The 144,179-nt window shown below is 38.1% G+C and overlaps 8 protein-coding genes across 9 annotated transcripts in view; 5 read left to right on the top strand and 3 right to left on the bottom strand.

The window, feature by feature from the left end:
• LOC104091097 (phytochrome C) overlaps nt 1-3,608 on the top strand; it is an 8,539-nt gene extending 4,931 nt beyond the window's left edge. The window contains exons 3-4 of the mRNA XM_009596369.4: nt 150-446; nt 2,020-3,608. Of these exons, the coding sequence (XP_009594664.1) occupies nt 150-446; nt 2,020-2,230 (508 nt within the window). The 3' untranslated portion in view covers nt 2,231-3,608. The remainder of the gene's footprint in view (nt 1-149; nt 447-2,019) is intronic.
• Nucleotides 3,609-4,552: 944 nt separating this feature from the next.
• On the top strand, nt 4,553-9,485 carry LOC104091098 (putative pentatricopeptide repeat-containing protein At5g09950). Its single transcript, XM_033654760.2, has 2 exons — nt 4,553-9,095; nt 9,215-9,485. The coding sequence occupies exon 1, from the start codon at nt 4,707-4,709 to the stop codon at nt 7,887-7,889; it is 3,183 nt and encodes a 1,060-aa protein (XP_033510651.1). The 5' UTR covers nt 4,553-4,706; the 3' UTR covers nt 7,890-9,095; nt 9,215-9,485.
• A 6,159-nt stretch (nt 9,486-15,644) lies between these two features.
• Nucleotides 15,645-17,432, bottom strand: LOC117276144 (uncharacterized). The gene is made up of 4 exons (XM_070179904.1): nt 17,399-17,432; nt 16,169-17,269; nt 15,755-16,036; nt 15,645-15,706 (listed from the first exon to the last, which is right to left on the bottom strand). The coding sequence occupies exons 1-4, from the start codon at nt 17,430-17,432 to the stop codon at nt 15,645-15,647; spliced, it is 1,479 nt and encodes a 492-aa protein (XP_070036005.1).
• Nucleotides 17,433-21,091: 3,659 nt separating this feature from the next.
• On the bottom strand, nt 21,092-23,358 carry LOC104112235 (cytochrome b561 domain-containing protein At4g18260-like). Of its 2 annotated transcripts, none has more exons than XM_009622102.4 (4): nt 23,089-23,358; nt 22,696-22,857; nt 21,896-22,044; nt 21,092-21,526 (listed from the first exon to the last, which is right to left on the bottom strand). In XM_009622102.4, exons 1-4 carry the CDS (start codon nt 23,089-23,091, stop codon nt 21,202-21,204), a joined length of 639 nt encoding a protein of 212 aa, XP_009620397.1. In that variant the 5' UTR covers nt 23,092-23,358; the 3' UTR covers nt 21,092-21,201. The 2 variants fall into 2 exon arrangements, with proteins under 2 accessions (XP_009620397.1, XP_009620395.2); XM_009622100.4 differs by lacking the exon at nt 23,089-23,358 and adding an exon at nt 22,948-23,081.
• A 32,216-nt stretch (nt 23,359-55,574) lies between these two features.
• Nucleotides 55,575-58,594, top strand: LOC104115927 (putative protein FAR1-RELATED SEQUENCE 10). The gene is made up of 4 exons (XM_009626657.4): nt 55,575-55,712; nt 56,203-57,231; nt 57,311-57,754; nt 57,850-58,594. Exons 1-4 carry the CDS (start codon nt 55,647-55,649, stop codon nt 58,453-58,455), a joined length of 2,145 nt encoding a protein of 714 aa, XP_009624952.1. The 5' UTR covers nt 55,575-55,646; the 3' UTR covers nt 58,456-58,594.
• Nucleotides 58,595-70,785: 12,191 nt separating this feature from the next.
• On the top strand, nt 70,786-71,727 carry LOC138895233 (uncharacterized). The gene has a single exon (XM_070179905.1). The coding sequence runs from the start codon at nt 70,786-70,788 to the stop codon at nt 71,725-71,727; it is 942 nt and encodes a 313-aa protein (XP_070036006.1).
• Nucleotides 71,728-83,766: 12,039 nt separating this feature from the next.
• On the bottom strand, nt 83,767-84,306 carry LOC104090385 (nuclear polyadenylated RNA-binding protein 3-like). The gene has a single exon (XM_018768844.3). It carries the CDS (start codon nt 84,304-84,306, stop codon nt 83,767-83,769), a length of 540 nt encoding a protein of 179 aa, XP_018624360.1.
• A 13,872-nt stretch (nt 84,307-98,178) lies between these two features.
• On the top strand, nt 98,179-105,633 carry LOC104090384 (glucose-6-phosphate 1-dehydrogenase, chloroplastic). Its single transcript, XM_009595456.4, has 10 exons — nt 98,179-98,570; nt 99,550-99,710; nt 99,838-99,932; nt 100,012-100,126; nt 103,633-103,838; nt 103,908-104,057; nt 104,137-104,257; nt 104,407-104,636; nt 104,723-104,923; nt 105,248-105,633. Exons 1-10 carry the CDS (start codon nt 98,339-98,341, stop codon nt 105,495-105,497), a joined length of 1,761 nt encoding a protein of 586 aa, XP_009593751.1. The 5' UTR covers nt 98,179-98,338; the 3' UTR covers nt 105,498-105,633.
• Nucleotides 105,634-144,179: the final 38,546 nt, after the last annotated feature.

Below are 144,179 nucleotides of genomic sequence, written 5' to 3' on the forward strand. Positions count from 1 at the left end.
CTATGGCATCTTAAGGTCACACCAATTTGCATCTCTTGAATCATTTAGCACATATTAGATGTGATAGATCTGGTCCTGAAGAGGCATCAGATATTTGTTATCTTTATATATTTTTGGACCAGTCCTGATCATTGCAATATTTCTTTCAGCTATATGGAAATGAACTCTTGTGAGTTCAATCTTGGCGAAGTTGTTACAGTGGTCATCAATCAAGTTATGATTCTAAGTCAGGAGCGCAAGGTTCAGGTCACATGCGATTCACCTGTCGAACTATCAAACATGTACCTGATTGGTGACAGTTTGAGGCTTCAACAAGTCCTTTCTGACTTTTTGACCACAGTTATCCTCTTTACTGTTCCTTTTGAAGATTCCTCTGTGGTGCTCAGAGTAATTCCAAGAAAGGAACGTATAGGGACCAAGATGCATGTCATGCATCTTGAATTCCGGTAATCAGTTCTTATCTCTCAGATTTGGATTTATTGATTATCTTGCATGCAAGTCATTTAATAAAATGAAGTCTGCATGCCTGTTTTAGATTGTAAGGAAGTAATTACTGCTAATTATATTAATGTAGTCCTGGCTTGGTTGTCAGGGTGGTGATTGTACTCCATGATTCTTACTATGCATCTTTTGCTGTTTTATGGGAAAGCATAATTCGTGCTGCTTAAATTGTTTAAACAAAGTAAATTATATTAATTCGACTTTAACTTTTGTTGTGACAAAGTGGGCAAGTTCCACTCTTTTTTTTCCTCTCTCTTGAATTGGAGGTGACCGATGCATAAAAAGGCTAAATAATGCCTTTTGGCCTAGTGAAACAGCATTAAAATGCCGTATTGCACGTCAATCTTTTGACTCTCTTAACGTAATATGGTGTCAAATTAATAAGCATATTAAATAGGGGCAATCTGCCTCTAATTTCTTTTCGCTGATCGGTCAGTATTTACCTAGAAGTAGCAGATGCAGTGCTCGATTATGATTTATAGCAGTTTTCACTGATTGACCAGAGGTTTTGAATCTTGAAACTATCTGGAATGATCCTTTCGTCTCCCTTTAGTAAAATGGAATATATTACGTACATTATCATACTATCCAGCATTTTCTTCTAGTTAAAGAAAAGGGTATGGATAGAGGAGGAGGGGCAAGTTACCCATAGGGGTTAGATCAATTGGCAAAGCTTGAGGGACTTGTGTCTTAGGTTGTAGGTTTGATGCGCCAAGCGAACTAACTCTGGTATTTAAGTGTCCCTGAGTTGTGAAAGCTGCGGGTTGGCCCAAAGGGTCGGCTGCTGATGGATTTCTCGGTCATAAAAACAACAACATACCCAGTATAATCCTATATAGTGGGGTCTAGGGAGGGTAGTGTGTACGCAGACCTTACCTTTACCTTGTGGAGATAGATAGGCTGTTTCCAATAGACCCTCGGCCAAAAAAAAAAGGGAGAAGGGGCAAGTTGAGAGTACCCTCCATAAAAGAAAGAAGAAAGAAAAAAAATATAAAATCTCTCGATTTATCCAAATTTCATAGTGCTGCAATTTTTTTGATAACCAGCTGCAATTTATTATCTATATTCTTCCAAATTATTGTACTTTCGCATCCGTATGACCATTCTAACTATTTGAAGGGGAAAATTGATCACTTTGTGAAAATAAGAAAGAAGTATACAAGTAGACAAACAAAATTTCAACATTACGCATAAAACCAAGTGAGGGGACAAAATACAATCATTTAAACCCACAGCTTCCACGGTGCACTAAAAGAATTTAGATACATTACAAACTTTTCATCATAGGAGGTGGTTATATGTTCTTACCAAGGATACATAATATTATTATTTTTATTTTGGGTACGCTAGATTCTTAACTACTTGAACTTGTAATCTTTTTGTTTTATACCATGTTAAAATCTCACTTCAAATGATAAAAGTATCTCATCCCTCTTTCCTAATTCTTCAGATAAGGTTTCCTTTATAGTTTGATAGATTGATCTGATTCCATTTTACGTAAATCTAACTATATTGCAGAATCACTCATCCAGCCCCAGGCGTACCTGAAGAGCTAATTCAACAGATGTTCTACTACAGTCAGAGTATATCAAGGGAAGGTCTTGGCCTATACATCAGCCAGAAACTTGTTAAAATCATGAATGGAACCGTCCAGTATCTTCGGGAGGCGGAGAGATCCTCATTCATTATCTTCGTTGAATTTCCACTGACAGACCAGAGCAACCACTAGCATCAGCGTTCCCGACTATCCTGCTGCAGTCAACACATATTTACATGAAATTCTTAAGACAAGCTTGCCAAGATTTTCACAAACTGATAGCCAAAATCTGCTGATGGTCACATTTCATTATTTCTAGTGGTTCTTCTCTGTTTACCAAGGCTCTTGCAAATGGAATTCACTAGAACTGAGTGGAGAATTTCTTTGCTGATCTCTTTGCTTCATCAGGGGCATACTGGCTCAAGATTCCAGAAAAGGCTTATTTCAGAGAATCAGTTAATCTGTTGCTCGATGAGCCTTTTGCAGTGATGGTTTTAGAAGTGGAGAATTTCGATTCTCCTCCATGTTATCTACATAAAAGCTGCACATGCCAGTCTCTTCTCCTTCAGGACCATTAATTGCAAAAATCGCATTTCGAGGGCAGAGGATCTTCTTTTCTACTTTGACGGGGGCATCTTGATATTTATTTAGGCACATTGTTATATTACTGTCCCGGGTTTTTCTCTGCCAAGACTTGCATCAATTTCTGGTGGAGGAATTTCCATGGTTGAAGTGTTTCCAGTTTTCTCCATGGCTTCTCCAGTGTCAAATCCCACATCTGTTGAGGGGGTATGCGTTGTGATCTCCTTACATGGTCTTGCGCAATCATCCGAGCTAGGTTTTGGGGGGTTAAATTAGGCTCAAAGGCCATATCTTCACAGGGTATCAGAATCAGATTCATTGGTCACTGTTGTTGTGTTGCTCAATGTTTGGCCCTCGTAATCCACGCTCCAGTTGTCCAGTCTTGGGCGTGTGAGGGAGTGTCAAGTCCCACATTGGTTGATGGGGTATGGATTGTCGTCTTCTTATACGGTCTCAGGAAATCTTCCTCTCAGGAGCTAGCCTTTGGGGTTGACGATGTCTAAGTTCCACATCCAGAGAGTCCAGCATAACTTAGTTGTCAAAGAACATATCTTTCTTCTAACAAATTAACTGGCACAATGTAAAGGACACACATTAGATACTCCTATTTTCTTTAATTTATACAACATTGTGCAGTGAAATTTTCTTGGAATAGATCAAACTTCCAGATTGAGACCATTGATGAAGTTGAATGGTGAAGCAGATCTGGTTTTAGCTTATCAGCTGGAATACAAGATCAAGTGCTGCTAACTTGACTCGCTAATGTCAGCAACTGTTGGGTGCCTGAGCTATACCGTTATGTTGCAATACTATGGAAGAACTGTATTATTACTTTGTTTTGCAACTGTTGTATATTTAGTTTGGCTCATGTGAGATATCCCAGGTTTTTTTGGCCCAATCTCATTCTTTTTAGCTGAACTTATCAATTCAGGATGGTTTTCATATAGCAGTTCCGATTAAAGATAATGAAAAACATCTCTTTTTCGTCTTTTGTTCTTTCCCTTTTATAACGACAACAAAAAAATGAGTGAATTCTCACAAGTGGGTTTGGGAAGGCTAGTGTGTACGCAGACCTTACCACTTCCATAGGAGCGCAGAGAGGCTTTCTTTCCCGTTTCTTTTTTATTGTCATTGGCTCAGAGTCATAGGCTGAATGTCCTGTTATCTGACATGTAGACTAGGTAACTTCTTGCGGTCATATTATAGCTAGTTCTTTTTCCTGGTTATTGTGGTGACAACAACAACAACAACAACCCAGTAAAATCCCACTAATGGGGTCTGGGGAGGGTAGTGTGTACGCAGACCTTACCCCTACCCGAAGGAATAGTGAAAATAAGATTTATTCTATTTTGCTAAAAGAATTATGCAGTAACTATGAAGTGCATTTATTCTATTATTATGTATCTTTCAAGACTGCATTTGTAAATGCTACCAATGGAAGAAGAGTGAGCTTTAATTTATAGGAGATTGTAGCCCTTCTTATGGCTAGTGGGAATTGATTCAACGGCCTCACAAAGGTTTTGAACCCCCTTAACTATTAAACTATGCTTTTGGACTATGTCAAGGAGATTTATAACATATAGAGGCATAAAATGGATTTTGCCTTATATGTGTAATTTTCCGACGAATGGGTTCGTGAACCCCCTTCTGCCTCCCTAAATCCGCCTCTGTCTCAATAGTCAGTACCATGACTTGCAGAACACCAAAGAGGAACTCTATTATTGTGCCCAGACTCGTCCTAACCTTTAACCTAATACTCTCTCGGTTCTAATTTATGTGGCACCCTTGGTCTGTCTAAAAAGAATGACACATTAATATATTTAAAATAATTTTACTTTAAAATTTTCATTTAACCCTTATAATAAAATAATTATTTATATTTTTTCAAACCACAAGTTTTAACGGTCAAATAGCTCTATGCTGTGATCTCTTTTGATTAATGGAATTAAGATGGTCCAACATTAATAAGGCTTGCTACCGTTTTTTAAAGTCATCAAATGAAATTCTTCAGAGCTGAAATGGCGCCAAGGTTAAAATGAGGCAGCAAAATATTTTTGAGCTCTATCAGCGGTGACCATTTTTCACCATGTTTATGGCAGCACTTATACAAACACGAAACAAACTACTACTCCATCAAAATCCAAACCCCACTTATACTTTCAGCACATTTGCAGCTTCAGTTCTTCAGTCTTTTTCGAATGACTTTGCTTATCCCACCATCACTACAACAAAAGACAAAGCTTTTCATCCATACCAAAAGCCAACCTATTTTGTTCCTACAGTTTCAGACAAGTGCGAGTTTCTCGTCCAAAAATACTTGTTTTCTTGTTCTGAATTCAATGCGCAAAGACTCCATTTGGATATTATAAAAAATGGGGTTGATAAAGATTTGTATTTGTGTAACACCCTTATTAATTTGTACGTCAAAAGTGGTGATTTGGTCTCTGCCCATGATATGTTCGACAGAATGCTGGACAGAAATCTAGTTACCTGGGCGTGCTTGATTACGGGTTATTCGCGAAATGCGATGCCTGATGAGGCATGCCATGTTTTTCGTGAAATGGTTTCGTCGGGGTTTATTCCTAATCATTATGCTTGTGGTAGTGCTTTGAGGGCTTGTCAGGGTTTAGGTGCTTGTGGGCTTAGGTTGGGAATGCAAATTCATGGTTTGCTTTTGAAAACAGGACGTGCTTCTAATGAGGTTGTTTCCAATGTCTTGATCTCGATGTATGGAGGTTTTGCAGGTACTGGTGATTATCCATGGCGTGTTTTTGAAGAGATAGAGAATAAGAATTCAGTATCTTGCAATTCTATTATTTCAGTTTACTCTCAGCGAGATGCAGTTTCTGTGTTTCAGCTCTTCTCTGATATGCAAAAAGAAGATTTGGGGTTTATTTTTATACCAACTGAGTTCACTTTTGGCAGCTTAATTACAGCTGCTGCTAAGCATGTTAATTATGGTTTGTCTTTGCTGAAGCAGCTACTGGCTAAAATAGAAAAATCTGGACTTTTGGAAGACTTGTATGTAGGAAGTGCTCTGGTTAGTGGTTTTGGAAGGTTTGGGTGTCTCGATACTGCTATGAAGGTTTTTAAACAGATGGGTACAAGGAATGCAGTGTCCACGAACGGGCTCATGGTCGGATTGGTGAGACTGGGTCAAGGAGAAGACGCGACCAGAGTTTTTATGCAGATGAGAGACTTGGTTAAAATCAATTCTGATTCATTCGTTGTTCTTTTCGGTGCTTTTCATGAATTCTCTTTGTTGGAAGAAGGGAGAAGAAGAGGTCGAGAGCTACATGCCTATGTTATCCGAACTGGTTTGTGTGACTCCAAGGCTGCTATTGGAAATGCTCTGATTAATATGTATTCTAAATTTGGTGAAATCCAGATTGCTCGTTCTGTTTTTGAGATCATGCTCGATAAGGATTCAGTATCATGGAACTCTATGATCTCCGCTCTAGATCAAAATGATTGTTTTGAAGATGCAATATCAACCTTCCAAATTATGAGAAGAACAGGATTGATGGCTTCAAATTACTCATTGATAAGTTCTTTGAGTTCTTGTGGAAACCTGAATTGGATAAGATTGGGGGAACAACTGCACAGTGAAGGGATAAAGTTAGGACTAGATTTTGATGTTTCAGTGTCTAATGCTCTTCTTGCTTTGTATGCTGATACTGGATGTGTGACTGAATGCAAGAAATTGTTTACCTTAATGCCAGAGTATGATCTTGTTTCATGGAATACCATTATCGGTGCATTAGGTGATTCTGAGACATCTATTTCTGAAGCTATAGAGAACTTCACACAGATGATGCGTGCTGGATGGAGTCTCAACAATGTGACGTTTATAAATATCCTTTCAGCAATATCATCACTTTCTCTTCTTGGTCTTGTTCGTCAAATCCATGCTCTGGTGCTAAAATATAGTGGAATGGATGCTAATGCTATTGAAAATTCATTTCTTGCTTGCTATGGTAAGTGCGGGGAAATGGATGACTGTGAGAACATATTCTCTCGGATGTCTGACAGGAAGGATGATATGAGTTGGAATCTAATGATCTCTGGATATTTACACAATGAGGTCTTACCAAAAGCCATGGATTTAGTCTGGCTTATGCTGCACAAGGGTCAGAAATTAGATGGCTTCACATTTGCCTCTGTTCTCAGTGCATGTGCCTCAATTGCAACATTGGAGCATGGCATGGAAGTTCATGCTTGTGCGATTAGATCCTGTTTGGAATCTGACGTTGTTGTTGGGAGTGCTCTTGTTGACATGTATGCCAAATGTGGAAGAATAGATTATGCTTCAAGGTTTTTTGAGTTGATGCCAGTACGAAATATATATTCATGGAACTCAATGATTTCTGGTTATGCACGGCATGGACATGGACATAAAGCACTAGAGCTTTTTACAAAAATGAAGCTGGAAGGTCAAACACCTGACCATGTCACTTTTGTTGGTGTCTTATCAGGTTGTAGCCACGTGGGATTTGTTGAGCAGGGCATGGATTACTTTGATTCCATGAGCAAACAATATGGTCTGACACCACGGATTGAGCATTTCTCATGCATGGTTGATATCCTGGGACGAGCAGGTCAGATGGATAAATTGGAGGACTTCGTCAACAAAATGCCATTAAAACCCAATGCACTCATTTGGAGGACTGTGCTTGGAGCCTGTGGTCGAGCAGGCGGTCGTAAAACAGATCTAGGTAGGAAGGCTGCTCACATGCTCTTAGAGTTGGAACCTCATAATGCTGTGAACTATGTGCTTCTTGCAAATATGTACGCTTCGGGAGGGAAATGGGAGGATGTGGCAGAGGCTCGGCGTGCAATGCGAGAAGCTACGGTAAGGAAAGAAGCTGGATGCAGTTGGGTTAACATGAGAGATGGTGTTCATGTTTTTGTAGCTGGTGATCAATCACATCCAGATAAAGACGCAATTTATGAAAAACTTAAGGAATTGCACAAGAAGATTAGGGACGCAGGGTATGTGCCACAGATTAAATATGCCTTGTATGATCTTGAACTGGAGAATAAGGAAGAACTCCTCAGCTATCATAGCGAGAGACTTGCAGTTGCCTTTGTTCTTACACGGAAATCAGATATGCCGATAAGAATAATGAAAAACCTCCGAGTTTGTGGGGACTGTCACTCTGCCTTCAAATACATATCACAAGTTGTTGGTAGACAAATAGTATTACGAGACTCCAACAGATTTCATCATTTTTTTGATGGAAAGTGTTCATGTAACGATTACTGGTGATATATCAGATGCTGTCTAACTTGGAGAAAGGGATACTGCGTAATGAGGCAGCAATGAAAAGGTAGCATGTCACGAGGACCTCAACATGAAGTTACTAAAGCGTGCCATAATCTTGATATCATTTGAATTACTTGCCATATTTCTTAAATATTTTATGGCATGAATCAGCTAGAATGACAATAAATGACACCATGAAATCAAAGGAGCATGGAGAAGGTAAGGAGAATTACGCATATCAAACCCACTTTAAAACTGTAGCCAAGTTGATGGTAGGCAAATAGTATTATTAATCTCCTGCAAATTCATCATTTTGTGCACCCGAGTGAGTGACTTATTGTCAATGAAGTTGGAAAGACCTTGGCAGATCAGGGTTCAAAACTTCAAATACCAGCAGAGGCAAAAAAAAAAGATAGATAATTTCTTCTTATATGTCTAAGCTTGCGGACAGAGTTACCCATGTATTTGTACTGGTAGGAGGTAGCAGGTACTCGGTGAATTAGTCGAGGTGGGCGCAAGTTGGTTAGTACACCACCATTATTGAAAGTAAAATGATTTCATCATTTATCTGATGGGAAGTGTTAATTTAATGATTATTGGTAATAGATCAAATGCTGTCTAACTTGGAGAAGGGATGTTGCTTATGAGGCGTTTCAAAACAGACGAAACATGAAAGGCTTAGCGTGTCACCTCTGAAGTATGGAAGAGAAGCATTTGGTTTGTAAGGCTTGAACTATTTATTCTGGTGGTGATCTCAACCTGAAGTTACTAAAACGTACCATACTCCTGCTGTTGATTGAATTACTTGTCATATTGCCATATTTGTTCGAATATGTGCATGAATTGGCTAGAGTGACAGCAAATGGCAACATGAAATCAAAATTGCATGTACAGGGTAAACTTTTTTAAAGGTGCTCTTGCACATTAAAGGCCTTTGGTTTTGCTGGACAATTTCATTGTGCAGACTCCAACAGATCATATAAAATCCAGTTTTCAATCTCTAAGGAACTCATCCTTTGGGTGGGTGGTGCATGGGAAGCCTGGTCTTGTCTTCAAGTTAAACACACACCCAAGTTACTCTATACTGTGGGATGACTGTACGAAGAGAATACAGCTGCCAACTCGAGGTAGAAGTTGACAGCAGTATGACTGAAAATATTTAACATTGTCAAGGACAATTTCCAACAACAACTTCTTGATGAAAGGCTGGTATGTTCCTGAGCAGTATGTTTTCTTATGTGGTAACTTGTCTTCTTCATCTCAGAATGTTTGATAAAACAGTGTCTATATTACCCAGAAGGTTTTACTTCTGTTCTCTGCATGTGCAGGACTGAGTCCTCTTGTTCAAGACGCAAGTAGCTACAAACTTATGTTACATTTTAGATGGACACAATAACATGCAGGAGGATGATGAATGAGTGAGTTGGAATTTCTCACCCTAGGAAAAGCATATTTTGGCAAAGAGAGATTTTGTCGGTGTTTGTACTCGGTATTATCTTTTACATGGTTGATGTTGATTACATGGGAAAAGACAGGATTAGTTTGTTTACCAATATCTTGTCCTTTTTAATTTTTGAAATAAAATGGCTAATGCACGGATATCTCGTCGCATGTTTGCAATAGCGTTCATACATAGTTTACCCCCTGACCTATGGACCAAATCCCCGTGACACATTTTTTGCGGACAAAAATTACTTTACACACTCAACATTTTCAAAGCGTGTCTAAGACACACCACTTTTGCCAAATGGCCAGCGCGTGTTTGACAAAAATGACTAAGCGCGTAAAACCTCTATATATTTTGTCCAAATCCTTGTGTCAGCCCACGTGTTAAGATTTTATTTGATTTTCTTTGTTTTTCTTATTTTAATAGATAAAAAGAAAAGAGAAAAAAGGCATCATCCCTTCATCCCCAATTGAACCCCTGCCATTCCCCGTTGTCCCTGTCACGACCCATTTTCTGAACAAGCCGTGACCGGCACCCGATCACTAAACATGACCGAGCGAACCATCTGTGCTTATCAAATCTATTATAACTTTAAACTTTAGATGCAATAAGGCAATACTTTAAACAAATACTTTTGATTAATTTAAATATTTAAAATAAATCAACTCCAAAACTTTATTCGTAGTAACTACCGAAATACTGCTAAGTTATTATCAAAACATCTGAATCTTAATCCACCGACTGTGTCTATGAAGCCTCTACTGATAAACTGACGCACTGCTCAGGACATGAGATTTCCTGGCCAGTTCTCTAAGTGAATAAAGAAATAGCTAAATAAAGATGACTCTAAGGAGTACTCCGCGAACAAAAGCGGAGCTCACCAATAGCACTGGAAGTGAGGGAAGTCCTAACCCGTAGCCTGTTCGCCTGCAAAATCGGTTCCTACGTTGTACTGTAGACCAACGTAGGTTCCCAAAAGAGAACGTCAGTACCATCCATTGTACTCAGTGAGTCTCAACAACAGGGGACGAAATTTTAATAACATATACATTACAAGCAAAGATTCTAAATGCATGTAAAACATAAAGCTTATAAGAACAATTCTAAAATAATTGCATAATAGCAGTTTATGAATATTCTAAAAGAAATTCTTTTCTTTTTCTTTAAAAAGAAAATACATCACTTTATACTTTGGGAGTTCCAACTATCCTGACCTATTTCTGTTTTAGTCACCGTGTGATTGGCACGGGTTCGATTCCAACCTGATCGAATAGGCCTAATCCACGAGGTGCCACTCGCTTCATGGTTCACAGCTCTCATGTATCATACCTTAGCCTGGCTAAGTAAATTCTCAACAACGAGACCCTCGGCTCGTGTGCTCCCTACTTTGGCACAAGTAGTTTCAGGAAGTCAACGCCTTGGTCAGGACCCTCGGCCTGGACGATGACCCCTTCTCAGAATAAAGGATACTTTCAAAAATCTTCTCTTTCTAAAACTTCTTCTTGTGACTTTTCAAGTATACAGTTCCTTTTTCACATGATAACTCATTTTGTTGTTACGGAAGTTAAATTAAAAATGAAATTGGCCTGCTTTCTGGTCCTTCGAGTTACAACGTTGACTAGTAATTCTTCTGTTTCTCTTTCTCTGTGATAAACTTATGTGTTGTTTGCTAATATATTAGAATAAATCATCTAAACTTTAACTAGAACAATTCTAAGCCAATAGGTACTTACTCGCTCCAATTAAGTACATATTAACTCTTTTAAGTAATTCATCAAATACCTTGTATGCGTGCTTTTGTGAGTTAAACCATTTTAGTAACGGGTTATATCAACTCACCTCAAAACTCCTTGAGTCAATACGTAGGCCCCAGTCCAATTTATACCCGTCAAATAATTGATTCTACAACGACCAGTGCATTTGAATTAATTTCAAAGTTTCACGCCTAAACATGGAACTTACTGTTGATACAGAGAAAGAAAGTAATTAACTATCCAATTCTTATACTGTACGATAATTGAGAATAAAAAATTTTATATACCTGAGTACAAGAATTAGTGATTTGTAAAGAAACCTAGAACTTCCTGTTGCCTGCGTGAGTAAGCTGCCCGTGGTTCTCTGTTCGTGAGAACGAACATAATGCTTGTTCTCGTATAAGGATTTTCAATCCTTTTTGGTTACAACAACCCTTTATGGGCTTTTAGGCTTGCCCCCCCCTTATTTTTGTTTTATTGCTTTTATTTATTTGTTTTGTTTTGTTTTATTTTCACTTAACTAATAATTAATGATACCCACTTTCAATAATTAATAATATTAAAATTATTAATATTCCCCTAATTGTATATCCAATTCTTTATAAATAGAGAAGTAACTCAAAAATTAATCACAAGAGTTTAAATCCATAATAGAAGTATAATTTAAGATTAAAAAAAAATTTAATTCTATATTTAGCGAGTGCTTAAACTTCTATAGATTTGAGGAGTGTTACAATCTTCTCTCCTTAAAAACATTCGTCCTCGAATGTTGCTAGGGCCTTATTCTTAAGCTAATAATCATTCCTTAAGTTCTTGAACTTTTTAAGTTTTCTTAGCACTACTAACTTTCCCAAGGGACTCAAAAATTTTGGCTAACTTCCTAAATTTTCAAAAATTTCGGCAGAGTCTCCTCTGTAAATTGGACTATCCAAAAAAATATCTCTGTCACCAATACCACAACTACACCAACAACAACCAAATATACCATAACAGGCCATTCATAGGCACCATACACAACTCATAAACTAATTACTCATACTCCGGCAAGGAGGTACCACAATAACCAACCAAAATCTAAAGCACAATACTTCTGCAAAAAGTAAATAACTGTAATGAATTAAATATACTCTGGGATGGCACTAAATTATTAAATAACTAAATATACTCAGACAGAAACTAAATTACTTCAACAACTAAGTATAATCTAGCAAGGACATAAACACATGCTAACTTGTATTTAATAAATAAAATATATATGCCAAGCCAAACTTAGGTTCACATACCTTTTTCCTCAAATAAATATGGATATTTCTTCCTCATATCTTCCTCGACCTCCCACGTAGCCTCTTTTGAATCATGATTACTCCACAAAACTTTTACCGATGCTATATCTTTTATTCTCAACTTTCTTACTTGCCTATCGAGAATTTCTATAGGTACCTCTTCATAAGTCAAGCCTTCTTTAATTTCTATGGTATCGGCAGGTATTATATGCGACTCATCATGAATGTATTTTCTAAGCATAGACACATGAAAAACAGGATGAACAGAGGACAACTCAACGGGCAACGCTAGCTCATAAGCCACGTTTCCCTTCTTTTCTATAATCTCATAAGGTCCAATAAATCTAGGACTAAGTTTCTCCTTCTTACCAAACCTCATAACTCCTTTCATTGGTGAAACTTTCAAAAACACCTTATCACCAACCATGAACTCTAAGTCACGATGCCTCTTGTTAGAATAGGACTTTTGACGATTCTGAGCCGCTTTCAGTCTTTCTCTGATTAGCTGGACTTTCTCTAAGGCATCACAAACAAACTCTGGACCAATCAATGGAACCTCTGCTGGTTCAAACCAACCCACTGGAGACCTACATCTTCGCCCATATAACGCTTCATAAGGAGCCATACCAATGCTGGCCTGATAGCTGTTATTGTAAGCAAATTCTATAAGTGGCAAGTGATCATCCCAATTACCTCTAAAATCTATAACACATGCCTGCAGCATATCTTTGAGTGTCCTTTCTGCCTGGCCATCGGTCTGTGGATGGAAAGCGATGCTCAAATTGACCTTGGTACCTAATCTTTTCTGAAATGCCTTCCAAAAATGCGCCGTGAACTGAGGGACTCTGTCAGATATGATTGAAACTGGAGTGCCATGCAATCGGACTATTTCTTTGACGTACAACTGCGCATACTGCTCTGCGGAATCTGTCGTCTTTACTGGTAGGAAATGCGCGGACTTTGTCAGTCGGTCTACAATAATCCAAATTGAATCATGCTTACGGTATGTGCGAGGTAGACCTACTACGAAATCCATATTAATCATCTCCCATTTCTACTGTGGTATTTCTATATCTTGAGCTAGGCCACCAGGCCTCTGATGCTCGGCTTTGACTTGCTGGCAATTCAAATATTTAGCCACATTATCTGCTACTTGCTTCTTCATGCCTTTCCACCAATACAACCCTTTCAAGTCCAGATACATTTTGGTAGCACCTGGGTGGATAGAGTACATCGAGCTGTGAGCTTCTTCCATTATGGACTTTCTAAGACCATCTACATCAGGCACACATAACCGATCATTCAACTTTAAAACTCCGTCACTTCCTAGAGTGAAAACAGTGATTTCTTTATTTCTGACTCCTTCTTTTAACTTCATTAAGTACGGATCTTCGTCTTGCTTAGCCTTAACATGCACAACAAGGGAGGATTGCGCTAAGGCATAAGCAGTTATACCTCCTTCTTCGGTCTCATCCAATCTAATCCCATCATTTGCTAGTTTTTGAATTTCTCGACCCAAAGATCGCCTTTGTACTGCAAGATGGGCCAAGACACCCATTGACTTCCTACTAAGTGCATCTGCTACCACATTAGCTTTGCCCGGGTGATAAAGGATATTGATATCATAATCTTTCAATAGCTCGAGCCACCTTCTTTGTCTCAAATTTAATTCTTTTTGCTTGAAAATGTACTGGAGGTTTTTGTAATCTGTAAACACTTCAGAATGCTCGCCATAAAGGTAGTGTCGCCATATCTTTAATGCAAACACCACTGCTGCAAGTTCCAAGTCGTGAGTGGGGTAGTTCTTTTCATGATTCTTTAACTACCTGGAAGCATAAGCAATAACTTTTCCATATTGCATAAGAACACAACCAAGACCCACTCTAGAGGCATCACAATACACTGTGAATCCACCCGAACTTGTCGGCAAGGTTAACACAGGTGCAGTAGTCAACCTCTTCTTTAACTCTTGAAAACTCTACTCACAAGCGTCTGACCACTGGAACTTAACTGCTTTCTGAGTCAACTTAGTTAATGGAGCTGCAAGTGAGGAAAATCCCTCTACAAACATTCTATAGTATCCAGCTAACCCCAAGAAACTCCTGATTTCGGTTGGCGTTGTCGGCCTAGGCCAGTTCTTGATTGCTTCTGTCTTCTGAGGATCTACTTTTATGCCTTCACTAGATACCACATGGCCTAAGAATGCCACGGACTGCAACCAGAACTCACATTTTGAAGACTTGGCATAAAGCTCATTCTCCTTCAAGGTCTGCAAGGCTATCTTGAGGTGTTCGGTATGTTCATCCTTGCTCTTAGAGTATACCAAAATATCATCTATAAACACGATAATAAAGGTATCAAGGAATGGCTTGAAAACTCTGTTCATGAGATCCATGAATGCAGCTGGAGCATTTGTCAACCCGAAGGACATTACTAGAAATTCATAGTGCCCGTAGCGACTTCTAAAGTCTGTTTTAGATATATCCTCTTCTCTGATTCTCAACTGGTGGTACCCCGACCTCAAGTCTATCTTTGAAAAGTACTTTGCACCCTGAAATTAATCAAATAAATCATCAATTCTTGGAAGTGGGTACTTGTTCTTAATGGTAACTTTATTCAACTGCAGATAGTTAACGCACATTCTGAGAGACCCATCTTTCTTCTTGACAAACAGGACCGGGGCACCCCACGGTGAAACACTCGGCCTGATGAAGCCCTTGTCAAGAAGATCTTTCAACTGTTCTCTCAACTCATTAAGTTCTGCTGGAGCTATCCTATAAGGAGGTATAGATATGGGTTGAGTGCCTGGCATGAGATCGATGCCAAAGTCTATGATTCTTTCAGGAGGAAGTCCGGGAAGGTCATCTGGGAAAACTTCTGGAAATTCTCTAACAACTGGCACAAAGTGAAGAGCTGGTGGTTCTGATTCTGGATTAATGATGTGAGCCAAATAGGCGAGACACCCCTTACCGATTATTCGTTGTGCCTTAAGGTAAGAAATAAACTTACCTACCAGCGATGTTGAACTACCCTTCCACTCTAAGACTTCTTCATTTGGAAATTGGAACCTGATTATCTTGGCACGACAATCTAACATGGCATAACAAGAAGACAACTAATCCATACCTATGATCACATCGAAATCCACCATTTCTAACTCTATGAGATCGGCCTCGGTGTTGCGACCTTGGACTGAAACTATACAACCTCTATAGAATCTTGTGACTTTCACTGACTTGCCAACTGGAGTAGATACTAGAAATGGCTCACTAAGTTATTCCGGTTCTAGCCCGAGGTTAATTGCAAAGTATGGAGTCACATATGAAAATGTTGAACCTGGATCCAGTATGGCATAAGCGTTATGTGAGCAGACTAGAAGTATACCTGTAATAACTTCTGCAGATGCCTCTACACTCTGACGATCAAGTGTAGCAAACAAACGGGGTTGCCCATCTCCTTGAGTAACTCGATCTGCACCTCTGCATGCTCCATGCCCTGCCTGATTATAAGAACCACGAGCTTGTGGTGGTGCAACTGTAGTAGCTGAGGAACTAGAAGGACGAGTTGATCCACCACTGAAATTACGTCGTAACTTTGGGCAGTTGGCCTTTATATGACCAATGCCTCCGCAATGATAGCAACCATGAAATTCGAGCTTGCACTGACCTGAATGTTGACGCTTACATATTCCACAAAGACCTTGTTGTTGTGAATGTTGCTCAGCATGACTCTGGCTATGTGAGGATGTTGTCCTAAAATTCTGATTCTGGCGAGACTGATTTTCATAACTCTAAGTACGTCTGAAGGAAGACCCACCACCTGACTGATGACTGGACTGAGCTGGTGCTAATGACTCCTTATTAGAGGAACCCCTTCTACCTCCGCTGGATGTACCATTAAACCTGCCCGCTGTCCGGGCTTTCTTGTTTTGCACTTTTTCTTCTCTCCTTTGTTGTCTGTCTCTTTCTAAGTGCTTGGCGAATCCCACAACAGAGGAGAAAGTTGTTATTCCTACCACTGCAGCTGATGTCGTATCCTTAATGTGGTAAGCCAAACCGCCAACAAACCTGCGAATCTTTGCTTTTTCTGTCTTAACCATGTGAGGAGCATGCTTAGCCAACCTTATGAATTCCATGTAGTACTTTTGCACACTTTTATTCCCTTGCTTGAGTTGTTCGAACTCTATAGCCTTAGCTTCCCTATCCTCTTTCGGGATAAAGTTAGCCATGAAGGCCTCTTCAAATTCTTCCCAAGTAGGCGGGCCATCATCTTCATTTCTTTCTTTTTCCCACATCTCAAACCAAGCGCCAGCCACATCTCTAAGCTGGTAAGCAGCCAGCTCCACAGCTTCATCATCAAATGCCTTCATCGCTCGGAGGGCTTTCTTGACACCCTCCAGCCACAACATTGGATCTTCATCAGCTATAGAACCATGGAACAATGGAGGACTCAACTTTAAAAATTCATTCACTCTTGAGGACTCAGAATTGTTCTGTCTATTTGATTGAGGTGGAATCTCATCTCTTCTCTCGTTCTGGTTGGCCATGAAGGCCTCCATAGCACTGTTGACAACATTAAACATCTGACCCACCTCTAGAGATATAGCTATCTGAGCTGGAGCTGCTGTTAGGGGTGGCACTGGATCCTGAGATACTGGATCATCATGATCCACCCCTTCTTCATGTTCAACTCGGGGTACTTGAACCCCCTTTGTGGATTTACCCTTTCTTTCCTGAGTTGAAGCCTTCTTAGTTCTACCTTGAGCCACAATAGTAGCAATAGTTTCTTGAGCAGCATCCTGAGTGTTGGTGTTAGAGTTGCGAGTACGAGCAATTTCTGCGAGTTTTGGAGAAACGAATACATTAAATAATTTCTTAGAGGTAGGCTCAATTGCACGATCTAAAGTATGAAAAAAAATGAGACTTTTCCTAAATGCTTGTAGCCTCCTGTTTATAAGTATGGCGCGCTTCATACCCATAAACAAGACTCTACTAATACGGCTTCATAGACCCCTAGGACTCCATAAACCTGAGGCTCTGATACCAAGTTTGTTACGACCCATTTTCTGAACAAGCCGTGACCGGCACCCGATCACTAAACATGACCGAACGAACCATCTGTGCTTATAAAATCTATTATAACTTCAAACTTTATATGCAACAAGGCAATACTTTAAATAAATATTTTTGATTAATTTAAATATTTAAAATAAATCAACTCCAAAACTTTATTCGTAGTAACTGCCGAAATACTGCTAAGTTATTATCAAAAACATCTGAATCTTAACCCACCGACTGTGTCTATGAAACCTCTACTGATAAACTGACGCACTGCTCAGGACATGAGATTTCCTGGTCAGTTCTCTAAGTGAACAAAGAAATAGCTAAATAAAGATGACTCTAAGGAGTACTCCACGAACAAAAGCGGAGCTCACCAATAGCACTGGAAGTGAGGAAAGTCTTAACCTGTAGCCTGCTCGCCTGCAAAACCGGTTCTTACATTGTACCGCAGACCAACGTAGATTCCCAAAAGAGAACGTCAGTACCATACATTGTACTCAGTGAGTCTCAACGACATGGGACGAAACTTTAATAACATATACATTACAAGCAAAGATTCTAAATGCATGTAAAACATAAAGCTTATAAGAACAATTCTAAAATAATTAAATAATAGCAGTTTATGAATATTCTAAAAGAAATTTTTTTCTTTTTCTTTAAAAAAAAAATACATCACTTTATACTTTGGGAGTTTCAACTATCCTGACCTATTTCTGTCTTAGTCACCGTGTGATTGGCAAGGGTTCGATCCCAACCTGATCGAATATGCCCAATCCACGAGGTGCCACTCGCTTCATGGTTCTCAGCGCTCATGTATCATACCTTAGCCTGGCTAAGTAAATTCTCAACAATGAGACCCTCGGCTCGTGTGCTCCCTACTTTGGCACAAGTAGTTTTAGGAAGTCAACGCCTTGGTCAGGACCCTCGGCCTGGACGATGACCCCTTCTCAGAATAAAGGATACTCCCAAAAATCTTTTCTTTCTAAAACTTCTTCTTGTGACTTTTCAAGTCTAAATCTTTTCTGGAACATCCTATACATACTCATGCTGGCATCCTTAAATGTAAAGCATGGTATAAGAAAGAAATAAACATTCAAAAGTATTTCTAAAGATTCTTGCTTCTTCATAAATTTTCAACATGAAAATGGCATATAAGAATAACACAAAAATCTAAAAATTTACAGCCTCTACAGCATACACAACAGCAACTTAACAGCTCTACACCTTCAAAGAATGAATCAAAGTAGTAGCTTTTGGGAATTTCTGGTCTTCGTAATATTTATATTAGTTTCTTGATAGATGTTGCAAGAAGTACTGTTATTCAATTGCATTCATTCATTTGTTTTGAATTACAAGAAAATACGCTAAAGACATGGTATTTATCTATAGGACATGCATGTTCATTGGAGTAACCAAGTATCATAGAATCTTTTGGTGTATACGGTTCCTTTTTCACATGATAACTCATTTTGTTGTTACGGAAGTTAAATTAAAAATGAAATTGGCCTGCTTTCTGGTCCTTCGAGTTACAACGTTGACTAGTAATTCTTCTGTTTCTCTTTCTCTCTGATAAACTTATGTGTTTGCTAATATATTAGAATAAATCATCTAAACTTTAACTAGAACAATTCTAAGCCAATAGGTACTCACTCGCTCCAATTAAGTATATATTAATTCTTTTAATTAATTCATCAAATACCTTGTATGCGTGCTTTTGTGAGTTAAACCACTTTAGTAACGGGTTATATCAACTCACCTCAAAACTCCTTGAGTCAATACGTAGGCCTCAGTCCAATTTATAGCCGTCAAATAATTGATTCTACAACAATCCTTTATGGGCTTTTAGGCTTACCCTGCCCCCCCCTTATTTTTGTTTTATTGCTTTTATTTATTTGTTTTGTTTTGTTTTTACTTAACTAATAATTAATGATATCCACTTTCAATAATTAATAATATTAAAATTATTAATATTCCCCTAATTGTATATCCAATTCTTTATAAATAGAGAAGTAACTCAAAAATCAATCACAAGAGTTTAAATCCGTAATAGAAGTATAATTTAAGATTAAAAAAAAAAAATTAATTCTATAGTTAGCGAGTGCTTAAACTTCTATAGATTTGAGGAGTGTTACAGTCCCCCACCTCAACACCGCCGTCCCCCGTTGGCCTCCCCCACCCCCATGTATTCCTCTTCCTTAGATCCTTTTTCCTTCTTTTGTACCTTCATTAGTCTTGTACCCAAATTTTCTTCCTTTTCGTTTCTTCCCAATAGCTACTTCATAGCTACATTCTACACCTGTGACTCCGTTGTCACCACTACTCTCCACTAAATTCTTCTTAAATCAGAAGCTAAACAGGGGCTTTATTAGTTAAATTTGAATCGTAATCAGGGTGGGCAGAAATTGAATATTGATTTTATTGATTTTGTTTGTGATTTTGGTAATTAGCTTAAATCTTGAATTGTGATTTTAGCATCATTGTGGTAAAGGTTCTCTTTTTACAGAAATTGGGGTTGTGTGTTTGTTTATTGCTCTATCATATGGCCTCGTTGTTTCACTATGAATTGTATGGATTTCTTGGTTATTTTCTCCATGTTTTTATGAGTTTTTGTTCTTAACATTTTCTGGTGGTTTAATGGGTCTTGATTGCAGTTTTGACAAGTGGGGAGAGATGAACTTTGTATTTAGGATAGAGGTGGATTGCTGAAAAAATTAGTGTTTTTGAAGGTCTTGATGGTGGTGATACCATCACCCATGGTTCGTGGTAGCATGGGAAGATGAAGAAGATGGAGTAATTGGAAATTTTTTAGTAGTTAGGGGTAGAATTGTACTTTTAAGTATATTCTTTTTTGAAAAATAAAAATAATGACACGTGTTACAATCTTGTTGGTGCGTGTTATGCACCTCCCTAAAAAAAGTGGTCAAAATAAAAGTGGTGTGTCTTAAACACACTTTAAAAAGGTTGAGTGTGTAAAGTAATTTTTATCCGCAAAAAGTGTCACGGGGATTTGGTCCATGGTTCAGGGGGTGAACTATGTATTTTGCCTTTTGTTTACTTCTCTTTCTTAGTAAGTTATTTGCCAAAAAAAAAAAAATTAATTTCATATTTTTTTCCGAGTTTACTACTACTTTTACACGAGAGTATGCAAGAACTTGGTATTCTTTGCTACATTTGGAGCATTTGTCCTCCTTCCACGCCTTGTCATTTTAGTAATTGAGTGACGGTTATGTGCAACTATTTCCATGATTTGTCTAAATACTTTGTATAAAGATTTACACTGTTTATGTCACTAATATAGTGAAAGTATATAAGTTTGTAAAAGTCCCTGTAAACTCTCGAGATGAATGGTCATTTGAAGTTGTAGATTAACTGTTTACTTCTTATCATCACATATTTACAGTATTACATTTAGCAGTTAAGTGATTCTTAGCAAAATGTGATCCACTGGGGACACTTTTCTCTTGCTTGAGAGTGTCTGTTTTCATTTTAGGTGTCACCGCAAGAATTGCATGTTGGATATGTATTGAACCTCTCATGATAGTGAAGCCAGTTTTGTTAAGTGAGATATAATCATCAGTTAGCTTTCCACATATATTACCAGTGCAAAGGGCTTATCCTTTTGCTAGTTACAATTTTAAACAAAAAATATAAGGCGGAAAGGTGAACACAAGATCTCTCATATTATAGGTTGTATATGATGCTCTATATTTGCTTGTAAAATTGTAACAAGGTTGGAAAGAATTCACTGTTAGCAAAAGGCAAACTGATTTGTTAACATGGCTCTGATGATGATGGCATGGCTGACAATTCCTTTTTCTCATCTGTTGAAGATGTTTCCTGATCTGTTGGTCGTATTGGTTCATTGCTTAAAATTACTCTTGATTGCTTCACATAGTGCCATTTTTCTTGCAGCAGATAGATGAACATGATAACAGCAATCTCAACAGTGAAAGCCAAGTTCCAAACACCTGTGTTTATCAATGTTTTTGTGTGATAGGCCTGTAAACCTGTATATATGTTGATGATTCCCAGTATAGAAACTGTGATTCCAAGAAGCCAGTGAACTGAAAACCATATACTCCTTCCTTTGCTTCCCCTGTACAGAAGAACAAAAAAACAGTACTTAACTGCAGAAATTATGGTATACATAATCTTTACACAAATGGCCTACCGGATTCACTGTTCACATTTCTTATCTGGTATATACATATTATATATGGATTATATATAGTATACATCCTTCGGCTATTTTTCGAGTAAGTGGTTGGGTCGACGACTATTTAGGTTAATTCTTCTACACATCATTACCTGTCAGCCCCTCCCATTTATCTTTCTTGAGCCGAGAGTCTACCAGAAACAACCTCTCTGCCTTCTTAAAGGTAGAGGTAAGGTCTGCGTACATTGTACCCTCCCCAGACCCCACTTGTGAGACTATACTGGTATGTTATTGTTGTACATCATTTACCTGTCAGGCCGTAAAAAGCCAGTGCCTGTTTGCAGCCATATGGCACCATAAAGAGCTAAGCCAATCCTTTGGTGATTATTTTTGAAAGAGTTCTCAAAGTTTCTTATTGACATGATTGCTGCTGCTGTTACAAGGAGAAGAGATAATACCTGCCAAATAACCAAATAATATAAATGAAATTTTATGCACTTTTCTAAAGAAACTTAGTCAGGTATCAAGTATCACATTATAAAATAAACGGTTATACCTAACCTCATAATTAACTTGACTTGTGCTCAATTCTGGATAATATAAACTAAAGAGAGCTAGTTGTAATACTTAAATAAGATAATTTATTCTTCCTTTCCTTTCCCACCAAGCGTTCATCAGTGCTATTAATCACACTTAAGCTCTTACTCTTTTTCAGTATCATTAGAGGTGAAAAGTGGGGTACTCTTCTATCTAATAAACAAGATTCAAAATTGTAATAATGACATTAGGTAACTGCTGAGATAATACTAATTGTCATATCAAAGAAAAGAAGAATACCTTTCCATGACTGCACGAAGGTTAATTTTTAGAATAAGTGGTTGGGTGGACGTCTATCATTAAATTTCCTTCAAGAAAAATTATACTATGTAAATCGAAATAAAAACGAAGTTTTTTTGGTTATATACATTTATATGTAAACAGTTGAATCCCTTTAACGTAACGGGGTTCAAAAGTAGCTTTAACTCAAATGCTAAATGTGACACTTTAACACTTTTCTGAATCCCCTTATATAAATTTCTGACTCCGTCATCGTCCAAAGGATTAATTACCTGTAAAGTAGCATGAATATACAGAATAATCTTTAGCCTTCGTCTACATTCCTGTCTATTTGACATTCTTATTACAAGAATCCCAATAGGCATCAAGAAACCCATGGAAGCCCAGAGAAGAAATCCATGTAGCATAATTTGATATGACAACCCAGAAGTTAACTGAAATTTAAGATAAGATAATTAGTTTCTGCATTATAAATGCATGGGAAACTAGAGAACAATATCAGAAGAGATGAAAATGTGAATAACCTCATGGATTATGTGTTTATAACTGCGTTGGTAAATAATCTTTTCTGTGTGATTTTGAGATGAACAGACGAATGGTAGAAGAGCAAAAATGAAAATAGCCATGTGAAAAATGAGAACTACCAATTTCCGTCGGGGACGTACCATGTTGCTGTCATGTAATATGTACTGCTAATGCTACAAAAACTGAGAGGAAAAATGCCAAAAGTGAAATACTTCAGACAAATTACAAATGAAAGAATGTTTGGGCATAGTGTTTAGATTACTGGTTGTTTATAGTGTATATATATATATATATTTCATAGAGGGGAAAAGAAAGTAGGGAAATGGGAGTTAGGTTGTGATTTCAACCTGGTGGGACCTTATGACAGACATTTTTTTTTTTTTAAAAAAAAAGTTCAACCCATTATATATTATTCGATTTAGGCCTGGATTCGCACAATTTTAAAATCGATCATTAAAGTTTGAGGCTTACATTTTTATATGTCCAGCATCTCGTGCGTCTTTTGGCGATGTGGGATATTTGGCTAGACTATTATATACATCACTCATGGGAATTCACTATCTTCGCTGAGAGTTGCCTCATCGTAATAGTGAGATTTGCCTAAAAAAAATTAATAATATGTGGGATTTGCCTAAGATTAATTGAATGTTGAGGTTTGCCTCACTATCGTCCAAAGTTACATTCGGAGTGACTCTGACACGATATATAACAGTTTAGTCCACTAATAATATATTGTTATTGTCTGCTTGAACCTAGTCTTGCACACCTTTAAAATTCATTAGTAGAATATAAGACTTGCTTCCTTATGTACTCTTAACATCTTTTTCGTATTTTGCATGTAAGATTTGCCTCAAAAGGTTCTAAATAATCTTCACATCATACGTAAGTTATTATTACACTTTTGAGTTGGATAAAGACATCGTTTGAGAATGTATACGGTCTTACACCTATCATGAGGAGGTAGAGAGGTTGTTTCTGATATATTATGAAAAAAATTATAAAAAAATAATTAATAATAATAATAATGAAAGAGCACCTCCAATTATAAAATTTCCTTAAAAATGGCCTAAAGACTATAAAAAAAATAAAAAATAAAAAGTGGCTAGGAGGTCTACTATACAGCAGGAATTGGCACATGGGAGTGAATGATATCAATTTACCCTAAGTTGTTAAAATGTCACATTTAATCCAAGCACAAAGCGTCCACCTTGGTATGATGACCTTAATTAGTGGCAAAATTGGAATAAAAAACTTAGATAGGTAAAGAATTATAAGATCAAAAACTTAGGTAGCTTCTCAGCTGAATAAGCTCAAGTAATGGAGAATCACCATTGTATGGCTTAGTGGTCGATGGAAATTTAATGAACCATGAGAGATTAAAGTTTAAATTTCATTAGAGACAAAAAGAATTAACGTAATTTTTTTCCATATATATGTTTATATATTTGAATTTTAGTAGACAAAGTTACTAAATACCGTATAATCTTTATTGGTGCGAATTTGCATGTACTCAATAAATTAGTAAAATTACGCACAAGCTGATTTAGTCGTATATTAGAAAAAGAATCTAAGTGATTGAGAAAAACAAATTAAAATTACCTTAAATACAGTGAATTGTAACAAATAGGTAAAGTGAAACTTTGGAAAGGAAGAAAGCAATTCTGATGGAAACGAATAAGAGAAGCTTAGGCGGTTAGACCAATCGGAAGAAGTGATTCCCGTAGTTTAAAGTGCCTTTGATTACCAATATACAAGGAGAGGGGGGAATGAATGTCAAATCCGAAACAAATGGAAAAGTTAGTTTCGTGTATAGTGAGTCTAGTGCTTCCCTTTAATCTAGAAGCATTGTGGAATCTAATTTTTTTCGAACTCCCTATTGTATTTAATTTTTATATGTGGTTCTAATCTTGTTACTCTTACTTCCACTAGCAAGAGAACTTCCGTTCGTAATATACTCCTAGGGATATAATTGTACTTATTGAAGCGAGCTACTTTAACTGTCAAAGGAACGGAGAAACTCGAATTAGACGAGAGGCAGGGATGTAATTTCAAAGAGGCTCGAACGGATCCAAAAATCGGACAGAAGACAGTGAGTAGATTCAAGAGGATAAATATATCAAATTAAGAATTATCAATTTTGATGAGAAGAAAAAAGAAAAGAGAATATCACTGGTATATTAATACACATTAACCAAAATAAATCATTATAAGTTAGAGAGCTTCCACTACATTTTAGCCTCGATAACATCGAATTATACTTAAACCTTGGATTGACACATTATAATCAGGTTAGCACTGAAACTAATGCGTCACTACTTCTCTTGACCAGATTAATTTCTTGGGCACAATTGCCTACGACACAATATTGATAATGTCACGACCCAAATTTCACCCCACGTAACATATTATGACGGTACCTAGTCTTTACGACTAGGTAAGCCTAACAAAATACGAAAATAACAAAACGAAAGTAAAACTTGGCAACTAACAGCAGTGGATAACTGAATAACTAGTAACAATGCCGCTCGGCATGTACAATAACCAATACTCTATAAATACACAGTATTCCCAAAATTCGGAACATAGTAAGTCACAAGCTACAGGAGAAAACTAGTATCTCTATACACCAGAGTCTAATAAAAGAAGTATAGAAGGTAATTGACATAGGGGAGAATAGAAGGAGACTCCGAGGTCTGCGAACACGACAGATGTATCTTGAAATCTCCGTACAACAGCAAGCACTCTCAGTTAATAGCGGGGCTGATAAGAAGTACCTGGATCTGTACACAAAATATGTGCAGAAGAGTAGAATGAGTACACCACAACGGTACCCAGTAAGTGCCAAGCCTAACCTCGGTCGAGTAGTGACGAGGTCAGGTCTGGCCCACTGGTATATAATAAATAAAGCAGGGGAATATAACATTATATTAAGAGACTAGAATTTAACAAAAGGAAAACATAGTAAAAATAGCAGTACAACACAGGGATAAACAACAGGGGATCTCCCGAGATACCGTCTCGTAGTCCCAAAATAATTATATAGGGAGAACTCCCGAGGTACTGCCTCGTAGTCTCAAAAGTAAATATGCAGGGAGAACTTCCGAGGTACCGCCTCGTAGTCTCAAAAGTAAATATGCAGGGAGAACTCTCGAGGTACCGCCTCGTAGTCTCAAAAGTAAATATGCAGGGAGAACTCCCGAGGTACTGCCTCGTAGTCTCAAAAATAAATGTGCAGGGAGAACGCCTGAGGAACCGCCTTGTAGTCTCAAAAGTAAATGTGCAGGGAGAACTCCTGAGGAACCGAACTCACGAGGAACCGCCTCGTAGTCTCAAAAGTAAACACACAGCTCAAACCGATAAATACAACAGTTAATAGCAAGATTTCTACAGTTATACTGATAAAGAACAAAGAAAAGCAGGAAATCAACTAGGCATGCTTCACAAAGTTCAAATAAGCAGTTAAAGCACGTAGACATGTGATATTAGACTAAACAGGATAACTACATAAATTGGAATAGCTCAATTAAGAATAAAAACAGACTAATACTCATTTAAACGGTATAACTCAAATTAAAGGAAAAACAAGTTGCTACTAAGTAAAATAAATCGGGTTTTATAACAAATAGCCCGTGTACGTACTCGTCACCTCACGTACACGGTGCTCACATAGCACAACAGTACCAAATCCTAAGGGGATTTTCCCTCACACAAAGTTAGGCAAAGCCACTTACCTCGAACCAAGCTCAATTAATCGGTAACAATGCCTTTTTCACGAATATCCGACTCTGAATGGCCCAAATCTAGCCATAATCAATTACATACCATAAATACAACTATAAGAAACTAATCTAATTAATGAAATCAAAGGTAAAGCAAGAAATTAGAAAATCGCCCCAAAAAGCCTCCCTGGGCCCACGTCTCGGAATCGGGTAAAAATCATAAAATATGAACACTCATTCACTCACGATCCCGGTTATGTAATTTGTTTTAGAATCCGACCTCAATTTGAGGTCTAAATCCCCATTTCACAAAAATTCCTAATTCTACCCAAAACCCCCAATTTCCACCATGAAAACAAAAGATTTTTGGTTGAAATCTTAGAAAATGTAGTGAAGATTGAAAGAAACTAGTTTAGAATCACTTACCAATGATTTGGGGAAGAAAGGTTCTTTGAAAAATCGCCTCTAGGGTTTCTTGTTTTGAAAATTTGAGAGAATGAACCAAAGTCTCGTCTAAGTCCCATTTTGATCAGCTGCAGATGCCGCATTTGCGACCTGGGGTTCGCAAATGCGAAGAAACAGTCGCAAAAGCAAAGTCCTCCCATCTCTTTTTTCATCGCAATTGCGATGACTTGTTCGCAATTGCGAACATTTATCTTCCACATTTGTGACCAAATTGATCGCAAATGCGACCAAGCCTGCCCCAGCCCCACTTCGCAAATGCGAACTCTGTCCTCCCCGTAATTACGACCTCTTGATCGCAAATGCGAACTCATGCTGACTCAGGTACTCTTTGCAAATGCGAAGAATTTGCTCACAAATGCGAGCCTATCAGGATTGGGTAATGTTCGCAAATGCGAACACTGATCTCTCAATTGCGAGATCAGACACTAGTTACCAGAAATTGCATAACCAGCTGAGTTTTCTAAGTCCAAACCACTCTGTAGCCTATCCGAAACTCATCCGAGCCCTCGGGGCTCCAAACCAAACATGCACACAAGACTAAAAATATCATACGAACTTGCTCGCGCGATCAAATCGCCAAAATAACACCTAAACTATGAATCGGACACCAAAATCAAATTAAATTTTCAAGAAAATTTAGAATTGCTATATTAATAACCGGACGTCCGAATCACGTCAAACCAACTCCGTTTCTCACCAAATTTGACAGACAAGTCATAAATATAGTATTGGACCTATACCGGATTCCAAAACTAAAATACAGATCCGATATCCAAAAAGTCAAACATTGGTCAAATATTTCAAAGTCATTAAGCCTTTAACTTTCAAATTCCAACAAAGTGCGATAACTGAGGCTAGGGACTTTAGAATTTGATTACGAGAATACGCCCAAGTCCCAAACATGATACGGGCCCACCGGGACCGTCAAAATACGAATCCGGATCTGTTTGCACAAAACGTTGACTGAAGTCAACTCAAATGGATTTTAAGGCAAAAATTTCATATTTTCTCAGTTTTTCACATAAAAACTTTCCGAAAAAATACCCAGACTGTGCACGCAAATCGAAAAATATTAAAATGAGGTATTTAAGGCTAAAAAGCGCAGAATTAGGTTCTAAAACATAAGATGACCTTTCGGGTCATCATAGACAACCAATATTATAAAAGGTGAATGAGTGAAATAAAGTGTTTTAATTACTTATTGCGAGACCAAAAATGTATATTTTTAGCTTCTCCCAAGAATAATAGGCGACAAATATTTTTTGCGTATATGTATATCAATATACATAGGATATACATATTTTATACATTTTATGGCTAGCCAATGCAATTAGTTTCTGCCGACCGACCAATTTATATTTTGAAAAAAACAAAAACTCCAAGGCATGGGGCATAAACCAGCGAATCTCTAAATTTCTGATTTTCTTAATCAATAAAAATATAGTATATCAATACAATAAAATAGATGCACTAAAAATATTTTTTTTTAAATTGAGAGAAACAAAAAAAGGTAAAATATTGTTTTGAACACTAAAGAAACAAATTGCATATTTAGTAGGAGTTCAAGAACACAAAGGTTCTTGTGATGGGCTAGAGAGACTCCCGCTTCTCTCTAGAAAAACTTTTTCCTACTGGCTAACAGCTTCCCTTTCAATCAAGCAACTACCAATCCCCTAAAAATGACTCCAACTACAACAAATTCACAAAAACCCACCCCGTCCTTCATACAAACACTATTGAACTATAATCAATTTCATCACATACCAAATACCTTCCACACAAACCACTCCCACATTGATCTAATCAGATGAAACAACCAATGACATCAATCGAGATACATTTATACCACTATCCACTTTTGATAAAACTCGCCTTTACTCGCCATGAAAATATTCAGTGATAGTTTAAGTTTTTGGTCGTAAAGTGGTCACCAAACTTTACGTACCAAACTTAAAGCATTATGGCAACCCACTAAAGATCTCCCACTTATTGATTTGGGATTGGATATTTTTCTTATATAATTCCAAAAGGAGGAAAATATGACTAAGGCATTGCATAAATGACCTTGGTTTATATTTAATCACTTTCTCTTCATTCGCAAATGCGAACCAAAGTTCATCACCTCAGTTACTCAACTCACGTACTCTGCCATTTGGATTAGATTCCCAGAACTACCCACAGAGTTTTATGATTTTGAAATCTTTAAAAGTGTAGGGACAAAGGTGGGCACCCTTCTAAAGATTGACACTTGCACCTCTGCCACCACTCGGGGACGGTATGCACATATATGCATAGAAGTGCCTCTATAAAAACCACTCAAAACACACATTTTTCTTGGAATGCACCGTCAATAAATTTTATATGAAGGACTCAATATGCTCTGTACTCTATGTGGCAGGCTTGGCCATACCACCAATCTGTGCACTTACCAAACAACATTAAGCATAACGACCATCTATATTCAACACTCATATCCATCAACAACCCACATGGTGCTACTACAAGCACCTCTCAAAGTCCAACTCAACCCCAAACAAAGTCCCTGGAAGGCGAGTGGAAAATAGTACAATTTCCACAAAAACATACGACCCAAAACCCTACTAAGCGAGGAGAAATGCCACTGCTACCCCATTCTAGAGGACGCCCTCCAAAAATGATCAGGCGTACCTACATTCAATGGAGGCTGCTATAACGGACCCCATAGGTAATTAGTTTGCTAATGCTAACACTCACAACCCTACTCAAAAAAAATGAAAGAAAAGACTATGCTACCCCTCCAAAAAATTTTAATGACTCTACAATTAAAATATTACAAGATACATAAGATATTAGCATGATAGAACCAAATTCACCACCTAGTAGGCCTCAAAACCGCAAACCCGTTGCTAGCCCAATAGTAAATCCTTATGAGAGCCCAAATGTAACGGCCAACCTAGAAGACCTAAGCTTAGCCCAGCCACCTAATAACCACATTAAGTATCGGTCATCCTCCACGTCAAAAACACCAACCTTAGCTACCAAACACGTGGAATTCTACTCTGCCTAGCCTCCTCCACATAACACGTCAGCAATTGAACCGCCCACTATGCTCATAACCCAACTGCACAAATAACTTCTTCAGATTACACCATATATCAATACACTTATACTAGCTACTACATCTGGCCCATCTCCACTTCCACACTACAATAACCGAAATAATTTACTCAATACATCCCATGCATCATCACATCCTATACTTCTAGACCAGTCACGTGCTCCCTCAACATAAAATACACCACCTTAACCCATATCAAATCAACCACACACCTTCACCTCTCAGATTAATCACACCACTGCCCCTTCATCATTAATCTCCACTTCAAACACTATTTCTACGAGGCACGCACTGCTAAACCTACAACATATCATGAACAACACTCCTTTAAATTTCCTGCATCTGAGGACAACCTCCTTCACCAACACAACCTACTACAACACCCAATTATCCTTAACACAATCACCATGTGATCTCATCCAAGTCACACCTCTATTCGGGGTAGTGAAACGGTCGATTGCAATAATAATACCCAACAAGGAGTCGGGATCGAATCCACAGAGAGCTGAGATGGGATTAGTGGTATATATTTGGATAAAGCACGTGAAGTATCTTGATTGCACTTCCACAAATATGGTTTTATTTTTACTTCTAAAATTACGTTAAGGATCACAATTCTAAAGATATAAAACTAGAGAATATTATTTTTGGATGATTTTCAAATATATAAAAAGTCCTAGGGGTATGACCTTCACCTAGGTGTTTGCCTAACAAGTTGTAAACTTTAAAACTTGTTTTGTTGGTCGGGGTATATTATAGCAACTAACACTCAAATACCCACTCAATACATCTCGGTAAGAGAATAATTTTTTTCAATTTGGCTTTCTCAAGTCCAAATGGGTATTAAACAAAACAGTTGATAAAATGCTCAAGTTGGGTTTTACTATCTCTAGGTTCAACCCTTTAATTGGGACTATCAATCTCTTGATTTTATCCCAAATTCTTGTTAGCCAAGTTTTCCTAGACTAAGTCTCTCTTTCTCAAATAGAGACCAAGTCAAATAGGCATAAACTAATATTTGCAACCATTAATTCTACAATTAAAGGCAAGAACAAGGCTAAATAATAAAAACCCAACCATAAACAAGCCATATATCAAACACCCATTAGGTTCACACACTAGAGTTGGGTCACAACCCTAGCTAAAAATCTAGCTAATCATAATGGGTATAGAGGAAAATAGAGAAAAAAAGATGATAAAACCCATATTGCAAGATTAAAAGATAAAAATCCAATGTTAAATCACCAAAGCAAGCTAAAGTTGTCTAAAGGAGTAAAGAAAAACTGCTACAGTTCTTTCAATATTCAAAACTTGACCTAATTTCGTGAAAGTAGTCTATTTATACAAAGCTGAAATTTTCGGACAAAATTGCCATTTCGGAGGTTCTGCGGCCGCACAATTATATGTGCGGTCCGCACTTCTCTTCAAATCTTGATAGGAGTTGACTTTTCGGCCGCACAATTCTGGATTGCGGCCGCATATCTCATATTCTGCGGTCTGCATAATTCTGGGTGCGGTCGCACTGGGCTCTTCTGCGGACCGCACATTTCCTGAGTGCAGTCGCATAGCTATTTCTGCGGCCGCACAATTAATATGCGGTCCGCATTTCTTCTTGAGCTTGAAATGTAACTCTCTGAACTTTAGCTCTTATGTAGCTTCTGCGGCTGCACAATAAATGTGCGGTCCGCACAATAAATGTGCGGTCCGCACTTTGTACTGGGGCTCTGTTGATTCTCCTTCACATTCTGCGGCTGCAGATAAAAATTTGCGGTCCGCACTTGAGCTTCTGTGCCTGATTTTTGTCCTTGTTCAGATCACTCCTCCTTGAGTTGGATTTCATCGTAGTGGCTCATTTTCCAATACTCCTGCAGGTAAACATATTTCATCAGTTTTTGGGAATACAATTAGACACTTTTGAACTAAAACGAAAGCTAAAAGGCGCTAATAAGTAGTCAAAATTCCCACTTATCAACTCCCCCAAACTTAAGTTTTTGCCTATCCTCAAGCAGATGAGGTAATTTCCACCTCCGCAAGATAAGAGCTATTCCAGCTAATCTAAGATGAATCAAACACACATCAATTAGGACCAACAATTACCCACAACACTTATGAATTATCAACAAGGCAATGATTTGAAATTTTAAGCACAAATAGTTCTAATGTGACACTAGAGCATCAAGAGTTGACTTTACTCATCAAGGAAGTTCGCTCTTTCATGTAGGTCATTGTGGATCCCAAACTCCTCCTCTACTCTCCGTTAGCATATCTCACTTAAGAATGTAGCACTCACTTCAAAGATTTGTGAAAAGTTCGCTCATCTCTCTCAAAAGAATGTCACAAGTACGGCTCTAAGTACCATATGCTTGCCCCTCATGTAAATCACCACTAATGTAAGTTCACTCGGCTTGAAATCACGTAGGGATTTTTTGGAATGTAATGAAGGCTTTTGGACTAAGGTAGGAAATGTTGGAATAGAATAGGTTCATCTTTCCTTAAGCACTCCATTTTCTCTTTTTGGCTCATGCTTTGCCGACTTTTTGAGTCATTTTCTTTTTCCTTAGGGGAACTAGAGAGACTTAACATCACTCTTTCTTGGTCATGATATTCATTTTCTCCTTCTTTGTTTTCTCCACGCTTTGCATTTTTCCTTTTGTTTGAATCCCTTCAACTTTTCAACTTATTCACTTTCTTAATGTATTTGTTTTTCTTTTGTCCTTTCTTTTTCTTTGCCTTTCCTTTTCTTCATTTCTTTTCTCTTTTTGTACCTTGATACCACTTTCAAATTTCTTGTCTCTCTCCTAAACTTATGTTTTAGCTAATTGTTTCTCAAGAGCGTTAAGGAAAGCTCAGGTGCCAAGAGAGGATCACTACAAAATGGGTAAAGGCTTGTAACATGGTTATCAAATGAGAAAGGTTTTAGGCTCAAAAGGGTTGACTAGGGATAACAACATTGGTGGGTCATGAAAAATTTCAAAACGGGTCAAGGAGAGCCTACAATCACTTCTCAAGCCAAGTAAAACTTAGAATTTTGCCTAGAAACACATTCGGGGCAAGTTCTAGACCATTCGCACGGGTACTTGGACTTGCAACAAAACATCTCACCTCTTACACAACTGGATTGTTCAAGAGGATAGAGTCGAGGGCCCATAACAACCATATTCGAGATTGAAAATCACTAATGGTCCAACTAAACCACTCGATGATTGCTTAAGTCAACACAAGAGTCAAAAGGTCACTAACTAGAGCTATTTCTTTCCAAGAACTCGTTTTTAATCATAAGCATGTAGTTAAGTGTGTTGGTACCAAGTGAAGCATGCTTGACTCTTCTAGTTCGACTTAGTTAGGTCCTCTTATTCATTATTACTATTGTTCTTACCTAAACATAAAAAACGGACTCAATCCCTTATGAAGGTTGTCACACCATCCATCGTTGGGAAGAGTCACCCGGTTCACACAAAAACCACCTTTGGAAAGAACCGTGGCATTAAGAAAACGAAAGGCTTATTGATAACTTAAACATAAAAAGAAACTACTAAATTAAGATGAAGCTATTAAAGTAAATAAGAAGCTATTAGACTAAACATTGACTACTGAGAAAACAAAATAAAGAAGCTATTAAGTAAACTGATGAAAGCATAAATGAATATACAAACTGAGAAAGGGAGAGAGAATATATACATCAATAGAGAGAGAATAATATGTACATAATGAAAGTAAAAATAAAAAAGAGAATGTTATCAGTTATTACAGGCCAATGTCAAATGTCAAATCAAAATAGACTCCACCCCCTGAATAAAAATAAGCATTGTCCTCAATGCTTAACAAAATAAAAACAAGGAAGGGAAAGAGTAGAGAGGACTCCCTATGTGGTCTCAGTGTCCATAGCAGCATCACCTCCCCCAGGCTCCTCCAACTGGATCTCATCATCCTCTGCTCGGGGAGTAGCAGGGTTGGTGAACATCTATAGCACTACCTCAGCAGTGTGGGCAGCAAGGTCTGGCTCCTCGGACTAGCCAGCTGGTGCCATTGGTGCTACTGGGTCTGTTGGTACTGATGGATCTGTCTCCATCAGTAAGTCAAATGGAAGATTTCCAGCAGTTGCTATCTTGGTCACCACTCGTCTCAATTTGTCAACTGATTTCCTCGAAGCCTGAGATTTCCTCATCTTCTTCACCTGCTTCCCAAGCTCCTCAATTTCTCCCCCATGTGCCACCAAGGTGTACATGATGGTCTTCTGATTCTCCAATATTCTCTTCAAAGTTTCCTCTACTGACGGAGGAATCTGGGGTAGAAGTCTGAGCTTCAACAGCACTGGATAGGTCACACATCTTTGCAGTAGCTATCTGCATCCAGTTGTTGAGACTCGCCAGTGTCTGGGAGACTCGCAGCGCAGAGAGTGGATAAGTAGATGAGGAAGGCACTGATGCTGATAGCCCTAAAGATGGAGGTGGAGGTATGGCAGCTGTATCGGTGGAAGGCCAGGCTGCTGTGGAAGGCATGACTACTATAGAAGGCATGGCAGCTGAATCTGCAACTACCACCGACGGCTCATCAGACTGGCCTACGGTAGTAGTCGACTTACCCTTGTTCTTTGGGTTCCTTGGGTCCTTCAGAGAGTACCAAGAGAAGGGCTTCTTAGCCCTAACCGTCGTATCAAAGCTCTTGGGCTCCACCCCCACATCCGTGAGATACTCCGTGATAGTGTTGGGATACGGATAGGAGCTTTCACCCTGCCTGACAACCAGAGACATGATGTCCGACATGATGGCACCCACATTGATTGGTTACCCGGCCATGATGGAAGCAACTAGGACTGCCCGAGGGATTGGGAGATTATTTTCATTCCGACTTGGTTCTATGTGACTGCACACAAATGTTTTCCACCCTTTTGCTTTAAAGTTGAGGGTGTTCCACTGAATGGGAACCCCTGCTGTGATCCATGGTGGTGGTGGTCCTGGAGCTGCTAGTATCTCAGCTAGCCAAGGGCGAGCTACATCACCCATTGCGAACTTCTCTAAATACTGCACTGGCTCTATATCCTCGACCCCCAAATAAGTTTTCAAGGTGCTCTGATCAAATCGTACTTTCAAGTTCCTCACCTTAGTCACCTTCTTGATGTGCGCCACATTGGCGAAGAACTCCCGGACTAAGTGCTCCTTGGCATCCACCACCCTTTTAGTGAACCATGTCCACCTTTTCTCTCCCGAAATTGTTTTGCCACATTTGGATTGTACCTATCCAAGTCTTTCAAAAGAAACTGATGCTCAAGTGTGAGTGATTTTTGAGGCCACCACTCTCAGAACCTGGTGAAAGCGGTCAGGCTCACGAATCTGTCTTCCCAAATTTCCTTCTTTTTCGACCTCTCGAGGCCGGCAACTCTGGTATCACCCCCTGGACCGTCATCCGGAATATCATCATCATCATCAACTGTGACCGGTGCGGCGGGGGCATGAGTAGATGAGGGTTATGAACCATGATTGTCATCATCCGAACCCTCAGAAGTGCTTGCTGAGGTGGAAGGCTCATTTCGGAGCTGGTATCTCCCTGGAAATTGTTGTGGCCGAGATTGGGCATCAGGTCGTTCTTCCACAGAGTGGCCCTCTGATGCTTCCCTAGACGGGATGTATGAACTTGACTCAGAGGGATCTGCAGCCCTACCTCGCCCTGCAGTTGCCTTTTTAGATATCACATTTTGCACGGGGAGTGGTAGGGTACCCCTACCTCGGCCTCGGGTTCACCCCTCCCCTTGGATGTATCACCTCGTCCCCGTGATCTAACCATTGTTTGCAATACATAGCAACGGAAATCAGTTATAGTTCAAATCCAAAGTATCAGACAGTTGTAGACAAACAGTATGTAGGTTGGGGGGACTGCGGTCCACACATTTTTGGGTGCGGTCGCAGATGGGCTTGTGCGGACCGCACAATTTTGGAAGTGCGGTCGCACTGATAGTTCTACAGTCCGCACAATTTAAGTGATGTCCGTACAATATTGAGTGCGGCCGCACAAATGCAAGCTCCAAAATGATAACACTCTGAAGTCAGAGAATTGATCGATCTGTGGCCGCACACACTTTTCTGCGGCCGCGGTTAAATTTTTGCGGACCGCACAATTTAGAGTGCGGTCCGCACAATCATTGCACAATATTTGCCCTAGCCTAATGATCTGTGGACCGCACAATTCCTTGTGCGGCCACACAATTCAAAAACAAACGGTAGTCACTTAGGGTTTTTCAATTCATGCACAATTTAGACATGGTATTGGCAATTTAGACATGATACACAGTTTACCCATCGCCCAATTAACAAATAGGAAGTTACCCATACAATTTTAAGCTCACATGATGATGAATTTTGACATTAGGGCTTAAAAATAACTAAACTAATTATGAACAAAATTAAGCAAATTGAAAATTTTAATGATGAATTGAACACACCAGTAATGTAGTGTCGCGCCCCCTTTTTCTCGCGAAATCGGGTTTCGATATGTGACAACTCTTTTAAGGGGGTATTAAAAGAGGAGAGTCTCCACCCAACGGTTTAAGGTGCATTAGGACACCTATTATGCAAATGACTCTGTTTGACTAGTCAAAGCTACCAAAGATCGGGTAAGGGCTCAAGTTACCTCAAAGAGAAGGTGTTAGGCACTCCTCGAGGTCCACAATTGTGGGTCCCGACTGAGCTTAAGATTATGTGGATTACGATTAAGCTAGGTGATCAAATAAACAAAGGGAGTTCAGAAGTCACAGAACTTTATTATAACATGATTAATATAGATCTTGGTGCGAATATAAGGATACAACTATTTAGATCTAATAACCACATATAAAGAAGAAGGGGGCTCCTAAGTTTTTTAGTCTAAAGGATCACCCCGTGCAACATAAATAATTCTTCGTAACTCCCTCAAGATGGGGTGTTACTCATATTATTCAACGGGCACAAACTATCATCTCCTGCTACCCGATTACTATGCTAAAGTTGTTACCTAAAAGCATTCTAATTCAATTATAGGTCGTACCCTATGCGTGCATTACCCGTCCCCATACCTGTGGTCTAGGAGGTATTGGACCTCTATTTAGGGTGGTTCTAGACTTAAACTTAGGCTGCTCAAAATGATAAAACTAGGCGACATACAAAACACACTGGACTTCAAATATGGCAACAAAGGGGGGAGGGGAGGGGCTCAAGTTTGCCTCCGCACTTAAGCAATAAATGCACGCAAACACATATGCCAATCATGAATCTGCAGAATCCTATAGACATGCTTTCTAGGCGATCAAAGTATGCAGGTAATTTCATATACATGATATAGCTTATAGACAGAATCATGCGGGGTATTATAAGCTAATTATTAAGAGTTTTAAGTTACCAATCCTATATGTATGATGCCTAGGTGATCTACGCAGTTGGGTATAACAGAATCTGCTGGGAAGAGCCCCAGAATTATCCAGATTTTCCTAACAGTGACGATCAGGAACATTGTTTAAGTAGTCTATATTAACCAATTAACAAGGAATTATTTCCTATAGGCAGGATCTCTAACAATTGATGATTAGAACTCATTTTATTTATACTTAGTCCTATAAACAAGATTTCTAGTGAACAATGTGATACAATAGCAAATGAAATGATCAAAATCCTATAGGTATGATTTCTAGTGAATTGAAGGAAAATTTATTAACATTTATTCCTATAGGCAGGTTTTCTAGTAACACGTAGCAGTGAGAATAATGGCAACATTTGAATTCTTATTTGCTAGCAGATAGCGTGTGTGTGTGTGTGTGTACTTGTCCTAATGGCATGATTTCTAACAGTGCAACCAAGATTAAAGGCATATACATAGCAGGTTGGATAAGTCACATGAATCCTATAGGCATGTTGGCTACCATTTCATGAAAACTTAGACATACCTGTTTCTCCTTCTTACTAATTTCCCAAGTGTTTATACAAAGGTTATTACAGGCTCAAATAGGAGTAAAAATACAAATGTCACATAACAGCGATAAGAGGCCCACAACAAGCCCAAATAAAATAAATACCCAGTATTTCCTGGGCCTTCAATAGCTCTTACACAGCATACCCGGGCCTTCAACAAAGATCCACATTCAATACACGACTCAGGGATCCATAGAGAAGTCCAGAACTAGTTTACTCAACCATGGCACCAAGTGTTGCATCACTTGAACCAACCAATTCAGGTACACAACACATAACAGGGTGAAGTAGAGTGAATAGGAACAATTTTGAGATTGAGGGAGTGACTAAAGACTAAGCCTTGGTGTGTCAGAGTTTATAAGGGTCTCAATTGGACCCCGAGCAGTGCTCACACTAGGGAGGCCAATAATAGAACCTAGGTAGCCTTGGCTTTCAGCCGGCTAGAATAAAGAGTTCAGAATAGCATAAGTTGCCAGTGAGGAAGATGGACAGAAGTTAGGAGATACATTCATATCCTAAAGTAGACATAGCCAAATTGAGCATATAGAGTAATTAATCAAATAGGCCAGTAGGTTCAGCAGGACAGCAAAGCACCACATAGATAGCCTCATATTGAAAGAAATTGGGGAAGAAACAGGTTTGCAAGATATACATAGATTATCACTCATGACATTAAACCAATTGAGACCTAAGAGGTTCGGATTAAGCTAAGCATGTATCTTAGTATCATAAAAAAAAATATGTTAATTCTCATCAGGAGGCAAGATTGCATTGGAACATGATAGGGAGCACACATTACGATAGTCCAAGAAATCACTGAAGAAACAAGGGATTAAGACATACTGGGGGGCATATTAGCAGGGAAGCAAGATCATAGTTGAGGGAAAAGGGTCTTATAACATTAAAACACATTATGTATGCAAGACAAGCATCATAGAGATTCAGTACAAAGTGAAGAGTAAGCTCATGTTAAATAGCACATGTAGGTATTCTAGCATCGACACAGTAGACTATTTACCTAAAGAAGGTTCAGATCGTGCTAAGTATAGGTCTTGATGTTATGAAACAATCATGCTAATTTGGCAATAGGGCATCATTTAGACATGAGAAAGGCAGATTATAACTACTGGTGAATCAAGGAGGAGGTTAAACATGCTAAAGGCATATTGATAGAGAGCAGGGTCAAACATGTTAGATAAGCAAGCTACCACAGAAATTCAGAATATGATGGGAAACAGGCTTGTGCCATATACTGGGTGTGCATATCCATGCTTTTGAACTCACTACACTAGTCGACTAAAGAAGTACAAATTATGCGAGTAAGGCATATTCAAGTAATAAGATTGATAGCAAAAGACTAAATTAAACACCAGAAGATGCTAACAAGTGTAAGAGTCCCAAACAGTAATAATTTCTAACACATTGACTGGTCAGAACTTAATAGAACCCGGTGTAGGCATGCTTGAAGCTAAAGGCTAAAGAAACCTAAAGAGTTGAGGAAAGAAAACGGAATTACGCAAAAGCAATCCAGAAAACATACTGAACTGACCAATCTCAGAAATGAAAATGTATACAAACCATAGATGCCTAGGAACAAAATTGCAAAGTATAGTGACTCACCAGTTAAGCGAAGAACAGTAAAGAATAGGTTTTCACAGAAAACTCAGGATCCCTAATGCGTCAAAGTTCCTAAGAGTTTTGATGAACTCAGGGCAGCGCTCGCACCAAGAACGGGTTAAGTAAAAAGATGCTAATGGCCTTGTCTTTTAGCCGGACAATACAAAATACCAAGCAAGAGAGTAGCTAAAACCTCAAAATTTTAGTGAAGAAATCGATTTTTTCAAAAGTCTCCCCTAAAGAAGGGAAAATGAGGGGGTTTATATAGCAGTCAAAAATCGAACAAACACATAAGAAAACAGAGTAAATTAAGCAACAAATAAGGAAAGACAACATGCAAATCAATTTGAAATCGATTTAAGAGAGGAATCCGGTAAACCCTAGTTTTTAGGGAAAGTGTAAATCAGCAAAAATCCAAACGAAATCGGACTCACACAGTGTAGAATCAGACGCGTGTAGACGAAATACGGTCCAAATTCAAGAAATAGGACTCATTCGGACAGAATCAGAGAGATGGTACTTGCCATGTTTAGGCAAGTACCAAGTAACACCATAATCTTGCAAGTAACAATGAGATAACGCGTAAAAGGCAAATAAATCACAGAGGGAATCCATGATTTTCTCGGATTTGGAGAAGATTGGGGAGGCGACTAGGGTTTCTGAAGAGAGAGGCAAGGCAGAGAGAGTTTAGAGGCGGCGGGTAAAGGGAAAAATTGGTCTTTAGGGTTTAGGGTGAGGGGTAATATAAAACGGGTAGGTTAATTATGGGCCGTTGATCATTTGAGATCAACAGCCAGGATCACAAGGGAAACGGGGCGGGTTATTTGAGACGGGTTCCGTCCGGGTTTGAGATTAAGGGTCGTTTGGCTTTGGGGTGGGATGGACTGGGCTAAGGTTTGGGTAGTTTTGGGCCACTAATGTGGTCCAAAATTGGTTAGAATGTGCAATTATTTAAATACCCAAAATCTTATCAAAATGATTTATAAGAAATGCTTAATAAATAAATAAAAATATTATTTATGCACTGAAATACTTAAAATAATAACTTAGTATTATAAAAAATATAAATATTCTATTTTTACACAACTAATATAAAATAAAGCGCAGTTGTGTATGAATATAGGTCATTATTGCAAAATTAGATAAATAGCTTTAAAAATGCTAATATAATTATATGAAATGAAATGAAATATTTGAAACATATATTATAGGTGCAAAATAATAACTTTAGGTAACTAAGTCATCACAAAATAATTTAAAGGGATAATTACTAGATATTTATATAATTTAAATGCAAGAAAAATTAATTTAAGAGCTCTAAAAATATGAAAAATTATAGAAAATGCTTGTATAGATTTGTAAACTAAATAATGATGCATAAAATGCTATTTTGAAGGCATGTATATTTTTTAAAAAATATGAGGGCAAAATTGGATATCAACATGTAGTGATGCAAGGAAGAATCAAAGATGATGAAATGAGAGTGAGATGCTTGAATCAATTGAGTGCAATGTGCTTGCCCTAGTGTCAAATGTTCATTGTTTGTAAAGTTCAAACAGTGGTGAGGAGGAACTATTTATAGTTTGCCGATTAGGGCAAGGACTCAAGAGCTAAGTGCGACCGCACAATTTTGTGTGCGGTCCATACTCCTTTACCTGTTACAAATTACTCTTTTGATGATCTGCGGTCCGCACATTTTTTAGTGCGGGCGCAAATTTTTGTGCGGACCGCACATTTCCTTGTGCGGCCGCACTTTGGCCATTTCTCTGACATGCACAACTTCAGAGAGTTTGCAATTTCTGATCTTCAGTTGTGTGGCAGAAACAAGAATTGTGTGGCCACAACAAGAATTGTGCGGCCGCAGATCCCTTTCTGTTGTGGCCTTCAAAATTGTGCGATCCGCACAATAAATGTGCGGTTCGCACTTTTTTCACACTTAGCCACTTTTTCTGAGCACAGTTCTTGCAAAGCACACTTATTCCTGCAACACACTTCAAAATCAGTTAGCACAAAACAAGACCTATCTAAAGAAGAAGAAAAAGGAAAAGAAAAAGAAACATGGGTTACCTCCCAAGAAGCACCTGATTTAACGTCACAACACGATGCAGATTACCATCAATCACTTGAAATGAATCACTGCCACTACGTGGCCATCACCAACTTTTCCCAGATAGTGCTTCACTCGGTGACCATTGACTCTAAACACTTCATCATTTTTATTCTTCAAGTCCAATGCACCAAAAGGTGTCACACCCACAATTTCAAAGGGACCACTCAATTTGGATTTCAACTTTTCGGGAAACATCTCCAATCGTGAGTTGAACAACAAAACAAGATCTCCCACCTTGAATTCCCTGTTTCGGATGTATTTGTCATGAAGGTACTTCATTCTTTCTTAGCACAAGGACGAACTTACATATGCATGGTACTGAAATTAATCTAATTCATTCAAATGTGCAACCCGCAAGGTGGCAGCTATATCCCAATCAAGATTTAACTTCTTTAAAGCCGACATGGCCTTGTGCTCAAGTTCCACTGGAATATGACAAGCTTTGCCAAACACCAACCGGTATGGAGATATCCCGATAGGAGTTTTGAAAGCAGTTCTATAAGCCCATAGTGCATCATCAAGCTTCTTTGACCAATCCGTCAGATTAGCATGCACTGTTTCAGACAAAATACTCTTTATCTCCCGGTTGGAGACTTCCACTTGACCACTTGCTTGAGGGTGATAGGGAGTCGTAACTTTATGAGTGACACCATACTTGCTAAGAAATGTGTCAAAAGCTTTGTTACAAAAATGCGACCCCCCATCGCTTATGATAGCCCGCGGAGTGCCAAACCTTGTGAAAATGTTCTTGTTCAAAAATGCCACCACACTTCTTGCTTTATTGTTGGGTAGATCAATGGCCTCAACCCATTTTGACATATAATCAATAGCTACCAAGATGTACGTGTTTCCACAAGAATTCACATCGAAAATATCAATCTCCAAAATGGTGGTGAGGGGCATTTCATTTTTCTTTGAGATTCCACCGGCCCTTTGACATTCATCACAACGCTTGACGAGATCACTTGCATCCTTGTAAAGAGTGGGCCAATAGAAACTGTAACTTAACACTTTGGTCGTCGTTCTTGCTCCACCATAGTGACCACCATATGGCGAAGAATGACAAGCCCCAAGAATTTCACATTGTTCCTCCTCCGGTACACATCTTCTAATCACTCCATCCGTACAAATCCGGAAAAGGTACGGTTCATCCTAATAATACTCTTGACAATCCCGTTTGAGCTTCTTCCTTTGGTTTGAAGAGAACTCATCCAGAATAATACCACTCACAAGAAAATTTGCTAGATCCGCGAACCATGGCATCTCTTTTATTGAAATGGCTAAGAGTTGCTCATCGGAAAAGGAGTCATTGATTTCAAGGACATCATGCGGCATCCCCTCCTCCTCCAAGCGAGACAAGTGATCCGCCACTTCGTTTTCACTGCCCTTGCGGTCTTGGATGTCTAGATCGAACTCTTGAAATAAAAGCACACATCTTATTAACCGAGACTTTGAATCTTTCTTGCTCATAAGGTACCGAAGTGCCGCATGATTCGAGTGGACAATCACCTTTGTACCCATCAAGTACGGGCGGAACTTCTCCATAGCAAAAACAATAGCAATGAGCTCTTTTTCGGTCACAGTATAATTGACTTGGGTATCATTCATTGTCTTACTAGCATAGTAGACCGGATGAAAGATCTTATTGATACGTTGCCCCAAAACTTCTCCAACTGCCACATCACTAGCATCACACATGAACTCAAAATGAATGCTCCAATTCGGGGAGGTGATAATAGGAGTAGTTATCAACTTGAACTTGAGTAATTCGAATGCTCTCATGCAATCATCATTGAAGTGAAATTTAGTATCTTTCTCCAAAAGCTTGCACAAGGGGTTCATCACCTTGGAAAAATCCTTTATGAAACACCGGTAGAACCACGCGTGACCCAAACAACTTCTCACGCCCTTCACAGATGTTGGAGGTGGAAGTTTAGAAATCACCTCTATTTTTGCATTGTCGACCTCAATCCCCTTCTTTGAAATCTTGTGGCCAAGGACAATACCCTCCTTGACCATGAAATGGCATTTCTCCCAATTCAATACCAAGTTCGTCTCTTCACTTCTTGCCAAGACCTTATCCAAATTTGCCAAGCAATCATCAAAGGAATCCCCGACTACCGAGAAGTCATCCATGAAAACTTCAAGGTAATCCTCTATCATATTCGTAAAGATCGCCATCATACACCGTTGGAAAGTTGCCGGTGCATTGCATAAGCCAAATGGCATCCGCTTGAATGCGAAAGTGCCATAGGGACAAGTGAAGGCTGTTTTCTCTTGATCTTCCGGGGCAATAAGGATTTGATTGTAGCCTGAATATCCATCTAGAAAGCAATAGAACGCCCGATCGGCCAACTGATCAAGCATTTGGTCAAGAAAGGGTAGTGGGAAATGGTCTTTCCTCGTGATTTTATTTAGCTTTCGATAGTCCATGCACACTCTCCATCTGGTCACCGTTCTTGTTGGAATCAACTCGTTCTAATCATTGGTGACCACAGTTATGCCTCCCTTATTCGAAACACATTACACCGGAGAAGTCCATGAACTGTCAGAAATGGGGTAGACAACCCCGGCATCTAACCACTTTATGATCTCCTTTTTGACCACCTCTTACATTGTTCATTGAGTCTCCTTTGATGTTCAATGGAGGGTTTGGCATTTTCCTCCAAATTAATCTTGTGCATGCAAAATGTGAGGGCTTATTCCCCGAATATCCGTCAAAGTCCACCTGATAGCTTTCTTCCTCTTGTGGAGCACCGCAAATATAGAGTCAACCTGCATGTTAGTCAAACAAGAGGAAAGAATAACCGGTAAAGCAGAACAAGGGCCAAGAAATTCATATCTGAGATGTGGAGGCAATGGCTTCAACTCCAAGATAGGAGGCTCTTCAATTAAAGGCTTTGTAGGAGGAGTTTTCCTATTTTTGAGATCCAAGGAAAGTTTCCGAGGTGCATAATTGTATGACCCCATCCCTTGCAAAAACATTACACATTCCATGAAGCCATCCATTTTCTCATCATAAAATTTTAGCATAACGGCCTCCAATATGTCACCCACATTAATCGTGACACTTGTATCATCAATAATAACATTGGTCACCAAGTTCACGAACGAACATACTTCATTGCTATTCGGTTGCCTCATAGATTTGCACACGTGGAACACCGCCTTTTCATCACCCACCCGAAAAGTGAGTTTACCAACTTCCACATCAATAAGACCTTTCTCGTAGCAAGGAAAGGTCTACCAAGAATAATCGGCACCTCATAGTCCACTTCACAATCAAGAATAACAAAATCCATCGGAAGAATGAATTTATCAACACGAACCAACACATCATCAATTATACCCAACGGTCTCTTCATGGTACGATCCGCCATTTGTAATCTCATAGATGTGAGTCTTGGTTGCCCAATTCCCAAAGTCTTGAAAATCGAATAGGGCATCAAATTGATACTTACCCCAAGATCACAAAGAGCTTTAGCAAAGTCGGCACTTCCAATGGTACAAAGGATTGTGAAAGCGCCGGAATCTTCCAATTTAGGAGCCATTGAATGCACAATTACACTCACTTGATGAGTCATCTTTATAGTTTCACAATTCATCGACCGCTTCTTTGTCACCAAGTCCTTCATGAATTTTGTATAACAGGCCATTTGCTCCAAAGCCTCAACTAATAGCACATTTATAGAGAGACTCTTCATCATATCAAAGATCTTCTTGAATTGATTCTCGCCATTTTTCTTGGCAAGCCTTTGAGGGTATGGAGGAGGAGGCCTTGGCATTGGTGCCTTAGTCTTTGGCACTACTAGTTTCGGTATGTCAACAATGTGCTCCCTAGGCGGGTTCACTTCCTCTTGAATATCCTCCACATTGTCATCAATATCAATTCTTACTTCATCATTTGCTTGCACTACATTGTTCGGGATCTCATCTTCTTGTACCATTTGCTCATCATCCACAATTTTCCTTTAACTTGAGGTGGGTGAATCCCCACCTTTTTCACTCCTTGTAGTAACAGCCATGGCATGTCCCGTGTTGTTCCCACCCTTTGGGTTTACCACCGTGTCACTTGGTAGTGTCCCCCTAGGACGAGTATTTAAAGCTTGCGAGATTTTCCCCAATTGAACTTCCAAATTGCGAATTGAAGTGTTGTGAGAGGCTAGTTGGGCATCGGAGTTGGCATTCTTCTCCATCATTTGTTTGAACATGTTCTCAATTCGTCCTATCTCATTGTTGGAAGATCTTGAACCATGGGAAAGATAAGAAGGCGGGTTGCTCGGTTGTTGATACATCGGGGGCCTTTGAAAGCCTGACCCCCGATTTCCTTGGTTATTGTTCCATCCCCCTTGGTTGTTGCCTCCTCAATATCCTTGACTATTGCCACTCCAATTGCCTTGGTTATTTTGACCATTCCAATTCCCTTGGTTTTTTTTATTGTTCCAATTCCCTTGATTACCATGAGGTCGCCATTGTTGTTGATTCGGGCCTTGAGAGTTATTTCTTTGCCCTTGGAAATTGTTCACATATTGTACTTCCTCCTCTTGGTTTAAGATTCATCTTGCACATAATGTTCTGCACGGTTTTGCACTTGAGGACCCTTTTGCCTTCTCTTGTTTACCATCATATTAACTCCCTCTATTGCATTGACTTGCTTAGGATCTTGCACTTATTGAAGTTGAGCCTTGGCTAATTGATTCATTATGGTGGTCAACTCGGCAATTGCTTGCCCATGATCATGCAATTCTTTATGTAGGTGAATCACGTTTGGATCACCTTGAGAAATATTTGCTCTACTTTGCTATGCCGATGAAGTATCCGCCATTTTATCTAAGATCTCACAAGCTTCCGCATATGGCGTTGTGATGAAATTTCCACCGGCAAGTTGGTTGACCACGCATTGATTGGTAGTATTGATCCATCTGTAGAAAGTTTGTTAAATCATAGCCTCTGTCATGTCATTGTTTGGGCATTCTTTCACCATAGTTCGGTACCTCTCCCATATTTCATGCAATGACACATTGGGTTCTTGTTTGAATTCTAGAATCTCGTCTCTAAGAGTAGCCATATGCCCAGGAAAAAAGAACTTGGAAATAAATTTCTCCGCCAATTCATCCCATGTATGGATAGAATAGTTTGGCAACCTTTCTAACCAATCCAAGGCTTTTCCCCATAGAGAGAAAGGAAATAGCCTCAACCTTAAAGCATACTCGGAGACGTTTGTCTGTTTACTCTCCCAGCAAGTGTCCACAAATCCTTTCAAGTGTTTGTACGCATTTTGATTCGGAGCCCCGGTGAAGAATCCACGTTGCTCTAGCAATGTGAGCATAACATTTGTGATTTAAAAGTTGTCCTCCCTAATGCGGGACGGGACTATGGCACTTGCATACCCTTCATTCGGCAACACCCGGTGTGGAGCCGCTCTTGGTGGAGGTGGGGGTGGAACAGGAACGTTGTCTTGAGGCGGTCGACCTCGTCTATTTGCTTGAGGTTCAGGAGGAACCTCTTCAACTTAGTCATCTTCCATGTCCACATCCCCCAAGGGCATGTTTCCGAGAGGATCATTGTTATTGAGAGCCATTATTTCACCTACAATTGTTTCAACAAAAAGATTTGTAACTCATAAGGAAAAGAAGACAATTCTCACACAAAACCAAATATATAGCTAAATCCGTTTTTATGCTCCCCGGCAACGGTGCCAAAAATTAATCTCGTCCAAGTCACACCTCTATTCGGGGTGGTGAAACGGTCGATTGCAATAATAATACCCAACAAGGAGTCGGGATCGAATCCACAGGGAGCTGAGATGGGATTAGTGGTATATATTTGGATAAAGCGCGTGAAGTATCTTGGTTGCACTTCCACAAATATGGTTTTGTTTTTACTTCTAAAATTACGTTAAGGATTACAATTCTAAAGATATAAAACTAGAGAATATTATTTTTGGATGGTTTTCAAATATATAAAAAGTCCTAGAGGTATGACCTTCACCTAGGTGTTTGCCTAACGGGTTATAAACTTTAAAGCTAATTTTGTTGGTTGGGGTATATTATAGCAATCAACACTCAAATACCCACTCAATACCTCTCGGTAAGAGAATGATTTTGTCCAATTTGGCTTTCTCAAGTCCAAATGGGTATTGAACAAAATAGTTGATAAAATGCTCAAGTCGGGTTTTACTATCTCTAGGTTCAACCCTTTAATTGGGACTATCAATCTCTTGATTTTATCCTAAATTCTTGTTAGCCAAGTTTTTCTAGACTAAGTCTCTCTTTCTTAAGTAGAGACAAAGTCAAATAGGCATAAACTAATATTTACAACCATTAATTCTACAATTAAAGGCAGAAATAAGGCTAAATAATTAACATCCAACCATAAATAAGCCATAAATCAAACACCCATTAGGTTCACACACTAGGGTTGGGTCACAACCCTAGCTAAAAATCTAGCTAATCATAATGGGTATAGAGGAAAATAGAGAAAAAAAGATGATAAAACTCATATTGCAAGATTAAAAGATAAAAATCCAATGTTAAATCACCAAAGCAAGCTAAAGTTGTCTAAAGGGGTAAAGAGAAACTGCTACAGTACTTTCAATATTCAAAACTTGACCTAATTTCGTGAAAGTAGTCTATTTATACAAAGCTGGAATTTTCGGACAAAACTGCCTTTTCGGAGGTTTTGCGGCCGCACAATTATATGTGCGGTCCGTACTTCTCTTCAAATCTTGACAGGAGTTGACTTTTCGGCCGCACAATTCTGGATTGCGGCCGCATATCTCATATTCTGTGGTCTGTACAATTCTGGGTGCAGCCGCACTGGGCTCTTCTGTGGACTGCACATTTCCTGAGTGCGATCGCATAGCTGTTTCTGCGGCCGCACAATTAATGTGCGGTCCGCATTTCTTCTTGAGCTTGAAATGAAATTCTCTAAACTTTGGCTCTTACGTAGCTTCTGCGGCCGCACAATAAATGTACGGTCCGCACTTTGCATTGGGGCTCTGTTGATTCTCCTTCACATTCTGCGGCCGCAGATAAAAATCCGCGGTCCGCACTTGAGCTTCTGTGCCTGATTTTTGTCCTTGTTCAGATCACTCCTCCTTGAGTTGGATTTTATCGTAGTGGCTCATTTTCTAATACTCCTACAGGAAAGCATATTTCATCAGTTTTAGGAATATAATTAGCCACTTTTGGACTAAAACGAAAGCTAAAAGGCGCTAATAAGTAATCACAATTCCCACTTATCACCATACAACCTCCATAACCACCACCCATATACATCTCCCAGTTTCCTCCAATGTAAGTTTACCCATAGTCTTGGTAGAAATGAGTCTACAGGACCATGCACTAACATTAACGATGGATATAGAGAATTAAGACGTGATAATCATGATTCAAAATTTGGCGTACATAGCTCAAATTGTTACGGAGGGGATGAGGATGGGGGTCGACCTCTACAACCAGTATCTGTGGGTAATTCATCCACCATCATCCCTAACCAACCACCAACACACAACATCACTCCCACCATTGTACCCTCAACCACCTTAGATACACCCACATAGTCATTACCCAACACCACAACAAACAATGGAATTTTCATTTTACCTACCACAACTACCTGTTCACTCCCTTGTTCCATAGATTCAACCATGTGCAGTGATAGCAATGCCCACACCACTATATGTACAAACATCACCATACCAACCAGTCACACCTTCAACGAGTCCACTACCATCACCCCTTCATCCTCCCAACAAACTCGAAGAAATAGCACAACTAGAGGTGGCTGCAACAATGGCGGATATAAGGGAAACACGACCAATCCTATGCTTACTCAGCAAGAACATGTACTACACCCTCAAAGAACAGTTCGAAATAAAAGTAGTAATTATCTGCCCGCATGAGCTAAAAAGTTGTTCCCTAAATATAAGGCCAACAACCAATCCAAATGTAGGAAAATATGGGATAGTGATGATTCCTTCAATGACCCAGATGACGGAGACACATGTGGAGGGGACACAACACCCTACACCTCGACAAGCACGCAGTAGAACCATGCAGATTATCATTTGGAATTGTAGGAGAGCACAATCCCTAAATTTTCGTAGAAACTTTAAATCACTCCTCAATTATCATCAACCAACACTTGTGGTACTACTGGAGATTCATATGCAGAATTACACTCATCTACGTGATGACTTTGGGTTTAACAGCATGGCTCAAGCACCAGCGGATGGTCAGTCAGGAGGAATAGCTTTGTTGTGGCATAGTGAACAACTAATTTTAGACCAAGTGGCCGTTACATATCAGAAAATACATTCCATAATCCATAGTATAGGTACCACCCAATTCCCATACTTGGTTATTTTCTACTATGCGAAAAACAACTTAGGTGCACGTAACATTCTTTGGAAAAACATGCAAACAAAACATGATACTATACAACTGCCATGGTTAGTAGGGGAGATTTTAATGAAGTAGTAAGAGCATCTGAAAAATTTGGTGTTAATTCAATTAGTAATATAAGATGTGATAAATTTTTACGTTATCTTAATCATTGTCAATTAATTGATATGGGCTATACAGGTAGCAAATACACATGGACGAACAAACGTATGTTTAATCATAGGATTCTTGAGCGTTTAGATAGATGTGTTGGGAATTATGAATGGTTTAATAAATTTTCGGACGCATATGTCCAACATCTACCTAGAACATACTCCAAGCATTGCCCGTTATTAATTAATCTACATAAAAATTTCAAACGAGATCGAATCTTCATATTTGAAATAATCTAGACATCCCACCCTCAATTCAACTCACTAATTCAAAATAATTGGATAAACATATTATTAACACCATTAAGGATTTTACTGAAGATGTCCAGGAATGGAACAAACATTTAAAAAAAAAAGACACTTTTAGCTAGACTAAAAGGTATACAAATGTCTCCTAGATACCCTACGAGCATTTTTCTATACTATTTAGATATTAACCTTATAAACAAATATAATGAAATATTGAGACTAGAGGAAGGCTTCTAGAAATTAAAATCGTGAATTAATTGGCTACACGATGGAGATGCGAACACAAAATTCTTCTATTTAACAACTATCCAAAGAAGGAGACAAAACCGCATCACTGCTTTCAAAGATTTAGGGGGTAACTGGATTTTTGAACAAACAAAAATAAATGAAATGGTTGAATCTTATTATCAAACTCTATTTATAACTACTCACACTTACTAATCCAATTCCTATTCAGTTGCACCTTACAACATACTAAATACCAATGATCATCATATACTAAATACCACACTAACTATAACTGAAATTCACACCGCAATAAATTCGTTTAAACCCCTAAAAGCACCAGGACCTGATGGCCTACATTCCTATTTCTACTAAAAATATTGGTCATATATTGCACATTCTGTCACATCCTTTTGCTATGAAGTTTTCACTAACAAATACCTTCCTCCAATAGTAAACAAAACGTTTCCGTGTCTCATTCCAAAAATTCCGCATTCGTCTTCAATTACCCAATATAGACCCATTGGCCTTTGTAATACTCTTTATAAAATCATAACAAAAATTATTGTTAATAGGATCAAGCCTCTATTAAAAAGCTTATTAGTCCTGAACAATAAGCTTTTCTAAAACAACGTCGTGCTTCTAATAACGCAATTATAGTGAAGGAAATTCTTCATTATTTCAGTCATAAAAAAGGCAAATAAGCAAACTTTCTTTTAAAACTAGATCTTGAAAAAATGTTTGATCAAATGGAGTGGGCGTTCATTAAAGATACATTACATTACTTCAACTTTCCAACCCCATTAATTCACACTAATCATGCCATGCATCACTACTTCATCCATATCCATTCTATTAAATAGACACCCCATCGAATTCTTCATACCTACAAAGGGAATCCGTCAAAGTGATCCACTCTTACCATTAGGAGTGGCAAAAAGGCGGTTCGGGTCGGATATGGTTCGCGTCGAAAGTGCATAATAAAAAAATAGATAAATTATCCGACCCAACCCATATTTAATATGGATAAAAAATGGGTTAACCGGCAGATAATATGGATAACCATATTATCCATGACTTCTTGAGTATGATCACTTTTGGGAGAATTGCTAGTCTCCCAAATTTGAAGAACCCCCAATTTGAGCCTTTACAAATATAAAAGTTAAACCCAATGGTTATCCATTAGTTACCTATTGGTTATCCATTTTCTAACGGATAATATAGTTCTTATCCATATTTGACTCATTTTTAAAAAGTTTATTATCCAACCCATTTTTAGTGGATAATATGGGTGGTTAACTGTTTTTAACTATTTTGCCATCACTACTTACCATATATATTTATTTTATGCATGGAATGATTATCCCGCCAAATTCATGGAGCTGTTGATTATAAACAATGGATTCCAGTCCAATTGTCACATCGTGGACCATCTATCTCACACTCACTCTTTGTTGATGATATCACTCTGACTTTACGTCTCAAAACTAACAGTCTTCATATAATCATTGATATTCTTAATACTTTTACTCACGAATCAGGGTAAAAAATAAATTACGCAAAGTCAAAAATATTCTTCTTTAAAAATACCACTCCTCATGATAAGCAGACTGTCCTTACTTCATTTAGTATGAAAGAAAGTGTCAAATTTGGTAAATATCTAGGTTTCCCTTTATTCACTCAAAGACCCCTCAAAGGTGATTACCAATTTATCCTAGATAATTTTAAAACAAGGCTAGCGGGATGAAAAATAAATATACTAAGTATGGCAGGGCGAAGTACTTTAATTAAGTCCACATTAAACTCAATTTCAAATCATGTTATGCAAATTATCAAACTTTCGCACAATATCATAAATTTTATGGAAAGGTACCAAAGAAACTTTTTGTGGGGTACAACTCAAAGCAAAAGGAAACTACACCTCCTAAAATAGAACACTATACAACAATCAAAGGAGGGGGAGGGGGAGGGGGGAGGTTGGGTATTCATAACTTAACTCTAAAAAATAGTGCTATACTAGGCGCCCTAGCTTGGCGATTGTTCACATCGCCAACAACATTATGGGCTTCTATACTCATCAATAAATACTCAATGAAAACTAATCATCATCAATTTTCTAATATATGGAAAGCTGTCAAATTGGGCTGGCAATTTTGCCAACAAGGACTACTATGGCACATTGCCAATGGACAACATAATCGTTTTTGGACGGAGCCTTGGATTGGCCCACATATCATACTTAGGAACATTATTGAAGGCCCACTACCAAACAACGAACATAGCTCAACAATTGAGCAACATTTGACGCAACAAATGGTAAACATCAATGCCTTACCCTTTGAACTACCACTAACTATTATAAACGAAATGCGCAAAATTTATGTGCAACCATTACATAATCCACAAGATTATGACCAACTAATCTGGGGACTAACACCTAACAAAAAATTTACAGTGAATTTCTTGTACAATAAGCTATAAAATAATCAGGTAGTCCAAAATTTTAAATTGATCTGGGCATTACAGTTGTCACCCAAGATTAAGTACTTTCTTTGGTTGATAGGGTACAATCGCCTACCAACAATTACATATTTTTATAAACTTCACATTACTACATCCTCGCTATGCCCTATTTGTCACCAAAATGAGGAAACAATTGCACATATATTATTCAAGTGCCCAAAGCACAATCCATATGGCATATCTTGGGAATCACCACTATCATGCAAATACTGGGATATAATGATGACTTACCAATACATGATATTCACACCCTCATTCATTCTACCCACCCATTGCCATCTCAGATCCGAGCAAAATTACTCTTACCATATACACTTTGGCACATCTAACATTGTCGCAATAAGAAGCTTTTTGAAAACATTAAAACAGATCATTCCCTTCATCATATCCTATCTCAAGCGGTAGGATACCACTATATAATCCAACAGAATGTTACACGGCCACAAATAAAAATTTTGTACATCAAATGGGAACTGCCTACTGGAGGAACCATTAAACTTAATACATATGGCTCATACACTGACATGCCTCCTGGATATGGGCTGGGAGAGGTTTTCCGCAACTCAACAGGCAACTGGATGCTAGGGTTTACTGGAAGCAGGCCAACAGGAGACCCTACTACATTGAAACTTTGCGCTTTGCTACAAGGATTGCACATTGCTTGGAGACATAAATTAATACCACTAGAAATCAATATGGACTCTATCGAGGTAAAATTTATGCTACAAAACAATAACATGCACTACTCATCTCTCCTATTTGAATGCAGGAACTTACTCCGCCAACTGGGTAGCCCATGCATTATGCATACATACAGAGAACAGAACCACGTTGCTGATAGCTTAGCCAAATATGGAGCAGTTATGGCTTTGGGAGAGAACCTGAATCTACTCATCCAACTGCCAACTTCTTTGCAAAACGAACTAAGTGCAGATCAACAAGGCACTATCTACTTCAGAAAAACTACTACTTCTGCACCTATTGCTTCTATTTTTTTTTATTTAGATGCACCATCTACTGGATGTACTAGCGTGGAACCTGATAGGAATCAGCACAGCAACTTACCTATATCCTCTTTTTGTAATACAGGGCAAAGCTGGCCCAACGCTCCTTGTAATGTTAACTGCATTTAATATAAAGTAATTTTGTCGGTTGACCAAAAAAAGAAAAATAGGAGTACAAGTCCACGACGTGCGCCTGTCAACAAAAAACACGAAAAAAGATTGTTTACAATTACTTGAAGTTAACACAAATGGTTAAACAAAAAATTAATCAAAACCAAATAAACTCAAGTATATACTAAACATCTGCAAAATCCATATGCCCATATTTCGTATCGTTAAAGGGGAAGTCCAGTGCACAAAGTTTTTCGCATTCATATAGGATGCAAGAAGGCCGTACTTCAAGAAATATGATTTAAATAGCCTACCCTAATGCAAACAATTTGTATCGTTCATTTTCCTGTATATCAATTTGATCAATTTGATCAACTTTTCCTTAACTATAATCATTTGGGATTATTACACAAAAGCCAGCCGAATTCATGGTTTATACATATTTTATATATTAACCGGCTATTTTGAGTTTAAACGGTTAGGGCTCAGGATATTCAGATTAATTCTTCTAATCATTTTAGGTGGAAATGACACCAGCTAGCTACTTTTAAGCATGTTCTTTAAAATATATCCATAATTTACAATATATTTAAAAATTAATCAATTTCGCTCAAATTTCAGGACACGGCCTCCTAGAGTTTAAACCTCAAAATTCAAACTTAAGGACATCGTGTCCTGAAGTTCAAAAATTATGTCCAGAAGTTCGAATCTTATGTCCTGAATTTTAAATTAGTAGTTCAGAAATTCAGGACACTTAGTCCTGAATTTTAAATTAGCAGCTCAAAAATTCAGGATGCTAAATCGTGAATTTCCAAATTCAGGATACTTAATCTTGAAATTTAGATAAATTAACTAATTTTTAAATATATTGTACATTCTGAATATATTTTAGATAAGGAATTTAAAAGTGGCTATTGCCTTGTATTGAACGCGAAAGACCGTGGCCCAACTTTGACTTTCTATTAAGTATAAATATAAATATAAATATTGTTTTCCAAAATATAAGGGAAAACAAGAAAAATCAAAAGGCTAAATTTGTACTGAAAGATTTCACCCAAAGCGCGATTACAAGAATGGATGAAAAATGTCAATATATTTGGGTTCATTAATACTACTTTTATCTACAAAGATTACAACTTTTTCACAGTTGGTAAGCTAATCATTCTTTAATATCTTCACCTGTTCGCTCTTCATCTCAAACATTTAGTTTAATCTTCATTTTTGAATTGGTCTTTTGTTTTTTCTGTTTAATTTTGTAATTAAAGCATTCATTAAACACTGATTATTCTACTCAATCATGCTCATTTTGTATATGTAATATTTTAGGAATAGTTCTCTATTTTTCTTTATTTAGCATTATCTAGTCATATGTAGGTACCGAATTTCAAAATTTTTGATTCCCACTTGAAATCCGTAGTAGAATTTGAGATTTTGGCCTTGTTCTGTTGTTTTCATTCTTTAAAATGAAGTGGGTTCGTCTTAAAAAATGATTCGTTGGAGTGATTTGTTCTGTTAGATTTTGATGATTGAAATATGTTATTAGAAGATTCTAGAAGAGTTGCTTTGTTTTGGGGATAAAAAAATTTCAGCTTTGAGAATCTTTTACTGGGTTTAGAAAGCTTGTGTGTATTGTTACATAGATAATGGCAGCAAAGCCATTGAATAATATCTGGATTAGGAGGCAGCAATGCCCTTGTGGAGATTGGAAGTGTTACATTAAAGCCGATGGAGATGATCAAGCAGCAAATGTTTCTCTAATGACGAAGAGTGAAACAGCATCGTCTTCGTCCCAATATGATGTCTTTACTCCATATGTTGGTCAGATATTTAAAAGTGACGATGAAGCATTTGAATATTATAGCAACTTTGCTAGGAAGAACGGGTTTTCTATTAGGAAAGCGCGATCAACAGAAAGCCAGAATTTGGGGATCTATAGAAGGGATTTTGTGTGTTATCGGTCTGGATTCAATCAACCAAGGAAAAAGGCCAATGTGGAACACCCTCGGGACAGGAAATCAGTACGGTGTGGATGTGATGCGAAGCTCTACTTGACAAAAGAAATTGTTGATGGCGTAGCACAATGGTATGTTTCTCAGTTCAGTAATGTTCATAACCATGAATTATTGGAAGATGATCAAGTTAGACTACTTCCTGCATATCGAAAAATCCAAGAGGCTGACCAGGAACGGATTCTTTTGCTGTCCAAAGCTGGTTTTCCTGTCAATCGGATAGTGAAGGTGCTGGAATTAGAGAAAGGAGTTCAACCAGGTCAGTTGCCTTTCATAGAAAAAGATGTCAGAAATTTTGTCAGGACGTGTAAGAAAACCGTTCAGGAGAATGATGCTTTGATCACAGAGAAAAGGGAAAATGATCTTTTGGAGCTTCTTGAGACTTGCAAAGCATCAGAACAAAAGAATGTGGGGTTCGTTTACAGTTATACTACTAATGAAAATGGCAGAGTAGAAAACATCGCGTGGTCTTATGGACACTCTCTTCGTGCATATTCTTTATTTGGTGATGTCGTCACTTTTGACACCACATACCGGTCTATCACCTATAATATGGTCCTTGGTGTGTGGTTTGGAATTGATAATAATGGGAATGCAATTTTTCTTGGATGCGTTCTGCTGCAAGATGAGACATCACAGTCATTCTCTTGGGCCTTAAAGGTTAGGACAAGAATGCTTATGCTATTTTTGCACCTGTAATCATGTTTATCTTAACAGTTGCTTTTTTTCTTTTATGCAGTCTTTTGTTCGATTCATGAGAGGAAAACAACCGCAGACAATTGTGACTGATATAGATTCAGGGCTAAGAGATGCTATAGCAAGCGAGATGCCTAACACTAAGCATGTTATATGTATATGGCAAGTTCTCTCAAAATTATCTAGTTGGTTCTCTTTGCCCCTTGGATTACAGTATCCAGATTTTAAATCTGAGTTTGATATGTTGTGTCGACTGGAAAATGTAGAGGACTTTGAGCATCAATGGAATCATCTGGTTGCTCGATTTGGAGTTGGTTCAGATAAGCACATTGCTCTACTTCTCTCTTATCGAACATCCTGGCCAACTTCTTACATGCAGAACTTTTTCCTGGCCCGAACAATGACCATTGAGTATTGGAAATTGATAGAGACATTCATGAAGAATATCTTAAGCCCTCAATCAAGCTTACTGTTATTCTTTGAGCAGGTACAAAATAGCTTTATAATTACTTGACTCTGCTTTTTATGACATGTCTGGTACATGGTTTGATGACAAATTCTGCATATTTTGAACCGTCACAGATTGGTTTAGTTTCCAACTTGGGGAATCACAATAAGGAAAAACGACTTTATATGCCTGCTAAGACTTGCCTTCCTCTTGAAGAACATGCAAGGAGTGTTCTTACGCATTATGCGTTCAATGTCATGCAGCATGAGATTATGCTATCTATGCAATACGCAATAACAGAAATGGCTAATAGCTCATATCTCGTGAGGCATTACAAGAAAATGGAAGCAGAGTGTCTTGTGATTTGGATACCTGAAGATGAGCAAGTTCACTGCTCTTGTAAGGAATTTGAGCATTCTGGCATTTTGTGCCGGCATTCGATTCGAATGCTAGTATCTAAAAACTACTTCCGAATCCCAGAAAAGTATTTTCCACTTCGATGGAGACTCGAGAGTTCCTTAGCTCCCCTGGATGATTCAGTCGTTCAAAGTAGCGCTAGTGAGTATTCTCAAATTTTCCATGATCTTAGTGGAAGTCTATATTCAGAATCATTCATCTCTAAACAGCGTGTTGATTACGTTAATCGAGAGCTCAAACAGCTCCTTGAGCATGTACAGAATATGCCTACAGTGGATGAAGTTGCTGTAAGTTCAGCACCTATCAATGTGAGTGAACTCTAGCACTTATGATGTATTGCCTGGTGGCTAATTTAGCAACACTAGGGAAGTAAAGCTTTTGGGAAGGAACATTTGAGAAAGAAATTAGACATGAATGTAGTGCAATGAAATGGAATAGATTTACTTTTAGTTTATAGCAAAATATTTACAGTATATATACAAGGCTAAAAATGTATTTGGAGCATATTAGCTTAATTTCTGATTCTGCCCCTTCTAGTTTTTAGTCAGCTGAGAGCTGACCAACCCCAACTAGTATTGAGTATGGTTTCTGCTTTCTGCAAAATGGTTTCTTGAAGGGGGAGCCTTGGAGCAACGATCAAGTTGTCTCCGTGTGACCTATAAGTCACCGGTTCGAGCCGTGGAATCAGCCATTGATGCTTTCATTAGGGGTAGACTGCCTACATCACACCCCCTTAGGATGCGGCCCTTCCCCGGACCCTGCATAAACGCGGTATGCTTTGTGCACCTGGCTGCTCTTTGGTGGAATCAAAATTCAAAACACTATCTTAAAATTTATACCTCTCCTGCACCTTGTTCAGTTCACTTGTTTTCTGGTGTCATTTCTTCCCGTTTAAAAGGGCAGCCCGGTGCATTAAGCTCCCCTTATGTACGGAGTCCGGGGAAGGGCCGGACCACAAGGATCTATTGTACGCAGCCTTACCCTACATTTATGCAAGAGGCTGTTTCCACGGCTCGAATCTGTTCTTCTAGTATAATTCCCTAAATATGTGGTTAATACTATGTATTACAAGCACTGTTTCTTCTCATTTGGACCATAGTTATCTTGTGTGGAGTTAAGTGACTTGTGAAGAGAATCTCGTAGATGTATTCACCATGTTGCTGAGAAGAAAGGAACTTATTTTTTAACTGGTATCCTTATTACTGATTTGATTATAGCCATGCCCTTCTTGGTCCATTGCATTTGGAACTAATTTACTGGGTAGCTAGATATTGCTATTTCTACATCATCATGGATCAGATTTGCATGGATTATGAATGTGTTCTTTGGAGTATTACATGTGAAACTTTTTGAGCTACTTACTGAATGAAGAGAGTTGTTTAATTTTTGCTTTTGATAACGATGGTGTTCGGACCAACTTGTCTTAGGATGTCACAGTTGAGATTTAAACCTATGATCTAAAGCAACTTTTGAACCCCTTCACTATAATACTTGAATTTTTCTTCATGTCGAGAATTTAACAGCTTACATATAACAAAAAAAAGTCATTTTTACCCTATATGCATAGTATAATTTTCCGACGTAGGAGTTCAGTTTGAACCCCTTCATACTGCTTAGTTCCGCCACTGCTTGCGAGCACCTTGGCTATTCCACCGAATATCTGTTATTTCCCACTAGCACAAGTACCAAGTAATTTTTACCTACCGGATTTAGACAGACGATAAGAAATAGTTATAACGACCGAAACCTATAGGGGCTGGATCATCTCCATGTCTAACATCTTGTGTTATTTGATAGCAGTGCCCTAAACTTGGAAATCTGAATTGAAATCCCACTTCTAGCCTAGGTAGTGGCCCTCAAAAATGGTGGATAAGATGTCAAATATCCAGAGATTTGTGCTTGTTGCGACTTATTGTGGGATTTTGAAATAAAAGGTTTGGCACCATTGTCCTTTCATCTTTACTTTCTTCATTGAAGGCAGTTATAGTCAAATATGAAAACAGTTTAGTTTTGGACCAAGACATTGGTGATAATATCAATTAAGAAGCCCGTCCAATTATTTCTTGAAAAATTTGTCTCCCTTAGTCTTTGCTATTTAGTGTGTACTTTATAGCGATAAAACAGAAGTAGCTGAAAAGTCTTTGTCTGTAAAAGTAGATCTTTTCTTCTAATCTCCTTTTAATAGGTGCACCGTCAACAACCACAACAAATCGAGTAAATTCCCACAAGTAAAAATAGGTGCAGTGCCATTTCTTTTTCTTTCTTTTTTTTAATTTCTTTTTATAAAAAAAGTGCCACATGAATTAGCTTTTCATCATATTCTTTGAAAAAACGCCTTTCTCCGAACTCTATACGAAATACTTTGTGCACCGAGTTATCCCTAAATATTATATTATGAATTAATTAACTGTGTCGCATGGACGCAGAGTAACCTAATAGACATGGCAATATAAAATAAAAAAAGAAGGTAAATTTGGAAAAAGTATAAGGCAGAAAGTTAACAGGTGACATGAATCATGATTACATAATTTGATCTACATAGAGTTGTAAATTGTTATAGATAAACCGAAAACATCAATCACCTCCTCCCCCCCCCCCCCCCTTACAAAAGAAAAAATTGGTTAGAAGATTTAAGAAAAATAATTTCAGTATAAAATATCCCACAAAATAATACGTGTAATATTTGGGTGGAGAGAATAGGAAAAATAATCCTCTTAAAATTATGACAGCATTTGGTTGGCCGCATAAGAAAAGATTACGCATGAATAATTAATGCAACGTTCCGTTGACATTGACAATTATTATTATTATAAAAACACGAATAATTTATACTAAATATTGAACGTTTAAAATATCCCCAAAATATTAATTGACTTTTATAACCTTAAATATTTGTATAATTTAAGGATATAATTGTAAATCACCTAAGAATGGAATTCTTTTTCGATTTAAATTACATATATACCGAACCTACAAAGTTGATTTTGGGTCAAATCGTTAACCACTTCTCGGACAATTTGGAATTTTATCTTTAGCCTACTTCTTGGACAACATATGCTTCATATAGTAGCTTTTTCTTTTTGGACAATAGTATACTTCGTTCAGTTATTCTTCTCCGGTTTGTATGAGGTTTAAATTTATTCCATGAATCCATGTAGAAAAAAAATATTAGTCACGAATATTTCATACTAAATATTGAATGACGAAAATATCTCCGAAATATTAATAAATTTTTATGTCCTCCTAAAGATAATTATTTCTTAAAAAATAGAATATAAGATAAAATTAGTAACATAGAATGTTGAACAAAAATATAACATTAAGTGAAATTTGAAACCAACTAATAATAGAAATTTTTAAAGCCATAACATAATTGTGAAATGCCAATGCCACACAAATTCACTTGGACAATAATAACGGTCGCTTGATTGACTTTGATTGAACTGTCAATTCGAATTGCTTTCGATTGTTCAAATAATATAACAATACTTGAAAGAGTAATTTTTTCCCTTAAAAATGAATTATAATATTTAGACTTTCCCTAATTTTAGGAGTCTGAGTTCAATTATAAATTTACAATATTTTGCTAAAAGAGACTTAATTTAAATAGGAATGAATTAATTTAGAGTTTATTAGTGAAGGGAGAAATAGGAACCGCTCCCTATAATTTTTTATAGAGGCAGATTCTCACCTTGAGGCGTGCAGCTGGATGCAAGAGGTCAAGATTAAGAGGACTCTGAACTGTGCTTAGGGTGGAGTTAGACGGTATTGTACGTGAAAGGTTTATTATTTGGTGTAATGGAGTATTATAAACCTTTAATTCTATAACCTCTTGGCTTTTGAGACTATTCACGATCTACTCTTTTGTTTTCTTTTAATGACAAAAAAAAAAATATGTTGGCAGAAATGACTAAATGACTTTTCATCTTTGTTTTCACCGTCATTACTGAATCTTAATATTAAAAAAATGACTCTCATATACCTTAATCAATATGGTTTAACTAAAGTAAATTTTTGCATCACAAAGGAAAATATTAAGTGTTGTTGTATTTTTAACATGTTTTTACAACTTTAATCGCAAATTATGTGATTCCAAAATATTTAGTTCCATATTGTCTTTTATGATTGTGTCAAAACTTTATTAATTATTTTGTTTCGACTATAAATTGAATTCTTCTATTTTTAGTTTTAAAGAACTGATTATTGAATTTCGTATCATATTCATTAACAATTGATTTTAGAATATTTATGTAATTGTTTATTACTTTCGGCACGTGTGTTGTAATATTTGACAAAAAAAAATATACGTACAACGCACGTGCATATATATATATATATATATATAAAGTAAGAAGTTCTTACATTACAATTCTCACATTATATATGTGAACCAAAAGACAATGTTATGTCAGAGTGGTGTTAGATTACAAATATGAGGACATCTATTAATGTAGGATAAAGTTTTTTATTTGTTCTACTTGTCGTTAGGTTGTATATTTGCACTACAATGTTGATTACATTTGTTAAATAGCTAGACTTGAGAAGAATATAAAATAGCAACCAGATGATCCAGTCCACTTGTGAATCACTCATCAGCAAAATCAAAAGATTATGTACAGCTAATTTTAGTGAAGCAATTACTGAGATAAAGATCATGAGATCTGGGTTTTTAGTTGGCAATGGATTTTGTTTTTCCTAATTAGAGTAGAATCAGATATTTAGCTTTTGGAATCTGTTTGCCTCATTTTTCAAAGAGACATGGCTGGTCAGTTTGTCTCTTAGTACATGGAAGTTGATACTCCAACTTAGAGGCGTAGCTACAATTTTAAATTTATGAGTTTTGAATTTGTCTTCTTGAGTCGAGGGTCTATTAAAAACAGTCTCTTTACCTTCATAAGTAGGGGCGGAGCCGGAGTATACGATACGGGTTCGGTCGAATCCAGTAGATTTTGTTCAAACCTTGTATTTATTTTAAAATTTTCATTGAATAAGCACAAATTATGAATTTAAAACCCATCAACTTAAAAACATTACAATCCCGAACCCATAAGGTTCAAATCCTGGTTCCGCCTATGTAATCATAAGATAGGGGTAAGGTCGGCGTACACACTACCCTTCCCAGACTCCACTTGTGAAATTTCAATAGAGTTGTTGTTGTTGTTGTTGTTTGGTTTTGAATTTGCCACGGAACTCATAGCTCGTCTTAGTTACTGGATTCATAATTAATTTTTTGTGTATATTTAATAAATATTCTAGCACAAGTATAATGTTTAAGCAAAAGTAATTGAGTTCGGTTAAACGTACCTAATAGGCTAGCTCCACGTATACTCCCGCTTTACTCATTTTCTAGAAGTACAAGGCTGGTCATTTTGTAATTTTGACTTTTGATTAATAAAATTTCCTTTTAATTAAAAAATATACTTAAAACACTCACAGTGTTATTTTTTTTATACGTCTCATGTCATTAACTATACACATACCTGCCCGTAATAATTGTGATTAGGCCGTTCAAAATCGAACCGAAACCGTTAACCGAACCGAATCTAAGCGATGGCTTATTGGTATCGGATTATCGGGGTAATGGATAGTGAACGGATTGAGATTTTATAATTAACGGCTTAACGGTTTGGGGGCGGATTACTTAATTTTCTTATCGGGTAAACCGTTAACCCGTTAAATTTTTTTATATTTATACTTTTACTCCTATGTATATAAAATACTATTGAAATCCTAAATGGCTAAATTCCTAATTTCTATTTTCCAATTCTCAATTGTCTGCAGCCACCAGAGGCAGAGAAGTCGCTAGTCTCGTCTCTCTCTTGAATTGAGAACTGAGAAGTCGAAGTATACATAATATACCCCTAAGGGGTCGTTTGGTTGCCGGTTAGAGTTATGTAGGTATTAGTTATGCAAATATTAGTTATATATGTATTAGTTATGCAGGTATTAGTTATGTATGTATTAGTTATGCAGGAATAAGTAATGCAGAGATTAGATATGCATGTATTAGTTATGCAAGGTTGAGTTATGTTGGGATTAGTAGTTATGCAAGGTTGAATTATGTTGGGATTAGTTATGCGGTAGTTATATAAGGATTAGTAATATAAATGTAATGTGAGTGTTGTTTATTATTAGCTTACTTTATTTTATTAAAATTGTTAGTATAGTTTAAATATATATTTTTAAACAAAAAAATACAAGTATGAATAAAGGGTATTCTTGTCATTTTGTGTTTTAATACAAGTAATACTAATACATGTATAAGTTATTCCACCTTCTCCCCTGCATAAATAATACATAGATTTCCTCATAACTTATACATGTATTAGTTATGCGGAAAAAAAAAATGAACCAAACATTGTATTAGCAATGCTACATTTTTTTGTGGAAAAGAGGAAAAAATAACCAAACATTGTATAACTTATGCTAGCTTCTATGTGGAGATTATTTTTTCTCCTTCTTTTAACCAAATAATGTATAAAGTTATCCTAATTTTAATACATGGATAACTGCTCTCTAACCGGCTACCAAACGACCCCTAAGTGTATAAGTAATCCCAAGATAACTTATAACAGATTTGCTAACCAAACAAAGTATTAATGTGATATTAAATTTTTATACCAACATTATATCTTCTTATACCTCATACCAAATAACCCCTAAGTGTATATGTATTATTCAACCCGTGGGTTGAAATTTGGACGAGGTAGATAAATATCTATTTTATGTTTCTAATTAGACACCTCTAAACATAATATAAACTTAAAAGACAATGTGTGTTGACCATGTCAACTGTGGAAAAGTCTATTGAAAAACTGGTGTGTGAAACTGTGAATGTGTATGAGCGTGTTGGTTGAGGCAACGCTGGATTGCGATAGTTAATTGTCATTTAGCTGAAGACGCAAGGCTAGACTCTAGAGTCAAGCCGGCAATTGCATTTTTTTGTTTCCTACTATCCGGTACACATATTGGAATCCGATTAAATCCGAATTTATACCGACAAGTTTTACATTAAGGGTAAAGCGTTCCCTAACAAATATAACTTCTTACTTAATGTTTAAACCCGAGACCTTTGATTAACGATAAAAAAGTACTTACTATTCCACCACAATCCTTGTTCGTTAGCCGGGAGTTCCTACTAAAAAAATAAACAAAGGAGCAAAAAAATATCACATCAATTGCATTACACAACGTAAAAGAGTATCTTCAAGATTTTTTTTATGTTAGTTACGAAAAGATTTGTGATAATCTGAAGATCCCCAACTTGGATATATTTTTTTTCTTATAAATATCTCTCGTCTATTTTGTTGGAATAATCCAAATCTTTCTTTGGGAAAATTTCTGATTAATAATAAGTTTCAAACTCCAAAGAGATCTCATTAACGGAACCAAAATCTTTCTTTACGGAACTTTATGATTAATTACAAATTTAAGGGATACGAAATTAAGATTGCAATTATGATTAAAAGGTTCGAGACCGTCCAAGCAGACTTGGACAATAGGAAAATATTTATTTTGATTTGGCTGATGCACATTAGAAATGACAAATGTGGAATATGCTAAGGATTTTCTAGAAGTACTGATTAGTAGTAGTAGCTATTTATACTTCGTACCCAAAAAAACAAAAATAGTATTTCTATTATGTTAAAAAAAATTCCGCATCCAATATTTATATTAAATTAAAGTATTAATTTACTATAAAAGTAAAATTATATTAATTAATTGTGAAAATTGATAAATTAAAGAGAGAATATGTACTAATTAATTTCAGCTTAATAAAGATGCAAGTTGAATATTTATTGACTTGAGAGAGTAAGTGATTTCCCCTTCTTTTATTACGTAGTACCATTACAATAGCATTTAGGATATATACATTTACGGTGTGGAGAATTAAACGGTTACAGCTTCTTTTTCTGGTTATCAACTCAAGCTATTTATTAGTTACCATGTAGTTGAATTTTAAATGACATAATACTTCAAAAATAGTTCATCCTTTTCTTTTCAGTACAATAATAATAACATATTTAGTGTAATTTTTCAAATGAAGTCTGCAGGTAAAAAGATTATTTCCGATAATTTTTTTGGACTAAAACAAGCAAAATTACAGTAATAAAGAAGAAAAGTAAACAGTAATAACAACGGAATAATAATAAAATCGAAACAAATTTACTGTCGGAAATGTTCTTTTTTGTCGTATGCTTCAATACCTTCAAAAATTATATCCAAAAAGATGGAACTGCGAGGTGGAAGTGGGGGTTCTATTACAAAAATGTCATACAGATAAAGAAAAAGAAAAGGTGAAGCAAATCAAGTCAACTTGAGGTAGAACTAGTAAATACATGGTTATATTATTTGTTATAGATGCTAATCCTTGATTATTAATTTTGCAGCATCAATTCGTCATATTAATCTCTTTCTTAATTCTCTTTATAAAATCTTCACACTTCTTGTGCAACTCTTCTAATGTTTCTTCTTCTTCTTCTTCTTCTTCTTCAATAATTTCAACATTATTTTCTTGATTATAAGCTTCATCTTCATTCTCATTAGCTATTCCAACAATAACCAAATCCTGATTCATTATTCCTTCTTCTTCTTCTTCTTCTTCTCCACATTGGTTTTCAATTTCAACAACTTTTTCGAAAAAATTTTCTGCCTTTGTTTGAACTCGCGATGCTTTGAGCACCGAACTATCCTTTTCCGTCTTTGTTTCCGAAACAACTGGATTTTGATATTCTCTGGATTTCTCCTTGTGACTTTCTTTAAGGTCAGAAATATTACCAATTAACCCTGAATTCTTGATTATAAAAACAAGAATTCCATTACAAAGAAGGAAAATATAATTCCTCTCAGTGCTATAGGTGAAAAGTTGAATGGAAAATAATGAAGAAATGTCATGAAAATAATTGAGAAGAAGAGGAAACATTGAAGAATATTGAGAAAACACCAATGAAAATACAGAAAAAGGGAGCAGAATTTTCATTGCATTTTTCAGAAAATAGAATTGGCTATTCAAATTCACTTTTTCCATTCTCTTGAAAAAAAAAAAGAAAGAAGAAAAAACTCAACTGGTGAAGAAGAAAAGAAGAGGGAGGAACTTTTATAAAAAGAAGAGTTTTCTTGAAAAATGTTTGATTTTTGCACTTTGCAATGTTGTGTAAGAAAGACTGGTGAAATACTTTAGATTATATACTAGTTTCATATATGAAGTAATGAAAGGGTTGAAAGTTGATTTTCCAAATATACCCTTGTGTTTATTAATTGAGAAGAGGGAGTTTTGTTTTTTTAAGAGGTTACGCCAAGGGTAGTTTAAGGGAATTAGAAAGTCAAGTAGGTCCAACTAATATTTTTAAAATATTTATTTGAAGGACCGGTGTTTGACTTTGGAAGTTCACTTTGTTAGCTGTCATCATCCTTTTATTTATGTCTTTTTAATAGCCTTGTTTTTGTTCAAACTTGATAGGGGCTTTATCTTGTTGTAGATAGTAAAATTTCCACTTCTGGATAATCATTATATTATACTCTTAAATTTTTGAGGTGAGTACATTCAATAATTTTGTTTAGGATATTTTTTCTTATTTTTGAAAAAAATGAGATTATATAGTCGCTCTCAAAAAATGAGACTGTGAATCTCTTTATAAGATCATTTCGTCATTTTTCTATCTGATTTGTTCATTCTAATTTGAATGGACACCATTGTAAAATGTTGAAAGAAATTAGACTTATAGGATTGCGAAATTTAACACTTTTTGTGATAAAAATTTTTTGTCATACAAAGTCTTGTTATTATGTGTATTAGATTGCTAATTGAGAATTGAGTTGGAACTAAATACCTACAAGGTTTAAATACTCGTTACAACGATTTCGATAAGAGAGGTTGTTCAAATGGTCAGCACCCACACCTACAACATCAGGATCGTGGATTCGAGTCACTAAAGGAGCAATAACTGCAACAAAACGGAATCAAAAAAACACAAAAATACACCGCGTTCCATTATTTATTTATTTTGAAAAAATGAGACAGTATAGTCACTTTCTAAATAATTATCAAACTAAATTTTATACAATTTGCGATTACCAAATATAAATAGTTTCGATTACGTGCTAAAAGCGATATTCGCCCCCCTTTTTCCCCCTGCCATGTTAACGGGTTAACCCCTGCCCCATGTAAGAAAATAAGTTTTTAGTGATTAGGTCCAAATATGTCTATGTATTATCTAAATTGCTCAATTTTGCTCCCAACCGTACTTTTGGTTCATTCGTAACCTTAATGTTAACAAATTATTTTGTATTTATTTTTTTAAAATCTTCAAAAAATATCTAAATTTAGGTTGGATTATGGTTTAAAATTACTCTCATGTTGGCATTATTTAGGAATCAAGGCCGAAGATGAGATTTTCCATAACGACCACAATACTATTAGATCAAAAGTCTAACAAATGGCAAAGTTGCTCGATATCAAATAGTATAGAAACAAATTTGACCTTTTATCCTAACAGTAAAAAGGGATTAAATTTATAACGAAACTAATTCGAATTTCATCCAACTAAAGTGATGTACGAACATATTGCTCACTTAATAGCATTAATTTTGACATCGAGGCCTATTTAGCAGCCCGCTGAAACTATTTATATTTTGTATTTTTTGGGAAAATATTTAATTAGTTGTGTGTATACGGTCGAAATCGGGCTCGACTATTGCATAACAGATCGGGCTCAGAACGCGAAGAGTTGGAGATCGCCCTTGTATCTCATCGAACCAGAACACGAGATAAGAATGTCCGTCCTCAGGAACATTGAGCCCGTGATCCCAGAATCGACCCTGACTCCGAATAAGCTTGAGGAAATATTGCCGGTATGAAACAATAGAAGACCGAAATAACGGAAGGCCGAAATATCCGTAGCCGATCGGATATTTCGGTGGAAATCTCGGCACGTGTCAGTAAAGGACCGGCAAATCAGCAAACCAGGAGATTTTTACCTTTTATAGAATTATATCTAAGGTAGGACTCCCTTACTATATAAAGGAGATTCTAATTACTTATAAAGGAGATTGTAATACGCATCAAAAGGCAATTTTACTGTTATTTCTTGTTCTTATTATTTTGTCATTTTGTTCCGGCATCGATAAAAGCAATTTTGCCCAAAGGTGACTAACCTTCTAAGGCTGAGATAATTCAACTTGTGTGGTTTGCATTTACTTTTTCATTATTTATTTCAACTTCAATCTGATTTATCATTTTGTATCAAATTAGATCACATGTCCTTAAAATCACGTACAAATTCAATTGTTATCCGATTTTGAGGGTAAACAGTTTGGCGCCCACCGTGGGGCTAAGGATAATAGTGGTTGTTTGGTACTAATCTCCGTAACACACACTACTTAACACTTGCTTTTTGAAGTGTCTTTGATTCCAGGCTTAAACCCAAAATGCCAAACTCTCAATCAGCACCTCTACATGTCGACAACGAGTCCGGTCATCAAGGTGAAAATAACAATATAGCACCCGGTAACGAGGTACCGCATGCTGATCCCATTGGAATTCTGATCGTAGATCCGATTGATGCTAATTCACATGTGGCTATCGACGCAAACTTGCCTACCGACCTCGAAAATAGTGTCTGTAGTAGAGACCGATCGGCAACTCAAAACACACAAAACATTGAAGGTGACGTGATCAATCTACGGGTGATCTTCGAAATGTTGTAGGCTCAACAGGCAGCGATAGCTCAGTTACAAAACCGAAGTCGTGCACCGAGCAGGGTTGAGCCTGATCTTCCCTGAGAAGTCGCTAGCAGGGGTGAACCGGTCATAGAAAGGTCAAATGAACATGAATCGGGAGCTAACCCCGAGATCATAAAGATGCTCGAAGAGGTGACAAAACGGATAGAATCAGGGAGAAGAAAATCGAAACTAATGACAAAAAGGTGAAAACCTACAATTCAAGGGTAGACCAAATCCTTGGAGTACCTCCGATATTGAAAGGCCTGGATTCGAGGAAGTTCTTGCAAAAACCTTTTCCTCCGAGCGCGGCTCCGAAGCCGATCCCCAAAAAATTTCATATGCCCGAAATACCTAAGTATAACAGACCGACCGACCCAAACGAGTATGTAACCTCTTATACGTGTGTCATCAAAGAGAATGACTTGGAGGACGACGAGATCGAGTCTGTTCTGCTGAAAACATTTGGAGAAACCTTGTCAAAGGGGGCTATGATATGGTATCACAACTTACCTCCTAATTCAATTGACTCATTTTCTATGCTTACATATTCCTTCATGAAAGCACACGCTGGCGCCATCAAAGTCGAGACCAGGAAATCAGACCTTTTCAAAGTAAAACAGAAGGATAATGATATGCACAGAGAGTTTGTGTCACGTTTTAAAATGGAGCGAATGGATCTGCCACTGGTCGCTGATGATTGGGCTATTCATGCTTTCACTTAGGGACTCAATATTCAAAGCTCGGTGGCTTCACAACAGTTGAAGCAGAACTTGATAGAATACTCGTCCGTTACCTGGGCCGACGTGCATAACCGGTATCAATCGAAAATCAGAGTCGAAGATGATCAACTCGGGGGCCCTTCAGCGTCTATTTATCCTGTCAGAACCCTAGACAGAATCAAGAGAGACATTGATCATGAACCGAGACCAAACATGGATCGGTATCAGCCATATAATAGAGATCAGAGAAGCAGTGGGTCCGGGAGGAACCCCATGAGAAACGAAAGGAGAAATGATCGAGGTCAGAACAACCGGGGACCCATGACCAAAAACAGCTTTGACGGGTTCATCGGTCCTAAAGAAGCGCTAAGGCTATCGGAATACAACTTTAATGTTGATGTTGTCGCCATTGTATCAGCTATCGGGCGCATCAAAGATACCAAATGGCCTCGACCTCTACAATCTGATCCAACCCAAAGGGATCCTAACCATATGTGCAAATATCATGGCACTCACGGACACAGAACAGAAGATTGTCGACCGCTAAGAGAGAAAGTGGCCAGACTATTTAATAATGGGCATCTCCGAGAATTCTTGAGCGACCGAGCAAAAAACCATTTCAGGAACATGGATTCTAACAAGCAGATAGAACATGAAGAGCCTCAGCACGTCATTACCATGATCATCGATGGGGTTGATATCCCACAGGGGCCGATGTTGAAACGCACCAAAGTGTCCATCACTAGGGAGAAACAAACACGAGACTACATACCGAAAGGAACTTTATCTTTCAACGACGAAGATACGGAAGGGATTGTAAAGCCCCACAATGATGCGCTGGTAAAATCTATAATTGTAAATAAAATTCGAGTTAAACATGTGTTAATTAATCTAGATAGCTCGGCCAACAACATTCGAATGAGGGTCGTGGAGCAGCTTGGTCTACAAGACCAAATCGTACTTGCAGTATGGGTTCTAAACGGATTCAACATGGCATGTGAAACCACTAAGGGCGAGATAATGTTACCAGTAAACACCGCCGGGGCCATCCAGAAAATAAAATTTTACGTGATCGAAGGAGACATGAGCTGTAATGCTCTATTCGGGAGGTTGTGGATCCACAACATGAGGGCGGTGCCCTCAACACAGCACTAGGCACTGAAATTCCCAACACCTAACAGAGTCAAAACAGTCTACGGTGAACAACCGGCTACCAAGGAAATGTTCGCGGTCGAAGAGGTGATACCAGCCTCTACAATATTGAAGGATCCGAACCATATGGTAAAAAACGGGGCCAAATAGCAATCACGGATACCATCATCGGCAGATTCGGACTAACAAAGGGAAAGAGAGGATGATGATTACGAGCTCCCCAGATCTTTTATAGCCCCCGATAATTCCGATGCCACTAAATCGACGGTCAAGGAGCTAGAACAAGTCATATTGAGAGAACGCTTGCCCGATCGAAAGGTATACCTGGGCACGGGGTTAAGCTCCGAGCTTAGAAAAAGACTCATTCAATTTCTTATAACTAACGAAGATTGTTTCGCTTGGTTCCACCTTGATATGATAGGGACCCCAACGAAGATAACCACTCACAAGCTGAGTCTGGACCCGAAGTTCCATCCGGTCAAACAAAAGAGGAGACCCCAGTCCGAGGTCAAATATGCCTTCATCAAGGATGAGGTATCTAAACTTCTTAGAATAGGGTCCATTCGGGAGGTTAAATACCCGGATTGGTTAGCAAATGTGGTAGTAGTCCGTAAGAAAGGGGACAAATTAAGAATGTGTGTAGACTATAAGGATTTAAATAAAACGTGCCCCGAGGATTCATTTACTTTGCCCAACATTGATCGAATGATCGATGCCACGGCCGGCCACGAGTTCCTCAGTTTTCTCGATGCCTACTCCGGGTACAACCAAATACGGATAGACCCGGGTGATTAGGGAAAAACCTCTTTCATCACAAAATATAGCACATACTGCTACAGCGTGATGGCATTTGTTTAAAAGAATGCAGTGCTACTTACCAACGCCTAGTAAATAGGATGTTCGAGGAACAGATAGGAAAATCGATGGAGGTTTATATTGACGATATGTTGGTTAAGTCCCTGCGAGTAGAGGACCATTTACAATATTTGCAGGAAACCTTAAGCATATTGAAGAAATACAATATGAAGTTGAACCCGGAGAAATGCGCATTTGGAGTTGGATCAGGTAAATTCCTCGGGTTCATGGTATCCAACCGATGAATCAAGATCAACCCCGACAAAATCAAAGCCATCGAAGACATCACGATTATGGATAACGTAAAAGTCGTGCAAAGGTTAACCGGGCGCATAGCCGCCCTGGGGCGATTCATTTTGAGGTCATCCGACAAGAGCCATCGATTCTTTGCATTATTGAAGAATAAGAGTAACTTCTCATGGACCCTGGAAAGCCAACGAGCTTTAGAGGAACTCAAACGATACTTATCGAGCCCGCCATTGCTTCACACACCGAAGGCAGACAAACAACTGTACTTGTACTTGGCAGTTTCGGAGATAGCGGTAAGTGAAGTCCTAGTCCGGGAAGAGCGAGGCATGCAATTTCCAATTTACTATGTTAGCAGGACCCTAGGTGAGGCCGAAACTAGGTACCCTCACCTAGAAAAACTGGCGCTCGCTTTGCTAAGCGCCTCTAGGAAGCTAAAACCATACTTACAGTATCACCCCATATGTGTCGTAACTACTTACCCATTGAGGAACGTTATGCATAAACCTGAGTTCTCAGCCCGGTTGGCCAAATGGGCTATGGAAATAAGACGGTACGATATTGAATATCGACCCTGAACCGCCATTAAGTCTCAAATCTTGGCAGACTTCGTGGTTGACTTTATGCCGGCCTTAATACCCGAGGTCGAAAGAGAGTTATTAATTAACTTAGGGACTTCCTCGGGAATCTGGACCCTCTTTACGGATGGCGCCTCAAATGCAAAAGGGTTCGGACTTGGCATGATATTGAGGCCACCAACAGGCAATGTAATTAGACAATCTATTAAGACTGTGAAATTGACTAATAACGAGGCCGAATATGAGGCCATGATTGCAGGCCTCGAACTAGCCAAAAGCTTGGGGGCAGAAGTAATCGAAGCCAAGTATGATTCCCTCCTTGTGGTAAACAAAGTTAATGGAGCATTCGAGGTCAGAGAAGAACGAATGCAAAGATACTTAGATAAGTTGCAGGTAACATTACATCGGTTGAAAGAATGGACTTTGAAATACGTACCACGGGATAAAAACAGTGAGGTCGATGCCCTCGCTAACTTAGGGTCATCGGTCAAAGATAACGAGTTCAATTCGGGGGCAATCATACAGCTTATGAGATCGGTGGTGGAGGAAGGCCATGCCAAGATCAACTCGATGAGCCTAACTTAGGACTGGAGGAATAAGTATGTAAAATATTTTAGGACCGGAAAACTGCCCTCATATCCAAAAGAATCGAGGGCCCTGCATACAAAGGCAACCCGATTTAGCCTATCCGAAGACGGAACCCTGTTCAGAAGAGAATTAAATGGCCCACTCGCAATATGTCTAGGATCAGGGGATACCGAGTACATTTTGAGGGAAATCCACGAAGGTATTTGTGGGAATCATTCGGGCACTGAATCGCTGGTTCGAAAAATAACCGGAGCCAACTATTACTAGATCGACATGAAAAAGATGCAAAGGAGTTCGTTTGAAAATTTGATGGATGCCAAAGACACACTCCTACGATTTATCAGCCCGGGGAGCTGCTGCATTCAGTTTTATCACCATGACCATTCATGAAGTGGGAAATGGACATCGTCGATCCCCTTCCATGGGCACCCGGTAAGGCTCAGTTTATATTATTTATGACTGACTATTTTTCTAAATAGGTGGAAGCCCAGGCAAGGTCAGGGAGAATGAGGTTATCGATTTCATTTGGGATCACATCATATGCCGATTTGGAATGTCAGTCGAGATTGTATGCGATAATGGGAAACAAATCATCGGCAATAAAGTAACCAAATTCCTTGAAGACCACAAGATCAAAAGGATCCTATTAACACCCTATCTCTCTAATGGGAATGGACAAGCTAAATATACCAACAAAACCATACTCCAAGTATAAATACTACCCGAAGTCTTATGGGCATACCGTACGACCTCGAAGTCCAGTACCGGGGCCACCCCATTTTCTTTGGTTTTTGGCGCCAAAGCTCTGATATTGGTCGAAGTCGGAGAGCCAAGTATAAGATTCTGATATGCGACAAGGGAATCAAACGATGAGGCTATGAGTACGAGCCTGGAGCTATTAGATGAAAGGCGCGAAACTGACATTGTCCGATTGGCCGCCCAAAAATAACGGATCGAAAGGTATTACAATCAAAGGGCCAAACTTTGACACTTCAATACCGGAGACTTGGTACTGAGGAAGGTCACACTGAGAACCCAAAAACCAAATGAAGGGAAATTAGGGCTGAACTGGGAAGGATCCTATAAACTCGAAAAAATGAACGGCGAGCAACTACCGAACAACTTGACTATAACTCACTTGAAGCGATATTACTACTAAGGTATGGCCACGTTCTTTATTTTATTTACATTTTAAGCTAACGCTTGCAGGTTACCTACAAGGGATGATATGAGATTTTAGATCTGAAAGCACGCGTTGCACTCTTTTTTTCTTGAACCATTTTGGTCCCAAATGGGTTTTTTGGCAAGGTTTTTAATAGGGCAACAAGTAAATCATGCTAACTTAGAATTAAAGGTAGGCCAAGAACCGGTGACGATGATCACAACAGCATTCGAGGCCTCTCTTCGATCATCCCCATACACTAAGGGGCATTACCCTAAAATATCAACTTCAGCAAGGAAAGAGACTCACTCGATAGGTTTTATTGTAACGGCCAAACGGTCGAATGAATCGTGCCCACATACCCTGGCACCAAGCATGTATACGTGTATAACTATTATGCACAAGAATGTAAAGAAGTCTCTTCCTTGCGCACAAACATCTTGTCCTTTAAACTTTTTATTGCATTTATCAAAGAATTTCCTACATACGATCCCCTAAAGGTATCGAGCCTAAGGGCCACCTTAATCCGAGTTCAAAAACAATCACTCTCACTCGGGGAATACCGTTCGAAAACAAATTCGGACGGTCCGAGCTATCAGACCTCGGGGGCATAAGACCTATTAGGCAACGCCCGAATTTCAAAGGCCATGGCCACCCCCACTCGGAGACTATTATCTTAGATAAGCCTGGATAACTCGGGACAGTAAGCCCACTGGGCAACACCCCGAACTAAAAAGACTACGACAATATTAATGCGGGTTGTTGACTATCCGAGACCCGCAACAAAAATGAGGCCTTCAAAAAATTCTATAACCGGTTCTAAAGGCTACCCTCGACAAACTATAATCCGGTAATACTGAATCCCCACGATGCCTTAAAATAAGATAATGTTAAAGGCAAGGTTTGTTCGAACCTTCGAACATAACCTAACTATTTCATGCTAAGGCATTTCGATCTTTGCAAATACAAATAAAGCAAAGGGAAAACTCAAAAGCTGCGAAAGGGGGAAAAGGCCTTATATATACATGTCAAAAATTCTTTTTACAAAGGCCAAACGACTTCAACAAAAAGCAAAAGATAGAAACATCTAAAAAGATCCTAAGTGGACTAGTCTTCATCGGGGGATGCATCATCACCTTCGGGGTCTCCGCCGCCCTCATACTCACCCGAATCTTCAGACTCCTCGGAATCTTGCTCCTCAGGATAGGCCAGCTTCCTCGAGGGCCTCTCTTCGGGATTGCCACTTCATATGCTCGACCATATTTTTTACAAGGTTCCGAGCCACCTCGGCATCGGCCTTATGCTGGGCCACCCTTTCATTAGCTTCGGCTTTGACCACGACGCCTTTTCTTTTGCAACCCGAAGCTGAACCTCAACCGAAGTTAATTGTGCCCGGGCAGTCTCCTTTTCTGAGGCCAAACGGTCCATGTGTCTTTTCCATTCTTCGGCCTCGACCTTTACCGCATCCACCTCCGCCTGGAGCTGCTCGATCTGATCAAGTTTCTTTTAAACTTGTGGGTTCGGACCGTTAGCCACCATATCTAACTCATCGTCACTAACTTCAAATACTCTTCTTACCTGCTCTACCATGTCGGCATGTTCCTTCCGGACTGCCTCTAGCTCAGACTAGAGTTTCTCACTAAAAAGTTTGTAAGCATCCCTCTTCTTAGTGAGCCCTCGAGTCTCGGCCTCGTGTTGGTTTAACTCTTCCCGATATCGGAGAAAAGTCTCGTGATGAAGCACCGAGGCCTGCAAGCACAAAGAAAAGAGTTGCGATTATTTGCAACTTAATTTAAGTGCATAATAAAGGTCGAGACGAGGCATTCAAAGTTATCCGATTTAACGCATGTTGTGCTTCGTTGAAGAGGCAAGGCGCTTCCACCTCGTCCATCTTGGCTTGATCCTCTTCGATCACTAGGCACCGAAGACAACTGGCGACCCCCACGAGGGCAGAGAGAACCGAGGCATCCTCCAAAAGAGACATAATAATTAACCGCTTCTGGTCAGGATCTGCACCCGGAGCTGGGAATTTATTTACTAATTTCAGACTTGAAGAAGGCCTGCTAGCTCCCAAAGACGGTCTCTTATTTGGTACCGGTAAATCACCCAACCCGGTGACGTCCTCCGAGGCGGTAGAATCTAAGCGATCAAAGAAATTGTTAAAAGAGCCTGCCACCCATTGCCCCTCATTTGGGCGCCCTTTCAGCATCTGGACTTGTTGATCATGGAGTCAGTAAATGAAGGCGACTCGGAGAGATCTATCACTCCAAGTGCATCTTTCGGAATGTTATCCTCTGCCCGAGAAGTACCGGTCGTGGTCTCTTTGTCGACCTCCCCAACTCGAGGCAAAATGGCCTCACCCCTCTCTGGTTCGGAGGCCTCGGGCAGTGTCTCTTCATTAGCCACCCTGGTTTGAGGCAGTTTGGTATCGCTTCACACGCGGGCTACTAGTTCGGAAGCTTCTTCTTCGGACTCGTCCCTCAGCCGATTGAGTGAGTCTAATGGGATCTCCTAGGCGCTGGTGCTTTCTTTGGATTTGCGCACTAGCCTCTTTTTCGATTTTTTCTTCTTCGAGTTCGGAGAACTCGGAGCCCTTTTTCTCTTTTTTTCCTCATCCTGTCTCGAAGCAGGGAACTCAGAGGGGAAATCCTCGCCACCAGATGGAGGCCTTATTGCAACATCCTTGGGAAGACCTGCAAAGAAAAGGAAAATGAGTGAGGGCTCAGTAACGCGAAGGAAACCTGAGTATTGTCCACACGAGAATGGAATCTCACAGTGAGAATGGGCCTCCCATCGGCCCCTCGAAAGTTCTCGCCATGTGTGCTTGAAATATGGTTTCTGCGACACGATGCCCTTGACCCACTCCTTGAGTCGAGAAAATGCATCCGGCATCCGAGCAGCAGCTAAACCACCACAAAACATCGATGAGAAGGAAGGAAAAGGAAAAGCGATAAACGAAATCTTGAAAGCAAGGTTATACTTACATGTCATGTTTCATTTCTCAAGAAATGGCATATACTCGGCCAGGATTAAATTCGAGGTCTTCACTCAGACAAATCGGCCTAACCAGCCTCAGTCTCGATCCTCGTCAATGCTCGAGAATGGGATCTTACTAGCCCAACGAGCAAGTTTGATTAATCCCCCTCGATAAAACCGAGGACTATACAAACGTATAAGATGGTCGATGGTGAAGGGGCACCCCTCCATTTTGCTTACGAATAAGCGAAGGAGAATTACTATCCTCTAAAAAGAAGGATGAATTTGACCGAGGGTCACCTCATACCTCTTACAGAAGGCAAGATGACCGGATCCAAGGAGCCCAACATGAAGGGATAAGTGTAAACACTTAAAAAAACTCTCAACGTGGGTAGTAATCGCTTCGTCGAGCGTGGGGACTACCACGTGCTTATCAACCCAATTACAATCCTCCTCGACCTTGGAGAGGAAACTATCAGTGACCAAGCATACATATCTCGAGACCGGTTCACACTGACCCGACACCAAGGAGGATTTCTCGACCTTGAAATCAGCACCGGTTGGGCACCCCGAAGGAACGAACATCTTCAGGGGAGGTTCCGGTGTCGGTTCCTCAGTAGCAGCAGACGAAACGTTTTCCTCTACAGCCGGTCGCGAGATAGAGGGAGCTTATTTTGGGGGAATGAATTTTGAAGTCTTCGTCATTTCTTTGATTGATGAAGGAAAGAGAGGAAGTTTATAGATTAAGTTTGATGATTGGGGATAAAAACAAAGCGGAAGTTCTTGTGAAAGGATTTTAGAATAGCTAGAAATTTAATACTGGAAAGTGTTGAAATTTCTAAAAAACAGGAGTAGAGAAGATTTGGATGTAAAGTTTTGAATGAATGAAGGATGGGGTATTTATAGTTTCCAAACGACGGTTTAAAGCCATAAGTGGCCGACCAGCAACTGATGAACATTTAATGCCATTAAGACGTGACTCACGAGACGTTTTGTTCATTTTGTCGTTTCTGACGTGGAGTACCGAGAAGAGATATCGGAAGCTCATATCGTTTCTCATCGTTTACTCTCTAAAAAAGAGATGACTATCTGTATACGGCCGAAATCGGGCTCGACTATTGCACAACAAATCGGGCTCAGAACGCGAAGGGTTGGAGATCGATCCCGTATCTCATCGAACCAGAACACGAGATTAGAATGTCCGTTCTCAGGAACATTGAGCCCGTGATCTCAAAATCGACCCTGACTCCGAATAAGCTCGAAGAAATATTGTCGGTATGAAACAATAGAAGACTGAAATAACGGAAGGCCGAAATATCCGTAGCCAATCGGATATTTCGGCGGGAATCTCGGCACGTGTCAGTAAAGGACCGGCAAATCAGCAAACCAGGAGATTTTTACCTTTTATATAATTGTATATAAGGTAGGAACCCCTGCTATATAAAGGGGGGGGGGAGGGTCTGATTACTTATAAAAGAGATTGTAACACACATCAAAAGGTAATTTTACTGTTATTTCTTGTTCTTATTATTTTGTCATTCTGTTCCGGCATCGATAAAAGTATTTTTTGCCCAAAGGTGACTAACCTTTCAAGGCTGAGATAATTCAACTTGCGTGGTTTGCATTTACTTTTTTATTATTTATTTCAACTTCAATCTAATTTATCATTTTGTATCAAGTTAGATCATGTATCCTTAAAATCACGTACAAATTTAATTATTATCCGATTTTGAGGGTAAATAAGTTGATCGATCAAAATTAATTGCATTTAATATATATATAATTGACTATTATTTTCTTGAAACGGCTAAAAATATACCTTTCTCTTCTTCAATTTTCGGTACTTAAGTCTATTGACTTTGTTTTTTTCCATAAGTCTCCGACCGTTCCAAATATTTACCGAGTGTTGGATTGAGCGTGGGAATGGGGGTATCAACCAAAATACGAGTAACTAATATCAGTACACCATTACTTCATATTGATTTTGAGGGCACATTATTTATGATATAATAAGCTTTGAAATATATTTTTTATTTAATATTGTATGAATTTTAATGAATAAATATCTTTATTATTTATAAAAAAAATGATTTAAACAAAAGAAACAAAGAAATTAACTAAACCCTAAACCAACACTCACCCATGTTTGAGTAGTTAATTTTAGGTAGTTAATTTCTTTGTGTCTTTTTTCATTTTCTTTTTTCTTTGTTTTTAAAATAAATTTTGAATGTCCAAATTTGTAGGAGGTTTGTCCTAAAATGTGACACTTGTTAAATTTTTGTTGTTACACTTAGCATCAACACATTGGTTTGTTTCTTTTATTCTATATAGATAAATAGATATTGATACGGATATAGACTATAATATTAGGAACTACTCCCAAATATGAATTGAAAGTTTTTTATTTTTTTATTTTAAAATAATTTTAAAACTCCAACTTGAATCTACTCCCCAATTTGAAATGATAATTTTTTTTTTATTTCGTTTTTTATTTTATAATAATTTTAAAACTCCAACTTTGTTGGAGCTTTGTCCTCAATATCTATATTTGTCATCGTATGGTTATGCCATTTGGCATCATATAATTATTTTACTTCTCTTTATACATACATACATACATACATATATATATATATATATATATATATATATATATATATATATATATAGAGAGAGAGAGAGAGAGAGAGAGAGAGAGACTACATTAGGAAGAAACTGCTCCCCAATCTGAATTGATAGTTTTTTATTTTTTCTTATTTTCAAATTTTATAGACATTTAAATTCAAAAACAGTAACCAATAATTAATTTTTAACTAAATAACTAATTATTACCATGTGACTTTTCTGTCACTTGACTTAATGTGATACTTTTTTCTTTGACTTTTAATAATATATAAATATAGATTACAGAATCATTTTTTTTATGAGATGCACTCCAAATCACGTAAAAAGTTATCCCTGTCGAATTTATATTTAACTATATTAACTTATCATAGTTAAGTGATTTAACAAAGTAAAAATATGCAATAATTAACTATGATGAAGTGAAATAAATACAAACACGTATAGTGCATTTATTGGTTGGGTTATACATTTGGTACTAATAAGTTCTTACCCTTCAAAGTCCAAATTATATGTGGTGTTACTTTTTGCATAGAATTGTTTTTTGAAATCTTTATTTTATACTGAAAAATAAAAAGATGACGTAAACTCAAAATAATAATAAATCGAGTACCTAGTCTAGGACTCTAGCACACCGAAAGAGAGTAACAAGTCAATGGAATGATTATGTTTGAAATCCTAAAGGGGACAGTTGAACGAATAGTTAAGAAAATGGGGACGAACAATTTTTGCAATATGTTTTCTATGAGGTGATTTGAAAGGGAATTAAATTATTTTTCCTGTATTTGGCATGACCAATCATGTACTAGATAAATACTGCAATACCAAACATCATTACATCCCAAAAAGAAGAAAAAGATAAATAAAAAAGCACACAACAACAAGAAAAATAAATAAAAATATTCTTGTGCTGAAGAGCATTTCGGTTATATTTGTTCTTTACAAAGGGATTATGATCCATCTTATTTTTACCCTCTCCAATAAGGTAAAATGGGGAGGGTTTCTAAAATAAATTATCATATTTAGAATCATGTTGAACGCTAGAGTAGATCCAATAAAAATAATTTTATCCAATATAATATAACTAAAGTTAAAAAAAAATGAATGCTTTTTAAATTTATATTTTCCGGAGAACTTATTTGAAAAATATTTTTTAGGCATTGCCAAACACGCTTTCCCCTTACCAAACAATCCCTAGTGGGATGATGCAAGCATAGTTTCGTAAGAAAGATGATGTAGGATGCTCTTGCACTAGTTTGGGCCTTCTATGGGCTGATCTTAGTGGCTAAGCTGGGCTGGGCAGATCCTAACTGGGGTCGCAAAACGGGCCAGATGGGTTTAACCTGCCGGGATGTTTATACAAATAGCCGGTAAATTTCATTATTTACTTTTTCTAACCGGTATACATGATTATATACACATATATATACATTCGGGGGCGAAGTGCAGCAATAGCCATTTTTAAGCCCCTATTTAAAATATATCCATAATTTACATTGTATTTAAAGATTAGCCAATTCACCCAAGCTTCACGACTAGGTATCCTGAAATTGAAATTTAGGACTTAGTATCCTGAATTTTTGAGCTGCTAATTTAAAATTCACAACTAAGTGTCCTGAATTAGTGAACTATTAATTTAAAATTCAGGACATAAGATTCGAACTTCTGGACATAATTTTCGAACTTTAGGACACGATATCCAGAAGTTCGAACTTTAAAGTTTAAACTCTAGGACGTCATGCTCTGAAATTTGAGCGAAATTGGTTAATCTTTAAATACATTGTAAAATATGGATGTATTTTAAATAACACATTTAAAAGTAGCTACCTAGTGTCATTTTCACTGCATGTGAAGGGCAGAAATAGCCACTACCTGGTGTGTGTGTGTGTGTGTGTGTGTGTGTGTGTGTGTGTGTGTGTGTGTGTGTGTGTGTGTGTGTGAGAGAGAGAGAGAGAGAGAGAGAGAGAGAGAGAGAGAGAGTGAGTGTGTGTGTGTATGAGCGTGTTTGTAGAGGCAACTCTAGAGTCAAGCTGTCAATTGCATTTTTTCGTTTCCTACTATCCGGTACACATATTGGAGTCCGATTAAATCCGGATTTACACCGACATATTTTATATTAGGGGTAAAGCGTTTCCTAATAAATATAACTCTATATTTAAGGCTTAAACCCGAGACCTCTGATTAATGATAAAAGAGTACTTACTATTCCACTACAATTCTTGTTCGTAAACTAGCAAGTTCCTTCTTAAAGACTAAAAAATAAGCAAAGGAGAAAAAAATATCACATCAATTGAATTACACAACGTAAAAGAGTAACTTAAATGACATATTACTTCAAAAATAGTTCATCCTTTTTTTTCCGGTACAATAATAATAACATATTTAGTGTAATTCCACAAGTGAAGTCTGCAGATAGAAAGATTGTTTTCGATAATTTCTCGACTAAAACAAGCAGAATCACAGTAATAAAGAAGAAAAGAAAACAGTAATAACAACAAGATAATAATAAAATCGAAACAAATTTTCTGTCGAAATGTTTTTTTTTGTCGTATGCTTCAATACCTTTAAAAATTATACTCCTTCTGTTCCAATTTATGTGAACATGTTTGATTGAGTATGGAGTTTAAGAAAAAATGAAATGACTTTTGAAATTTGTGGTCCTAAACAATTCAAAAAGGGGTTCAGAGCATTTGTGTGGTTATAAAAGCTTCTCATTAAGGGTAAAATTGTAAGTTTAAGCAAATTTGTTTCTAAATTTAGAAAAGGATCATTCTTTTTTGAACGGACCAAAAAGAAAATATGTTCACGTCAACCGGAACGGAGGTAGTATCCAAAAAGATAGTATCCAAAAAGATGGAACTGCGAGGTGGGGGTGGGGGTTCTATTACAAAAATGTCATACAGATAAAGAAAAAGAAAAGGTGAAGCAAATCAAGTGAACTTGAGGCAGAACTAGTAAATACATGGTTATATTATTTGTTATAGATGCTAATCCTTGATTATTAATTTTGCAGCATCAATTCGTCATATTAATCTCTTTCTTAATTCTCTTTATAAAATCTTCACACTTCTTGTGCAACTCTTCTAATGTTTCTTCTAATTCTTCTTCTTCTTCATCTTCTTCAATAATTTCAACATTATTTTCTTGATTATAAGCTTCATCTTCATTCTCATTAGCTATTCCAACAATAACCAAATCCTGATTCATTATTCCTTCTTCTTTTTCTTCTTCTTCTTCTCCACATTGGTTTTCAATTTCAACAACTTTTTCGAAAACTTTTTCTGCCTTTGTTTGAACTCGCGATGCTTTGAGCACCGAACTATCCTTTTCCGTCTTTGTTTCCGAAACAACTGGATTTTGATATTCTCTGGATTTCTCCTTGTGACTTTCTTTAAGGTCAGAAATATTACCAATTAGCCCTGAATTCTTGATTATAAAAACAAGAATTCCATTACAAAGAAGGAAAATATAATTCCTCTCAGTGCTACAGGTGAAAAGTTGAATGGAAAATAATGAAGAAATGTCATGAAAATAATTGAGAAGAAGAGGAAACATTGAAGAATATTGAGAAAACACCAATGAAAATACAGAAAAGGGAGCAGAATTTTCATTGCATTTTTCAGAAAATAGAATTGGCTATTCAAATTCATTTTTTCCATTCTCTTGAAAAAAAAAAAAAGAAGAAAAAACTCAACTGGTGAGGAAGAAAAGAAGAGGGAGGAACTTTTATAAAAAGAAGTGTTTTCTTGAAAAATGTTTGATTTTTGCACTTTGCAATGTTGTGTAAGAAAGACTGGTGAAATACTTTAGATTATATACTAGTTTCATATATGAAGTAATGAAAGGGTTGAAAGTTGATTTTCCAAATATACCCTTGTGTTTATTAATTGAGAAGAGGGAGTTTTGTTTTTTTAAGAGGTTACGCCAAGGGTAATTTAAGGGAATTAGAAAGTCAAGTAGGTCCAACTAATGTTTTTAAGAATATTTATTTGAAGGACCAGTATTTGACTTTGGAAGTTCACTTTGTTAGCTGTCATCATCCTTTTATTTAAGTCTTTTTAATAGACTCGTTTTTGTTCAAATTTCCACTTCTGGACAGTCATTATATTAAACTCTTAAATTTCTAAGGCAAGCTAAGGTGAGGTGAGTGATTTCATTAATTTCTACAACGTTTTGTAAGTAGGAACTCCGCGTATCCACAATCTTCGTAAAAGGGTTCAATTAACTCCACTTTTGTTTATGATTTAAAATAATTTTTATATTAGAGCTTCGTTAGGAGTTACGGGAAAATAAGATTTTTATCAAGTGACGGAGCAGTAAAAGAGCAACTCAGTGCACTAAGCTTCCGCTATGCACGGGATCCTGGAAAGGGTCGAACCACATGTGTTTATTGTACACAATCTTATCCTGTATTTTTGCGAAAGACTGTTTTCACCGCTCGAATCCATGACTTCCTAGTGGCATGACAAAAACTTTATTAATTTAACCGAATACAAAGTTGCTTAATTTCAAATAGTAAGACGCAATTAGACCCTTTGCTCTAACAAATTAAAAGAGGATTAAATTTCTAGAGGAATTAATTCAAATTTCACCCAACTAAAGTAATGGTACGAACGTACTATTTGTCATCGAGGCCTATTTAGCAGCCGGCTGAAATTCCATTTATGCCTTCTTTCTTTGGTGCAAAATATAAAATTGGCCATCGAAACTAATTGATCAACAAGTGGATAGGTTATGTATACTATGTATACATATTTTATAGTGTAATAATCCCGATATGACACACACACATATACATATATAATTAATTATTATTTTTGGAAGCGACTAAAAATATACAATTATCTTCTTTTTTTCTATACTTAAGTCTATTGACTTTGTTTTTTTTCGCAAGTATATAGACTTGACTATTCCAAGTATTTGCCCAGTCCTTTCTGATATGGAAATTATTGACTTTTCAAAGAAGAAAAGAAAAAGGAAATATGAAATAGAAAAGAAACAAGAAAAAAATAGTAGCAGTACTTTCCAAAAATTGATAGCTATTCAAGGGTTGGATTGAGTGTGGGAATGGGAGCATCAATCAATGTTATCGACCAAATACGACTAACTGATATCAGTACCATCAATCACATTATTTATTGATTTTGGACCAGAAAAAAAGTGAAAAAAATCACTTATTGTGCGGATGGAGTAATATATAATAAGCTGACATTTAAAAGCAACTCCTTTTGCTCAAATTTATTTCTTGAGCCATCGGCCTTGCTAACAACCGAGGATCCTTCTTCCCGGATTGACCTAAAAGGAAAAAGTGTAGCCGAATAAGGTTACGAGACGGGCTCCGATATGGATGCCGAGGAAGTGAGGATGATGGGGGAAGGACTTACCCTACTTGAGGTGAGATTGGAGGGCACCGCGCAGACCATTGCGATCCCCTTGGATTGGGATTTGCTGATTGATACAGAGGATGTGGTCCCTTCTCTTAGTCCCCTCTGTTCCAATGTGGAGGGTAAAACCCTTGATAAGCTAAAGGACGCCACTTTATCGAGGAGTATAGCCGGCCTCGCTCTTAGGGTAAGCCTTCTGATCTTTCTCCGTTTTTTTATGTCGAGTGCAGTTTTGTTCTTACTCGTTCTATCTTTGTTTCAGACTGTGATTTTGGAGATCGAGAGCGCCCAACGAGTGGAGAGGTGTAAGGCCATTTTTCAGAAGATGGAGCAGAAATATCGCGAATACCGTGAGCAGGGGTTCGAGGCCTAATGTGCCGACCTTCAAGCCCAAGTGGTCTCATTGCGCGCCGAGCTCGAGGAGTGTTAACTCAAAGTGGTCGCTCTGAGTGGTGAGGTCGCTGAGAAGGCAGTGGGTTTAGCGAAGCCGAAGTTGGCCCATCTATCGACTGCGAGGAGAATAGAGACTTTAGAGATCGTGATCCGTGTTTTCCATTTTGAGCGGGAGTGCACTTTGGAGATGGCCAGGCTCAAAGAGGAGCGACTTGATTAACAGATAGGGGAGCTAGAGAAAGAGGCTTCGGGACTTAGTGATCGAGTTGCTGCTCTCAGGCCGAGAAGGCGCAGTTATTGGCTCAGCCGTCTTTCTCTAGCGCTTCTTATTTTCCTGATGTTCCGCAAGATCTATACGAGGAATGGATTCATGCCGAGGCTCAGCTGGATATATTCAGGGACCTGATGGGGGCGGGGGCTTTTTCAGAGGCAGACTTCGAAGATGCTCGTGCTAAGGCACGTGAAGCTCGGTTTGCTTGTGGTTATGACCCCGCTACACCGGAAGCCAGTGATGATGAGGGAGCGGGCATGGATCGAATTGAACAGGATGCCTGGTACGAGGATGAGTATTTCGCTGGCGATGGCGAAGAGATAGATGGAGACGACCTGGGTAATTAAACTAGTGGTGCCTCTGAGCCGGGCGGTGTTTAGTTGTTTTTCCTTCTTTTTTGTTTAGCCGCATGCTTGTGTGTATTTTTTGTAGGCGTGTATTCGAGCCTTTTTAGAAAAATATTTTAAGTATGAAATATCAGTTATGTTATTCGTACCTGATTCTTTTTCTTTGTTCGGGCTTGTACGTTTTTTTTTATTTTGTTGCTTGTTTGCCTTCGTCGTAATAGATTTGTTCGAGTAGGTCAAACGAGGTTGGAACGAGTCTTGGTTCGATTATGGCCGAGGGCCGGTAGTTGGTTCGAATAAGGTCGAACGCGTAGCATTTTTAATTCGATCGGGGTCGAATGTAACCTTTATTTAGTCCAGGCCATGGGCCGAGTAGGTGTTAATTTGAAACGAGGTCGAATGTAACTTTTAATTAGTTAAGGTTGTGGGCCGAGTAGGTTTTAGTTCGAACGAGGTCGAATGTAACTTTTAATTTGTTAAGGTCGTGGTCCGAGTATGTGTTAATTCGAACGAGGTTGAATGTAACCTTTAAATAGTTAAGGTCGTGGGCCGAGTAGGTTTTAATTCGAACGAGGTCGAATGTAACCTTTAATTAGTTAAGGTCGTGGGTCGAATAGGTGTTAATTCAAACGAGGTCAAATGTAACCTTTAATTGGGGAGAGCAAAAATAAACTTCATGTACTTGTGCTTTGTTCATATTCTTGGAGAGATTTACATATTTTCTGGGCGCTGGATGGTAGTTCAGTCCCAGTCCTGGTCTATCTAGTACCTTCATTAGTTGAACTACAAAATAATACTAGTGTCTTCGTATCTGCACACTTCAATCCTGAAGTATCCCCGCCATCGCCTCATTAAAAACCTCATCGAGAAAACCCAATTGGGACAAAACTCGAGTGAGGGAAAAAGAGTGCGACTTTGGGGACCTCATCCTTTAAAAGTTGAAGTATTTGAGATGTGTAATATTCCAGTTTTTTGGTAATCGCTTTCCTTACACTGTTTCTAGTGTGAATTACCATTTGCTTGTTGCTGCCGTAATTTTGTAGGGGCCGTCCTAGTTTGTTCCTAGTTTGCCTTCCCGTGGATCTTTGCTTGCTTGTGTTTTATCTTTAAGCACTTAGTCCCCGACCTTAAGTGGTCTGATCTTTGCTCTTTTGTTATAGTAGCGTTCTGCTTTTTGCTTTTGGGCGACCATTCTCATGTAGGCCATATCTCTTCGTTCCCCAACTTCGTCGAGTTCCTACCTTCTACTGTCATCGTTTTGGGGTCCGCTTTCGCGGAGGTATCTTAGGCTGGGTGCCCCGACCTCGATTGGTATTACTGTATCAGTCCTATAGACTAACGAGTATGGCGTTTCCCCTGTGCTTGTTTTTGGTGATGTTCGGTAGGCCTATAATACTTCTCTTAATATTTCTGGCCAGAGTCCCTTGGCGGCTTCGAGCTTCTTTTTCATAATGTTTAGTATTGACTTGTTGGAGGACTCTGCTTGCCCGTTGCCCGCTGGGTGGTAAGGTGTTGATAGTATTCTTTTGATGTGCCATTTTTCAAAAAAGTCGGCGACCTTCTTTCCTGCAAATTGAGGTCCGTTGTCGCAGCTGATTTTTTTGGGGAGACCGAAATGGCATATGATGTTTTTCCATATGAAGGCGGTCACCTCTTGTTCGCATATTTAGGCGAATTCTCTTGCTTCCACCCATTTAGAGAAATAGTCAGTTAAAACTGAGAGAAATCATACTTTACCTCGTCCCGTCGGAAGGGGGCCCATGATGTTCATTCCCCATTTGATGAACGACCAAGGAGAATTTACTGAGTGTAGGTGTTCTCCTGCTTGGTGGATTATTGGGGCGTATTTTCTAGCATTGCTCACATTTTTGCACAAAGTCCGCAGCCTCCCTTTTCATGGTGGGCCAGTAATACCCCGCTCGTATGAGGCACCTGACCAAAGCTCGATTGCCAAAGTGAGCTCCACAGTGGTCATCGTGTACTTCCTCACGGACGCGTCGCGTCTGATTTGGGCCTAAACATTTCGCTAGAGGGCCGCCATATGTCCTTTTGTACAGGTCGTTGTGAACAATTCTATATATGGCCGCTTGCATTCGCAGCTTCTTGGCCTCTTTTTTATCGCTGGGGAGTACGATGTCCTGAAAATATGTAATAATACAGTTGCGCCAGTCCCAATTCAGGTTTATGATTCTTACCTCGATTTGGTCTATCGACGAGTTGAGGAGGTGGACCATATTTTGGTCTCCGGTTGTAATATTTTTGGTGGATGCTGCTAATTTGGCGAGACCGTCCGCCTTGATATTCTGTGCTCGGGGAATCTGGTCAAGCTGACATTCTTCGAACTCGCGTAGTAGTTTGCAGATTTCGGTCTGGTATTTTTGTAACCTTTGCTTCTTGATTTGGAAAGTCCTTGTTACTTGGTTGACCACGAGCTGAGAATCGCATCGCAACCTTTGCTGCTTCGCCTCGTATTTGAGTGCTAGTTTTAGTCCTGCAATTACGACCTCATACTCGGTCTCGTTGTTAGTCAAGTCCGGGCACCTTATGGATTGGCGAATCACTTCGCCTGTTGGACTTCGAGTACGAGTCCCAACCCGGACCCCGATGTGTTAGATGCGTCGTCGGTGTATAGGACCCAGAGGTGTTGTGTTTGGGATGAAGCATGGACGACTTCCTTTTCGACTTCGTGCAGTATACGCACACTTAAGTCAGCGGGGACCTGAGACTTTATTGTTGTTCGTGGTCAATACGTAATATTATGCTAACATAGTTCGATATCCCATTTGGCCAATATGCTCGATAGTTCGGGCTTGTGTAAAATGCTTCTTAAGGGGAAAGTCGTGACTATCGAGATGGGATAGCAATGCAAATACGGTCTAAGCTTTCGTGAAGCTACGACTAAGGCCAGGGCCAGTTTTTCAAGCTGGGGGTATTTGGTCTCGGCGTCGACTAGTGTCTTGCTAATGTAATAGATGGGAGATTGCGTACCTTTATTTTCTTGGACTAAGACTGCGTTCACAGCTACTCCGGACACGACGAGATAGACGAGGAGAGGTTATCATGGTTCTGGTTTTGAGAGTAATGGTGGCGAGGACAAGTACACCTTTAACTCCTTCAGGACTTGGACACACTCAAAGGTCCATTGGAGGCCATTCTCCTTTTGAGTACGCCGAAGAACTTGTGGCACCTATCAGAGGATCGTGAGATGAACCTCGAAAGAGCGACGATATGGCCAGTTAGCTTCTGGACCTGCTTTTTGGTGGTCAAGTGTTCTGGTATTCCGTCGATGGCCTTGATTTGGTCGGGATTGACCTCGATAACCCATTGCGACAGTAGGAAACCCAAGAATTTCCCCGAGGACACGCCGAATGCATATTTTTCGGGGTTTAGTTTCATGTCATATTGCCTGAGAATGCTGACTACTTCTCTTAAGTGGTCGATGTGATCTTCTTTCCTTTTGGACTTGACCAACATGTCGTCTATGTATACCTCAATCATTTTTTCGAGTTGTTCTTTGAACATCTTCGTCACCAATATTTGGTAAGTTGCCCCCGCATTTTTCAATCTGAAAGGCATAACCCGGTAGTAGTACGTCCCCTGGTGGGTTATGAAGATGGTCTTTTCCTGGTCCTCTTCCTCCATTAGGATATGTTTGTAGCCCGAGTAGGCATCCAAGAAAATTAGCAACTCGTGCCCGGTTGTCGCGTCGATGAGCTGGTCGATATGAGGTAATGGAAACGAATCCTTGGGGCAAGCTTTGTTTAGGTCGGTGAAATCTACACACATCCGCCACTTGTCGTTCTTCTTTTTCACCATAACCATGTTGGCGACCCATTTGGGGTATTTCGACTCTCTGACGGAACCATTTTCTAATAATAATTTCCACTTCTTCACGCACTGCGTCATTGATTGCGGAGTTGAAATTATGTCAAACCTGCCTCGCCAGGGTGTAAAGTGGATCGACGTTTAATTTGTGTGTGGCGATCTCCTTTGGGATACCTGGCATATCTGCATGGCTAAAAGAAAACAAGTACACGTTAGCAGTTAACAATTCACGAAACTTACCCACTTTTTGAAGTTTGCATCCGGTGTAAGCTTTCTTGGTGTGGTCGTTGCTGTCTAGTTGAATGGGGTCGAGGTCCTCTATGGTCGATCCTATGGCCTCGGCCATATCGGGGTCTCTGATGACGTCCCTGCTTACTGACCTAGACCTTGTTGATTGCTATGACTCTTTCTCTCTATCTCTCATTTGTTGGGTGGCCGTGCAGTCTAGGGAGATGCGGTGGCACTCTTGGGATGTGCGTTGCTCCCCGTGTATGCTGAATATGCCCAATTGAGTTGGGAATTTGATGACTTGGTACAAGTCGGAGGGTATAGCTCTCATGGTGTGTATCTATGGTAGGCATATTATGGCGTTATATGTCGTGTCTTGGTCAATGATGTGGAAAGTGGTCTCCAGAGTGACGCCACCCGCCAGGGCGGGGAGTGTGATCTCGCCAGATGTTCGTTCAACCGCATTGTTAAAGCTCGTTAGTGTGATGCATCATTGTACTATCTTGTCCTCGAGTTTCATTTGTGTGAGTACTCGGGGATGGATAATACACGCACCGCTCCCGTCATCTACCATAATTCGTCTTACGTCGGTATCTAAAATTCGTAAAGTAATAACGAGAGCATCATAGTGAGGGAATGCCAAACCGTCGGTATCTGACTTATCGAAGGTGATACTTTCTTCGAGTTCATCATACCGTTCATGGGTGATCGACCGTTTGAGCTTATGGGTTGTGTTGAAATTCACGCTATTGATGGAAGCGTCGTCCCCACCTTCGATGATCATGTGGATAGTGTGGGCTGGCAAAGGCAGCTTCGGCGACCCTTGATGTTGTTCGCGTCCCCTGGCAAAGTTGGTCCTTCCCTGATCGCTCAACAATTCTTTGAGGTGTCCTTGTCGCAGCATGTTTACGACCTCCTATCTTAGGGCGATGCAATCTTCGGTTTTGTGTCCTCGCTCTTGATGGAACTCGCAGAGGGCATCTAATTTTCTGGTATGCGGGTCTGACCTCATCTTTTGTGGCCACTTTACCTTTGGTCTAAGCTTCTCTAAGGCGTAGACAATCTCTGTAGGTGACACGCAAAAATATTGAGCTGATACTAAAGGGGGCATACCTCTCTCATTCCGGTGAGTTCCTGTTCTTGATCGAGGTGGGACTTCTTCATGGCGAGATGAGGATACAACGGTAGCTCGGATATATGGGGGATTTAGTTCCTGATTTGGCCCTAGGGCCACTGGATCTCTTCTGATATCACTTCTCCGATATTTTTTGGATTCTGCTTGTACTGAGATCAGTCGATGAGTCAGAGCATTGAGGTCGTCTTCATCTGCTCGAACTTCAGCATAGTACGCATTATGTATTTCATCCCAAGTTGTTGGGGGATATTTTATAAGATGACTTAATAATTTTCTTGTCTCCCTTGAACCATTTCTGTTCAGCCCGTTTTGAAAAGCAGCTACCGCCATTCCTTCTGATACATTGGGCAAAGTCATTCTTACTCGGTTGAAACGGGCGAGGAAGTCCCTCAGTCATTCTCCCGGGGACTGCTTGATAGCAAAGATGTCATTCACTCTTGCCTCGGCCTTCTTGGCCCTGGCATGGACCGTCACGAACTTATCGGCCATTTTCTCAAAGGTTTCGATAGAACGTGATGGCAGTTGCGAGTACCAGGTTAATGCACCTCCCGTGAGGGTTTCGTCAAATTTCTTTAGCAGAATGGAGGATACTTGTTCTTTGGCGAGGTCATTGCCTTTCACAGCGGTGACGTAATAGGTCACATGATCCTTGGGGTCGGTTGTGCCATCGTATATTTTCAGATAAGACAGCATTTTAAAGGTCTTTGGTATGGCATATGGGGCAGCGCTATCACTGTACGGCTGCTCGATGAACCGATAGGGACCTCTTCGGCAATAATTTAGGAGCGCTCGATATTTTATCGACCCTCTCTCGGTGCTCTCTCATTTGATCCTAAAGTGTCTTGTTCTCATTTTTCATTTCCTTCATCCTTTTCAGAATGGCTATGAGGGTGTCGTCGCCTGCATTGTTAACGACACTGTGAGTAATGTTTGTCGTCGTGAGTGGAGGAGGAGTATGATCATGTTTCCCATCCAGTGGTGGGCACCGATTCTTGCCTTTACTGCGGCCGCATCCTGAACAGGCTTTTGGAGGACGCTAGTTAGTGTATCAGTTAGCCAAGCCTCAAGGAGCTTCTTTATCGCTAGCGGTGTCTCCTCTCCCATAGACGTGGGTATTGTCTTGCCATGGGATTTTGTGATGCTGCAGTAGGGAGGGGGTGATCCACCTCGCCTAGGAGAGGCATTAGGCGTTGTGTCCTAGTCCATTGCTTTAGAGATTTTGTGGATGATGTCCATGAAGTTGGTTAAGAGGTCACTCATTATTTCCGTTCTTTCTTCTCTGTTACCTGCCATGTTAGATCTATGCATACAAAGAGAAGAAAGTTCTTTTTATTTTTTTTGTTTTTGCGTCAGTAACCAGTGTCGGTTGTAGATCCAGAAGAAACTAAAAGACTTAGCTAGTAGGTCCCCACATACGACATCAAATTGTTTGACCAAAAAGTATAACTTCCGGTTAAACTATTAAATTTATGTATCAAGGGGTTAAATATAGTTAAGGATAATAACTCTAGATACTAATCTTGAAAACATATAGTAGATGGGACAGATCCAGTAAACGGTTGATGACAATAAGTTACAAAATATTCTTAAAGCATGAACATTATGGGGATACAACTAACAATAAATGGCATTTGAGTAAATAAGGAGAAAGATTGTCTCAATAATGAATGGTTGAACAAATATTTCTCCTAACAATGATGAATGATAGATATGTCCGAGATTCATATGAACAATCCTCGGATCTTGTGGAAATGTGGAAATAATATGAACAAGAATCTTTATCAAAAGGTAATCTTTGTATTTTTGTAATAGAGGGAGTCTTCCTCTCAAAAGTGTTCTTATCAAAATCAATTCATTGTCTCTTCTTTCTATATATTTAGTGCCTTTTCCTAGGAAGCCCTAATATATCTTTTGGGGGTGGGGGAGGGGGAGGGGGGAAGGAATATCCATTAGATTATTCCCTCTTAATATCCTATCCTAACAAATTGGCCGTTACAAGTTTTATCATCAATGGCCAATCTCGAATGACTCTTTCTTTAATGCCATATTACGTTAAATATCCTAAGAACGGATTTTGGCCTATACAAGTATAACAATATAGATAAATTTAACCGGATAGTATAATGAAGGCTAAATATAGATAATATTTGAAAGTAGAGGGGTATAGTTAGCCCTTTTCCCTATTTGAAATCCTAAAGGGGACAATTGAACGAATAGTTGAGAAAACGGGGACGAACAATTTTTGCAAAATGTTTTCTATGAGGTGATTTGAAAGGGAATTAAATTATTTTGAAAATTTTACCTCCTATATAACAAACTATTACACGCTATTTATTATAAACCAAAATAATTTTAAAATATTATTACTTATAGCTACCTTTTTTATTTTATAGCAAAATATATATTTATTTTATACCCTACCAATGAGACGTGAAATATGCTAGTTATATTCTCTCTCTGTCTCTCTTTATCTCTCTATCAGCAAGATTCCAAATCCTCTCTCTTCTCCCTTAAATCTCACTCCCTTTTCCATCAAGGCAGCTGTCGTAGCAGCCATTTTTTGGTGGCGATGGTGGACTTTCTGAAGCAAAGAGAATAGATCTGAAGCAAAAACGGAGTAGGCGAACAGATTTGGCTATGGCTATGGATTGAGCTTTTGGAAATATGAAGCAGAGTCGTCGGAGAAGATTTGAGGGTCGGATTTTTTTTCGTCTTTTTTTTTAGTTTTAATACAATGTATATAATATTTTATTTGGCCGAAAAATGCCATCTCCGACGAATACATTGTATTACGTACAAATACACTCAAATACATTGTATTTTTATATAAATATATTATTTTTTCACCTATATTTATGTATTCCGAAGGTCTGTATTTTTTTAATACAACCGAATATAATTATTTTTGTGATTTTTAGTTGTTTGAATACAGTCGAATTGAATACGGTGAATTGAATACAATGTATAATAGTGAATAATGAATATATATGAATTGGTATACAATTGAATTCATTATAGTGAAATTATTACGTTTTCCGTTATTAAACATTCGTAATCACTATTTTTTAGGCGGATTACCTCATTGTATTTATAAATACATTCGTGCGAATACATAAAATACAAAATTAAGCAGTTGTAATCCCTATTTTTTAGGCTGATTACCTCACTGTATTTATAAATCCAGTCACTCGAGTACATAGAATACATAATTAAACAACTGTAATCCCTATTTTTTAGGCGGATTACCTCACTGTATTTATAAATACAGTCGCGGGAATACATGGAATACAATACAGTAGCAACGAAACTTTGTAGAATTGATTTTATTGAGTTAAATTAGGAGTGATACACGCTAATTGATCCTCTTTCCGTTAAATATCTGGATTAGGCGAATTCCGCGACTGTATTCATAAATACAGTAGCGCGAATACAGTCAGGTAGCAACGAAATATAAACTAGGAAGTAAATATGTATATGGTAGCTATAAGAGTTAATAACCTCTAAACTATAATAGTTTCTAAAAATTACTCAATTATTTTCCTTATATTTAGCATGACCAATCATATATTAGATAAATACTGCAACACCAAACATCATTACGTCCCAAAAAAAAAGATAGATAAAAAGCACACAACGACAAGAAAAATAAATAAAAATATTCTTGTGCTGAAGAGCATTTCGGTTATATTTGTTCTTTACAAAGGGATTATGATCCATCTTATTCACTATTCATAATAATGTTGAACGCTAGAGTAGATCCAATAAAATTATTTTATCCAATGTATATAATATAACTAAAGTTAAAAAAATAAATGAATGCTTTTTAAAAATTTATATTTTCCGGAGAACGTATTGTGAAAAATATTTTTTAGGCATTACCAAATACGCTTTCCCTTTTACTAGACAATCTCTAGTGAGATGATGCAAGCAAAGTTTCGTAAGAAAGATGATGTAGGATGTTCTTGCAAGAGTTTGGGCCTTCTATGGGCTGATTTTAGTTGTTAATAGCGTGTTTGTCTGAGCTTCTCCAACTAAAAAAAAAATAAAAATATTTTTATCAAAAAAGTATTTTTTTTCTTTAAAGTTAAAGTGTTTGGTCAAGTTTTTAGAAGAAAAAAAAGTATTTTTGAGTAGAAGCAACAACAATTTTAGAGAAGCAGAAAAAAGTAGTTTCTCTCCAAAAAGCATTTTTTGGAAAAACACTTTTGAGAAAAATACATTTAGAAGCAATTTTTAAAAACTTGGCCAAACACTAATTGCTGTTCAGAAATATTTTTTGAATTAATTAGCCAAACACAAACTGCTTCTCACTAAAAGTATGTTTAAGAAAAAAATACCTCTCAAAATAAACTGATTTTTGCACCTTTGGCTTCGCCAAATATGCTTTAAGCTGGGCAGATCCTAACTGGGCTCGAAAACGGACCAGATGGGCTAACCGAAGAATGCGCAAATGTGGGTGAAGTGCAGAAATAGCCATTTTTAAGGCAGCCATTTAAACAAGAAATAATACACCAAACAAATTAAAAAATCCTTCGTTTAACTCGAAATAGTTGGTCATACTAAAAAAATAGAACACTGGGTTTGTAAAGAGCGCAGATTATTTAGTGAGATGTTTTAATACCCGGATTGAGAAGGGGAGCCTTAACGTCAGTGGTAAAGTTGTTACCACGTGACTAGAAGGTCACGGGTTCGGACTCGTGAAAACAATCTCTTGAAAAAATACAGGGTAAGACTGTGTACAATAGACCCTTGTGGTCCGGGTTAGTGCACCGGACTGTTTTTTTAATACCCATATTAGTCCTTGTTAGCTATACAATGTTTGGTTACCTTTTTATTCTTGCATAAAACACTTACATAATATATTGTTTGATTATCATTGTAATTGTCCTCATAAATAATACCTCCATCAATTATCCAAAATTATTTTATGTAGGATAAAATATGAAAAAAGAATACGAGATTAGTAATATATGAATTAAAATAATAAAGTGACCAAAATAATTAACATCTATTAAATAATTTCTTAAAAGTAAACAAAACAGATATTTTAATCCGTACACTGCACAATTCATGCATTATAATTCTTTGTATTACAATTCATTCATCATTAATCCCTACATTATAACTAGTCCCTATATTATAATCCATGTATTACCAAGTCTTACATTATGATTCATGTAATATTAATTGCTGCATAACTTGTCTTTAAACCGAAGGATCCCTAAGGAGTAATTGGTATGATGGAAAATAATTGTGGGATAAAAGTTTAGTACCGTCTTACCCCTTATTTGATATCTAATTCTGGAATAAATTATTCCATGATTAAAAGTAGTATAGAGATAATATATACATGACAGATGGTGAAATAGTAATCCATGAATAAGTTATCACATGATAAAACAATAAAATTTGCAATCCCGGGATTAATACAACTTACCCAAACAATCAATAAGAAATAATATCAGAATAACTAATTCCAACATAAATAATCTCAGCATAACTTGTATTCAAACCAAACGATCCTAAGAGTTTGCATACTTTTCTAATTAAGGTACTCGTGCAAATTTAATCCTTTTTAATAGATCTATCTTACAATATTTCATACTTGTAATGACTAATGGAATTGGTTTCAATTTTCAGGGCGTCGTCAAACTTCAATTGGTTGAGGTTTATTTCTAGTTTATTTAAGTGTATATTTAACAACATTTTAAGACTGGTGGTATATTTTAAAGAAAATAATAATAAACTTGTGGGGAAAAAATATGGACCTCATATAAAGGATGAGGCATTTGAAAGGTGCGGACTTCAGTTTACTAATGCCTTTAAGGGAACTTAAGGGCCAGCATTCAGATATTTCCTGCTAAATTCATCAAATATTTCAATTGACAAAGAATCTGTCAATATCCAAATAATATCCTCAGATAAATACTTTGCAATTGGATAAACTCATTTTCTTTTTATTTTTTCACATTAAGGAAGCTAAAAAATCTTGTAAAAAAACTGCATGGGTGGGCAGTTGCAATTGAACCCTTCTTCTTCATCCTCAGTTGCAACTTCTCCTTGTACTTTCCATAATGGGACACATAATTTTTGCAGAAAGTTTAATATTTTACCATTTAAAGCCCATTCCCTTAAATGGGTATCTGGAATTTACTCATCAAGAATCCAATCAAGAAAGCATTTTGAGATCATGTCCTCAAATGGGTTTGCTCTAAATGCTGTGTCTTTGCTGGATGGTGAGTTTGATCTTCATTTAAAAATGCAGTCTTTAGCATTTAGTACTATTTCTTTATTAGCTCAGTTAATCTTCTTCCAAGTGTTTGATGTATTGCTTATCATATATTTAGTTGGGTAATTTGGTAAACTCTGACTTTGTAGTTTTACTTACTTTTAATACTTACCTTGCCCTTTACCCATAGCTGAAATTCTTTTCTTGATATGCTGGTTAAGGATTTTCTTTATGTTTGCTTAACTCTTTAAGTTTAAAAGTGCAGCTTGACTTGGAATAGAACTATAGAAGACATATCCAGTTTAATCCAAAATTAGTGGGTGTTAAAACCAATTTATGTACTGTACTAAAGTATCCAAAAGAAGGGGAGCCTTGGCGTAGCTGGTAAAGTTGCTGCCATGTGACCTGGAGGTCACAGGTTCAAGCCGTGGAAACAACCTCTTGTAGAAATGCATGGTAAGGCTGCGTACAATAGAGCCTTGTGGTTCTGGCCCTTTTCCGGACCCCGCGCATAGCGGAAGCTTAGTGCACCGGGCTGCCATTTTTTACTAAAGTATCCCAAAAGCTTAACTTCCTCAATAATTGAGTTGGACCCAAAAATTAAAGAGAGGAAAAAAAAAACCATTTATCCTATTAGATATATGGTGTTGTAGAACTTTGGAAAGTTTCCTTTCTGTTCACTCAATAGTTTCTGCTCTTTGCATTGATAAACCATAGATGGACTTGTAGTAAAAGTAAAATATCTTGTTTAAGGTTTTCAAAACCTCTTGTAGGCATTCTTTTTTTGCTTTTCGATTGTAAATTAAAAATGGATGATCTTGAAATTCTAGTTCTTGATGATAGCTCACCTCCATCCACCAACTGCGGTTTGTTCTTTACATCATTTTCTGCTTTATATCTCCTTTGGTTTGTTCTTTACATCATTTTATGCTTTATATTTCCTTTGGTTAATTTAAATGCCAAATCCCTGACGTGTATGTATATAGGTTCGGCTTCAAAATTTATGCCAGAGCAAGTGCCTTTGACAGATTTAGAAAACGTAGAGACAACTGTCAGCATAACTGTTATTGGAGCTTCAGGTGACCTAGCCAAGAAGAAGATTTTTCCAGCTTTATTTGCTCTTTTTTATGAAGATTGTCTGCCTGAGGTTAAATTTCATATCTCCAACTATATAATGTTATCTACTAATCACACACAAAAACAAAACGGAGCTTAGATTAATTAGCAGAGCCATCTTAAGTAGCTCATAATGTGTCTTTGCTTGTATGTTTCAGAATTTTATAGTTTTTGGTTATTCACGAACAAAAATGAGTGATGAAGAGCTGAGAAATATGATCAGTAAGACCTTAACTTGTAGAATTGATCAGAGGTATGTCATCATGTCAAGTCCCTTTAACATGCAAATATTTGCCGTGTTTATGGTTTTGGAGCTGATGGAATCTATGCAGAGAGAACTGCGAGGCCAAAATGGACCACTTTCTGGAAAGATGCTTTTATCATTCGGGTCAGTACAATTCTGAGGATGATTTTGCAGAACTGGATTACAAATTAAAGGAAAAAGAGGTAATGGATGTGTCTCTACTTATTGGTGTTCATACATTGTCGGATAACACATATCTACCTGAATGAGCATATAAATGATACTTTTCATAAGAACTTCCAAAACTTGGGGCGATAAATTTATGCAAGCATTTTTGTGATAACTTTCTGTGGAAGCCTGTACACTGTCAGCAGTCCATTTCTCCATGTCTAATAAGAAACTATGACAGTGAATTGAATGACATCTTTACCTCTTATCTGTATCAGTTATTAATCATCTTAATTAGTTTAATATTTTTCTAATACTGGGATTTTAATTCTTGACAAGTCTCCCACATCTTTAAAGTATTCTCTATGTCAGATAACGACATTGTCCATTAATTTGTGTGGCCACTGAATATCACCAACTGTGACCCCTTGAACGCAACTTCCTGTTGCTCCCAAGGAGTAAGGTACATACTTTCCAGATAAGAAACGGAAACATTTATAGGCATAATGTGACATTAGTGGTTTCTCTGATGTTTAAAATATTTTTGGCAAGATATTCGGAGTGATTAACTGGTGCATTGAAGTTTGAGGTAAATAATCCTTCGCTAAAGGTGGAGCTAGATATCATTGACTACAATATGCTATGGCATAAGCACATCTAGGTTTTGTTATGACATTGTATGTCAATGTAAAGTGATTATATGAAGGATTTATAATGATCTGATGCTAGTCAACTAAGTGGGAGATGTTAGGTGACTGAAAATACATGGATTAAGTGAAAGCTAAATCAGATGCAACAGTTAATGCACTCTCCCTTTATCACACATTTTGATTTAGGAGGAAAAGTAGGATGACTTTTTTATGTTCCAATTAAAGGTGACAAACGGGTGGGCCCGGCCGGGTTCCGGGTTATACCAACCGGGCTTAACGGGTCCGCCCCCATCCGGTCAAAAATTGAACCGGAACGGTTCCGGGCTTAAGGGGCCGGGCCGGGCCGATTTTTTTTTTTGTATAACTAAAGTAACAATATAAAACAAAAAAACTATCTTATAAAAAGAGTGTTTGAATAAAGGATGCAAAGACTTTAAAATTCTTATATTTGAATATTTCATTAAGAATTTAAGATAATAGAATACAATGAAGATAGAATAAAATTGCACTTTCAAACTTGCAAATTAAAGTTTACATTTAACAACAACTAAATTAATGAAAAAAGAGTAAATTCAAAGTTTAATTATTAAATATAAATGTATAACTTCAAAGGTTTTGCATTGACTTAGTAAGTTCTTCATAATCAATATGACCTTCTTGGCCATGTTCTGGAGTGTTAAATTCAAAGGCTTTCATAGTTTCATTTCAAATTTTCATTGCATAATAATACTTCAAATTAATCTAACAAACTAAAACATTAAGCATAATACGTCTAATAATTTTAAAATAACACAAATTGTCTCAAATCAACTTAAAATCTTAAATACGAATTTCTGGAGGACGCTCAAGGCAACTCTTCATATGCCTCCTTAAACAGCATGTGCCCTCCCACTTTCGACGAAGATTTAAGACTCGACCACAGTTCTTGCACTTTACTTTGTGAACTTTTTCATTTTCTTCTACCACCTCAAAGTGTTTCCAAACATATGAGTGCACTCTAGAATCACGGGGCATGATTTAACTTGAATTGAGAATTTGAGTTTGAGAAATGAAAGATGAGTGAAGAAATGAAGAAGAGGGAATGTATTTATACTTTATAGTTTTTCAAAGGGCTAAATTAGTAATTACTAAAAGTGTTATTTTTTAAAATAATTACCCAAAAAAGAGTTATTCTTGCAAAATATCCATGGGGCAACGGTCAAATTGGAAGCTGACCGTTACCAATGGTCAAATGAATTTAAAAAAAAAAATAAACAGAAAATCACTGTTGAACCGGGCCGGGCTGGGCCAGTTAACCGGTTCAACAGTGATTTTCCTTGACCGGGTTTGACCGGTCCGGTTAACCGGAATTGTTTTTTTTACACAGACCAACCCCCCTAACCCAGCCCACCCGGCCCCTTAACTGCCGGTCCGGGTTACTACCGGTTCGGGCCGGCCCGGAAACGGGTCAGCCCGGCCCGTTAAACAGGTTTAGTTCCAACAATGGAAAAGTCTGAACATGGAGAAATATGTGAAAAGTTTGACTCCGGGAAAATATGTATATGCATACATATGTACGAAATAAAAAAATAAAACCTTAGTTTCCTTGGTTGACTGATGCTAATTTTACAATACTTTTTAAGTTGAAGAATCTGGAATAACCTAAAACGAGACTATTTTCATCTAAAGAGGTGACAAGAGAGTTACAGGGGAACTTCCAGAACATTTCTTAGTTCAATATGCTAATCAACTATTAGTAAGAAGTACACAATTTGCATATGTTAGATGATTAATTTACTCATGCTACCATCCCTTTCATACGAGATCCTAGCATGCACACATCAAATATAGTAAATGAAGAAGATTTTGAGTAAGAAAGAGACTTAAAATTCAGCTTCAATAAGAACGTGAAGTAAAGGTAACGAACTTTATTCTTGCATTTTATTGAAAAGAATCTGGAATGGGAATCCATTGTAGAGTGGAATGGAATGGGAATGGGAACTTTATTCTTCAATTGCATTTCTCAAATCAGATATTCCAGTAAACTAGAAAGTGAGATATAACTCCTATGGCTGATAGAAACTATCATACCATTGTTTAACCAAAAATAAATTTCTCGGTCAAAGTCAATATCTAGAAGAAATCGGGTTACTAATAACCAAGACTTACTTCACTTTCCCAACAATTTTGGAAGAATAGATCAAAGAATGGAAATGATTGACAAAGGAAAATAAGAAATGAACTAATAATCACTCCCCAAATTAAGGCTTAAAGCTTGGAGAAATAAGCAAAGAATAATACTATAATAGTGTGGATTTCAATAATAATCGTCACCTGCCATTACAAATGAGATTTCTGTCCTTATATAGGAGCATACAATTATAACGGTTCCCATTCTTAATTTGGGCTCACTAATGGCATTAATTGTATTGATTGCCCATTACCATATATTACCGTAACAGATACATTTATGACTAAAGATTCCTTGTAACTGTACCGATTTCCCTTCCTTATTTACATCAAGTTCGTGTATCTTCTCTTCTTTGCATCCTTCATTCATTTCGCTCCTGTTTCTCTTTTAATAGCTGTCTGGTCTGGTTCTTTCCTTAATGCAACCCCGTGGGTGTTTCACTCGTGCCTTTTCTGCATTCTTTAATTCGTCTAATTAAGAGTGCCACTTGTCCTTACATCGATGTTTCATGTGTTATGCTCCATCAGCTTGTTGATAGTCTACGTGTCATGTCTTTTTTTCTACCAATACAACCATCACTGCTCATATGTAATGCCTATATTGGAGCAATGTTTAATCTAGCAGCGAAAGGCCCAGTATGTAACATATATCATAGTGATGCTCTGTTCAGATGAATGATACAAAGCTGATTGTGAATGCTGATCATGTGATCACATTTTAGGGTTGTAGGGTTGCTAATAGGTTGTTTTACTTATCAATACCTCCAAATATATTCGTGGATGTGGTGAGATGTGCAAGTCTTAAAGCTTCTTCAACAAGTGGGTGGACAAGGGTCATTGTTGAGAAACCGTTTGGTCGTGACTTAGAATCATCTAGCGAGCTGACCAGATGCCTAAAGAAGTACCTAACTGAGGAGCAAATATTCCGGTAAGATTAACTGCATTTTCTTTGTGGATAAACGTGGTTTGAAGTTTGATTATGTTGGTTTTCTTTCAGAATTGACCATTACTTGGGAAAGGAACTTGTTGAGAATCTCTCCGTTCTTCGTTTCTCGAATCTTGTCTTTGAGCCTCTGTGGTCCAGAAACTACATCCGCAATGTCCAATTCATATTTTCGGAGGATTTTGGTACCGAGGGACGAGGAGGGTGAGGTTCATTACTCTGCTACAGCTACTTAAAAATTCTGTTGGAGTTGGATCTCTAACTTATTGCTCTTTTGGCTCAGGTACTTTGACAATTACGGCATCATCCGAGATATAATGCAAAATCATCTCCTTCAAATATTAGCATTGTTTGCTATGGAAACACCGGTCAGCATGGATGCTGAGGACATCAGAAATGAAAAGGTATCCAGATGTTTGCCGCAAACCATTCTCATAATCCTGCATTACACAAAAACAGAGATCCTCCAAGTGAATATAAACAGAAATAATACTTTGCAAGATCATATAATAAACATGGTCCATAATTAGATCTGACTGTTTTGGTGGTTCAGGTTAAAGTTTTAAGGTCAATGAGGCCATTGCAACTTGAAGATGTGGTACTTGGCCAGTATAAAGGTCATAGCAAGGGTGGTAAGTTATATCCAGCTTATACAGACGATCCAACTGTGCCAAATGGTAGTGTCACTCCAACGTTTTCTGCTGCTGCACTCTTTATTAATAATGCACGCTGGGACGGGGTTCCTTTCCTCATGAAAGCTGGAAAAGCTCTCCATACTAGGAGGTTGGTGGATTGTCCTTTTATCCATAAATGATATTTTCAGCTATATATACAAAATGATCCTAAGTCTTGTAACATTGAAAATGCAGGGCGGAGATCAGGGTACAGTTCAGACATGTTCCTGGAAATTTGTACAAAAAGAACTTTGGAACTGATCTAGATAAGGCCACAAATGAGCTAGTTCTGCGCTTACAACCTGATGAAGCCATATATTTGAAAATTAACAACAAGGTTCCTGGTCTTGGAATGAGACTTGACCGGAGTGACCTTAATCTTCTTTACAAAGCAAAGTAAGAGAATACTGTTCGACTATTAGTTATTAAAACGTTATAACTGCTTAAGTTTTCTTGCACTTCACCATTTCCTGTTTGTTCTGTGAATATATGCTATAATGCTTTCAGGGATCGATGAAATACATCTGATATAGAACCAGGAATATACTTTGCAGCAGATTCTTTAATATAGAGCCAGGATTATAATTTGCAACAGATTTCTCAATGTTCTTTATTTCTGATGAATAACTTATAATGGCTGATTATTTTTAGATTACATGAGGCAGACATTTCAATTGACTTCAAAATTATCTTACTCCATATTTTTGGTCGTTTGTGAAGGTATCGAGGTGAAATACCAGATGCATATGAGCGGCTTCTGTTAGATGCAATAGAAGGAGAGCGAAGATTGTTCATTAGAAGTGATGAGCTGGATGCTGCATGGGCTCTATTTACACCATTGCTGAAGGAACTAGAAGAGAAGAAGATCGCGCCAGAGCTTTATCCGTATGGCAGTAGGGGTCCAGTAGGAGCACATTATCTAGCTGCAAAGCACAACGTTCGTTGGGGAGATCTGTCAGGTGATGATTGATTGTATCCGTCCACATCTTCTCCCCAAAATTGGAGCGCGAACTTTCAAAAATATTGACTATAAATGTATGAATATTGAGGAGCATGGCTAGAAGAAATAATCTTTCTTTCCTCTCAAAAGGGGGATAGTTGATTCATTTTGCAGATGATTAAATTGATCTACTTGCAGTTTCAGCTTCTCAAGAATGCTCAAAGTATGGACCAGTGTTTTAAAAGGCGTTTTCGGGGCGAGGCCAACCAAAAACGCCCTGAGGCGATGGCGTGGGGCGAAAGTCTAAAGGAGCGCCCAACAATTCGGGGCGTACGCCCGGATGTTTGAGGCGCGTTTTTTAGTGAGGCATAAGCTCCAAAGACTTTTTCAAATTAAAACAAAATTTGTTGAATAAGTCATTCATATAATACCTAAATTCTCAAAAGTCAGCTTGGTAATTATTCAAAATTTTTAAAAAAAGAAACTGAAATATATTAAATTTAAAAGTCAAGATCTTTTTATTGATTGACGCCCTAATTCATAGTCTTTCCCAATCCTTTATTCAACAAATATTCAATTTTTTTTTTATAAATACAAGGAGAACTATATTCTCTTTTATATCAGCAAGTTCAAAGTTTAAATTGCATGTTAGTCATTCTTTTTGTTCTTTCATGTAAAAAACTTAATTCTTTTCGATTCAAGTTACTTGTGCTTCCAAGTAGTGTATAATAGATTATTTTGACTAGCTTTTTGTGGGGATAGAGCACATTTGCCGGTTTCCCGTTGCGTAATAAAATATTGCTTCCAGGGGGAATCGAACCCCCATCTTTTCCAGCAAACCCACTACCCTTACCATTGAACCAAGACCCCTTTTGTTACTGGGTTCGGCAGTATATATTTATATAGATTTAGTAAATATTTCAATACAAATACAGGGTTCCGGAAAAAGTCACTGGGTTCGCCCGAACCCGCACCCACTACTGTAGCTCCGCCCCTGCCTTTTCCCAGTGCGCGGAGCCCCAACGAGGAAGGTGTTAGTGCTTTATCATTGGGTCAATAATGTTAATCCCTCTTTTTGTGCTACTCCTAGGGCGGGAAGTAGATAAGAAAACGCGAAGCGTTCTCTTGCTTTCCCAACCTGTTATTTCTAAAGACTGCCCTCTCTCGGCTGGATCTTGGTCCAGCCTACTACGAGGATCCTGTATCCAGCAACCCAACCTATACAAAGGGCATCAAAGCCCCTTGATTAGGTTGGAGCTATAAAGCTTACCTTATATTATTAAAAAGGGAAAGGGCCTTTTCAGCTGGTGCGCAGGAGCGCACTTCCAGTTTGCCTTTACTAGTAAGGGGTCCCGTGGTTCCTATGCCGCCGCGTTTCCCGGTCCTTTTCTTTTAGTGCTTCGACCCGCGGTTAACCATCAACTTGTTAACCGCAATTATTGTCATAATTTCTTCCTTCACCATCAGAAAGATGGACAGATACGAGAGAAGAAGAAATGGAGGCCAAACATATAGTAGGGTACCAAAACGGTTGTCACTTGCGGCACAAGAATTTGGTTCAGCTTCAAGGGTGGTGCTGTGAGGGACAAGGGTAGCAATATATATATTTTTCACATATTTATAGTTTTCTCAATTTTTATGCAATTTTACCTGTTTATAAATATTTATTATAATTATATTATTTTATAAAATATTAAAAATTAAATATCTATTGGCTTACGCCTCGCTGAGGCATATATAAAACACCTCGCTTTACACCCACGCCTTTTAAAATACTGGTATGGACAACTTGGAACTGATGTCAGCAATTAATGCTCAAATGGATAGTTAATCTTTCTTTCCCTTGTTTGGTTGGTGAGTGAAAAAATTTTTTCGGAAAATATTTTCTAGTGTTTGGTTAGAGAGTAGATTTTTTTTATTATAGAAAAATAGTTTTTTATGCTATTCTCCTCACCCCTTTCCCCTAAGTCCCCTAAGTCACTCATTTTGTTGAAACGAAAAAAAAAATACTTTTTACTACATCAATTACATCATTTTATTGAAATGAAAGAAACTACGTTTTCTACATCTTGAAAAAAAAATACTTTTTTTATTGAAATAAAAAAAATATTTTTTATTACATTATTTTTTTGAAATGAAAGAAAATATTTTTTTTTACATCATTAAAAGAAAGTACTTTTTTTGTTAAAATGAAAAAAATACTTTTTTATATCATGAAAAGAAAATACTCATTTGTTAAAATAAAAAATAAGCACTCTATTTATAACATGAAAAGAAAATACTATCAATAATATTTCTATTTAGGGTGTGGGTGGGGGTGTGGGTGGGGGTGGGGGTGGGGTGAGGGTGGGGGTTGGTGGGGATGGGGAATGTTGAAAAAGAGTTTTGAAAAATGTTTTCCCTTCTCTGGATAGAGTTCATGAGAAAAATATTTTTCAAAACATTTAAGCCAAGCAAACATAACAAAATTGAAAAATATTTTCCGAAAAATATTTTTGTTTGTACCAAACACACCTACTACCAACTGATATACTCAATAATTTGATTGGTTAAAACATCTTGCGTTGTAGAAGAAATCTGAAAAGCGGTTCTCATTTCCCATGTCTACATCACTTATAATTTTTTTTTTGGTTTTCTATTCAATATCCTATAGTCGTATTGGAGTTCGACAAAATTCGGATTCACGTTAGGAGAGTTCTATATTGGGGTAAAACTCTCACTAACAAAAGCGATTACATAGGGCTTGTATTTGAAATATTTAATTAATGATGAAAAAGTATTTACCACTCTATTATAATCCTTATTGGTACACTGCAATATATTATTTTTACCAATGTTAGGCATCATTTTTTTGTTATTCGCAGTTTCGCACTCCAAATTAAATGTCCAATCCAATGCGTGCATGGGGTATTTTTGGTTGGGAGAATGTAATTTTGTCTTTTTTTTTGGGTCTTTAACAGTTAACCCTAGAGTTATCACGAGTTAGTATTTTTGGTTTGAGTTAGACTCAGAATTACTTTTCTTACCCCTTGATTTATTAATGACAAGTACTTCAACTATCTTGTATTAAAAGAAGAGGAGAGGGTAGCGGATTTAGTAGGTTTGAACCTATAATATAAGGTCTAGGTTTGAACCTATAATATAAGGTCTACGGTCCACCTCTGTTCGAATTATAATCTTCTTTTTTTCGGAACAAGGGCAATTGAACTATATGGTAAACTATATTTTTAACTTTTTCAAACTCCTTTTTGCACGGGGTAAAATATGTTCATATTTAATGATCGTATGAGAAAGCGATATGTAGAATCGAAGGCAGAAGATAGCCAAACCCGAAGGCAATGATCTCGCTTGTCACCGGAGAGAATGATACTCATAACAACAAAATTAATGTCGTTGTCCGGTAGCATTCAATGAAAAATATTCTACAACATTAAGTGCATGATCCATTACAGAGAATATGACATTCACTGCCTACCGTTACACACCCTCCAATGTCCCTCATAATTGTCATTAAAGAAGAATTTAGTCCTAGGACTTTGTTTCTTAGATGCAGCTATAAATAGTGAGCTTTATCATCATTGTAAGGGACACGAATTTTCTGACAAGCGTACACTATATTCTATCAAAAGCTCAATAACATTTTACTTTCCTGCTTATTTATACTGTTCTTATTGCTCCCGGTAGCTCTGTGCTTGGAACCAAGATATCTGCCGTCTATTTTAATTTTAAGGCTAAGTCTTATATTTCTGTTTAATTCACTTATTATTTTTGGATCAAATTAATTTACTTCACTATAAATCACGTATAAATTCAACTGTACCGTTTTACAGGTAAATACTTTTCTAATTATTTGTTTACTATTCTTTCCAACTATCACTAATAACATATATAATCATCTCTTGACATCTGTTAAACACCATTCCATAAAATAAAATGAACAGAAGGAGTATCACTTTTCTTAACAAAAAAATGTGGACATGTATTAATAGTGACAAATATAGTTGGCAAGAATCTTTTTTCTCTTAATTAAATTATATTTTCTCTATTTTCATTTCCTCTCTGCTATTTTGTCTGCTTTCGTGGTTAATTTATATAAATAACAAAAATGGGACTCCACATTACGCACTCAAACAAAATACGTAATCGGAACTGAGAAGATGTCTTTTTCCGGCTCGCCGGAAACGTCCAATCTCCGGCTACTTCTTCTCCGTCACCTTCCTGATGGGTCCATTTCATAATTTAAAGAAGATAACTTTCTTCATTTGATAAAAACTTCTAAGTCTTTTTCTAAATTGGCGGCCACCGTTTTTTTTGAATTGTCAACATTGTAGGCGGGAGAGAAAAATGTCAAATATAGTAGGCGTGAGAGAGTGAGGCTCCGCGTATAAAAGGAGAGTTTCGACTCTCATCTCTACACACCAATTTGAGAGGAAAAATATATATGAGAGTTAGAAATAAAGAGTGAGGTTTCACAAACAGGGTATAAGAAAATAGTCTGTGAGAAAAATAGAGGGTGAACGATATTGTAGTGAGGTGGGAATATCAAAAGAGGGTTATTTCTTTTGAGTGTTGTAGTGATCTTTGGAGTATTTTACTCGGACCTACAAAGTGTAAAATTCCTTGCTATAGTGATATCAGTTGCTCCTCTCGGGGCCGTGGTTTTTTCTTTTATTCAAAAGAATTTTTCACGTAAAAATCTTGGCGGTGTTGTTACTCTTTTATTCTTGTTAATTACCGTATTTCGGTGCTACGTTATTATTCCACTTTTATTACCGTGAATATTAACAACTAGTATCAGAGCACAAGTTCTGTTCGTTCAGAGAAGTACTATTCACTGTCGGTAGTACTATACTCGGTGAAAAAAAATGTCCGGAGTAAAGTACGAGGTAGCAATAACGGAGATATCGGTTTCTCAACATGGCAAAGAAGGACGAGGGATCTGCTCATCCAACAAGGATTATACAAGGTATTAGATGCTGATGCCAAAAAGCCTAATACCATGAAAGCTGAAAATTGGGCTGACTTGGACGAAAGGGCTGCTAGTGCAATCAGGTTGCACTTATCAGGTGATGTGGTAAATAACATCATTGATGAAGACACAGCACGTGGCATTTGAACAAGGTTGGAAAGCCTATGCATGTCCACAACGGTGATAAATAAATTATACCTGAAGAAGCAGTTATACGCCCTACACATGGGTGAAGGTACGAGTGTTTTGTCACATTTAAATATGTTTAACGGACTAATCACACAGCTCGCCAACCTCGTAGTGAAAATCAAGGAAGAAGATAAAGTCATCTTGCTATTGAACTAGTTGCCATCTTCGTACGATAATTTGACAACAACCATCCTGCACAGTAAGACTACCATTGAGTTGAAAGACGTCACATCGGCTCTTCTATTCAATGAGAAGATGAGAAAGAGGCCTGAAAATCAAAGACAGACTCTCATCACATAAGGTAGAGGCAGGAGTTATCAAAGGAGTTCGAGCAACTATAGTAGATCCGGAGCTCGTAGGAAGTCCAAGAACCGATCCAAATCAAGAGTCAGAAATTGCTACAATTGTGATCAACCAGGTCACTTCAAAAGAGATTGCCCAAATCCAAGGAAAGGCAAAGGTGAAACCAGTGGCCAGAAGAATGACGACAACACAACCGCCATGGTGCAAAACAATGATAATATTGTCCTCTTTATAAATAAGGAAGAAGAATGCATGCACTTGTCAGATCCAGAGTCGGAATTGGTGGTTGATACAACATTTTACCATGCCACACCAGTAAGAGATCTTTTTTTGCAGATATATAGCAGGTGATTTTGGCACTATAAGAATGGGTAACACAAGTTATTCAAAGATTGCAGGGATTGGTGATATTTGTATCAAGACAAATGTCGGATGTACATTGGTTCTAAAGGACGTGTGGCATGTACTTGATTTGTGGATGAACTTGATCTTAGGAATTGCTTTAGACCGAGATGGATACGAGAACTATTTTGCAAATCAAAAGTGGAGACTCACCAATGGATCATTTGTGATTGCAAAGGGAGTTGCTCATGGCAGTTTGTACAGGACAAATGCAGAAATATGCCAAGGTGAATTGAACGCAACACAAGATGAGATTTCTGCAGATTTGTGGCACAAAAGGATGGGTCATATGAGCGAGAAGGGATTGCAGATTCTTACCAGGAAATCACTCATTTCTTATGACAAAGGTACAACGGTAAAACCTTGTGACTACTGTTTATTTGGTAAGCAACATAGAGTCTCATTTCAAACATCGTCTGAAAGAAAAATGAATATACTTGATTTGGTATATTCTGATGCTTGTGGTCCAATGGAAATTGAATCTATGAGCTGTAACAAATATTTTGTTACTTTTATTGATGATGCTTCACGAAAATTATGGGTTTATATTTTGAAAACCAAAGATCAGGTGTTTCAAGTTTTTCAGAAGTTTCATGCTCTGGTAGAAAGGGAGACAGGTCGAAAGCTAAAGTGTCTCCGAAGTGACAATGGAGGTGAGTACACTTCAAGGGAATTTGAAGAGTATTGTTCAAGTCATGGGATCAGACGTGAAAAGACAGTTCCTAAAACCCCACAGCATAATGTCGTAGTCGAGAGGATGAACCACACCATTGTTGAGAAGGTGAGAAGCATGCTCAGAATGACTAAACTGCCTAAGTCATTCTGGGGTGAAGCAGTTCAGACAGCCTGTTACCTGATCAATAGGAGTCCATCAGTTCCATTAGCGTTTGACATCCCAGAGAGAGTTTGGACCAACAAGGAGGTATCCTACTCGCATATGAAGGTGTTCGGTTGCAGAGCTTTTGCATATGTACCAAAAAAGCAGAGAACAAAGCTGGATGATAAATCTGTTCCCTGCATATTCATCGAATATGGAGATGAAGAGTTCGGGTACAGATTGTGGGATGTTGTAAAGAAGGTTATCAGAAGCAGAGCTATAGTCTTCTGAGAAAGTGAAGTTGGAACTACAGATCATATGTCAGAGAGGGACAAGAATGGTATAATTCCTAACCTTGTTACCATTTCTTCTTCTTCTAACTATCCCACAAGTGCAGAAAGTACGATCGACGAGTTTGCCGAGTAGGGGGCAACCTGGTGAGGTTATTAAGCAGGGGGAGCAACTTGATGATGATGTCGAGCAAGTGGAGTACCCCATTCAGGAAGAAGAACAACCTCAACCTCTGAGGAGATCAGAAAGGCCAAGGGTAGAGTCATGCAGGTACCCTTCCACGGAATATGTCCTCATCAGTGATAAGGGGGAGCCAGAAAGTCTTAAGGAGGTATTGTCCCATACAGTAAAGAACCAGTGGATGAAAGCCATGCAAGAAGAGATAGAATCACTGCAGAAAAATGGCACGTACAAGCTGGTTGAACTTCCAAAGGGTAAAAGACCACTCAAATGTAAGTGGGCCTTTAAACTCAAGAAAGATGAAAATGGCAAGCTAGTCAGATACAAAACCTGATTGGTGGTTAAAGGCTTCGAACAGAAGAAAGGTATTGATTTTGACAAAAGTTTCTCACCTGTTGTCAAAATGACTTCTATTCGAACAATTTTGAGCTTAGCAGCTAGCCTAAATCTTGAAGTGGAGCAGTTGGATGTGAAAACTACATTTCTTCATAGAGATTTGGAAGAGGAGATTCATATGGAGCAACCAGAAGGATTTGAAGTAGCTGGAAAGAAACACATGGTGTGCAAATTGAATAAGAGTTTTTATGGATTGAAGCAGGCACCAAGGTAGTGGTACATGAAGTTTGACTCATTCATGAAAAGTAAAACATACATAAAGACCTATTCTGATCCATGTGTATACTTCAAAAGATTTTTTGAGAATAACTTTATTATATTGTTGTTGTATGTGGATGACATATTAATTGTAGGAAAATACAAAGGGTTGATCGCAAAGTTGAAAGGAGATTTGTCCAAGTCATTTGATATGAAGGACTTGGGACCAGCACAACAAATTCTGGGTATGAAGATAGTTCGAGAGCGAACACGCAGAAAGTTATGGCTATCTCAGGAAAAATACATTGAACGTGTACTGGAATGCTTCAACATGAAGAATGCTAAGTCAGTCAGCACACCTCTTACTAGTCATCTAAAGTTGAGCAAGAAGATGTATCCTACAACAGTGGAGGAGACATGGAACATGGCTAGAGTTCCTTATTCTTCAACAGTCGAAAGCTTGATGTATGCAATGGTATGCACCAGACCTGATATTGCTCATGCAGTTGGTGTTGTTAGCAGATTTCTTGAAAATCCTGGAAAGGAACATTAGGAAGCAGTCAAGTGGATACTCAGGTACCTAAGAGGTACTGTAGGAGATTGTTTGTGTTTTGGAATATTTGATCTAATCTTGAAGGGCTACACATATGCTGTTATGGCAGGTGATCTTGATAATCGTAAATCTACTACAGGATACATGTTCACATTTTTAGGGGGAGCTATATCATGGCAGTCTAAGTTGCAGAAGTGTAACGACCCGGCCGGTCATTTTGAGTGTATTAGCCTCGATCCCCTATTAACTGCTTCCCCCGTATCGTTTTATGCTTATGTGACTTGCCGAGAGCTTGTTGTTATGGTTTCAGAGTGAATTGGGACACTTAGTCCCTAAAACGGAAGTTAAGCCTTAGGATTTTGACCGTAGTCAGAACTGTGTAAATACAACTCCGTAATGGCGTTTCGTTAGTTCTGTTAGCTCCGTTGGGTGATTTTGGACTTAGGCTTGAAATGGCAAAAGTTAATTTTTTAGAGATTTTGACCGGTAGTGAACCCTTTGATATTGGGGTCGGAATCCGATTCTGGAAGTTGGAATAGGTCCGTAATGTCGAAATTGACTTGTGTGCAAAATTTGAGGTCAATCAGACGTGATTTGTAGGTTTCGGCATCGGTTGTAGAAGTTTGAAGTTTCAAAGTTCATTAAGTTTGAATTGGAGGGCGATTTGTGTTTTTAGCATTGTTTGATGTGATTTGAGGGCTCGACTAAGTCCGTATGGTAATTTAGGACTAGTTGGTATGTTTGGTTGAGGTCCCGGGGGCCTCGGGTGTGTTTCAGATGCTTAACAGACTGAGTTTTGGACTTATTCAATTGCTGAAGCTATCTGAGCTCTGGTGTTTTTGCACCTGCGGTGGGGAGACCGCAGGTGCGGGATCGCACGTGCGGAGTGAAGGGTGCAAGTGCGCTTTTGGTCAAGAAGGTCTATGAGCGTAAGTGAGAGAAGGGAGCCACATCTGCGCATCCGCAGATGCGGAGTGATGGTCGCATGAGCGGTATGGGCGGCCTGGGTAAGGGTCGTAGATGCGGAAGTCAAACTGCAGGAGCGGGCTCGCAGGTACGGCCCAAAGCTCGCAGATGCGGTCCCAGCCATTTAAGTCATTTTCGCACCTGCGATAGTTTTCCCGCAGGTGCGGTTGAAGGCTCGCAGAAGCGAGTTTACTAGGCAGAAAATAGGATTTCGAGGGTTGATTTTCCATTTCGATTTTGGGAGTTTGAGAGCTCGGTGTGAAGTGCTTTTTCGAGATTTCTTCAAGGAGATTGTTGGGGTAAGTGGTTCTAACTCGGATTGGATTATATTTCATGAATCTATTACTATTTTCATCTTATAATTAGGGATTTGAGTAGGAAATTTGGGGGATAATGGTAGAAACTTCATAGGCTATAATTTCGCGATTTGAGGTCGGATTCGAGTAATTCTTATATGGTTAGACTCGTGAGTGAATGGGTGTTCGTATTTTGTGACTTACCCGATTCTGAGACGTGGGCCCGGGGAGACTTTTTGGGGCGATTTTCTAATTTCTCGCTTTAGCTTTGATTTCATTAACTAGATTAGTTTCTTATAGTTATATTTATGATATGTAATGCAAGCTCCAAAATGATAACACTCTGAAGTTAGAGAATTGATCGATCTGTGGCCGCACACACTTTTCTGCGGCCGCGGTTAAATTTTTGCGGACCGCACAATTTAGAGTGCGGTCCGCACAATCATTGCACAATATTTGCCCTAGCCTAATGATCTGTGGACCGCACAATTCCTTGTGCGGCCACACAATTCAAAAACAAACGGTAGTCACTTAGGGTTTTTCAATTCATGCACAATTTAGACATGGTATTGGCAATTTAGACATGATACACAGTTTACCCATCGCCCAATTAACAAATAGGAAGTTACCCATACAATTTTAAGCTCACATGATGATGAATTTTGACATTAGGGCTAAAAATAACTAAACTAATTATGAACAAAATTAAGCAAATTGAAAATTTTAATGATGAATTGAACACACCAGTAATGTAGTGTCGCGCCCCCTTTTTCTCGCGAAATCGGGTTTCGATATGTGACAACTCTTTTAAGGGGGTATTAAAAGAGGAGAGTCGCCACCCAACGGTTTAAGGTGCATTAGGACACCTATTATGCAAATGACTCTGTTTGACTAGTCAAAGCTACCAAAGATCGGGTAAGGGCTCAAGTTACCTCAAAGAGAAGGTGTTAGGCACTCCTCGAGGTTCACAATTGTGGGTCCCGACTGAGCTTAAGATTATGTGGATTACGATTAAGCTAGGTGATCAAATAAACAAAGGGAGTTCAGAAGTCACAGAACTGTATTACAACATGATTAATACAGATCTTGGTGCGAATATAAGGATACAACTATTTAGATCTAATAACCACATATAAAGAAGAAGGGGGGTCCTAAGTTTTTTAGTCTAAAGGATCACCCCGTGTAACATAAATAATACTTCGTAACTCCCTCAAGATGGGGTGTTACTCATATTATTCAACGGGCACAAACTATCATCTCCTGCTACTCGATTACTATGCTAAAGTTGCTACCTAAAAGCATTCTAATTCAATTATAGGTCGTACCCTATGCGTGCATTACCCGTCCCCATACCTGTGGTCTAGGAGGTATTGGACCTCTATTTAGGGTGGTTCTAGACTTAAACTTAGGCTGCTCAAAATGATAAAACTAGGCGACATACAAAACACACTGGACTTCAAATATGGCAACAAGGGGAAAGGGGGGCTCAAGTTTGCCTCCGCACTTAAGCAATAAATGCACGCAAACACATATGCCAATCATGAATCTGCAGAATCCTATAGACATGCTTTCTAGGCGATCAAAGTATGCAGGTAATTTCATATACATGATATAGCTTATAGACAGAATCATGCGGGTATTATAAGCTAATTATTAAGAGTTTTAAGTTACCAATCCTATATGTATGATGCCTAGGTGATCTACGCAGTTGGGTATAACAGAATCTGCTGGGAAGAGCCCCAGAATTATCCAGATTTTCCTAACAGTGACGATCAGGAACATTGTTTAAGTAGTCTATATTAACCAATTAACAAGGAATTATTTCCTATAGGCAGGATCTCTAACAATTGATGATTAGAACTCATTTTATTTATACTTAGTCCTATAAACAAGATTTCTAGTGAACAATGTGATACAATAGCAAATGAAATGATCAAAATCCTATAGGTATGATTTCTAGTGAATTGAAGGAAAATTTATTAACATTTATTCCTATAGGCAGGTTTTCTAGTAACACGTAGCAGTGAGAATAATGGCAACATTTGAATTCTTATTTGCTAGCAGATAGCGTGTGTGTGTGTATGTGTACTTGTCCTAATGGCATGATTTCTAACAGTGCAACCAAGATTAAAGGCATATACATAGCAGGTTGGATAAGTCACATGAATCCTATAGGCATGTTGGCTACCATTTCATGCAAACTTAGACATACCTGTTTCCCCTTCTTACTAATTCCCCAAGTGTTTATACAAAGGTTATTACAGGCTCAAATAGGAGTAAAAATACAAATGTCACATAACAGCGATAAGAGGCCCACAACAAGCCCAAATAAAATAAATACCCAGTATTTCCTGGGCCTTCAATAGCTCTTACACAGCATACCCGGGCCTTCAACAAAGATCCACATTCAATACACGACTCAGGGATCCATAGAGAAGTCCAGAACTAGTTTACTCAACCATGGCACCAAGTGTTGCATCACTTGAACCAACCAATTCAGGTACACAACACATAACAGGGTGAAGTAGAGTGAATAGGAACAATTTTGAGATTGAGGGAGTGACTAAAGACTAAGCCTTGGTGTGTCAGAGTTTATAAGGGTCTCAATTGGACCCCGAGCAGTGCTCACACTAGGGAGGCCAATAATAGAACCTAGGTAGCCTTGGCTTTCAGCCGGCTAGAATAAAGAGTTCAGAATAGCATAAGTTGCCAGTGAGAAAAATGGACAGAAGTTAGGAGATACATTCATATCCTAAAGTAGACATAGCCAAATTGAGCATATAGAGTAATTAATCAAATAGGCCAGTAGGTTCAGCAGGACAGCAAAGCACCACATAGATAGCCTCATATTGAAAGAAATTGGGGAAGAAACAGGTTTGCAAGATATACATAGATTATCACTCATGACATTAAACCAATTGAGACCTAAGAGGTTCGGATTAAGCTAAGCATGTATCTTAGTATAATAAAAAAAATATGTTAATTCTCATCAGGAGGCAAGATTGCATTGGAACATGATAGGGAGCACACATTACGATAGTCCAAGCAATCACTGAAGAAACAGGGGATTAAGACATACTGGGGGGCATATTAGCAGGGAAGCAAGATCATAGTTGAGGGAAAAGGGTCTTATAACATTAAAACACATTATGTATGCAAGACAAGCATCATAGAGATTCAGTACAAAGTGAAGAGTAAGCTCATGTTAAATAGCACATGTAGGTATTCTAGCATCGACACAGTAGACTATTTACCTAAAGAAGGTTCAGATTGTGCTAAGTATAGGTCTTGATGTTATGAAACAATCATGCTAATTTGGCAATAGGGCATCATTTAGACATGAGAAAGGCAGATTATAACTACTGGTGAATCAAGGAGGAGGTTAAACATGCTAAAGGCATATTGATAGAGAGCAGGGTCAAACATGTTAGATAAGCAAGCTACCACAGAAATTCAGAATATGATGGGAAACAGGCTTGTGCCATATACTGGGTGTGCATATCCATGCTTTTGAACTCACTACACTAGTCGACTAAAGAAGTACAAATTATGCGAGTAAGGCATATTCAAGTAATAAGATTGATAGCAAAAGACTAAATTAAACACCAGAAGATGCTAACAAGTGTAAGAGTCCCAAACAGTAATAATTTCTAACACATTGACTGGTCAGAACTTAATAGAACCCGGTGTAGGCATGCTTGAAGCTAAAGGCTAAAGAAACCTAAAGAGTTGAGGAAAGCAAACGGAATTACGCAAAAGCAATCCAGAAAACATACTGAACTGACCAATCTCAGAAATGAAAATGTATACAAACCATAGATGCCTAGGAACAAAATTGCAAAGTATAGTGACTCACCAGTTAAGCGAAGAACAGTAAAGAATAGGTTTTCACAGAAAACTCAGGATCCCTAATGCGTCAAAGTTCCTAAGAGTTTTGATGAACTCAGGGCAGCGCTCGCACCAAGAACGGGTTAAGTAACAAGATGCTAATGGCCTTGTCTTTTAGCCGGACAATACAAAATACCAAGAAAGAGAGTAGCTAAAACCTCAAAATTTTAGTGAAGAAATCGATTTTTTCAAAAGTCTCCCCTAAAGAAGGGAAAATGAGGGGGTTTATATAGCAGTCAATATCGAACAAACACATAATATGAAAATACTATCAATAATATTTCTATTTAGGGTGTGGGTGGGGGTGTGGGTGGGGGTGGGGGTGGGGGTGGGGTGAGGGTGGGGGTTGGTGGGGATGGGGAATGTTGAAAAAGAGTTTTGAAAAATATTTTCCCTTCTCTGGATAGAGTTCATGAGAAAAATATTTTTCAAAATATTTAAGCCAAGCAAACATAACAAAATTGAAAAATATTTTCCGAAAAATATTTTTGTTTGTACCAAACACACCTACTACCAACTGATATACTCAATAATTTGATTGGTTAAAACATCTTGCGTTGTAGAAGAAATCTGAAAAGCGGTTCTCATTTCCCATGTCTACATCACTTATAATTTTTTTTTTGGTTTTCTATTCAATATCCTATAGTCGTATTGGAGTTCGACAAAATTCGGATTCACGTTAGGAGAGTTCTATATTGGGGTAAAACTCTCACTAACAAAAGCGATTACATAGGGCTTGTATTTGAAATATTTAATTAATGATGAAAAAGTATTTACCACTCTATTATAATCCTTATTGGTACACTGCAATATATTATTTTTACCAATGTTAGGCATCATTTTTTTTGTTATTCGCAGTTTCGCACTCCAAATTAAATGTCCAATCCAATGCATGCATGGGGTATTTTTGGTTGGGAGAATGTAATTTTGTCTTTTTTTTTTGGGTCTTTAACAGTTAACCCTAGAGTTATCACGAGTTAGTATTTTTGGTTTGAGTTAGACTCAGAATTACTTTTCTTACCCCTTGATTTATTAATGACAAGTACTTCAACTATCTTGTATTAAAAGAAGAGGAGAGGGTAGCGGATTTAGTAGGTTTGAACCTATAATATAAGGTCTAGGTTTGAACCTATAATATAAGGTCTACGGTCCACCTCTGTTCGAATTATAATCTTCTTCTTTTCGGAACAAGGGCAATTGAACTATATGGTAAACTATATTTTTAACTTTTCCAAACTCCTTTTTGCACGGGGTAAAATATGTTCATATTTAATGATCGTATGAGAAAGCGATATGTAGAATCGAAGGCAGAAGATAGCCAAACCCGAAGGCAATGATCTCGCTTGTCACCGGAGAGAATGATACTCATAACAACAAAATTAATGTCGTTGTCCGGTAGCATTCAATGAAAAATATTCTACAATATTAAGTGCATGATCCATTACAGAGAATATGACATTCACTGCCTACCGTTACACACCCTCCAATGTCCCTCATAATTGTCATTAAAGAAGAATTTAGTCCTAGGACTTTGTTTCTTAGATGCAGCTATAAATAGTGAGCTTTATCATCATTGTAAGGGACACGAATTTTCTGACAAGCGTACACTATATTCTATCAAAAGCTCAATAACATTTTACTTTCCTGCTTATTTGTACTGTTCTTATTGCTCCCGGTAGCTCTGTGCTTGGAACCAAGATATCTGCCGTCTATTTTAATTTTAAGGCTAAGTCTTATATTTCTGTTTAATTCACTTATTATTTTTGGATCAAATTAATTTACTTCACTATAAATCACGTATAAATTCAACTGTACCGTTTTACAGGTAAATACTTTTCTAATTATTTGTTTACTATTCTTTCCAACTATCACTAATAACATATATAATCATCTCTTGACATCTGTTAAACACCATTCCATAAAATAAAATGAACAGAAGGAGTATCATTTTTCTTAACAAAAAATGTGGACATGCATTAATAGTGACAAATATAGTTGGCAAGAATCTTTTTTCTCTTAATTAAATTATATTTTCTCTATTTTCATTTCCTCTCTGCTATTTTGTCTGCTTTCGTGGTTAATTTATATAAATAACAAAAATGGGACTCCACATTACGCACTCAAACAAAATACGTAATCGGAACTGAGAAGATGTCTTTTTCCGGCTCGCCGGAAACGTCCAATCTCCGGCTACTTCTTCTCCGTCACCTTCCTGATGGGTCCATTTCATAATTTAAAGAAGATAACTTTCTTCATTTGATAAAAACTTCTAAGTCTTTTTCTAAATTGGCGGCCACCGTTTCTTTTGAATTGTCAACATTGTAGGCGGGAGAGAAAAATGTCAAATATAGTAGGCGTGAGAGAGTGAGGCTCCGCGTATAAAAGGAGAGTTTCGACTCTCATCTCTACACACCAATTTGAGAGGAAAAATATATATGAGAGTTAGAAATAAAGAGTGAGGTTTCACAAACAGGGTATAAGAAAATAGTCTGTGAGAAAAATAGAGGGTGAACGATATTGTAGTGAGGTGGGAATATCAAAAGAGGGTTATTTCTTTTGAGTGTTGTAGTGATCTTTGGAGTATTTTACTCGGACCTACAAAGTGTAAAATTTCTTGCTATAGTGATATCAGTTGCTCCTCTCGGGGCCGTGGTTTTTTCTTTTATTCAAAAGGATTTTTCACGTAAAAATCTTGGCGGTGTTGTTACTCTTTTATTCTTGTTAATTACCGTATTTCGGTGCTACGTTGTTATTCCACTTTTATTACCGTGAATATTAACAACTAGTATCAGAGCACAAGTTCTGTTCGTTCAGAGAAATACTATTCACTGTCGGTAGTACTATACTCGGTGAAAAAAAATGTCCGGAGTAAAGTACGAGGTAGCAATAACGGAGATATCGGTTTCTCAACATGGCAAAGAAGGACGAGGGATCTGCTCATCCAACAAGGATTATACAAGGTATTAGATGCTGATGCCAAAAAGCCTAATACCATGAAAGCTGAAAATTGGGCTGACTTGGACGAAAGGGCTGCTAGTGCAATCAGGTTGCACTTATCAGGTGATGTGGTAAATAACATCATTGATGAAGACACCGCACGTGGCATTTGAACAAGGTTGGAAAGCCTATGCATGTCCACAACGGTGATAAATAAATTATACCTGAAGAAGCAGTTATACGCCCTACACATGGGTGAAGGTACGAGTGTTTTGTCACATTTAAATATGTTTAACGGACTAATCACACAGCTCGCCAACCTCGTAGTGAAAATCGAGGAAGAAGATAAAGTCATCTTGCTATTGAACTAGTTGCCATCTTCGTACGATAATTTGGCAACAACCATCCTGCACAGTAAGACTACCATTGAGTTGAAAGACGTCACATCGGCTCTTCTACTCAATGAGAAGATGAGAAAGAGGCAGGAGTTATCAAAGGAGTTCGAGCAACTATAGTAGATCCGGAGCTCGTAGGAAGTCCAAGAACCGATCCAAATCAAGAGTCAGAAATTGCTACAATTGTGATCAACCGGGTCACTTCAAAAGAGATTGCCCAAATCCAAGGAAAGGCAAAGGTGAAACCAGTGGCCAGAAGAATGACGACAACACAACCGCCATGGTGCAAAACAATGATAATATTGTCCTCTTTATAAATAAGGAAGAAGAATGCATGCACTTGTCAGATCCAGAGTCGGAATTGGTGGTTGATACAACATTTTACCATGCCACACCAGTAAGAGATCTTTTTTTGCAGATATATAGCAGGTGATTTTGGCACTATAAGAATGGGTAACACAAGTTATTCAAAGATTGCAGGGATTGGTGATATTTGTATCAAGACAAATGTCGGATGTACATTGGTTCTAAAGGACGTGTGGCATGTACTTGATTTGTGGATGAACTTGATCTTAGGAATTGCTTTAGACCAAGATGGATACGAGAACTATTTTGCAAATCAAAAGTGGAGACTCACCAATGGATCATTTGTGATTGCAAAGGGAGTTGCTCATGGCAGTTTGTACAGGACAAATGCAGAAATATGCCAAGGTGAATTGAACGCAACACAAGATGAGATTTCTGCAGATTTGTGGCACAAATGGATGGGTCATATGAGCGAGAAGGGATTGCAGATTCTTACCAGGAAATCACTCATTTCTTATGACAAAGGTACAACGGTAAAACCTTGTGACTACTGTTTATTTGGTAAGCAACATAGAGTCTCATTTCAAACATCGTCTGAAAGAAAAATGAATATACTTGATTTGGTATATTCTGATGCTTGTGGTCCAATGAAAATTGAATCTATGAGCTGTAACAAATATTTTGTTACTTTTATTGATGATGCTTCACGAAAATTATGGGTTTATATTTTGAAAACCAAAGATCAGGTGTTTCAAGTTTTTCAGAAGTTTCATGCTCTGGTAGAAAGGGAGACAGGTCGAAAGCTAAAGTGTCTCCGAAGTGACAATGGAGGTGAGTACACTTCAAGGGAATTTGAAGAGTATTGTTCAAGTCATGGGATCAGACGTGAAAAGACAGTTCCTAAAACCCCACAGCACAATGTCGTAGCCGAGAGGATGAACCGCACCATTGTTGTGAAGGTGAGAAGCATGCTCAGAATGACTAAACTGCCTAAGTCATTCTGGCGTGAAGCAGTTCAGACAGCCTGTTACCTGATCAATAGGAGTCAATCAGTTCCATTAGCGTTTGACATCCCAGAGAGAGTTTGGACCAACAAGGAGGTATCCTACTCGCATATGAAGGTGTTCGGTTGCAGAGCTTTTGCATATGTACCAAAAAAGCAGAGAACAAAGCTGGATGATAAATCTGTTCCCTGCATATTCATCGAATATGGAGATGAAGAGTTCGGGTACAGATTGTGGGATGTTGTAAAGAAGGTTATCAGAAGCAGAGATATAGTCTTCTGAGAAAGTGAAGTTGGAACTACAGATCATATGTCAGAGAGGGACAAGAATGGTACAATTCCTAACCTTGTTACCATTTCTTCTTCTTCTAACTATCCCATAAGTGCAGAAAGTACGATCGACGAGTTTGCCGAGTAGGGGGCAACCTGGTGAGGTTATTAAGCAGGGGGAGCAACTTGATGATGATGTCGAGCAAGTGGAGTACCCCATTCAGGAAGAAGAACAACCTCAACCTCTGAGGAGATCAGAAAGGCCAAGGGTAGAGTCATGCAGGTACCCTTCCACGGAATATGTCCTCATCAGTGATAAGGGGGAGCCAGAAAGTCTTAAGGAGGTATTGTCCCATACAGTAAAGAACCAGTGGATGAAAGCCATGCAAGAAGAGATAGAATCACTGCAGAAAAATGGCACGTACAAGCTGGTTGAACTTCCAAAGGGTAAAAGACCACTCAAATGTAAGTGGGCCTTTAAACTCAAGAAAGATGAAAATGGCAAGCTAGTCAGATACAAAACCTGATTGGTGGTTAAAGGCTTCGAACAGAAGAAAGGTATTGATTTTGACAAAAGTTTCTCACCTGTTGTCAAAATGACTTCTATTCGAACAATTTTGAGCTTAGCAGCTAGCCTAAATCTTGAAGTGGAGCAGTTGGATGTGAAAACTACATTTCTTCATAGAGATTTGGAAGAGGAGATTCATATGGAGCAACCAGAAGGATTTGAAGTAGCTGGAAAGAAACACATGGTGTGCAAATTGAATAAGAGTTTTTATGGATTGAAGCAGGCACCAAGGTAGTGGTACATGAAGTTTGACTCATTCATGAAAAGTAAAACATACATAAAGACCTATTCTGATCCATGTGTATACTTCAAAAGATTTTTTGAGAATAACTTTATTATATTGTTGTTGTATGTGGATGACATATTAATTGTAGGAAAATACAAAGGGTTGATCGCAAAGTTGAAAGGAGATCTGTCCAAGTCATTTGATATGAAGGACTTGGGACCAGCACAACAAATTCTGGGTATGAAGATAGTTCGAGAGCGAACACGCAGAAAGTTATGGCTATCTCAGGAAAAATACATTGAACGTGTACTGGAATGCTTCAACATGAAGAATGCTAAGTCAGTCAGCACACCTCTTACTAGTCATCTAAAGTTGAGCAAGAAGATGTATCCTACAACAGTGGAGGAGACATGGAACATGGCTAGAGTTCCTTATTCTTCAACAGTCGAAAGCTTGATGTATGCAATGGTATGCACCAGACCTGATATTGCTCATGCAGTTGGTGTTGTTAGCAGATTTCTTGAAAATCCTGGAAAGGAACATTAGGAAGCAGTCAAGTGGATACTCAGGTACCTAAGAGGTACTGTAGGAGATTGTTTGTGTTTTGGAATATTTGATCTAATCTTGAAGGGCTACACATATGCTGTTATGGCAGGTGATCTTGATAATCGTAAATCTACTACAGGATACATGTTCACATTTTTAGGGGGAGCTATATCATGGCAGTCTAAGTTGCAGAAGTGTAACGACCCGGCCGGTCATTTTGAGTGTATTAGCCTCGATCCCCTATTAACTGCTTCCCCCGTATCGTTTTATGCTTATGTGACTTGCCGAGAGCTTGTTGTTATGGTTTCAGAGTGAATTGGGACACTTAGTCCCTAAAACGGAAGTTAAGCCTTAGGATTTTGACCGTAGTCAGAACTGTGTAAATACAACTCCGTAATGGCGTTTCGTTAGTTCTGTTAGCTCCGTTGGGTGATTTTGGACTTAGGCTTGAAATGGCAAAAGTTAATTTTTTAGAGATTTTGACCGGTAGTGAACCCTTTGATATTGGGGTCAGAATCCGATTCTGGAAGTTGGAATAGGTCCGTAATGTCGAAATTGACTTGTGTGCAAAATTTGAGGTCAATCAGACGTGATTTGATAGGTTTCGGCATCGGTTGTAGAAGTTTGATGTTTCAAAGTTCATTAAGTTTGAATTGGAGGGTGATTTGTGTTTTTAGCATTGTTTGATGTGATTTGAGGGCTCGACTAAGTCCGTATGGTAATTTAGGACTAGTTGGTATGTTTGGTTGAGGTCCCGGGGGCCTCGGGTGTGTTTCAGATGCTTAACAGACTGAGTTTTGGACTTATTCAATTGCTGAAGCTATCTGAGCTCTGGTGTTTTTGCACCTGCGGTGGGGAGACCGCAGGTGCGGGATCGCACGTGCGGAGTGAAGGGTGCAAGTGCGCTTTTGGTCAAGAAGGTCTGTGAGCGTAAGTGAGAGAAGGGAGCCACATTTGCGCATCCGCAGATGCGGAGTGATGGTCGCATGAGCGGTATGGGCGGCCTGGGTAAGGGTCGTAGATGCGGAAGTCAAACCGCAGGAGCGGGCTCGTAGGTACGGCCCAAAGCTCGCAGATGCGGTCCCAGCCATTTAAGTCATTTTCGCACCTGCGATAGTTTTCCCGCAGGTGCGGTTGAAGGCTCGCAGAAGCGAGTTTACTAGGCAGAAAATAGGATTTCGAGGGTTGATTTTCCATTTCGATTTTGGGAGTTTGAGAGCTCGGTGTGAAGCGCTTTTTCGAGATTTCTTCAAGGAGATTGTTGGGGTAAGTGGTTCTAACTCGGATTGGATTATATTTCATGAATCTATTACTATTTTCATCTTATAATTAGGGATTTGAGTAGGAAATTTGGGGGATAATAGTAGAAACTTCATAGGCTATAATTTCGCGATTTGAGGTCGGATTCGAGTAATTCTTATATGGTTAGACTCGTGAGTGAATGGGTGTTCGTATTTTGTGACTTACCCGATTCTGAGACGTGGGCCCGAGGAGACTTTTTGGGGCGATTTTCTAATTTCTCGCTTTAGCTTTGATTTCATTAACTAGATTAGTTTCTTATAGTTATATTTATGATATGTAATTGATTTTGGCTAGATTTGGGCCATTTGGAGTCGAATATTCGTGAAAAAGTCATTGTTACCGATTGATTGAGCTTGGTTCGAGGTAAGTGTCTTGCCTAACCTTGTGTGGGGGAAATCCCCTTAGGATTTGGTACTGTCGTGATATGTGAGTGCCGTGTACGTGGGAGACAAGTACGTACATGGGCCATTTGTTGAAAAACCCCGATTTATTTTACTGAGTAACAATCTGTTTTTCCTTTAATTGGAGTTATACCGTTTAAATGAGTATTAGTCTATTTTTTATTCTTAATTGAGCTATTTCAACATGCATAGTTATCCTGTTTAGTATAATATCACATGTCTACGTACTTTAACTACTTATTTGAACTTTGTGAAGCATGCCTAGTTGATTTCCTGCTTTTCCTTGCTCTTTATCAGTCTTAACTGTAGAATTCTTGTTGTTAACTATGGTATTTATCGGTTGAGCTTTGTGTTTACTTTTGAGACTACGAGGCGGTTCCTTGGGAGTTCTCCCTGCATATTTACTTTTGAGACTACGAGGTGGTTCCTCGGGAGTTCTCCCTGCACATTTACTTTTGAGACTATGAGGTAGTTCCTCGGGAGTTCTCTCTGTATATTTACTTTTGAGACTACGAGGCGGTACCTCGGGAGTTCTCCCTGCATATTTATTTTGGGACTACGAGATGGTATCTCGGGAGATCCCCTGCTATTTATCCCTGTGTGTTGCATTGTTATATCGTTGTGTTTTCTTTTTTGTTAAATTCCAATCTCTTATTATACTGTTATATTTTCCTGCTGTATTTATTATATACAATGGGCCTGACCTGACCTCGTCACTACTCTACCGAGGTTAGGCTTGGCACTTACTGGGTACCATTGTGGTGTACTCATGCTACTCTTCTGCACATGTTTTTGTGTGCAGATCCATATGCTTCTTATCAGCCCCGCTACTAGCTGAGAGTGCTTGTTGTTGTACGGAGACTTCAAGGTATATCTGCCGCGTCCGCAGACCTCGGAGTCCCCCTCTATTCTCTCCTATGTCATTTACCTTCCATACTTCTTTTGTTAGACTCTGGTGTATAGAGATACTAGTTTCCTTCTGTAACTTGTGACTTTTGATGTTCCGGGTTTTGTAAAAAGCTATGTAAGTCTAGTGTTTTGGTTATTGTACATGTCGAGCGACATTGTTATTGGTTATTCAGTATCTATTGCAGTTAGTTGATAAGTTTTGTTTTCGTTTTGTTATTTTCCGCAATTTATTAGGCTTACCTAGTCGTAAAGACTAGGTGCCGTAACGACATTATATGTAGGGAGTTTGGGTCGTGACAAGAAGTGTGTTGCACTTTCTACAACTAAAGCAGAGTATATTGCCGCTACTGAAGCTGGCAAGGAGATGGTTTGGCTGAAACGGTTTCTTCGAGAGCTTAGACTACATCAAAACGAGTATATCGTCTATTGTGACAGTCAAAGTGCAATAGACCTGAGCAAAAATACCATATATCACGCAAGGACGAATCATATCGACGTGAGATATCACTGGATTCGAGAAAGAATAGAGGATGGATCTATACAGGTCAAGAAGATCCATACAAGTGAGAATCCTTCGGATATGCTAACAAAGGTGGTACCAAGAGACAAGTTCTAGCTATGCAAAGAACTTGTCGGCATGCACTCAAACTAGAAACTCCGTTGTTACCTCCTTCAGGTTAATGGGACTGGATGGGGAGATTTGATGGGTCCATCCCATATTTTAAGGAAGATAACTTTCTTCCTTTGATAAAGACTTCTAAGTCTTTTTCTAAATTGGCAGCCATCATTTCTTTTGAATTGTCAACATTGTAGGTGTGAGAGAAAAATGTCAAATATAGTAGGCATGAGAGAGTGAGGCTCCACGTATAAAATGAGAGCTTCGACTCTCATCTCTACACAATAATCTCAGAGGAAAAATATATCTGAGAGTTAGAAAGAAAGAGTGAGGTTTCACAAAGAGGGTATAAGAAAATAGTTTGTGAGAAAAATAGAGAGTGAGCGATATTGTAGTGAGGTGGGAATATCAAAAGAGGGTTATTTCTTTTGAGTGTTGTAGTAGTCTTTGGAGTATTTTACTCGGACCTACAAAATATAAAATTTCTTGCTATAGTGATATCAGCTACTACTCTCGGGGCTGTAGTTTTTTCCCTTATTCAAAAGGGTTTTCCATGTAAAAATTTTGGTGTCGTAGTTACTCTTTTATTCTTGTTAATTACCGTATCTCGGTGCTATGTTATTATTCCGCTTTTCTTGTCCAAGCTTCGAACCTGTTTGTGATGACCCAAAATGTCATCTTTAACTTTAATAATTAATTTTATGTTATAAGACCTCAAAAAGCACTATTTATCATTCCTCGACTTACGTGCGTAGTCCGTAAAATTTTTCGGAAAGTGTTCAGGTGAAAAATAGATTAAAATGTGAATTAGAGCTTTAAAACTCTATTGAGTTGACTTTGGTCAATATTTTAAGCAAACGGACTCGGATCAGTATTTTAACAGTTCCGGTAGGTCCGTATCATGATTTGAGACTTAGGCGTATGCCCGGAATCAAATTCCGAGGTCCCTAACCCGAGATATGGAATTTTGATGGAAAATTAAAAGTTTAAGTTCAAATAGTGACCGGATGTCAAATTATGTGCAAACGACCCCGGAATAGAATTTGATGATTTCGACAGCTGCGTATGATGATTTTGGACTTAGGAGCGTGATCGGAATTTTATTTGGAATTCCGTAGTGGAATCAGGCTTGAAATGCCAAAAGTTAACTTTTTGGGAAGTTTGACCGGGTGTTGACTTTTTGATATCGAGGCCGGAATCTGATTCTGAAAATTGGAATAGGTCTGTTATGTCATTTATGACTTGTGTGCAAAATTTGAAGTCATTCCGAATTGATTTGATGCGTTTCGGCACAAGATATAGAATTTAAAAGTTCAAAGTTCATAGATTTTGATTTGAGGTGCGATTCATCGTTTTGATGTTGTTTGATATTGTTTGAAGCCTCGACTAAGTTCGTATTGTAATTTGGTACATGTTGGAATAATTAGTTAAGGTCCCGAGGGTCTCGGGTGGATTTCGGACAAAGAGGGTTGCTGGAAATTTCTGTTGCAGATATTTCGCCAGAAATTTCAAGTACGTGAAGCCAACTTTGGAAGCTTATATCTCCCAATTCATAAGGAATCGTAAACTTTTCAAAACATGAAAGTTGTAGTCGTTTGATTCTAGTTTCCAGACAATTAAACTATTCATTATTTGGACATTTGTACAAAAGTTATGATGGATTGAATGAAGGCTGGTAGAGTAGTTTCGCCAAAAATTTCTTATGCGTGAAGCCGATTTTGGAAGCTTATATCTCACAATTCATAAGGAATAAGAAAATTTTCAAAACATGAAAGTTGTAGTCGTTTGATTCTAGTTTCCATAAAGTTAAACCATTCATCATTTGAACATTTGTACATTAAGTTATGGTCGATTGAAGTAAGGCTGGTACAAGCAGGTTTTGGTAGACTTTTAGTGACGGAAAATGGACTTTTAGTGACGGATGGGCAGAAACTTAAGGACCAAAAATGGTCATTTCCTTCATTTCGTTTTGGATTTTTGGAGCATGGTTCTTGGGCGATTTTTGGGCTATTTTTACGGAAAAATATTAGGGTAATATTCCTTATCCTATATTGATTATATTTCATGATTCCATACTCATTTACATCATGAATCTGTGAATTTATGGAAGAAAAATCAAGATTTTTGCAAAATCTTCAAAAAATAAAAATTTAAGATTTGAAGGTCGAGTTGTTATCGTAATTTGGTAAAATTGGTATGGGTGGACTCGTAATTGAATGTGTTGTCGGATTTTATAAGTTTCGCTGGATTTAGAGATGTGGGCCCCCACAGGAAGTTTGAGCTAATTTCGGATTTTATTGAAAATATATAATATTTTTTTATGAAATTGATTACTATAATTTTTGTTGACTGTATCGAATTAATTATGACTAGATAGAGTCGATCAGAGTCGAAAAATTGAGGAAAAAGCATAATACTTAGTTAAATTGGAGCAAGTCGAGGTAAGTGACTTGTCTAACCTTGTGTGGGGAAAATTTCCCCTAGGATTGATAATTGTAATGTGTGGAAAGTCGTATACACGAGGTGACGAGTGTGTACATAGACTAAATGTGAAAGATTATGTTTTATAATTATGTAGATCACTATTGCGCATTAATTAAATTATTTTATTTTATTTTATTCTTCATTATTGATTTAATGTTTATATTTTAAATTTGCTTGGCCTTTTCCTGCTAATTATTTTACCTGTTTAGTTGGAACTTGGTTTCTTTTATTCTGTGCATTATTTGAAGGTTGATTTTTTAAAATTAAATATTATTAATATGAAGTATTTGACATTTTTTAAACTTGATATTGAAGCAGCGTATTAATAATTTTGAAATATTATTTTTCTGAATTATTTACTCCTGAATATTTTTGTAAGATTTTTGTACTCATTGTGATGGAGAAGTGAGCTCTTTATTGTGGAAAAATATTATTGTTGAATTATTTTGACATGAACCGTGAGCTCTTTATTGTGAAAAAATATTATTGTTGAATTATTTGGCAAATTAAATTATTGGAGCACCTGAGGTGCAAATTGTGATATATTGTGATATTGATACGCATGCGGTGGTATAAGGTCTGGGTATTGAAACACATGCGGTGAGATAAGGGTGGCTTGATACGCGTGGCTAGTAGGAGAAACTACTAGAAGTCATGCGGTGTGATAAGGATGGCTAAAACGCGAGATGCTATTTCGGAAAAAATATTTTCTTTAAAATAAATTATGAAGGCTCCCGCGGTGAGATAAGAAAATGAGATATTGTGAATTTGTTTATGATTTGGGACTACGAGACAGTACCTCGGGAGTGCCCTTGTTGATATTGATTTATGGCCGCAGTTGTCTTTGATTATTGTTGTGATTTTCTTAAAGTTGAAAAGAATTCTGTTTTGTTTCCACGAGGTATTATTTGCCATTATTTGATGTAATTAAATGTGACATACTACTTGATTCATTTCCATTGTCATTTTATCTTATAATATTGTTTAAATATTTTACCATGCCATTATTTATTTTCCAGTAGGGCCTGACATGACCTCGTCACTACTCTACCGAGGTTAGGCTTGGCACTTACTGAGTACCGCTGTGGTGTACTCATACTACGCTTCTGTACATCTTTTTGTGCAGATCCAGGTACATCTTATCAAACCACGCATCAGTAAACTAGCTGTACGAGGAGACTTCGAGGTATATCTGCCAGCGTCCGCAGACTCCGAAGTCCCCTTCTATCTTACTATGTTGTCTCCCTTATTTGATTTAGACTCTGATGTATAGAGACATGGAGAATAAATTCTTAGAAGCTTGTGACTTATTTCTACCAGGTTTTGGGAGTTGCAATTGTTTGAATTGTAATTTATTTATTTCAGATATTTATTATTATTCCGCATTAATAGACTTACCTAGTCTTAGAGACTAGGTGCCATCACGACATCCTACAGAGGGAATTTGGGGTCGTGACAAGTTGGTATCAGAGCTCTAGGTTCATAGGTGTTATGAGTCACAAGCAGGTTTAGTAGAGTCTTGTGGATCGGTACAGAGATGTCTGTACTTATCTTCGGGAGGCAATGGAATTATTAGGAAAATATTCACTTCTTTGATTCCTTATCGTGCGGCGTTGATTTAGCTTGAAATATATATCTCATATTCCTTTGTATCTACTCATTTATGACATTGCGCACTCGGTATTAGTTGTGTGTCGAAGGTTCGTGATGCCGTAGATGGACTACGAGGGAGCCACAGATGCTCAAACATTGCCTTAACGTGTGGTTCTGACTGAAGATGCGGGCATATTGAGAGATCACCTAGTGAATCATGTGCGGGGTGCAACGGACATTGGCGTCTGGTTGATTTATACGAGCTGTGAAGGTTATTATTATGGATCATCGGACGTTGTGACCTATGACTTCATGCCGTCCACTATCAATGGGTGGATTGCTGGGTCATGTATTATATCAGTTTTGGGCCTGAAATGTATATATGTGGTACTGAAAGATTCCCTAAAATTTACACATATTTACGGCCTGAGATTTTGTAGAGGATAAGGTTGGGACTTGCGGTATATCCGCCTCCTTAATAATCCTATACTTTAATACCAAAGGAGTTATAGAAACAACTCTAAATTTGTAAAAGGTCTACTCAGCGTGGACGTCACTGTTGCGGATTTTGGGGTGCTTCGGAGGAAGTACACTTGTTGACGAGAGTGTGGACGATGTGGTTCGTGACAAGATTTGTCTGTATGGAGCTTTACTTTTGTGATCGTTGTGTATAAATAGGGGTAAGGGTTACCCCAAAGAAGAATCGAAGAGTATGTTAAGAAATGGGTCAGCTCAACAGTGTTGAGTCAGCATAACAAAAGAAGAAATTTGCCTTGGGAGAGATAATTCTCCACCGGTGTTCATGGCAAGCCTATGAAGAGGGCATACCAGCCAATGCAACACCGCCCACTTGGCTCAGTTCTCAGAAATGCTTTTGAAAGAGTTTGTTTCCCGGACTCTCCGTAATACGTGGCACATAGGGTTTGAACGGTTGCGTCAGGTCACCATTGACGGTGTCAGAATATGCCATCAGGTTCAATACGTTAGCCCGTCATAAACGTTAGCCCGTCATACTCCTACTTTGCTTCCTACAGCCAGAGGGCGAGTCCACAAACTCATTAAAGGACTCAATTATGATCGTAAAATTTTGTACGACTCGGGAGCTACAAGCTGATACTTCATTTATGCTAGTTGTATAAATTGCCAAGATATTAGAATGTGTTCGGGGTGAGGAAAAAAGGAAACTAAGGAGACCAAGACGTCTCGAGGTTATGAGGATTCAGTGGATTCTACTTTGCAAGTATAAATCATTATGGAGGGGGCTCGGGCAGTCGGGCAGCCAAGTCCGCATATCGGATTACTCGGGGTGCTCCAGTAAGTTCTATTAATGCACCACCGACATGAGTTCCTACAATAGTTATTCCAGTTATCTGGTACAGACTCAATATGAGCAGCCTAACCCGCAAAGGGGTTGTTATGAATACGGTGATACTAGGCACATCATGAGAAAATTGTCCCAAACTTGGGAGAGACTTATTTCATCAAAGCACTCAGGTACGTGCCCCATTGCAGTTACTACACCGCCCACACGACCAGATAGGGGTGGAGGACAGATGGGTAGAAGGCGTCCTAGAGGTGGAAACCTAGCCGTTGATATATTTGTTTTATGGTATGGCGGAGGTCGCTACATCAGTTAGTGTCGTTACATGTACGACCTTGATCTAATATAATGGAATAATTTCCTTTACTTGATTCGGTTCTGAGTATCGAGACGAGTCCTCCTATTGTGCTCCACTTATGAGTGAGTCTCATAATTCTATAATCTACTTATGTGTTTACTCCTGTTGGGAGATTCCATGGAGATAACTACACCTATCATTCCATGTTGGTCACTAATAAGACTTGTGAGGCTAAATGTTGCTTTCTGTTACTCATTTCGGTAAGTTTTGATGTAATTTACGGATAATTAATTACAAATTGTGAATTATATGCCCTACCGATGTGGGGTTCATTATGTGTTGTGATTTTGTTTAACAAAAATTATTTAGAAGGAGCAAATGAAAAGTTTCGATTGGCACGATGTGCATATTACTTGTGATTCAGAACCTAGGACGAGATCCTCGCATTTTAATATAAACTGATATGTTTAAATCGTGCTTCGAGCTGCGGTGGAAGTTATATAAGGACGAGATCCTTGTGAGGAAAATTCTTGTGTTTAAGTTCTCCCTTGTGAATTTTAATCTGTACTATAGTACTAATAAGGAGTCATGCCTGTAGGCTTATTTGAAAATTCTATATGAAATTCTCTGTGCATACTTGACAATTTTGTGTTGTAATTATTGAGTTTTAACCTACGAGGTAGGTTCCCGCCTAGGTGACGTTAAATGTGACTCATTAATTCGGGTAAATAATTATGAGGTCTTCATGCCTCGTATCTTGTTATCAGTATTGTGAAGGTTTGAAATGAGATTTTTGTTAACATGAAGTTAATTGACGATTTTGTACTTGATTATGAACAACTATTAAGACCAGATTGACCCAGAAGGGTGCTTGGACCGAGGAATGTGAGGAGCGCTTCCAAAAGCTCAAGACAGCTTTGACTACAGCCCCAATGTTAGTATTACCTACAGGTTCAGGGTCTTATATTGTGTATTGTGATGCGTCGCGTATTGACCTCGGCGCAGTGTTGATGCAATACGGTAAGGTGATTGCCTACGCATCCAGACAGTTAAAGGTGCATGAGAAGAATTATCCTGTACACAACCTTGAGTTAGAAGCTATTGTTCACGCCTTAAAGATTTGGTGGCATTATTTGTACGGTGTCCGTTGCGAGGTCTACACCGATCACCGAAGTCTACAACATCTATTTAAACAGAAGGATCTTAATTTGCGGCAGCGGAGATGGTTGGAGTTGCTTAAGGATTATGATATCACCATTCTCTATCATCCTGGGAAGGCCAATGCAGTGGCCGATGCCTTGAGTCGTAAGGCGGAGAGTTTGGACAGCTTAGCATATTTATCGGTAGCAGAGAGGCCTTTAGCCTTGGATGTTCAGGCCTTGGCCAACTAGTTTGTTAGAGTATATGTTTCCGAGCCTAGCCGAGTTTTGGCTTGTGTGATTTCTCAGTCTTCTCTTTAAGACCGTATCAGGGAACATCAGTATGATGACCCTTATCTGCTTGTCCTTAAGGACACAGTTCAGCATGGTGATGCCAAGGAAGTCACTATTGGAGATGAAGATGTATTACGGATGCAGGGCAGGCTATGTGTGTCAAATGTAGATGGTTTGTGCGACTTGATTTTCCAGGAGGCTCACAGTTTGTGGTACTCCATTCATCCGGGTGTTGCAAAGATGTATCAAGACTTAATACAACACTATTGGTGGAGGCAGATGAAGAAAGACATAGTAGAATATGTAGCTCGGTGCCTAAATTGTCAGCAGGTGAAATATGAGCATCAACGACCGGGTGGATTGCTCCAGAAGTTGGAAATTCCAGAATAGAAATGGGAGCGGATCACTATGGATTTCGTTGTTGGGCTCCCACAGACTCGGAGGAAGTTCGATGTAGTTTGGGTGATTGTGGATAGATTGACCAAGTCAGCTCATTTCATTCCTGTGATTACTACTTACTCTTCAGAGTAGCTGGCTCAGGTATATATTTGCGAGATTGTCAGACTTCATAGTATACCAGTATCTATCATCTTTGACATACAGTTTACCTCACAGTTTTGGAGGGTTGTACATCGAGAGTTGGGTACTCGTGTGGAGTTGAGTACAACATTTCACCCTCAGACGGACGGGCAGTCCGAACGCACTATTCAGATACTGGAGGATATTCTTTGTGTGTGTGTGATAGATTTTGGGGGTGCTTGGGACCAGTTCTTACCACTTGCGGAGTTTGCTTACAACAACAGTTGCCAGTCAAGAATTCAGATGGCTCCGTATGAGGCCTTGTATGATAGGCGGTGCCGGTCCCCAGTGAGTTGGTTCGAACCGGGCGAGGCTAGGCTATTGGGTACAGACTTGGTTCAAGATGCCTTGAAAAAGGTTAACTTGATTCAGGATTGACTTCATACAGCCCAATCTAGACAGAAGAGTTATGCGAATCGAAAGATTCGTGATATTGCATTCATGGTTGGTGAGCGGGTATTGCTCTGGGTTTCGCCTATGAAGGGTGTGATGAGGTTCAGGAAGAAGTGCAAGTTGAGCCCTAGATATATTGGGCCTTTTGATATTCTTGAGAGAGTTGGAGAGGTGGCTTACAAACTTGCACTACCACCTAGTCTCTCTGCGGTTCATCCGGTATTCCATGTTTTCATGCTTCGAAAATATCACGGCTATCCGTCTCATGTGTTAGACTTCAGTTCGATTTAGTTGGACAAGGATCTATCTGATGTTGAGGAACCAGTGGCTATTTTGGATAGGCAGGTTCAAAAGCTGAGGTCAAAGAACCTTGCTTCCGTGAAGGTTCAGTGGAGGGGTCATCTAGTCGAAGAGGCGAGTTGGGAGATCGAGCATGATATGCACAGCTGTTATCCACACTTATTCACCAGCTCAGGTACTTTTGCTAACTCCGTTGAGGACGAACGTTTGTTTTAGAAGTGGAGAATGTGATGACCCAAAATGTCATCTTTAACTTTAATACATAATTTTGTGTTCTAAGACCTCGAAAAGCACTATTTATCATTTCTCGACTTGCGTGCATAGTCCGTAAAATTTTCTGGAAAGTTTTCAGGTGAAAAATGGATTAAAATGTGAATTAGAGCTTTAAAACTCAACTGAGTTGACTTTGATTAACATTTTGAGCAAACGGACTCGGATCAGTGTTTTGATAGTTCCGATAGGTCCGTATCGTGATTTGGGACTTAGGCGTATGCCCGGAATCAAATTCTGAGGTCCCTAACCCGAGATATGGAATTTTGATGAAAAATTAAAAGTTTAAGTTCAAATAGTGATCGGATGTCAAATTATGTGCAAACGACCCCGGAATAGAATTTTGATAATTCCAACAGCTCTGTATGGTGATTTTAGACTTAGGAGCGTGATCGGAATTTTATTTGAAAGTCGTAGTGGAATTAGGCTTGAAATACCAAAAGTTAAATTTTTGGGAAGTTTGACCGGGGGTTGACTTTTTGATATCGAGGTTAGAATCCGATTCTGGAAATTGAAATAGGTCTGCTATGTCATTTATGACTTGTGTGCAAAATTTGAAGTCATTCCTAATTGATTTGATGTGTTTCGACACAAGATATAGAATTTGAAAGTTCAAAGTTCATAGATTTTGATTTGAGGTGTGATTCATCGTTTTGATGTGGTTTGAAGCCTCGACTAAGTTCGTATTGTATTTTGGGACATGTTAGAATAATTGGTTAAGGTCCCGAGGGTCTCGGGTGGATTTCGGAAGGTAAACGGAATGGATTTCGGACAAAGAGGGTTGCTGGAAATTTCTGTTGCAGAAATTTCGCCAGAAATTTTTGGTGCATGGAGCCAACTTTGGAAGCTTATATCTCCCAATTCATAAGGAATCGGAAACTTCTCAAAACATGAAAGTTGTATTCATTTGATTCTAGTTTCCAGACAATTATACCATTCATTATTTGGACATTTGTACAGAAAGTTATGATGGATTGAATGAAGGCTGGTAGAGCAGTTTTGCTAGAAATTTCTGATGCGTGAAGCCGAATTTGGAAGCTTATATCTCACAATTCAAAAAGAATCAGAACATTTTCAAAATATAAAAGTTGTAGTATTTGACATTTTTTAAACTTGATATTGAAGCAATATATTAAAGATTTTGAAATATTATTTTCCTGAATTATTTACTCCTGAATATTTTTGTAAGATTTTCGTACTCATTGTGATGGAGAAGTGAGCTCTTTATTGTGGAAAAATATTATTGTTGAATTATTTTAACATGAGCCGTGAGCTCTTTATTGTGGAAAAATATTATTGTTGAATTACTTTGGCAAGTTAAATTATTGGAGCACCTGAGGTGCAAATTATGATATATTGTGATATTGATACGCATGCGGTGGTATAAGGTCTGGGTATTGAAACGCATGCGATGAGATAAGGGTAGCTTGATACGCGTGGCTAGTAGGAGGAACTACTAGAAGTCATGTTGTGTGATAAGGATGGCTAAAACGCGGGATGCTATTTCGGGAAAAATATTTTCTTTAAAATAAATTATGAAGGCTCCCGCGGTGAGATAAGGAAATGAGATATTGTGAATTTATTTATAATTTGGGACTACGAGGCGGTTCCTCGGGAGTGCCCTTGTTGATATTAATTTATGGCCGCAGTTGCTTTTGATTATTGTTGTGATTTTCATAAAGTTGAAAAGAATTCTGTTTTGTTCCCACGAGGTATTATTTGCCATTATTTGATGTAACTAAATGTGACATACTACTTGATTCATTTCCATTGTCATTTTATCTTATAATATTATTTATACATTTTACCATGCCATTATTTATTCTCCAGTAGGACCTGAACTGACCTCGTCACTACTCTACCGAGGTTAGGCTTGGCACTTACTGGGTACCAGTGTGGTGTACTCATACTACGCTTCTGCACATCTTTTTGTGCAGATCCAGGTACATCTTATCAGACCACACATCAGTAAACTAGCTGTACGAGGAGACTTCGAGGTATATCTGCCAGCGTCCGCAGACTCCGGAGTCCCCTTCTATCTTACTATGTTGTCTTCCTTGTTTGCTTTAGACTCTGATGTATAGAGATATAGAGAATAAATTCTAAGAAGCTTGTGACTTATTTCTACCGGGTTTTGGGAGTTGAAATTGTTTGAATTGTAATTTATTTATTTCAGATATTTATTATTATTCTGCATTGATAGGCTTACCTAGTCTTAGAAACTAGGTATCATCACGACATCCTACGGAGGGAATTTGGGATCGTGACACCATTACTAGATTCTCGACCCGTTCCACGAATCCGACCCATCATTTCTCCACATCTCCAACTCGGTTTGTCTCATGCTCTGTGTGGGTCCCAGTCCGGTCACTTTCTAAAACCTTGGATGATTACCCTTCCTTAGAGTACATCGTGGGCACTAGCGCCGGCTTTGACCACTTTGACCTCGCCGAGTGTCACCGTCGTACCATCCGTGTTACCACCGATGGAGATTCATTCTCCGATGATTTCACCGTCGGCCTCTTGACTGATGTCCTACATGGCGTCTCTGCTGCTAACCGGTTTGTTCGTGCCAGTTCTTGGCCTGTCATAGGAGAGTTGAGTCCTCTCATTTATAAGGTCGGTATTGTCTTTCTGCATGCTGGAACATCTTCATGATTCATGATTAGGTCCCATTTCTCTTTATTTTTAATTAAAAACTTAGATTCTCTATTTCTCCAATGAGTTTTAATGTTTTATACTCCATTGATTTGATTATGGTCAAGATTGAACCTTTTCCAATGTATCAACTTAGTTGAAAAGTGTGCCAGTCTTATGTTTCTTTTAAAAAATTAAGCAGGTTGACAATATTTGAAATTGACGGAGAGCTGGTGATATGAAGATATCATCTCCAAATTCCTTATAGATGGTAAGATATAAGCTTTTAAAGTCGGGTTAGTGATAACAGAATTTTCTTCAACGCGATCGCGAAGAGGCTTTCGCGATCGCGATTCGCACTGCCCAAAACAATAATTTGTTCTTCGCGAACACGACCCAAAGTCAGCGATCGCGATGCACACCCCTATGGACAAAAGCAACTAAAAATGGCCTAGAAATAGTCCGAAACCACCCTCGAAACTCATCCGCGCCCATCGGGATCCCGTCGAAACATACCAACTAGTCCCAACACATATTACGGACCTACTCGAGGCCTCAAATCACACATGATAACATCAAAACCACGAATCTTCGATCAATCTCTTAAGTTCATAAATTTCAAACTTCGAACCAAGCGTCCCATTCAAGCACAACCAATCCGGAATGAATCTAAATTTTGCATACAAGTTCCAAATGATATATCGAACCTATCCCAACCGAGCCAGACCTCGCAGGCTGGTGCAAGCCTGTAATCTATTTTTTTCGAATTTTTCCCAAAAATTTCTTGCGATGTTTTAATATTTCGTGCAAAAACATTTGCAGGTAATTTACATGCGGGTAAAAAATTCCTAGGCAATGTACTTGGGAATTTTAAACTTCGCATGTAGTAATTACCTATGAAGGTTTTTCCATCTGATTATTTTTAGTAGGAAAATCTGTAGAAAACTAAATTATCTGCGAATTTTCCTCCAGGAAAATCTCCATGTAATTCATGCTTTTCTTATAGTGTTATTCCAAAACTCTAGAACACAATATTTAATACTAAAACAATTGATTAAATCTATGGATGATATTCCAAAAACAAAATAGTTATGGAATTTCAATAGGGGTTACACTGAGAAAAATTCAAATTAACTTGAGATAAGCTTATAAATTGGAGATTTGAGGCAGATTAGGAAAAGGAAGACAAAAGGGGACTGGCAGTATGCTGAAACAGAACCGTAAAGATGGTGAGAGAACCTAAGGACACCTATAAAAAGGACAAAAAATAAAAAGTAACCTGCAAGGATTTGGAGGGGTAAGACCGTCAATTTTATCTACTGCAATTGTAATTTAAGCTCTCCCCTTAAAAAACTTCTAAGTTGGAGTAATAGTCTTCAAAGCTTGTATAAGTGGTTTTACTTCAATTTTTCTCCAAAATAGTCAACCCCAGTCACACTCTTCTCACCAGTGCCGCTCTCGTCCTCTGAAGCTAAGGTAATATCTCATCACCCTTCTCTTCTATTCTCACTTGAGATGTGAAGAGTTAAATTTTTTTTCCAGTTTCACGTTTAATTATTTTTTATATATTGGAAGATTAGGAGAAGGTATTTTATCGTCCCTGGTGTATGATGCATGTGGTTGCAAAGAGTGTTAAAAAACACTCTCAACATAGGGTTAAAAATATTATTTGCAATCACATGCATCATACACGGAGGACGATAAAATACCTTCTCCTAATCTTCCAATATAAAAAAATTAAACGTGAAACTGGAAAAAAAATTAACTCTTCACATCTCAAGTGAGAATAGAATAGAAGAATGATAAGATATTACCTTAGCTCCAGAGGACGAGAGCGGCACTAGTGAGAAAAGTGTGACTGGGTGACTATTTTGGAGAAAATTTGAAGTGAAACCACTTTTACAAGCTTTGAAGACTATTACTCTAACTCAGAAGTTTTCTAGAGGGAGAACTTAAATTACAATTGCAATAGATCAAATTGAGGGTCTTATCCCTCCAAATCCTTGCAGGTTACTTTTTATTTTTTGTCCTTTTTATAGGTGTCCTTAGGTTCTCTCACCACCTTTACGGTTTTGTTTCAGCATATTGTCAGTCCCCTTTTGTCGTCCTTTTCCCAATCTGCCTCAAATCTCCAATTTATAAGCTTATCTCAAGTTAATTTGAATTTTTTTCAGTGTAACCCCTATCGAAATTCCATAACTATTTTATTTTTGGAATATCATCTAGTGTTTTAAAAGGCGTTCGCGTAGAAGAAAATTCTGTTGTCACTGACCCGACTTTGAAAACTTATATCTTGCGAATTATTTAATATTCATATTGCCATATTATATTCAATTAGCTTCTGCTGCAACTATAGACTTCGCTTAAGTACTTTTGGATCATAGCTAATTAACCACTATAGTACTTAGTGCAGAATATGTTTATTGCAGATTATTTGATATTGTCATGGTAAAATTCTTATTACGTTCCATATTGTAACGACCAGACTAGTCGTTTTGAGCATTTGCACTTTTTCTCGGTAGTTTGAGGGTTCAAGTATCTCCGCATGATGTATTATGATTTGCGTAAATCATCGGTGTTGGTTTCCAAGTTATGTGGAATCGATTTGGAAGAATGAACTTCAAGATTTAAGGTCTAAGTTGAAAGAGTTAACCAACTTTGACCTTTTAGCATTGGATCTCGAAATAGAGTTTCGTTAGTTTCGTTGGGTGATTTTGGACATAAAAGCACGTTCGGATTATAATTTGGAGGTCCGTAGTCGAATTAGTCTTGAAATGGCATAAGTTGGATTTTTTGGGAAGTTTGACCGGAAGTGGACTTTTTGATATCGAGGTCGAATTCTGATTTCTAAAGTTGGAGTAGGTCCGTAATGTCAAATGTGACGTGTCTGCAAAATTTGGTGCCATTTGGATTTGATTTGGTATGGTTCGGGCGCTCGGTTGCGAGTCTAGAGGTTCTTGAAGTTTACTTTGATCTTCATGCATTTTGGTGTCCGATTCGTGATTCTAGAGGTTATTTTTGATGTTTTGATCGCTCGATCGAGTTCGTGTTATGTTTTTAGACTTGTGTGGGTATTTGGTTTGGAGCCTAGGGGGCTCAGGTGAGTTTCGGATTAGCTTCAGAGTGTTTTGGTAAGAACCTTGAGTGTTGTTCTGGTTTCATCGCATTTGCGATGTTTTGGTCGCAAATGTGACTACCGCATTTGCGAGGTAGTGTTCGCATTTGCAAACCTGGACTGCTGGGGACTGGATCACATTTGCGATGAAGTTATCATTTTTGTGAAGCCTGAAGAGTTTCGCATTTACGAACTCTATATCGCATTTGCGATGAAGGCGTGGTCTGTCAGGGGTCGCATTTGCGATGTTTTTTCCGCATTTGCGGAGGTCGCATTTGCGAACCCCTTGTCGCGAATGCGACATCTGCAGCCTGCTAAATGCTGAGAATTCTGAGACTTAGCTTCATTTTGTTTTATTTTGAACTCTAGCTTCGATGGGAGGCGATTTTGTGAAGGAATTTTCATACCAAATCATTGGGTAAGTACCTCTAATCAATTGTCAACTACATTTCATGATTTTACATAAGATTTAACATCAAATTCATGAGAATCTAGGGAAAAATTTGGAGATTTTGTCAAAACTTTAAAAAATGAAAATTTAGGATTTGAGAGTCGAATATGTCTCGGATTTGGAAACAAAAGACGTATTTGCACTCGTGAGGCTATAGGTAGTCAAGACCTACCCTTGGACCCGGGGGTTGATTTTTGTTGACTTTTTAGAAATTGTATAAAAAATTATAGTTTTATTAATTAAAATTATTTTCCCTTGCATTGTGTGATGTATTTAAGTCGTCTTTGGCTAGATTGAGCCGAGCGGAGGTGAATTTGTAAAGGAAAAGCTAAATTGAGTATTGAGTTAGCCGAATTGAGATAAGTGCCTTGCCTAACTTTGTTGAGGGAATTTTTCTACTATTTGACATTGTTTGCTACATGCGGGGGTGATACATATATGAGGTGACAAGAATATATGTATGTGCCATGGTTAACTATGCTCGGGGGTAAATTATGTTATAAATTGTGTCTTGTAGAATCACGTGACCCTCTTGACTCATGCCTTAATTGACTCCTAGATACTAAGTACATAGTATTTAATGTTAGAACTACGACTTAGCTTATTATAACTTACTCAAATTTGATGAAATTCCGAGAATACATTGGTGTGTTTAATTCGGTCATCAATATGCATAATCATTAATACATTGCTACGACCGATATTCTTGAGATACTAGATTCTATACTTGTGTTGTAGATCATTTGTGAGATTTGTTGATATACTTGAATAATAAGGTTCTTGCGGGTTTATTGAACTATTGTTGGCTTGGAAAGTTGTGATTGGGATTCATTTGGAATATTCGTTTAAACACTCTCCTTGACGTTATTTATGCTTCCTGCCTTGTTTGTCATTGATATACATATGCTTGG

The sequence above is a fragment of the Nicotiana tomentosiformis genome, chromosome 7 (assembly GCF_000390325.3).
Source record: "Nicotiana tomentosiformis chromosome 7, ASM39032v3, whole genome shotgun sequence".
NCBI lineage: Eukaryota > Viridiplantae > Streptophyta > Magnoliopsida > Solanales > Solanaceae > Nicotiana > Nicotiana tomentosiformis.

What these genes read in the sequence shown, in the direction of transcription:
- LOC104112235 (XM_009622100.4), bottom strand. Translation starts at nt 23,049, where the DNA reads ATGGCTATTTTCATTTTTGCTCTTCTACCATTCGTCTGTTCATCTCAA. An exon ending in ATAAACACATAATCCATGAG is followed by an intron (nt 22,858 to 22,947) that starts GTTATTCACATT and finishes CTTAAATTTCAG; the next exon opens with TTAACTTCTGGGTTGTCATA. An exon ending in ATATTCATGCTACTTTACAG is followed by an intron (nt 22,045 to 22,695) that starts GTAATTAATCCT and finishes GTTATTTGGCAG; the next exon opens with GTATTATCTCTTCTCCTTGT.
- LOC104115927 (XM_009626657.4), top strand. Translation starts at nt 55,647, where the DNA reads ATGTCAATATATTTGGGTTCATTAATACTACTTTTATCTACAAAGATT. An exon ending in CATTCTCTTGGGCCTTAAAG is followed by an intron (nt 57,232 to 57,310) that starts GTTAGGACAAGA and finishes TCTTTTATGCAG; the next exon opens with TCTTTTGTTCGATTCATGAG. An exon ending in TACTGTTATTCTTTGAGCAG is followed by an intron (nt 57,755 to 57,849) that starts GTACAAAATAGC and finishes GAACCGTCACAG; the next exon opens with ATTGGTTTAGTTTCCAACTT.
- LOC104091098 (XM_033654760.2), top strand. Translation starts at nt 4,707, where the DNA reads ATGTTTATGGCAGCACTTATACAAACACGAAACAAACTACTACTCCAT.
- LOC104090385 (XM_018768844.3), bottom strand. Translation starts at nt 84,306, where the DNA reads ATGTTTCCTCTTCTTCTCAATTATTTTCATGACATTTCTTCATTATTT.
- LOC138895233 (XM_070179905.1), top strand. Translation starts at nt 70,786, where the DNA reads ATGGATCGGTATCAGCCATATAATAGAGATCAGAGAAGCAGTGGGTCC.
- LOC117276144 (XM_070179904.1), bottom strand. Translation starts at nt 17,432, where the DNA reads ATGGGTCGTAACAAACTTGGTATCAGAGCCTCAG. An exon ending in ACTTGGTATCAGAGCCTCAG is followed by an intron (nt 17,270 to 17,398) that starts GTTTATGGAGTC and finishes TTCATACTTTAG; the next exon opens with ATCGTGCAATTGAGCCTACC. An exon ending in ATCTGCAGAAGTTATTACAG is followed by an intron (nt 15,707 to 15,754) that starts GTATACTTCTAG and finishes TACTGGATCCAG; the next exon opens with GTTCAACATTTTCATATGTG.
- LOC104090384 (XM_009595456.4), top strand. Translation starts at nt 98,339, where the DNA reads ATGGGTGGGCAGTTGCAATTGAACCCTTCTTCTTCATCCTCAGTTGCA. An exon ending in ATGAAGATTGTCTGCCTGAG is followed by an intron (nt 99,711 to 99,837) that starts GTTAAATTTCAT and finishes TGTATGTTTCAG; the next exon opens with AATTTTATAGTTTTTGGTTA. An exon ending in ACTGAGGAGCAAATATTCCG is followed by an intron (nt 103,839 to 103,907) that starts GTAAGATTAACT and finishes GTTTTCTTTCAG; the next exon opens with AATTGACCATTACTTGGGAA.